The sequence below is a fragment of the Alexandromys fortis genome, unplaced genomic scaffold (assembly GCF_014885135.2).
Source record: "Alexandromys fortis isolate MF-2015 unplaced genomic scaffold, M_Fortis_MF-2015_v1.1 scaffold_8_1_9099942, whole genome shotgun sequence".
Taxonomy (NCBI): Eukaryota; Metazoa; Chordata; class Mammalia; order Rodentia; family Cricetidae; genus Alexandromys; species Alexandromys fortis.
Window position 1 is genome coordinate 3975555 of NW_026067898.1, and position 123761 is coordinate 4099315.

At 40.6% G+C, this 123761-nt stretch overlaps 2 protein-coding genes across 3 annotated transcripts; both read right to left on the reverse strand.

Annotated features, from left to right (window-relative positions):
- Positions 1-7970: 7970 nt before the first annotated feature.
- On the reverse strand, positions 7971-98257 carry Ppp1r1c (protein phosphatase 1 regulatory inhibitor subunit 1C). Of its 2 annotated transcripts, none has more exons than XM_050120248.1 (5): positions 97747-98257; positions 95939-95999; positions 53913-53947; positions 50659-50730; positions 7971-9342 (listed from the first exon to the last, which is right to left on the reverse strand). In XM_050120248.1, the coding sequence occupies exons 1-5, from the start codon at positions 97825-97827 to the stop codon at positions 9328-9330; spliced, it is 264 nt and encodes an 87-aa protein (XP_049976205.1). In that variant the 5' UTR covers positions 97828-98257; the 3' UTR covers positions 7971-9327. The 2 variants fall into 2 exon arrangements, with proteins under 2 accessions (XP_049976205.1, XP_049976194.1); XM_050120237.1 differs by having other exon boundaries at positions 7978-9342; positions 50670-50730; positions 97747-98247.
- A 1290-nt stretch (positions 98258-99547) lies between these two features.
- On the reverse strand, positions 99548-100288 carry LOC126487248 (60S ribosomal protein L37-like). The gene is made up of 2 exons (XM_050119967.1): positions 100190-100288; positions 99548-99916 (listed from the first exon to the last, which is right to left on the reverse strand). Exons 1-2 carry the CDS (start codon positions 100286-100288, stop codon positions 99548-99550), a joined length of 468 nt encoding a protein of 155 aa, XP_049975924.1.
- Between the last annotated feature and the right edge of the window lie 23473 nt (positions 100289-123761).

A 123761-nucleotide genomic window follows, 5' to 3' on the forward strand; every position in this document is an offset into this window, starting at 1 on the left:
GGGGGGATGCCCATGGACACACGTGCAGAAGCCAGAAGATCATCTCAGGTTTTTTCCTCTGTGGCATCAATTTTACTGCTTTGAGACTGGGATTTTCACTGAACTAGAAGCCCACCACTTACTCTAGGTTAGATGGCCATCAACTTTTGAGACTCCACTTGTCTCTGTTCCCCAATGCTGAAATTTCAGATATATACAGCCATGGTTGACTTTTATCTTGCAGGGTGGGGCTTGAACTCAGGTGCCCATCATTGCAGAGCAAGGACTATTGCCCACTGACCCATCTTTCCAGCCTTCTGAAAATAGAAAATATTTAAAAAATGAAACGCTAAGCAAAACATGGTGTGGTACCCACGTTTAATATCAGCACTACACTGAGGCAGGACCATCTCAATGAATTTGATGCGAGCTTGGTCTATTCAATGAGTTCCAGGCCAACTGAGGCTATATAGTGAGACCCTGTGTCAAAAGCAAAAAGGAGATGAAGAAAAAAAAAAGAGGAGGAAGAAGAACAGGAGGAAAAAAAGAGAGTTAAAGGAGAAAGGGGAAGAGGAGAACAAGGAGGAGGCAGGAAGAAGGAACCGCCCAGCTAATTGAAGGGTTGCTTTACAGGTTTGGTTTTGCACAGATCACCTTAGTTTAAGTCAATGCTGAAGAAGTCAAGAACTAAGAATCTTTTCCCCACCCTAGCCACATGAGGAAAATCATCTTGTGTTTTATCCGTAGGACGTGAGAGCTTTAGTTATGAGTCAGTGTAGAGGCCCCGTTGCAGGGAACAAGGGGGCCTGTGGGTTCTAAGGAAGCATGCTTTTCTGTTCTTACAACCCTGACAGTCTCACACATGGATCATAGCTTATGGAAAGACTTGTGGAGTTATGAGTTCACGTGAGGTCACTCCTTATCTCTGGAGTTGAGTCTGTATCTACAAAGCGAATCTTACCTTTTATACACATGTAATGGGCTTACTAACTGAGAAACGTTAAGTGAAGCTGCCTTACTCATTGTAAAGAAGGGAACCAATATTAACCAGCATAGTTCACCGGCTATATTTACAATAAAGGCAATCGTATCCCTTTCCACTGTTACAGCCCCACGCCTTAATCATAAACTTCCAAGAGATCTGTGGAACTGAACTGAATCGAGACCAGTGGAATTTGAAAAAGCAACAAGGGGATAAATAAACACAGAGTAATTTGAAACAGAAACAAAGGGATTGTGTTTGAAAGCCTTCCCCGTTATGAGAAGTCTCAGTTTTCACAAGTAGAATTAAAATAATTCAGTTAAAAAGTATCCAAATTCTCCCTTCTAGTTTTTGAGGGAAGTCAGAGAGAAGAGCTGGACAAATAATTCAGCACAAATAATAATAAACTATTTCTAAAAAACATGTCCACACTATGCATAAAATATCAAAAGCACTCCAGAAGGCCATCCCGTTTGCTGTTGATGTGGGGAGGGGCTGGGGTGTTGGCCCTGTGGTTTTGTGTTGTACTTTTCCAAGCTCAGGCAGGAGCAGAGCTTTGACAAGCTTCTGGTTGTTATCAACTTGCTTTTTGCACCTGGAGGAGAAAAAGAAAATACCCCAGAACACAGTGGAAGCATTCCAGAGAACTTAATACCACACTGCATAAATCTTTGTAAAAGAAAAAACCTGGTACGTGACCCTTTACAGCAACAGTTCACACGCTAGGCAGAGTAAATTGTCCAGTCCGGGTTTGCAGCTGAGTCGTTTTCCTGGAGAAAGTTCCGGATGAGAAAACAGAAACAAACAAAAGCAAGCAAACAAACAAAAAACAGAAACAGATTGCAGTCCTGTAGGTCTTTTCCTAGGACAAATTTTCAAAGACAGAATACAAGGTTACAGCGTTTATGTCCTTACAGAGTCTATGAGCTCCTATGTCTCCGACTCATAACTTAGTTTTAGTCTGTTGACTGTAGTGCAGCCACAGGAGGGTGTCCCTTTTCTGATTCCATCTTCCCCTAATGCAGGCGCCTCTTAGCTATTCCCATCTCCTCTTTTCTCCTTGGTTGCTTGTTCCTGTAAAAGAATTAGAAGTGAGAAATGTCTAACTCAGAGTCAGAAGGAACTGCACATGGTCATTTATCTCCCAGGTGTACAGCGTTCCACAGTGGGTAAGGGCCGCACCTGATTCTGCTCTATACAGTGAAGACATCACCTGCTTTTTCTGCAACTTGGCATTACCTGAAATGATGTCATTTATTATATATTAATTGGTATATATATATTGATTTATCCCAACCACTTAAATATATACCAACATATTAAAAAAACTAGGCAATATTATTAGTACCTATATCCTTAACATAATAAATATGGAGAATGTCAGAAACATTTATATATATTTATTGAAAAATGAACTAGAATTTTGGTCACTTGTTCACTAAATATGCTTTTAAAAATTATACCAAACAATCTTGCGTGAACAGTATGGGATGATTAAGGTTATCTAAACAGTTTTATCCAGCTATTGATCTAGATTAAGCATTACCTCACTTATACATATCTAATTAATGCAAAGTTCTGTTGATTAGTAATGTCTTCCACTCCCTGTCACTCACATGCTTGTGAGTTTTCCAAGCCCCGGGAATGAGGTAAGTCCCAAAGTTCTGTTCTTTGGGAACCAGATACAGCTGGCGTTTTACCAATACCAACAAACCACCTATACTACGAGAACCCAAATTTAGTTGGGATGAGACAAGAAGTCCAATAAAGTGGGGGAGTGGGAGCATACAATTATTAAAAGATTGACCCAGCACTAGAGAGGCAGAGGCAAGTGGATCTCTGTGAGTTCGAGGCCAGCCTGATCTACAGATCTAGTTCCAGGACAGGCAGAGCTATTACACAGAGAAACCCTGTCTCAAAATACCAAAATAAAAAATGAACAAATAAATTTTAAAAATGGAAAAGAAAAACAAGAAGAAATCCAATTAAAAGCAATTCCTTCCTGAAACAGCTTCCTACCAAGGTCTGTTTCGTGTTGACACTGTTCTGGCAAGCAGCCAGTAGTTGAGGTTTCCCCCTCTTCGTGGTCCCACTGAACTCTCTACTTGAACATGATGCTAAGGAAGCCCCCCATGCTACCGTCTCCATTCTGGGCAGTCCACTTCTTCGCAGAAACCAGCCTGGGTACCCTCTGTGCTGATTTGCCCCCAAGTGCTTTCTTTTCTGACGAGAGAGAGAGAGAGGAGCAGTAATATGAGCAAAGGGGTCAAGACCATGATAGTGATACCCACAGAAACAGCTGACCTGAGCTAGTGATTGCTCACTGACTGTAGACTGATAGCAGGGGAACCTGCATAGGCCCAAACTAGGCTCTCTGAATGTGGGTGCCAGTTGTGAGACTCAGACAGTCTGTGGGGTCACTGGCAGTAGGACCAGGATTTATCCCTAGTGTTTGAACTGGCATCTAAGGGCATGTTCTTTTTGGAGGGATACCTTGCTCAGCCTAGGTGTGGGGGCTGGAGCAGGAAGGGCCTTGGTCTTGCCTAGAAGTGAAGAGTCAGACTTTGTTGATTCTCCATGGGAAGCCTTACTGTTTCTGAGGAGTGGATGGGAGAAGAAAAGGGAGTGGGAATGGGGATAGCTATAAAAATGAGAAAAGATTGTATTTAAAAAGTTCTCAATAAAAAGGAAAAATAATTAAATATTAAAATTAATAAGAAAGAAAAAAAACATCCCAGTGGTGTTACCTCTGGAATACAAAGGCAAATTCATGTGTCCAAGCATTCTGAAGTTTCTTTCTTTCTCCCCTCCCTCCCTCCCTCCCTCCCTCCCTCCCTCCCTCCCTCCCACCTTCCATCCTTCCTTCTTCTGATCTTTCTGTCTTTGTAAGTTAATACCTGTTCCAAAAAGCCATGTGCTGAATGCCCTTACTGTTCTGATATTTGTGAGGATTCTGATATCACAATAATATCACTGTAGAACTCACCATGCTCATCCCTCAGATTAGTTATCAGTATTATATACATCAGAGAAAGGAAAAAAATGTGGTCTTATTTGAAGAGTAAGACTTAAAGATAAAGATGAATCCAATGTCATTTAAATTATCTTACGATTTGTTCTTCAGGCTTCAAGAATCTGCCTTCCTACACTTTTCTTTCTGTAATGTACTTGTGCTATATCTAGACCGAATCTCTGTTGTCCATGTAAAACCAGACAGCTAAATGCAGCAGGGAAGTGGCTAAGTCCACGTTTGCGCGACAAAGCAAATGTCAGAAGGAAGATACGGGGCAAATGGCAGCCTCTTTCTGAGTGTGTTTATGCACTGATGTAGATTATTTCACTGCGGCCGCTTCCTGATAGAGCTCCAGTTATGGGGACATTTGCAGAACTCAGCCCCTTCATTATTTATGATGACATTTCCATCTAAGCAGAAGAGGGAGTGGGGAAATTGTAAGAGCCAGAGGGAGGGCGGGGAGCAAAGAAGCCTCATGAAATAAAAGGAGGGGAGGGAGTGGACCTGGAGGAAACAGAGAAGGAGTGGACGAGCATAATCAAGAAGTGTCGTTTGAAATTCCCCGAGTTAATAAAAATAAAGTAAAGGAAATTTTCCCTCAGTCTTTTTTTTCCTTTTTCCTTTTATTGAAAATAGACTCTTTTCTCGTACAATACATCCTGATTAGGCCTTCCCCTTCCTTCTCTCCTCCCAGTTCTTCCCCTCCCTTCCTCCCCACTCGCTCCTCTCCCCTCTGACCCACTCCCTTTCTTTTTCTCATTAGAATAGAACACGCCTCTAAGAGATGACAACCAAACATGACAACATAAAATATAGTAAGATCAAGCAAAAATGATCATATCAAAGTTGGACAAGGCAACCCAACAGGAGGAAAAGAGTCTAGAGAGCAGACACAAGAATCAGAGACCTACCCTTTCTCACACACCAAGCAAAAGGCTCTCACAGATACAAAGAGAACCTGATGCAGAATCATGTAGGCACTCTGCTTGCTGCCCCAGCTTCTGAGTTCATAAGAGGCTCCCTTAGCTGATGCAGAGGGCCCTGTTCTCCTGGGGTCCTCCATCCCCTCTGGCTCTTACGGGATTTTTGCCTCCTCTTCCTTGGAGCTCCCTGAGTTCTGAGGGAAAAGATTTACTAGAGACATCCCATCTGAACTCTCTTTTGTTTATATTTAGTTATTCAAGCTGCATACCATTCTGAAACATAATCATATAATTTCTTTAAGATATTTTCCATTTCAGCAAAATATTTATTAATGAATAAACATGATGACTCTGAGGAATTTTTCTTTTGGGATCGGTGACTTATAAAAATGAAAAAGACAATTTCTTCTTGTATCCACTTTACTCCACATTGTATAATGGCATAAACACCTTCATAGAAGCAGACCTGCCTTTCCTAGTATTCATTTCACACTTCAACTTTGCTTTTAGATGCAGACGAGAAGTGCATAAGGTATGTGGCTTTTTTTATGATTTAATAAATCTATACTGCAATTCGATAGACTCTGAGATGCTTACACTTAAGTTGCTTTTACGACAATATCCAAAGCAAATGCTTATTAAAGTTACTCAGTTGTATGCTATGTCTTATGTTTGTGATTTGTAGTCATACTACAGACATTGAATGTATTTTTAAGTGGACTTGAAATATATATTTCACTTTAAGTTTCTCCATCCCAAACAATATCCACTTAAAAATAATAGATGTGAATATTTTCTACATATTTTGATCCTATGCATAAAACAGACATAATCTGATCATAGCTAGCCTAAAACCATTTACTCCATAATGTAGAAAACATGGGAAATTCAAAGTGAAATTATGAAAATTTGTTTAGGAATACAAATTAGTTTAGAATTCTGTTTTGGAGTACAATTCCTTAACTCAAACCACAAATTTATGATCCAGTACTGAGGTCTCTGACTTAGATGTTTGAAATATGACATTCTTTGCCCATTTTACTTTTCTCTTTGAGATAGAAAATATCATCTTTAACCTTTAACCTTTCTTACATCCAGCACAAACAACCAAGCATCCCCAAATGAGTGACAAGGATGCTGCAGACAGTTTGGGAGGAAGTGATGATGTTTTAATTAATATCTGAATGGTTGACAAGGGAAAGAAGAGAGAAAATGCTGAGTCTTCAGTGGTGACAAAGGGGGAACTGCAGGGGTGCAGAGAATGGGGACCTGCAGGGGTGCAGAGAATGGGGGACTGTGCAGGGGTGCAGAGAATGGGGGACTGTGCAGGGGTGCAGAGAATGGGGGTCTATGCAGGGGTGCAGAGAATGCTCAGTCTACACAGAGGAGCAACTACAGTTCTTTGGTCAGTTGGGACATGGTCAGAGTTGGTGGAGAGTAAGTGAGAGCTGATCACTTTACCCTTTCATTTTAAAAAAGGCCACACACTAGGAGAGGTTTAGACACTTTCTGAATCCTTTGTAACTGGTAACAGCGCCCACTTGGCTAATCTAGGCATTCCATAGATCATCTATTACTCAAGTCTGATGAACAGTGTACGTTCAAAATGATTGTACTTATTTTGCAAATGGAGATTCAATCAGAATCTAAGTCAGCATGACTCAGAACCTATCTACTAACCATAGCATCATCTTATGAATGAGGTTGGGCATAAGGGAGTACGAGGCAGAAACTTTCTTTGCCTATTCAACCAAACTAAAGCCACACTATCTCCTTGAGGATACCAAAAACAACAAGGAAAAAAAAAGCTTTCATTGTAGACTATAATTGTTTGAAAAGCAAATAGAAAACCCATTATCTTGGCCCTGGTTTCCTTCAATTCTCTGAAAATGCCACTTGTTTCCCAAGGAAAACTTAAGTTTAAGCTGCTATTGAGTTGTTTTAAAGTGGACAGAAAAACAGGAGACAGCATTCCCAAGGAGAACTGCCTTACCTGCTCTAAGAAGGGAGAGTGAGAGGAAGTCATTCAGACCTCATGCTGCTTGGCTCCAAAGCTGAGGATGCAGAATCAGCTGGAGCTTTGGATCCTGCTTGTGTGTGTGTGTGTGTGTGTGTGTGTGTGTGTGTGTGTGTGTGGTGCTTTTATAAAAGTCTCTAGTCAACTAAAAGGAAAGGGTGGTTTCTGTTAGTACAGCAAGGAGACTCAAACCCTCTCAACGGGTGTCACTGATGTTTTGAAACATAAATAGCTCAAAAGCATTTACAAGAAATATGAACCTTAATGATGTTTTCAGTAGAGAGAAACTTAGGAAGACAAATAGTCGTGGAAGGTGGTTAAAAAAAAACAACTCTAAAGGGCTGGAAAAAATAGATTTAGTGACAATAGAGAGAAGAGAAGGAGGAGGCAGAAAGGAAAGAAGGGGGAAGGGAAGGGGAGGGGAGGGAAGAAAAGAGGAGGAAAGGAGAGGGAAGGGGTAAGTAGGGAAAAGGAGAGGAGGGAAGGGAAGGGAAACAGGACAGAGGACAGGATGGAAAGAGAATAGAACTCACAGTCTTGGGCTGCCTCTCACTGAGTGAGACTGTTATTTTCACTGCATTTATTAATACTTTCACATAGCTCTCTTAATTGCTAGATTATAAAATTTATATTCAAACTAAAATCATTTTATCCCTTTGGATTTGCATTTAAGATTTTTAGTAAATTGTGCATTTTAATTTTCTCTTTTTCTTAATTTTCCCTTAGTAATGTTTTATGGTTATTTGGGGTGCATGTGTGTGTGTGTCCCCATCCATCCTACACACCAAGTTGTGTGTATTTGTGAAAGGACAATAACGTCTCACAAAGTGAGAGACAGTTGGTTCTCTCCTCCTGCCACGTAGATTTCAGGGCTCTACCACCAAGGCTGGCAGCTGGCAGCAGGGGATCGTACCCCCTGCCCTAGGCCACCAGTGCTCCTTTCAAATCGTCTTTACAGTCATGAAACGTTTGAACCTCATTAAAACCAACAGTGTAGAAACAAAACTATCTACCCTCACTAAACTGTGTGTTCATATATCATAAATAATTAAAATTGGACGAAGGCCAAAACTCTGAGTGAAAGCCACGCTTACAAATGCCCACGGTCTTCCAAAAGCCCGCAGTATTCCAGCTCCAGAGAAGAAATGAGTTTTCCTCTACCTTCATAACTTCCAAAAGAGTAATACCCTAGGAAAGAATCCAGTTTAAAATGGCTGCTGGTAATCATGTGACAACAACTAAGGAAAAGGGGACCAGGAATTTGAAAGGGAGGGCGGGCTGGTGCCTGGGAGGGCTTAGAGAGAGGGGGGGGGCGGAGATGGTGTAACAATAATGCAGAAAGTAACAGAAAAAAGTTAAAACTCCACAAAAAGCAGTTGTCAAATTAATGGGCGAGTCTACGGCTGAATTGATGAGACTTTCTTTTTATTCTGTCACAGAGGGGAATAATAAAACACTGAGGATTTATTAAAATGCAATGTGACTGAGGGCATAGCCTAGTGGGTGAATATTTGCATATACAAAGCCCTGGCTTCATTCTCAGCACCAAGGAAAGTAAAAGAGACAACCAAACCCCCCAGACAAACAAAACCCAATCACAACAGATGGCTTAACTTCACATTGTTAAAAAGGAGAGCACAGAAGAGATCGGCCATGTTTTATTAGAAATTTAGCATTTCCTTCTCGATGATTAGATGATGCAGAGAAGCCAACATTGCACAGCTTAGAGAATGAAGAGACATTCGTTTCTTTATGTAACCATTAACGCACTGCGGGAGGAGGAACCTTTCATATCTGGTGTGCTGTTCTGAATCAAGATAACTGACATCTACCTATCTTTGCCTTTTGAAGTAAACTCGGGTCTGATCTATACACAGAAGCGTGCCAAAGGCAGGTATTAACTCAGCAGCTTCCACAGACATTCCTCTTCCATTAAGCCCACTCACATTCATTCCAAGTGCATTTGATATTTATTCTGTACTCTTTGAGTGAAACTCTCTACTTTGACTTTGGAAAGTAAATCATATTAGCAGGCCAGTAGGAATTCAAAGTGAGAACACACACACGGTAGCAGATTCCCAGGTATTGCTAGTTTAAAAGAAAAGTTGTTATACAATAAGTGCCTGTTCTTTGCTGTGAGCGGTACACAACAATCCGCACTAGGCTTCCCAGTTCAGTCAAGGAGTCTTCTGGGGGATCGTAACTGCTGTGGGTGTGGAGCCGAGGCAGAAGAGCCTGGGGGAGGCGGGGCTTGGGAGTACCATAGGCTATTCAGAAGAGCGTTCAGTCCAGCTAACCCCAAGGAGTCCTCTTGCTTCCGGGGGTGTGTGGGGGGGTAATTAGTGCTCCCACTTATCTTCTCTTTCGCTTGCACTTTCTTCTTCTTCAGGGAATGCTGATCCATTCTGGCCTTTCAGATGCTTAACCCCTGAAATTATAGAAATTGTGCAAAATTCAAGTGAATTTTATTTCTGGTAGATCCACTGCTGAAAGAGTTAATGAAAATGTGCAATGGAAATCTTTTCATTGTGTGTGTTTTTCTCCGAGAATCTCAACCACGTGGCCTATATAAATCTTTTCATTCACTGAGCAGTAAACATACACCCAGACGAATTTCCATTAGAGACAGGGTATCTTTTCTAATTACATCTTCTCCATTAAGGATTGCATCACGGTCTATTAAAACCCTGTTGACCAAGATCTGCTCAGAGGCCCTTATTAGAATTCTGATGTATCATTTAGTGAAAATATTGCTTTTGGCATCACCGAACTCAATTACAAGGAAGGCCTTTCAAAGTCATAATACCAAAAGGGATGTGCGCCATTTCTGTAACATATAAACAGACAAGTAACAGTCACGACATTGTTACCCATATGCTTGGGCCCACAATGTACCCACTGGCTTGTGGAATTCTCTTATTCAAAATTCTTCAACGAGAATGCCTTCCGGGCAGAGGAACGTATAGGTATACCTTTGCCTATAGCTGCCACTCAGATGGCCTGGCTTTCCTTTGCCTGCTGGGCTTCATTTTTCACAGGGTTTTATTTCCATTTTCCACAGTAATTCTGCTCTAAGTGTGCTCTACCCCCCCAGGTTCACTTAAGCCTCTAAGCTTTTCTTGTTCTGTAGCCAACGCCAACAATCTGATCATCTTCCTCTCACCCTTCAGGTATCAGCTTGTCTCTCCTGAAGGAGAGCACAACCCCATGTGGAGTTAGAAAGTGGCTTCTCATATCCACCTGCTGCTCTTGATCCCTTCTGTGTCTGTTCCTTATAGAGCTTTGCCTCACCGTTCTCAATAGACAGAACTTGCTGATGTCAGAGAATGTCATTTCATTTTGGAGTCTCAGTTAGAATGTCTACCCAGTAGTAAGTGTTCATTGATAAATAGTCTAATCCAATTGATTGAACCAATGCAGAAACAGTTTAGGATGTATCCTGCCAATTTCACAATAATGTAACTTCATATTTCTTCTGTTATTCCAAATCTTAAGTACAATATTAAAAGATCACCACTACATCCACATTTAGCCTGCAGGCTTATCTTCAAGATAACTCGCATGCATTTTTATATTTTTAGAAAACTGTTTTATGAGATTTTCCTAAGAATTATGAAAAGCGTTCAAGTTAGAATTGAAAAATAAAAGTAAGGCTTGGCTCATGTTTCAGTAAAACCAAGACTCAAGAAATAAGTGAGTTTGTATGCCTTGCTACCCCCCCCAGGCTTAGTGTACAATTTATCGAGAAATGAAATCTGGACTTGGTGCATTGTCTTGCAACAATATTTGAGCAGGTGTACTAAAATTTAAATATTGCAATATGCCTATGCAGATCACTCACAACTTCGGTTGACACAAGTCTGCAGGGAGAAACTTATTATTAGAAACTGAAAATCACTTCATGTTGCAATAAGCTCCTTAGAAAGGAGGGCTAGTTGCTGAGGGGAAGAAAGGGAGCGCACTGAATCCAAGCAGACTTTCTGCAGGAGTTTTCCACACAGAGCTCACAAAGTCTCAGAAGTACGGGATGTAAACACCTGGATGGGGGGTGTTGAGATTCTGAGAACACAAGTGTTTGGCTGTCCACTTTAAGGGTGCTAAGGTGACTTCTAGCACATCCTAGTGTGTGCATTGGGTATGTAAAGGCAGGGTGCCACTGTCAAGGCATCTCAGCTGAATTTCAACATTAACTTTTAGGACGCCAGTCCATACTCTCTGGCCATTCTCTAAGACAGGTCTTAGGTTTAAAGTACCCATACTGCCCTGGTGCAGAAGGCTCTCAGCGTCCTTTTGACATTGTTGGGTTCATGCTGCCGCCCAGTACTCATTTTCCTGAGCAGAGGTTGACGGTCCCTCCCCAAGTGTGCTGAAGCCCCAGTGACTCCAGCATGCTTTCCATTCAACTACAAGGTAATGAAATCATGTTTGAGAATTTAAATGAGGAATGTCAATGCTAATTTGGGTAAATGTAGGAACAACAGAAAGAAAAATGCCAACATACTTATACATTAGCCAATCTATCCCCGCATTTGAGTACATACCTGTTTCTTTTCCTGATTTCAATTCTGTTTCTTTTTATAACAGACACCATAAATTTATATGAAACACACATTTTTTAAAAAAAAATAAAACCACTCTGAAATGAAATATTTTCAAGGGAAAAGCTTTGATGAGGCAGAGCTGGTAACATATTACCACAGGTTTGTCCTGTAGAACACTTACCACAAATTCTCTAGTCTCTAAAGCAGTTTGCCCTAAAGCCTTCTTTCAGTTGAAGAATGTATAGTTGATTAATTTCTGTCATGAAACCCTTTTGAGCTACTCTTTTCCCTTTTCCCATCAGCAATATTTATTTGGTTATAGGTCCAATGATATTGAAATACAGTCTATTGATATATTTTATGTCTTTCTCTACACAGTTTTAATTCATGCTTCATATCACAATTTTCTTTAAATACGTATTCAATACTTGAGCAACCCCATAGATAGAGAAGAAGCTATTCTGGAGGTGTTGATGCAATTCTAAGACTCCATCCTGACAGATGAATGACGAAAGCACGTCCCTGTACACAGTCTACCATGACTCACATCTCCGTCAGAATCCAGTACAAATGTGGACTCGGCCATTACTGCACACTGGCAGGAGACAAAGAAACCCCAGAAAACACAATGGAGAAGCCTTTTCCACAATAACGTGAACACACAGAAAAGGGTTCATACAGAAGGCCAGGCTGTATAGCGTGCATCTGGAAAATTATGAAGAAAATGGAGGTGAACGTAGACAAAGTCAACTGAGTCAAAGAAGAAAACAGAAGGAAAGAAAGGAAGAGAGGGAAGGAGAGGGAGAGGGAGAGGGAGAGAGAGAGAGAGAGAGAGAGAGAGAGAGAGAGAGAGAGAGAAACAACACCCACAGGCAGAGCACTGTGTGTGTGCTCCCTCTTTACTCTGTAAAGCAGGTGGTTTGGCAGGCAGAGACAGGAACTGCCGGTTTATCCTCAGAATGGTCTACATAATGAGTTCCAGGCTAGCTAAGGACACATAGCAAGATGACTTCTCTCTCTCTCTCTCTCTCTCTCTCTCTCTCTCTCTCTCACACACACACACACACACACACACACACACACACAAGTATGAAGCCACTTTGGTTGTTTGTAACTAAGTGACAAGTTTCCACGTGACACTATGGGAGCTTCTGTGGCCAGGGGCTGAGCATGTGGTTTTATGTGTCATGGCTCCAATGAGAGTCAGTAGCAGCTTAGGAAAGAGACTTTGCCTCTCACTTGAAGGCTGGGCTATATGCATCAGAAGAAATATTCTATAGGAACTGTACATGAAAACAGAAAGTTTGGGAAATAGAAAATTGAGAAAAGATGACGGAAACTCCGACTTCATGAAAATGTGGAGGAAAGATGAAAGTGGATCTGTATGGCTCCTACGAGCATAAATAGGGTCTGGGACCGACAATGAGGTAAGGAAGGAGTGGGTTGTGTTTGATACCAGAAAGGTAGTTCCCAAATCTCCTGCTTCTGCAGCAAGAAATATGCGTGATTTTTGTCTATTTGCTTGTTTTGTTTTTTGAGCCAGAGCATCACATTATGTGTAGTCCAAGCTGGTCTGGAACTCATTGTGTAGCCCAAGATGACTTTGAGCTCATGGAATTTTTCTACCTTGACCTCCTGAAGAATGCTGAGCTTGCAGACTTGAGCTACCATGCTTGGCTCAAATGCATGTTTTTAAAACAAAGTCACAAATTCACTGGGCAAATGTAAAATTAGATTCTCTCTCTCTCTCTCTCTCTCTTTTTTTTTTTTTTGGTAAAAGCACATTCTTTAGTTCTTAGCAATCACTCTAAAGTCCTAAGGGAATCTGTGGGTGTATTGTGGAACACCCATCGCCCCCGGAGAAGTCTATTTTTTTAAAAATGGTATTTGTGCCTTTTGTTTTTTGAGCCCCCACAATATATATTCAGCAGATCTTGGCCAGGTCTCTTATCTCTAAATAATTATAAATACGAATATTAACCAATAAAATTCCTCCAGCTTAAATAAGAAAGTAAAGTTTCCTTTTGTGTTCACTGAGACACTGTTGAATGACCATGGCACAAACTTTAGGCTTTTGCTCTTGCTGGGAGCTCTTTGCCTGGGTAACTAGACTGTCATCCTCCACTACCAATGATTTTTACAAAGTGAGAACCATAAAGAACATACGGTGACTCAACATCATGGGTTCCTTTTCCCCATCAAACTGGATTTGAATGTAACCTATCCCATTCTGTTGGTTTTAGTGGAATCAAGAAGATGTTGAGTTTACTCTAACATGTAGACACTCTTTAAACATAACCCTAGGTCACAAATAGTGATGAAGTAAAAGGAAATAGGAAACTTTCTGTCTGTTGTATACAAAACTTTGGACTGGACTCTAGACATGAAAAATGTGGTCATTTAATCTTCATAGACAGAACCAAGCGGTTTGATTTAAATATAATAAGCCTCATCTGGGAAAGAGACAAAACTAGAGATCAGACAGGAAGGGGGATTAGAAGTGATGATGTGCACATGATTTAATTTAGTGGAAAAGTATTACAGATGAGTATAACAACACATGCTGATGAGTGTAACAGTGCTCCAACGTGAGGAATAGCAATTTAGAGGGCCATTTATAGAGCAATAAGCTTGATGTCGGTGCAAACACTACTTGCAAAATATGTTGAACAATCTTTAGTTTTCTGAAAGCCTGCTGTGTACAAATGAATGATTTCTGTGGTCTTAGCAAGACCACCTACTAATGGTTCATCTTATTTAAAATGTATTGTTAGATAAAGTCCATTTAATCTCTAATGTGGCACTCAGAATGGCCTCTCAATAAAAACCATTTTTTAGATTAGAAATGTGTTTTGCATTTTCTAATATGCTTTCATATATTGAATATTGTGTAATACTTTACCATTCACTTACAATAGGCATATATTAATATACTAAATCACAGAGATCAAGCGATATATCGATACTATTCCCCCGAAAGGAATATGCATCATGCCTTAGACAAACCACAAGTCTGTACCCTCCTACTTTATTTGAAGTAAACTTGGTGTAGGTGACACAGTCCACCACTGCGTTAGTACAGTGAAAGTGACATAGTCAACCTCTGCTCTAATGCAATGAGCACTCCACAGCGTGAACTCCTGGTCAGTGCATGGCCATGTTACTTAACTCTCCATCACTTACCAACACACTTCTCTGCATAGTAAATGTGGAAAATGGTTCTCCATGCCACATGGGGGCAGGGACACAGTTATATATCTATATACTTTTATCTACACACACACACACACACACACACACACACATATATATATATATATATATATACTTTTATGGCCCTCTTAGAATAATATATATATATTGTGTGAGGATTCTGCTATCCAATCTAGAGAGAAAACCACTTGATAGGCCATAGTTTAATTCTCATCTGATACCCTTTTTCCTCTGAAGCTAATGGATTACCCCATGAATTTTAAAGTAGACATAATTTTTAAGCTTACATATAATGGTGCTGAAAAGTATTAGGCAATTTTAGTTGAGAAAGAGACAAAATAGCTCCCTTTTCTGTAAGTCTTGCTTGCAATTGGTTGACTGCAATAAGATGCCTACAATTAAAAAAAGAATGAATCATCGGTGAGCAGCGGCAGTTAGCCTCCAAAGCCTTATAAAGAAAACAGAAAAACAACTTCATTTAGAGCCACAAATGCCATGGCGTTCAGGAGAGGACTTCTAGTGCTGGCAGTGTAGAGGTTTTAGCTTCCAGGCAAGGCACTTTCTACTGCGGCCATGTTTACCACAGCTTCCTATCAATGGGTCCGCCAGCTGAGTCAGATCTCCAATCTCTGAATGAAGCTTGCTCAGAGAGGCCTTTGGTAACCTCAGCTCAAGGAGGGAAGGCACTGAGTAGTGTAGGTGTATTCATTTGATTTCATTCATTTTCTAATTTTGAATTAATAATTTTTCATTCTGGTGTTAAAAACCAGTCATTGGTGTACTTTTTATTGAATATTAATATTCCAAGTTCAGCTGACTCAGACACCATGGAGAAGGAACATTTTGAGAACCTGTCTATCTGAGAGGATTTTCGTTTTTAAATCTGGAATTTGTCAATATGGTGAGATCTCTGGAATGAGAAAGTAAATATGATCTGACTCAAAGCTTTCTGTAAATCTATAGCAACCAAGATTGTATGACATTGTTGAAAACTAGCCCATCCAATGTGGAACAGAAAAGTCTGTGTAAGTAGAATCAACTACCTTTGACAAAGGGAGAAAAGGCAGTAAATGCAGCAAAGATAGTTTCTCCAACAGATCACCCAGAAAAACTCAACATTCATATGCAAAGTATCCCAAACTTAATATGAAATGCAATTTTTAAAAGTTCTAGAAAATCACACAGGAACAAATCTTCAGTCTGGCAATGACTTTAGACACAACAGCAGAGGAAATGACTGGACAATCTGGTCTTTTTTACAATTAGGAAATTCTGCTTTGTAGATCCAAAGTCCAGGAAAAAGAGACGAGCTACAGACTGTGTAAATAGGAACTCTGAAGATGACACACGCCCAAGGCGTCCTCGCTGATGGAATGAGTAGCTTTCGTTTTACTTTCATTGAAACCCTTTCCTATTTGGGGTATGGTCAGATTTAAATGAAGTTTTTTTTTTTTTTTTCGAATGAGTAAGCTTGTTTCCAATTAATTTAATTTTGCTCAACTAATTATCTACATATAGAACACGATAAATTATCTGGTCTATATTTAGTTTATTCATCTTGGGCTACCACCTAATCTCAGTTCACCAATCCAGACCTTCTCCACACTTCTATTTGGTGGCAAGGAACCTTCAAAATGCAAGAAAAAGAAGGAAAGAAAGTGAGAGAGAGAGACAGAGAGAGAGAGAGAAACTCATAAAGCTGTAAACAAGAAATAATACATTCTCTGTTTTTATTATTGTCTTGATCAGTAAGCACAATTAATCTCATTGTATATATGGCTTTTTCCAGAGAAGCGATGTAAATGAATCTAAGCATTTTGGTCACCTCCACAATTCTTCCATTACTTAAAACTCTTTCATTAGAAAGCTAATGCTGACTCAGTGACTTCCCAGTTCTCTCCATATCCCGAGGCTGTTTTCCTCCTCTCTCTGTGGCTGCTTCAGCTCAACTGATCTCTCATTCCCCAGCCTGCTGACCCCCAGTAAACTTCTGAATGAGCAGATTGTTGTGTTTTTTTGTCTTCTGTTTGACCGATAGATCCACAGGTCAGGCAGCTGCTTGGCTGACCTGTCTCTCCTGCCAGATTTACAGCTGTTCCCAGGCAGGCTTGCTCTCTGACTGCCCTCTCAATAACAGGAATTCACTGTTCTTGCCACAGGGCTCCCTGACCCACTGGCCCCTCTGGTTTGCCGCCCTTCTTTGGCCTGGTTCCTCATTGACCTCCATCCAGGAAAGCACAGCCCTCCTTCCTTTCAGAAAGATCTTAAACTAGCTCCCACAAGCTAGTGCCTTTATTTTATTTTTTGTAATATTTAAGCATATTTGATACAGAGGAACATTCATTACTCAAGTTTTCTGAAGAATAGTAGGTTTACACTGACTATACGAAGACAAAAATTAACACAGTTTTTGCTTAAAAGATAGTTTCCCATTTTTCAATGGTAGTAACTAGAAAAGACAGTGTTCACTCAACTCATTTACTTGTACTTCCAAAACTATTATCTTTTATTTGGGATTGATTTTTCAATCATTTATTCATCCATTTAGATCTTTTGACAGTCTTATATAGTCTGGCCTCCAACTTACTATCTAGGTAAGGATGACCGTGGCCTCTTGACCCTTACTCTACCTCTTAAGTGCTGGGATGATAGGTATGGACCAATATACCCAGCAGTTTTTTTTTTCTAATAGCAAAACTGGAGCCATTACCCACCTTACAAGCATTATCCTAATAAATTTGTAGTTTTAAAATAAATATCTTTGAATTCCAAACTTCTTATGGAAAAGAAGACTGTGTTACTTTCAGTATAGATGTGCTGCACTGTTGGGAAAAGTTTATCATCATCCATAGGTGGTTTGGAAAATCTCAGATGATATCAAGAATACTGGTGTCTTTTCAAAGCCCAGGCAGCATTTCACTCAAACTCCAGCTGGAAGAAGAGGTCTCCTCTAGCAAGTTTGTCAGTTGTTACTCCCTAGGTGATCCAGGTCATTACAATTCACTCCTCACACTTACTGTGTACCTGATCTATTTGCCTCAGTTTGGAAAGTTATTCTTAGTTTGCTAAGTGTGGAGGATGACCTTGAACTCTGTTCTTCCTCCTCCTGAGCCTACCTGCCAAGGCCTGCGGTGAAAGGCTGTCACTGCCATGCAGAGCTGTGAGATACTGGGGATGCATCCAAGCCGGTAGAGCGCTTGCTGAACATACACAAAGTCAAAGCCCATGACTCACCAACATCCACTGCCTGGCTCTTCTGCTGTCTTGCTCTTGTACATGTCTTTGTCTTTTCCAGTGACCTTGCTGAAGCACTTCACCATGAGAGAATACTGAATTATAGGGGTAAGATGTCACTTGTTTTTGATTTAAGGAGAGAGCCAAGGACTAGTGACAAGGTTAAATTGGCAAAGATGAGAGAGAGAGAGAGAGAGAGAGAGAGAGAGAGAGAGAGAGAGAGGCAGGCTTTGAGACTTTCTCCTGAGGCTCAGCTTTTTTCTCTAGCAGTTTTATTTCCTTTAATAATATGAAAAAGTGTAATTTTTAATACATTTCACTTTGGCCTAAGCTAATTTTGTTAGGTTGTTGACATGTGAAACCCAAAGCATCTAATACTTTCCCATTATTTCTATATTCATTGGAGTCTCCTTTTGAGATGGAAAGGGAAAAGGAAAGGCAAAGTTTTGTGTGTGTGTGTGTGTGTGTGTGTGTGTACAAAGATAGAGGCCACAGGACAACTTCTACTCAATAAGGCATCGACCTTGATTTTGAGACAAGGTCTCTTGCTTGGCCTGGAAATCCTCTATTTGATTTCGCTGTCTTGCCTCACCAAGCCCCAGAGAGTCACCCATCTGCACCTCTCCAGCGCTGGCATATGACTGCGTGACATCATACCAAACTTTTTGCATAAGTTCGGGTCCTCATTCTTATGTAGCAAACTTTTACCAACTAAGAGGTCTCTCCAGCCCATGAAATATTTTATGTTTTTTCTTTATATCCAGCTTTGAATAAAACTTTATTTTGAGATAGAAAGCAAAGATATAAATGGCTGTATAATAAATCAAACTATCTGCCAACTCACATTGAAACTTTTAACTTGTGACCAAAAGTAAAGTATCAGCTTGGTGTAAAAGGAATCATGTGTTTGGCATTGTTGAAATTTGCTTGATAGCAGAAGGAATTCTTAATAAATGAGTATGTTATGCATCATTTATTGTGGATTTCTCACTTTATTTCTTGCTAATGATTTGTTGGGGTTTATTTTCTACTATGGAAATTGTGTTAAACAAGAAGCAAATTTGAGCAAATTTATTATTTGAGTATATAACGGGTCATAAAGCAGTAGAGATAGCTCCCTTAGTTGATAACTCATTTGGCCCCAAAACTGATGAACAGCATACAGTGTGGTCCTAGTTCAGTAGGTATTGCCAAGGGGATGAGAGCTTTGAGAATGAGGATTGTGATGGCTAGCCATTGGAAGTTGACAATGACCAGCTGAGAGCAATTGTCAAAGCTGATCCTCTTACAGCTGGGAAGTTTGCAAAGGATGCACTCCAGAACTTTAAATGGTCAGAGGACGTTTGAAGCAACCTGAAAAGGTGGAAAAGCTCAAAAAATGAGCATCCATTCACAGGTTGACTAATTTTTTTTAAAGTACTGTTTTGGATTGTTATCCTCTCTCAGTCAATGGAACAAACCATCATTTCCTGATAAGACTGTGCCATGACTGTATATGACAACCAGCGAGGACCCACTCAGTGGCTGAATGAAGAAGTTACACAGCCACACCTACACCAGTGTGTTTGTGTACGGGGGGAGTCTAGGGGGTTGTGAGTCATTTTTGTGGTTGCTGGGTATTGGACTCAGGCCCTCTGGAAGAGCAGTCAGTGCTCTTAACTGCTGACCCACCTCTCCAGCCTCTCCAAATGTCATTGGCTACAGAAATGGAGCTCCCACCACAGGTAAGTGATTGTTCTTACAGAAAATGCCCGTGGCAGATCACAGACATCTGTGACTTCAGTTTTAGGGGATCTGACACTGTCATCTGCCCTCCATGGGCACTGCACACGCACGGAAGAACACGCTTACATGAACACAAAACCCTCATACGCATAAAAGTAAACAAATATTTACAAAACAAACCACAACCAACTTGATGTAAAAGCGAGGCTTAGCCTTGAGCCAGGCTTCCCTTGGTCTGCCCCCGGGTAGCCAATTTTCAGGAAGAATGAGGGCTGATTTGGAAATTTCATTGTTTTCCCTTTTTCATTTTATTTTTATTTTGTTTATTTTTCGAGACAGCATCTCACGTGTCCCAGGCTAGCATCAAATTTGGTATATAGCTGAGGATGATCTTGAACTCCTGATCCTCTTGCCTCTCCTTCTAGTATTGATATTATAGGCATATGCCACCATGCCTGGTCTATGCCATCTTGAGACTGAACCCTGAATGCATACGTGCTTGGCAGGCGTTCCACCAGTTAACTGAGATTTTACATTGTCATTTATGGTTAGCATCATCCAATTTAAATCAGGTTTCCTTCTTTCTTTTATCTAATTATAGAAAATTTTAAAGTTTGTCAAAGCAAAAATATATTATCAATTCATGTATAGTATAACCCTGTAAACTCTGAGGGCTATGGCTACTCAGTCCATTTCACAGCTGGAGACATGGTGGCTGCAGAAGAATAAATGAATTAATTGCTCAAGGCTCATCGGCAAGTGAACATTATCATAAGTACTAGAACCCACAGTTCCTGAATCCTGATTCGTTTTCTCAGTCATGACAGCATCCATGCCCTTAGGGCCAGAATCCCATTCTAGTCACGAGTTACTTCTAGGTGATCGTACCTATCCTTTCTGGTCTATATCATGATTAATAAACCTTTCGGTAACTTTTTTTTTTTCTGAAGAGTACGAATTCCTTTCTGAGACCCCAGAAGAACGGGTCAGATAACAACAGTGTTAGACTAGATATCCAAAAGGTCCTTGAAAGCCCCAGGATCTTAACACTTCACACTGCCTTCCATCATAGCTGATGGCCTCACGTTCTCTGACTTTGTGTGGATCACTTGTAACTTAGGGGAAAAAAAACCCAGGCATTTCTAGGATAGTACTAATTTAAAATACTAAGAAATATTTTCCCATAAGTAGGGAAATGTCTCAGGAATTCCAACATCTCTTGAACTATTTCTTCTCCAAGATTGTTACAAAATTGCAAATGTTCCTAATCCTTATTTTTTTTCTCCTAGAAAACATGGTCACTGATGGATCATGGGGAGACAGAGTACATATGTTTATAAACTGATTACTGGAATCATTCTTTTCCCCCACAAAGTTATTTTTGGGAGATTATTGTGCTCTCTGTTATTTTTAGGTCTCTATTTTTAAGTCAATACTTTCTATGTAAATGGCAGTGTCCCAACGGTGTGTGCTGGGACAAAACAGCTTGTACCTTTTTGTTACATACCACATGCTGTAAAAAGCTACATCCATCATATCTGAAAAAAACTCCAAAGGTTTCCTCAAATGAGAATGAGAGGATCTGCTTTCTGCTTCCATTCCTCGATAAAACTCTAAGAGGCAGGCGAATCTCTGTGAGTTCGAGGCCAGTCTGGTCTACAAGAGCTAGTTCCAGGACAGGCTCCAAAACCACAAAGAAACCCTGTCTCGAAAAAACAAAAAACAAAAAACAAAAAAACCCTCTAAGAAGTAGTTATGTCCCCACTGGATGCACGGCGTTTGAAAATCAATTTGCATTTCCATGTGTAGAGATTCTACAATGGAGGGGATTGTGTTCGTGTTATCTGATACAATGCAAAGCTTTCAAAAGCAAAGACCCACATTTGCTATTATATTGTTTTCAGGGGAGTCAGTCTTTTTAATCCCCTGAATGCTGGAGCTCTGGGGACCCTGCTATCAACTAGTATCTGGTATTCAAAAAAAGTGTTAAAATACCGTGTATTGTAATCCAATATTAAGCAATATTATGGATGTCAAGAAAAAGCATGCTTTTCCTGAGAGGAGAGAAGGGGGGAACAAGCAGAAATAGAGCTGTGTCTGAGAGGAGAAAAGATGAAGGAAGCTCTGGTTTGATGATGTGGGAGGTAGAAGTGGCCTTGAAATGGAAGACGGCTCAAGGGCTTTATGAATTTGCTTAGGGGCACGTGATACCAAACCCCAGTCTGAGCTATGATTTTGTCAGTAATGTCTGCACTGCTCCCTCACATTAGTGCACAGTGATTGGTCACAGAACACAAAGAGGAAAAAGGAGGCAGGAACATAAGCTGGGTTTGTGATGGCTATTTTGGAGAACACTACAGTGCCCAGTGCCTCTCAACGCATTGTGATCCAGGAACGCAGCCCAAGCCCCAGCAAGGCTGTGCTTGTTTCTGTGACCAAACACATTTCTAGTGGGAGGCACACAAACAGTAACAATCTCATCAGGCCTCCCTGTTTCCAAGGAAAAGAGTAAAGCCTGTCCTTCAAAGTCCTAGTAACAGAGCAACGTTTTATTCCCACGTCAACACACTACAAACCAATACATGTTGTAGGGCAGATTCTTTCTCTCTCTCTCTCTCTCTCTCTCTCTCTCTCTCTCTCTCTCTTTCTTTCTTTCAGATTTCTGTCCCTTCCTCTCCCCCAATCAAGTCCCCCTCCCTCATCAGCCCAAAGAGCACTCAGGGTTCCCTGCCCTGTGGGAAGTCCAAGGACCACCCACCTCCATCCAGGTCTTGTAAGGTGAGCATCTAAACTGCCTAGGCTCCCACAAATCCAATACATGCAGTAGGATCAAAGAACCCATTGCCATTGTTCTTGAGTTCTCAGTAGTCCTCATTGTCCGCTATGTTCAGCGAGTCCGGTTTTATCCCAGGCTTTTTCCAATCCAGGCCAGCTGGCCTTGGTGAGTTCCCGATAGAACATCCCCATTGTCTCAGTGTGTGGGTGCACCCTGTAGGGCAGATTCTTAAGTCACTTGTTCTATGTCTGAGGGATTCATACCATTATGTTTCTATGCGTGACGTCTGAGCACGGAATGTTACATAGTGAAGGAACCTTTTCAGAAATGAGGCATCCTGAGGGGGCCTGCCTAACTGCACTCCAAGAATAGTTAGTGTTTGAATGATCCTAGTATAAAGCCTCTTTCAGGAAACCACTCTTTCTGTCTCCAGTCAATACCAGAAGCTCACTAGTTAAAATACCGTGCACTAAAATACACTAACAGTATTTCCTTCTGAGAAATGAGAGGTGTTTAAGAAATGTCTGTTTGTTGAATGTACTGAATTGGCATCTTTGCTTTTGCACAGATAGTGCTCAAAAATCTAGCAATATCTTGTCTTCCTCAGAGTAGAGTTCAGTCTCACTTGTGTAAGCATTCATGGGCTTTGCTTGTTTGAGAACCTGAAAGACAGACGGTTGAGACACTGAAATTACAGAATAACCTGCGTGTGTACGATTCTGTGGGAGGGAACTGTGTGTTAAGAAATGTTCACATATGTGGAAAACCCAGGCCAGGCTTAAAGGGAGGAGGCCTACAGCATCCACTCTGTAGGGAGATGACAAAGGAATGGACCTTGTTTTCATCTAGAGACAGGGGAGCCAGGGAGAAAAAACTGCAATAGAATCCTGGATGTCCCTTAACCTATTCATCAAAAACAGAAAAATAATTTGTGTAAAGTCACATACTTATTACAAAGACAAGTCAGTTTACCCAGAAGTTGTCGTAAGATTCTCATCCCCAGAGGTTCCTGCCCTGGACCCGGAGAGCAAATGGAGTCTGAGCAAATATGGACTGGCGAGTTCCTGTCAGTTCATTACAATATGTCACACATACAAAATTGTCTTATTTTTTTTGTCCCCACAGACTTCACATAAAGTCACCTTTCCCCAGGCCTATGGTTCCTCTATCCTTAAGCCTGCTTGCTCACAGGGTGCTTTCGTTGAACGAGTTTATTCTGAATTCCTCTTGTTGCCCCATCCTTTGTTACAGGAGCGCCAGCTGTGAACCTTGGGATGAGTGAGGGGAAGGTGCTACTTATTCTCTGTGCCTGCACAGAGACACAACTGACTTATAAGTTGATACCATCAGCATTATGACTCCTGCGCACTACCAGCTAACATGGCCAAGCCAGATCCTAAGTGGGCGAAGTAGCTACAGTATAGACTATGGAAGCTCGAACACAAAAAGCAGGTGTCCACTCAGACCTGAGGATACAACAGCAAGTGGTGAGAACATTGCAATGACAATCCTCTGCTTTCTCTTAGTGAAATTGTGCCTGGAGGTGCTGGGGATGGCCTCAACTCAAATACAGGGATACTTTGCGAGTCAAGTATTTCACAAGAAAACCCATCATGCTTTCCAAGTTGAACCTATCATTTTGTGTTAAATCTAATGATCAATAATGGCAGCTACTTAAATATAAAATACTACATACTGTAAAGAAATCAAGGCATTCTTTAAGTGAAGCTGTGACTTCCCACAAACGTCCATTGATCTAGGTCGTGAATACGGAACTTTCAGTATATTTAGAGTCTCTCTTTGCTCACTTTTCTTTGCAGTTCAACTATTTCTATTTTGTGTAAAAATTAAGACATTTGGTAGGCTAGGAACAGAGTCTGGTGGTACAGTGCTTGTCTAGAAGGTGTGAGGCCATGCATGAAGTAAGCCAAGAGTAAGTTAAATATTTCATTTCAATTTAACAAGTATTTGTTGAATGGCACTATGGATGCTAGGAGCTTGAAATTTAAGAATGAACAAAGATGAAAATCTCTTCCTTCTGAAATTCCCAAAGCCTTGGTGAGCACTTGTATCTAGACGGTGAGCAGCAGTTCTGGAAAATGAAAGGATGCCGAGGATGAGAGTGGAAAAGTGGAGGAAAGAAAGAAACCACGTAGCTCACGCGGGGGCCACACAACCCTTTCACCCGTGCTATTAAGTCAGGAGGAAGTGGAGTAGAGTATGGGCAACTAGACTGTGACAGTGGCCGGGAGGGTGTCCACACATCTCCAACTTTTGTCATCTCTTCTGTCTAGAACTAAACTCTCTATTCTATTCTATTTTTCCTCTGTTTATGAAATATACTCAAGTATCTTCTAGCCTAAAGACAGGAAGGCAAACAAAAACTCAGAAAGTTTCCTTTAAGGCTACATATTTTAAGTTTGATTTTTTTTTTAAAAAAAGTTGCCACCACTACCTCCACCCTCTTATCTCTTCTAATAATTCATATATTTCAGCGTGGCTCCACCCCTTGCCAAGCCCCACCCACACCCTAACGCCTATGCCTACTGTCACCAAAGCCCTGGGTTTTCTTTGGTCGCACCTTGTGATCATTTAACACTCTTTCCTGATGGTACAACTGCTCTTGTCTTCTGAGATATACTTATCCAGGCGGGTTTCCCTACAGCATTGAATGAGTTAGGATATCCATACATGCTTTCCCTGAGTTCCCTATGCAGCTGTTGAATGGAAGAATTCTCCCAAGTGCAAATCATCACTTCTTTTGGGTTGGAGAAGTGCCCTTGACCAGTACAGAAACTATAAACTCAACATGTCAGAAACTATACACTCCTTCGCTCTCTTTTAATCCTGGTAGCGGCTTTCAGCATTTCTGGGAAAAGAAGATAGAACTTTGGAGAACTTCCCCTGCCCTCGGAAGCAGGATGTCTATTTTTAGTTGGAAATCCAAAAGGTTTTATATTTTAAATAATGCTTCATCTCATCATCCTATACTGTCCACGTATGGACAGAGACTTTTTATTTTAATATTTTAGATGGACGTATCAGATGTTTGGGAAAACTTATAAACTTATTAGCTATCCTCTGAAAATACTTGACTTTAAACTGGCATGGTATTTAAATTTATTCTTAAGGAAATTAAGATTACAGTGTCATTGATGGAAGATTGTATCTGGAATGCTTTATTTAGACGTCCTGACTAACTTTTCAAATAAGAGTCAGCACAAATATTAAGCTCAGTATTTAAGGAGACTGCGCTTATCAGTTCATCAGAGGCTTCAAACGCTCGACTCAGAAAGTTTCAACGGAAAGAAAATCTCATCTGGTCTCCATCTGCTATAAATAGAAAATGTCATCCAATTCACTACTTGTTTAAGGCTGGGAAAACATTCCTTACCAATTAACTTCTCAAAGCCTTGTTTTAAAAGAGAATATTGAACTACATAAGTCTAGTTTTCTCTTTCAAAATTTATAGCTTGAGAGAATTGTTTAACAGGAATTTGACATAATATTAGGTGGCAAAATGAATTTGGGCTCCAAACTTCTACCCAATCATAAACAGCATCCATTTTCATAACAAGTCATTTTTATTAGATAGATTTGTTAAGTCTACATGGATAAGAATGTCCTAATCAAATGTATGGCACGTATACTTAGGGAAATTAATCCATATCTTCTTAAGAGACTATTTATATTTGAAATGAGTTGCCTTTGGCTAGGCTTTCAAATAAAAACTAGGTTCAAATATATAATTTATGAATATGTGAATATGAAAAGAGAATACATTAAAACCCTGTAAAACTGTAATATATTTAAATGAATGAAAATTACTGTGTTGGGAGATAATGCTAGAGCAGAATTAAAACATAGAAGACTTTGGACCCAGAGAACAAAATCATTAAATCTAATTTTCAGAAATTGACCTGCACTGTTATTCATCGTATTAATAAAGAAGTGGGTGACTAAGACAGAATACAACAGGTTAATTAACAAGGTGGAGAAGATTATCAACAGTAAAGGAAGATACTGTGTGTATCTACCATTTCTTCTCTGCATATTTATAAGTTCACAGAGCTTGCTTTGCGCAGTGTAATGCAATCTAGCTACCAAATTCAAATGTGGAAAATCTAAATAGGAGGGAAAATGCTCCTTGGGGTAGTTAATCTTGATTGTCAGTTTCAAGGGAGTTGGGCACATTAGGAGGTAAACCTCCAGGGTACGCCTGTCCTGTCGGAGTGTTTCCATAGAGTTGGAAACACCCTGAATCCTGAACTAGGGAGCACATGTGAATGGGCTTAAGTCTCTGGCAGAATAAAAAGAAAGGAAGGGAGAAATCAAGATTCCAACTGATCCCCAGCCTTTTCTCTTAGCGTGCTGGTTACAGAAACAACGTGATGAGCCCTGTGGCTCCTGCCTCCTACCTTCCCCTAATGAGACTTTCTCCTGTAGGACTGTGAGTCAAAGCAATCCATCCTTCCTTCCTTCCTTCCTTCCTTCCTTCCTTCCTTCCTTCCTTCCTTCCTTCCTTCCTTCCTTCCTTCCTTCCTTCCTAAGCTGCTTTTGTCAGGTATTCATCATCCCAGTGAGTAAAGTAACAAGTGTCTTCAAGGGCAACTCGGATGCTAACGAAATACACAAGGCATTTTTCTTTAAAGGTGGAAAATGTAAGGATTTCCCACAAAGTCGCTGGCTTCTGCTTACTTGGAAATGCGAACATCTGGCAAAGTGTGCCTAGACTTAAATTGGTTTGAAATTCCAAGTGGTAGATGTGGGGACAGCTGAAACCACAAGTAACAGTTAATCCGCTCCTCTGACCAGGCTCTCCGAGCTCCTGCTTCATGGGGTGGTCTGTAGGGATTCTACTCGCTAGCTACCTACAACTTCAAACTGGAATTTACTAGCAATAGCGCTTTCTGGAGCAGTCTTGTAGTTGTTCTTGGGTTGAGACAATCCAAACAGCTGGGATCTATTTCGGTCCTTTCTGGCTCCAGCTGGACTTGCCTTTGAAAGATTCGTCTTCAGAGTAGGGTTCTGAGTGTGATCGCAGAATTCAGTTTACAAAACCAAGACAGAAATGGCGGTCTGAGTCTGACCCGATTGTCTAAATAGAAAGAAATCCAGCTGTTTCTGCGTTCTTCTCCTCCAGCATCCGAGACCGTTCGAGTCTCCTGAAAGGATCCAGGGGTCTAGTTCCTTTGGAGTGTTATTAAGACAGTATAAATGGATTTGGACAAGGCATGTTTTGTCTACTAAGAGAAAAGTAATGTGATTCAGCCAGGCCAGGCATGTTTACAGCAGGCTTTCTGCATATAACCCTATTAGCAAATTTGTTTATCTTGGTCCTGATTACATTAAACCAAACACAGGTCTGAAGCAAGAATGCCTTCCTAGGTAGTAGAGAAAAAAACGCCCAGCGCCACTGGGATACTCATGCCGCTTCCCAGGGCCAAGGACATCAGGAGATAAAAAAGCTGTGCCAAGTTGTCATGACGTACTTCCCGTGGTTAGCTCCCAGTCTCTCTTTTCATTACTTTGACTGCTGTCTGCGAACTCTGATGTACAAGTTGACAAACTCCAAACTCCATGGGCCTGCTGGGGATGAACACCAACAGCCTTGAAATTGACGCAAGAGTTGCCCGTATGGTAATTATTTTATCTTTGGAAATTTAAATGAAGACTGGTGAACTATGGTAGGTTTCCTGAGCACATTTTCTAAGTGTCTGCTTTTAATGCTCAAGGCACCAGGGTAGAAATTTACTGTCAGGAAAGTCTCTGAGCAGGAAACGGTAAGATGCATGCCCTTTCTAGTTGCTCTCCTGGCGAACTCTGAGGAGGAAGGCGGCAAGCAATTGCCTACAAGACCACTTACAACATTTAAAATTGATCGCAGGATGCCTGTCTGCAGTTAGTGAATATATACCTAGGCTTTTAATTTTTCAAAACAAAAAGCTTTTAAAAATCCCACGAAAGTTAAAATAGAAAACTACTGCAAACTACAACATAACCCTTATTTTAAACAGGCCATCTCATGGGAGATGGATGACTGCGCACCTTAGGGACGGTGCCACGTTTGGACCAGGCCGTTTTCATAGCATCATTTGCTACACCAGATGACAAACATCTTTTAGTCTATGGTTGCCCTCCACAAGAGCTCACTAACAATTATTACCTTTGTGTGACTTATAAAGTCTTTAAAGGCTATATACAAAGTAGCCTAAAAAGCTACACGGTCATCAAAATTAAACCTGTAAAATTCTGACCAACGAAGAAAAACATATAGTACTGTAAACTACAGATGTGTGTTCAGAGGTATACACGTCACAATGGATAAACCCACATTTAACCTTACCTTTCCTTTAGTACCTACTGAGTGTTAGTCAGATATGCTTACTATTTCGTAGAGCTTACAGATACTCAGAATCCATTCACTGCTTTAACAGATATTTTATTGTACGTATGCATATGTGGAGGTATTCATGTGTGTGTATGCATGTTCATATGTGTGTAGGCATGTGTGAGTTTGCCAATCAAAGATGAGAAGGACATCAAGTATCTTCCTCCAAGCTCTCCAGGTTATTTACTGAGCCAGGGTGTCTCATGCAACCTGCACCTTGCTGGTTGGGCTACTCTGGATAACCAATTTTCTCTGGGCATGCCCTGCCTCTCTATACCAGGTTTACACACAAGTGGCCACAGCCTAGCATTTACATGGGTGTTGGGGATCAGAACTCTGGTCCAAATGCTTGCACAACACTCATTTTTCCCTCTGAGCCATCTCCTCGGCTCATCTCAGCTGCTATTTTGGAGGACATACTCTGTGCAGGGAATTTGTCTAGGACATACAAACAAACAAACAAAAAACCCCGAGCTTATGAAATTTATTCCAACAGGGAGTCTAGATAATAAAAATCTAGCATGAGCTATCACTCAAGAAAAAAATACACTACAGACATGAAAGTATTTGGGGGGAAATGTGAAGCAGGGGACACGTCTCAAGAGTTTACTCTGAATTAGGATGGGCTTGAAATCTTCATCACAGAGGTGATGACGCCGAGCTGGTTTATATCTCAGTTGGTAGAGTGCATGACTTATCTGCATGAGGCCCTGAGTTTTTACCATGTCATAAAGCTAAGCTTCGTGGTACATGCCAGTAATCTCAGAAGTTGGAGGTATAGGCAGGATCAGACATTTCGATCATCTGCAGCTTTGTGGCAAGTTCAAGGATATCCTGGACCACATGGGATATTGTCCTCCCAAAACAGGGGTTGCATCTGAGAAAAGCATTAAAAGAACTGGAGGTTGGGGCTGTCATGTGGATATTGAGGAAAGAAAGATAAAGGTAGGACAGATAGTACAGCAGCCCCAAGGAGAGGGGTGAGTGGCATTTTTTTAAGAAACAGCAAGGAAGCCACTATGCTTCAGAGTGAGCTAATGCGAGAAGATGGGAGAGGGAATCATACCCAGGTCCTGGGTTTTACAGGCTTTCAAAGGAGCACATGGTGACTCAGTTGGTGATTCCAGTGAAAATATCAACAGCTCAAACACCAGTGGTAACTGTAGGGGCTGGGAGAAGTGGTTGAGGAGAGGGACAATGGGACACCTTAGTAGACAGACAAAGTGACAGTGAACTCAGAAAGACCACTGCTTTCTGCTGGCAGGATGGGCCTGACATTAGCTGAGGGAAAGAAAACTTCCCTCAGGTGTGGTTTGTGGGATTTGTTTGTCTTTTATAACAATAGGTTTGATAGAGAACAGAGGATGGTGTCTGTTAGAGGCCCGTTCAGTTTAAGATGCCTGTGAAATACACAAGTGACTCTCTTGAAATCCCTTGGAAATCTGATATGAGTATATGGAATTTCAGTGAGAGAGATTTGGCTTCATGTGTGAACCATGATATTTGAAATCTCTGGATTAAAGGCTCCTGGCAAAGGCAGCAGTGTAGACTGAGGATTCAGGCTAATCCAAGGATCAAACCAACATCTGGAGGTCTGAACAGCAAGGAGATGGGAGGGAAAACTCACTAAGAGTTGTGCCAAGAGGGAGCCAAGGAAAGAAAGGTTCTCATGAAAGAGGAAGAAATAAATCATGTCAATACCAACTGAATAAGAACAAGACTGATAATCCCCACAAAATTTAGTTAAGTATGGAAACAATCAGAAAAAAGTATTAATAGTATGATTAAAGAAAAAAAAAAAGACCCTTCTCAATAAGCTACCTCAGTTAGTAAAGCATTACTGTGGGATAATGGTCTTGTACCCCATAAAGATTTGTCACTTGTATTAGTTTTAATAAAACACTGATTGGCCAGTAGCCAGGCAGGAAGTATAGGCAAGGTGGCCAGAATGGGAGAATTTAGGAATGAGGAAAGGCTCAGTCTGGAATTGTCACCCAGATGCAGAGGAAGCAAAATGAGACTGCTCCACTTATAAAAGGTACCAAGCTATGTGGCTAACACAGTTAAGAATTATGGGTTAATTTAAAATGTAAGAGAAAGTTAAGAAGCCTGAGCTAATAGGCCAACCAGTTTATAATTAATGTGTCGGCCTTTGAGTGTTTCTTTGGAACTGAACAGAGCTGCAGGACTGGGTGCCACAGAAACCTCTGTCAACAAACTGCCAGCCTAGCATGAGAGTCTTAATCTCTGTGTGGGTCATGGATTTGAGCCTCACATTTGGTGCTAAAATGTACCAGGCTTTCTTCTTTTGGGCCATCAACCACTTCCCAAATCATGACACCGAGACTTATTTATTCGTTTTGAATGCTTATGCTAGCTTAGGCATGTTTCTAAGTAGAACTTTTAACTTAAATTATCCAGTTTCTTTTTATCTACCTTTTGCCTCGGGGCTTATTACCTTTCTTACTGCTTTATATCTTACTTTCACTGTTTTTTTTCTACATTTACTGGCTTAGTGCTGACTCTTTTTTACCTGAATAGTAAAAGGAAGACATTCTTTATATAATTTTAATACCATAAATTTCCAGTATTATTGAAGAACATTATCATTCCTTTTATAGCCAGAAAAATGTAGAAAAACTTACTCCTTAAAGAAATTCCATCCCTCACAGACTGTTTCAGTCACAGAAGGGACCTTACAGGGAAATACTGTATTGATTATTGAATTTGAGTTTGTCTGACCTCGTGGGCACATGTTGCATGTGATTTTTGGTATAGTGTATACATAAAGACTTGCCATTCTGATCCTTTAGTTTCTATCTTATTGAAAACAGTGTCTCACACCAGTAACTATTATGAACATTTTTACTCTATTTCCTTCACAAAACTAATTTCACATAGCAGAGAAGAATAGTGATAAATTTATATTGTTCCCTAATATTTTATGGTACTCAATGAATATCTCATTCTATGTTTATGACAGATTAAAAATGAAATCTAGGAGCAAGAGATAACACATGTTTTACCTTCTCAAGAAAGCTGCAGCAAGTCACATTTCAATGACAGGGTCTCTTTTCCCCACAAACTCATAAAGAAAAGGAAAAGGAAAATCTTAGGGGCAAAGATCCCCAGACAAAAGCTTGCTGACAAGCCTGACATCCTGAGATCAACGCCCACAGCCTGAGTTGGAAGGAGAAACTGACTCCCCAAAGTTGTTTCTGACCTCCACACTGATGCCACTGTATGTGTACTTACATGTGTGCTCTATGTACACACACACACACACACATACACACACACCACTAAAACATAAAATGTTTAAACATATACATTCAAAGACTGCTTGATTTTTATTTCTCAGTTATGAATGAGACTTAGTTTTATTGTGTGTTGAAAACCACTAATATGAATTTTTAGAAATATCAGCTTCTATTTGCCTGTATTTAAAAGTATCAACAGTTTTCTTGACTGCGATAGCTCTCTCTGTACAGATTTTACAAGTTGTTTGCTTGCTTTCCACAATGCCACTTACGTTTGGATTTCAGGATTATTTTATTCCACTGTTTCCTGTGGCACCTTTCCCATTTTTCCCTTTATAAAATCTTACCTAGCTTTTCAGTTATATTTTAAATATATTTCATAAATATAGGTATACTCCCAAATCCAACTGTATGCACATTACTTTTTAGATTGATATAATTTGAATATTTTCAGTCCACAATTTGTCTGAACTTATAGGGTCTTGTTGTTGTTGTTTGCTTATCTTTGTGTGTGCTATGTATGTATGTATGTATGTATGTGCATGTGTACTTATCAATAAACTTTCATTTCACTAGAACCCTAAAATATCCTGGAAGGTAAAGAAGAACAAACACACCTGCCGTGTGACCAGCTTTCTTCTCTGTCCTTTGCCTGCATTAAACACTCCCCTCCCTTGAGGCATGTTGTGGAGTCATGTACTCACTGGAAATAAATGACAAACATCTCAACTTCCACAACATAGTGGGGGTTGTCATACAGTCAGAGCAGACAGTAGCCGCAGGCAGAAGGAACATACACAGCAAATTCTTAAGGGATTGTTCAGTGTGAGAAGCCAGAGGCAATGGAAGACAAGGCATTGCCCACTTTGTCTAGGGTGAATTACACCAGAATTTAATTATCTCCTAGAAGAAAGCATTGTTGGCACCCAGATGCATTCTTTTTTATAAACTTCAGGACGTGGCTGAAGAGTAAAGTTTCATAAAACACTGACAAATGTTTCAGGAGAAGAATCACAGCTACTGTGTCCCTACTGCTCCAGGGCTTATCCTCACACCCGGCTGCTCTCCTGGAAAGCAGTGTGCATTTCCGTGTGTGGGGACAGGTGTACCTTACAGAAATCTTGCAAAAACACACATGTGTGGAAATGTCAACTTCCTTTTAATCGCTTGTTTCCTCTGTGCCTCACACCAAGACCCTATTAATGTTTGAAAAGTATGAACATCACTGTTTTTCTTCACAATTTTGTTTTTTCTGTACTTTCATAACATGACAAAAATTCCAGAGATTCTTAGTATTACAAATGCTTGGATCTCTGTTCTAGATTCTTAGTCCCAAATCAGGTCCCCTTGAAACCAGCCATTCTCTGGCCTTCTCCCAAGGCATCCATGGATTCTCAAGGTACGTTAGGAGCTGGTGGTCACAGAGAAGTCGATTCAGTCTTCATGTGTTAACTTTGTCCAACCAGGCATGGTGCTCCTCCATGGGGGCTACCAGACCTGATGGAGTGCTCACCACAGCAACTGCATCCTTGCTCTGTAAGACATCAACTGTGGGCCTTCTGTCCCCGAGGGAGAGGGGGTCTGGGACTACCCAGAAAGGATGCTACAGTTGATTAGAGAAGTTCTCTGCTAATACTGCTGAGACCTCCAATACTTGACAGTGCCTTTTGCTATGTGGACACTAGAGGGTGCTACAACCAGAAAGGACGCATTCCTTCCATTTTCAAATTCTGTACTCAGATGGTCACAGTCTTGCTAAAAATCCAACAGGATCTATAAATATACTTATAATGAAATGAACCATCAAAAATCATAAGCCAAATAGATTTTCAGAGTATTTTTGCCAATATGATCCTTGAATTCTGTAATAACTAACAGCAGTATTTTAAGGATGCAGTACAGTGCAGAAGCGGCCTCCGCATCGCTCCTCACTTCTCTTTGTGAGAACCCTATGGACAGAGACAACTCCAATTTACAGACGAAAGAAATCAACTTCCCCAATCTCTCTTCTACAATAGAGGCAGTCTATGTGCAAACTCAGTAAGTAGTTAGCTTGTTATATATTCATAGCAGATGTTCATCCATAATACACTCATGCTACCTCCACTCACCCTTGGGAAGACTTTCCTTTCCTCTTCCGTCTTCCAGTAGAATACAGTCAACATTTTCATCAAATCATGAGAATTATATCAAATCATCTGAATTAAAAGAAACATATTTTCCCCATATTTCTGCTATAACTCATGGTGTGTGTGTGTGTGTGTTTTATAGGTCAGCTGGGTGAATGTTGAGAGAGGCCTAAGCTGAGACAATATAAAGGATATAACAGGAAGGTACACTCAGGGTACCCTCTAGAGGTCAGTTGGATGTGACAGATGGATGCTGTCAAGCAGAATCACTCAAGTCTTGCTTGGGTTGAACAACAAACAGTGCAGTTAAAATGATGCTGAGGGTTTGGATCTGAGCAAAGAGAGAACAGTGGTAGCATTCAAAAAAACCAGCCATTTGTTTACGGGAATGAAAATGAAATTTTTTTTAGATGGCCTGAGTTTGAGGCCCAGCCAGCCCCTGAGATGTTCTATTGAGCCAACATGTCTGCACACACCGAGGGTGAACATGGGGCTCCTATCCCTAACAATTAGGACTTAATATGTGGATATAGGAAATTAGTCATAAACAGAATAAGAAAATCTGCGATGGGGCTGGAGAAGTGCCTCAGGGGTAAAGAGTGTATATTTCTCTTCCAGAGGATTAAGTTCAGTTCCTAGCATCCATGTCATGGGGCTCACAATCACCTGTAACTCCAGCTCCAGGGCTCACTTGCAGATGCCACACCTATGTGCCATACACACATATACACATGCAATTAAGAACAGAGTAAATCTTGGGAAAAATGACCCCAAATTATAGCATTTTTAAGATGAAGATGCGTCAGAGAGACGGGAAAGAGAATGTTTCAGGTGAATTACCTGTTTCTCAGGCCAGTCTTGAATTCATAAATAGAAGAGATCCCCCTCAGCTTCCCACATAGTTGGGGCTATCGGTATGCAATCCCAGCATCCCACTGTACATGCAATTACCACGGAATTCTGTTAAATGAGTTATCCAGTGTCCTAGATCCAACAACTGGCATCTCATAGAAGGGGAACTCCCTCAGAGACTCAGAAGTGTCCACAGGCATGCGAATAAAGATGCAGGGACTAGGTTAAAGCTCAAAGAGCAGATGGAGTCACGTCAGAAAATACTGTTGGCCACGGAAGCTGGAAGCTGGAAGAGGCAGGGAAGAATTTCCCATGGGCTGGTGGGGGGTAGCATGACCACAACCCCTTGATTTCAGATTTCAAACCTCTCAAGGTCTAAGAGAATAAAATTGTCTTTTAAGTCATGAATGTTTGACAATTCTTAATGCAGTCCAAGGAAGCTCATAGAAAGTGTTGTTTTTTGTTGATGTATCTTACAGACCAAGACAGTAAAACTAGACAGGGCAACAACCGCCTGCGTTCTCCAGGTCAGAGAGATAAATGAGGCTAGAACTCAGACACCAATTTTCCAGCTTCAGGGATCAGGTTTACCTACCCTCCACCGACACTGTCTCTATGACATCTTTTTTATTACCTGATAACAAAAAGTGACTTAACCTGTGTATGGGGAACTCACAAGCACAGTGTCACCCGGAGGCAAATTGTCCCTCTAAACATATGCAACATCAGGGTCAAACCACTTCCCTAGCTAGCCATTTGATGATAAAACTACTGTGTACTATCTTGAAAAAAACCTAATATGATAAAATCAACATTTGCTATCTAAGTAGTAACAGAAAACTAACAGAGACCTGGGTTTATTTGTAATAATTTATAATGTCTACCCATATTATCTTAATCCTGCTCCTCAGAATAAATCATTTGACTATCTTCTTTTATGGCCACATGTAATGATCTAAGACTTCACCATTCTTTAAGAGGGGTTTACTATATTTTGGATCATTTAAACATTTTTGAGATTTATTTATTTGTATTTTATGTGTATGGGTTTTTTTTTATCTGCATGTATGTGTGTGCCCAGAGAAGCCAGAAGAAAGTGTTGGGACCCTTGGAACTGGAGTTAGAGAAGGATTGAAGATGTCACAGGCATTCTAGCAATCAAACCCAGGAACTCTGTAAGAGCAGTCGGTGCTCTTAACCACTGAGCCATCTTTCTAGCCCCCTACACCTCAGATATTTCCTTTGCATCAAAAATAGTTTTTTGATTGTATAACTATGGTAGTCTATTATGGAATATTACTTTAATTATATGAAGATGTGTTACGTTTGTTTATGCTGCATTTGTTTAATAATGTAAAGATGTGTTGCTTTGCCTGCCTAGGGAAACTGATTGGTCCAATTAAAAAACTGAATAGCCAATAGCTAAGTAATAAAGGAATAGGAGGAGCTGGCAGGCAGAGAGAATAGGTGGGAGGAGGACTCTAGTCTTGAAAGAGAACAAGAAGAGACGATAAGGGAGAAATGGAGAGAGATGCGCAGGACCAGCCAGACAGACAGACATCAGCCAGACAGAAATGTAACAGGACATACAGAATGAAGGAAAGGTGGAAAACCCCAGGGAAGAATGTAGATGAAGAGAAACAGACTGAATTAAGTTATAAGAGCTAGTAGGACAAGTATAAGATAAGGTGAGCATTCATAACTAATAATAAGTCTCTGTGTCATAATTTGGGAGATGGTTGGTGACCTACAAGAAAGCCTGCTACAGTAGCCATATACTCACTTTTTAAAAGTATGAGTGACCACATTGCATGGCCATGCAGAATGTTTAGTGGGGAAATTAGTTCTTGGTCTGAATCTTTGGTAATCTCTACCCTTCTTAGGAATGGCATTAAGTCAAGTTCATGGGCACTATTTTGTTTAACATGTTATTTTATTTAAACTTCATAAAGTTCCCTTAAGCTATAATCTCCTAGTTATAGAAATGAATGAGAAACTGGGGAAACAGGTAGCTTGGTGATTACACAGAATGGAACCATCAAGGCTCCAGTTTCTTCTACTCTAGGCCTCTTTTGTGCCCTCCCCAAATGAAGGCTGCCATCAGCATCTTAGAGAAGAGATGGGAGGGTTTAGTTAGTTTGAAAGAGACAGTCCTAGGCTTACATATTTTGGGTGCCACCTCTTGGTAGTGTACTACCTCCTGAGAACAATGTCATGGCATGTGACGGTTCAGAGTTTCTCAGGGGTGGAAATCTAATGGAGAAGTTCCCTTTGGTTAGGGTTATCCAGAAAAAAATACCTGCCTACCATTTGTAAAACCGGTTGTGTTTTGTTTTACTATACAAAACAAGATTCAGTTGGCATACATATGTGCTAAACGGTTAGAGACACAGAAATTGTGTGTTTCTCAATTTAGGAACAATAAAAATAGGAACTCCTTATGTTGGCTATTCATTAGTAGATGCCTGTTTTGTATTGAAAAGGATACATTTTTCTCTGAATCACAAGCACTGCTTTCTGCATGAATTTCTGAAATTTTGTGAACCAGCAGAGGGCGCTCCTCTCACAAGTTGCTCATTCTCTTTCACATGCTGTTACCAGAACTGTGCAAAACCCTTCAGGTCTCCTTGCCAGTGGAGAAAACACCAAGTCAAGGCTCCTTGCTCATGGAGTGTTTGTATAAAGGATCAAAACATTCCTGGGCGATCTGTTGGCAAATTCCCAGAGGTGGAGAGGAACAGTATTTATCCAACACATGCTGGAATAGCTCCAAGGGATCTGTTTGAGTCTACTGAGTAATCACACAATTATGTGAAAAAATATATATGTTTATCTCAGAGATCAGAAGGGATTAAAAATGCCTGTCTAGAAAACTAAGGATGCTGATATGAAAAGCAAAGAAGATTTTTAGTCTGGCCTTATAAGTAAAACTTCAGACCTTCGGACATTAGACAATTACTCCATATTAACTAAATAAAAGCAAAGCTTTTGGAGTTGACAGTGAAGCTCTGTTTTTTAAAATATTGAATATGTAGAATAAGTATATTTATTTAAATATGGAAATAGAATATATTTATTAATTAATATGTGTAATTCAATATATTGATAACTAAAAGTAATGCTTGTTAAAATCGAAACCTTCCGAGCTTTCTCCTTGACGTCATTAAGCTGAGAACATGTCTCCTTAATTTTTAAAAGTCGGTTAGGTACCTGAAATCTTATGATACTAAAAAACATATGGCTTGGGGCTGTGAAGATGAAACAGCTGATAGAATGATTGTCACACAAGTGTAATAATCTGAGCTTGATCCCAAAACACACATAAAAATGCCAGGAGTGGTGGAACACAGGTGTAACTCCAGTTTGAAGGGGGGGTCTGGATTCCTTGGCCAGCCAGTCTAGTTTAGTAAATGAGCCCCAGGCCAATGAAAGATTCTGTCTTCAAAAGCAAGGCACACACAGACCTGCAGGAACACATACTTAGGTAAGCAGACACACACACACACACACACACACACACACACACGCACTCACACGCACGCACGCACGCAAACGCTCGCAATGTAGCATAATGTCTAAACTACCTAAAACTTGAAGAAACATTCCCGGATTTTGGAATTCTTTGCTGTCAGCAGTCATGAAGGAGAATCTCAGTTCTTACACTGAGGGTTTGGACTTCTTCCAGTTTGACTTCAAATTAGATTTTCTTCAGTTTGCATTACGTCTAAGACACAAAGCTCATGTGTCATCATGGACAGAAACGCTCCAGCTGCCGGGTCTTCCTGGTTGAGGTGCCTGGTACCCTCCAACCTGGGGAACACTAAGTTGCTTTTGCCAGGCATTTGGTCATGGCGACGAGAAAAATAACTAATACCAAGTAATTATAGAAGAGTAATTAATTCATAACTACATGGCCCACTATCTTCCATCTTTTAAGAAAACCTAAAAGAAAATATTTATTGTTTTCACAATTTTTAGAATGAATAGCATTGGTAAAATATATATTTTTAGATAAATATATTTATATATTGTAGGCTAAGAATCTTTGCAAATGAGTCTTTCGCCCCCAGTTCCCCATGCTGGTATTTACAGGTGTGTTATTTAAAACCCAACAGAGTTGCCTAATAACAGGGGGGAATGGAATGTGAAGAAAATATCATAAGCGAGATGCTACAGGCATACATAATTGTGAAGGATCAATAGAGAAGTATTTTGAAAGAAATGATCTCACAGGTGCTAATTAATTTATTGTGTAGAGGGGCAATTACCTCAGGGAATAATGGCAGGATTAGAAGATGTGAGTTGACCTCATTAAACATCAGGACCCAAAGCAAGAAAGAGAATCTTTGTTGGAAATTGCAGACCCAAGCTTTCTCCCTCCCAATCCCTTGTCGTGATTTCTATATATTGTGTCTTCAATAGCATCAAAGGCTTTGATCGGCACTATTGTGATTTTGAGGAGGAGAGCAAGTTGAGCCTTGCTCCAGAGTTAATCTTGGGAGGTGTAAATAGGCAAGCAGAAAGGAAGGAACAGAGGAAGAGGGGAGGGAGGAAGGCACTAAGGAGAGAGGAAGCAGGCAGAAGGGGAAGATATTTGCTATCTCATTTTTTTCCTAGATCAAAATCTATCATTTATAGAAAAATTTAGAGATATTGGGAACTTTCTCGAAAGATTCATACCAGTTCCTACAATGGTAGGATAAATCTGTGCAAGTCAAATATCAATAAAATAAACAATATAAATGTAAAACTTAAACTAATCTAAAAATAAAGTATATTTTAAACTAAGTTACAAATTGTTGTGACTGGCTTTATCTATTCAAAAACCCATTTTAAGGCCTATTTTAATAAAATGTAAGTAGTCACTATCATCCTGTAGTAGTCCTCAATTCATGAAATATACTTACTTTTCTAAGACTAGAAACTGAAGCAGAACTCAGCGTTAATTTGTCACTGAATGAGCCTACAGAGGGAAACCTCTTGACTATCTGGAGCCGAGCGCTCAGAATGCGGTGTTTCTCAGGCCTAATAGATAACAGCAATTTAAAAGTAGGTGACATGCTATTCCAAACATCATATGGGGAGTAATTATCGCTGTGCTCACTGTGTTCTAGGATAGCCATAAGAAAACAGCAAAGTGGCTGTGTGTGGAAATAAACACCTACGGTGTTGTAATTTGGCGGAGATCTCACCACTCAAAGGAAAAGGCATCAAATGCCTAAGGCTAATTCTTCAGGTTTTTAAACACGCTGAACTTCTTCCTAAGGATTCGAAGTACCCATTCTTTACATTTCAAAGCGTTTAAGGGAAACTTCTATATATAAGGAGTAAAGAAAAAATAAGGAAAAATTGGCATGGAGGGCCAGTGAGTTTTTACCACGCCCATATTGTCTCTAGCCGGTGTATGAACAGAACTGTGACTGCTATTTCTTGCCATTTCTCATCTTCACCCAGTGTCTGCTGTAAAAGATCAAGAGAAGGCCGTAAACCTTCAGAAATACAGAAAGAACTGAAGGAAGAGATGGAGAGATGACTCAGAAGTTAAGAGTGCTTCTTGCTTTCTTAGGGAACCAAAGTTTAATCCCAGCATCCATGTGGGGAAACTAATACACACAGACACACACACTCACACACACACAAACACACACACAGATATACACACATACACACATATACACACACACAAATAAAATAAAATCCTTTTTAATAAAAGGATTGCAGGGACAAGAGAGCTATCTTTTTAGTAGGATGTTGGACCACATATTGAGTTTAAAAGTTTGCAAAGAAACAAAAGGTGACTCTTTAACGCTCTCAGTATTTAATTTATTACTTTTGACAAACATAGTGAATATAATATAGTGGATGCTTTCAGTAAGTCTGGGCCAGAGTTTGGATCACAGCTGTTCTCCTCAATGACATCATGCTTCTGAGTGTTCCCTCATGGCACCAGCTCTTAGAGCTGGCCCGTTCACTTCCTGGTTCTTTGCCCCCCACACTACCAGAACCAGGATAACCAATAATCTGCCAAAATGAATATGAAGACTGAGAAACAGCTTCACATCCAGAAAGAAAAAGACAACAACTCTCTGACACTTTCAAAGGCCTCTGAATATTCTAGTTCCTGCTGAATTTAAAGATGAACAGTCTTTGGGGTGTTACCTTGAAAGCCAATGAAAACATTTAAGCTTGAATTTTTTCATAAGGTAGAACAGTGACACTCCAAAGAGGTGTGTGTCACATGATCCAGTGCAAAAGAGGATTGGCATATTTACCAAGGGCACAAAAGTGCAGTGCAGCCCTAACTGGTAGTCAGAGCAGCAAGAACTCAACGTAGAATATGAATTAATGTAAACTCTGATGCTTATTGTCTGTGCTTGTGCTGCGAGCCTATTTCCCTGAGACCGTGGCCTTGAACAACTCACTTCTACTTGGCATTTTACCTCTTAGTGAAGGAATCACAACTGGAAACTTACTCAAAACTTGACGGATAGTGTTTACCACTGGTCATTCACCCAGTCCAGAACTCTGCAGAGTTCCAGTGTAAGAAATACCATCCGATCATCAGTGACACTGATGTCCATATCGCCATTCCACGGTCCCTTCAGAACAAATGGCCCACTCAGTGTGGCCATGCCTGGAATGTAGGTTTGGCCAAGAGGATCCGCTGATAGAGGAATTAATGAAACTGCTCATAAAATTATCTTCTAGATCAGCCTGGGTTTTGAAGTTCAGACAAGAATGTTACGGTTTTAAGAGGGAACATGTTTAGACAAGTTTTACAGAGCAGCACATGTTTGCAAAAAATGTAATCCTATCCTAAATTCACGCCACTAAGAACCAATCCCTCTCAATTTATTATGATGCTTTCTATCATAACACACTTTGACTTGGATTTCCATGAATTTATTTGGAAGATAACGTTATGAGTAGTTCAACTCCTCAAAGTCACAGCTATTATTTAGAAAACAAATAGGTCTGCCTGTCAATCATCCTTCCACAGGCAACAGTGCTGGAGACAAGGAGATAAACGGAGGCAATTATCATAATCAGAGGTAGTCTGATGGAAAGAACAATTATGTTTTGTGTATCAATTCCTATGTCCCTCTCCTCCACCCCCATATTTTCAGTCACTGGGAGACTAGGTAACATAAGAATCTTAAAAGTAAATCTGAGAGCTGGGGAGATGGCTCAGCCTATCGAGCCATGCAAACAGGAGATCCTAAATTCAATGCACAGGTAAAATGCCGCCAGGACAGCCCTGTGCTCCTGTCATCCCAGCACTGGGGAAGGAAAGATGGATTCCTGAAGCTCATTAGCATGCCAGCTAGCCGACTCGATGAACTTCAGTTTCCGTGAGAGACCCTGTCTCAAAAAAAGGAGGTGGAGAGGGAACAAGGAAAAATATTCGATAATGAAAACACACACATTCACGCATACATAAACACACAAACACACACACACGCACTCACACATACATATATGTTATCTGAAAGTGTATTAATGTGAAATCTACATAGGGTGTGTGTGTGTGTATGACAGAGAGCGAAAGAAAGGAATTAAATGGATGCAGGATGGAGGCCAAGGTCTAAAAGAAGGTGGGGGTGGGAGGAAGAACAAGATAAGGAAATGGAGGAAAGTGTGGCAAATGTTGCATGATGTTATATGTTTCTCTAACATGTAGAATCTGTCCTTTGACTGCTGTCTGTTGGCATGAGAGCAGAAGGGGATGGACTTGGGGAGGAGCAGGCACAAAGGACTGTAAGGTGGCGGGGGGGAGGGGGGAGGCATGCACAAAGTACAACCATATCCATGTCTACAATGCTACAGTGAAACCCATTATTTTCTGTTCTCAGAAAACAATTTTGAATAGAACATGCCATTGTCTCAGAATACAGCCCTTGGAAGACCCTCGGCAGCTCACAGAGTTTGGAAAAGATTCTTTCACATTCTGTCTGTCCAGTTCTGTCAAATCATCTGCCTGGAATCTCGCCTCCACTCCTCTCTTCTGAGAGCTTTCTCTTCCCACCTCTGAAAACAGAAGTCTGTGTCTCCTGTGAAGCCTCCCTTGGATGTTCAGGCAGAGCTAGAGACTTCCTCCTCCACCTTCTACTGCTGCTATCCAAATCCATCCCGTAATTATAATTAGCTTCCATCCATACAGCTCATAGTTTCATCTGACTTTTTTTTTTTTTTTACTCTAGGCAGAGATGACGTTTAGCTCATGCCAACTCCAGAGCTTAATCTGTGACCTGGCAGACAGAAGGCATTTTATAAATGTTGGCAGCATGAGAGAGTAATTGAGTCAATGAATAAAACACACAAGAAATTGATAGTTGTTTTCTTCAATATGGACAAAATTAAGCCGTTATTATAATTTCTAAATCAGAAAGATTACTTACCCACAGATCCAGCATTTCTTATGGGCTCTTGCTATACAAAGGGAAAATGAAACAGAATACACCTGCCCTGGTTCCTGTCCTGGAGGGGTCAGTTTAGCTCATGGGGAATCACAGGTTACCACAGGGAGGCATGTGCAGAATTCACCACCAATCTCAAAGGATTTGGAATGGGATCGAGGAGCAACTCTCTACAGAAGTGAGGCTGGGCTACAAAGCACAAAGAACAACAGCCTCGTATATTTTCACAGGACTAAGTGTAGCTCAACATAGCTGTAGTGGGAATGAGAGGGTGAACAGGAAAATAAAAGAGAGGGGTGAGATTGGTCTGTGATTCTTTCTTTGTAATGTCTTTATATGATTTGTGTTTCAGGGTAATTGTAGCCATATAAAAAGAGTTTGGCAATGTTCCTTCTGTTCCTATTGTGTGGAACAATGTGAGAAGTATTGTATGTAGAGCTCAATAAATGATTATGCATGAAAAAAAGAAAAGAAAAGAGAGGAGGTAGGCTGTGGCTAGTCAGGTAAGAAGCACAAGATTTACTTAAGGTCCTTACTCAGAAATATCTAGAGGAATGAGAAGCAAGACTAGGATTTGTGTGGCCAGCCGTCTAGGGGGAATTGTGCCGTGGAGAGAGGTTAGCGACAAGCTTAGTTCGAGGACAGCGTTGTTACTGTAGGAGGAGCTACAGCATGTTTGCATTTTAGAACTAAATTTGTGTTTTAAACTAATCACAGAGATTATTTTTTTTAAGAAAACCTGAATAATTTGTAGCAACCAGAATGAAAAGACCATATAAGAAGATTCCCAATAAGAAAGCTTGGAGGACCAATGTTTGAGTTCTAGAACCCACTTGGCAGCGCACTAACACCTGTGACTCCCAGTCCAGCGGATACAGTGCCCTCTTTTGGCCTCTGTAGGCACTGCATGCTTGTGATGCAGACATTCTGGTGAGCAAAACACCCACACGCATACATTGTAAGTAAAGAATTTTAAAATCCCCTGAAGTTACAAGGTTGCAGGATCTTTGGCTATTCATTGGAGTAATCAGAATAAATCTAAAAATTGGAGAAAAAAAAAACCTAAGAAGCCCAAACCCGGACAGGGGATGAGCTATGCTAATAGTCCACATCCTTGACATCATGGGGACAATGTCTCTTTATCTTCTGAGCTTTCTTCCGAAAATCCATTACCCAAGTCTCATCATGAAAAAATCAGCATAAAAACCCAAAATGTTTGTCCTAGAAAAAGAGCCAACCAATGTTTTCAAAAGTTTCAAGGCTATCACACCAAGAAAAGTCTGAGAAACTGTGAGGTCACAGACGAGAAAAACACAGGGAGATAATAACTGCACACAGTGTGGTCTGCATGCGTCCTCACCCCTGAATGGCTTGCAGGAAGAGAACGAAAATGTTGAACAACACAGTGCAAGTACAAAGACAGCATCTGTATTGGTTTATGGTGTGTAATAAATGTTATACGTAAGACTTAGCAGAGATGACAGGTGTACAGTCTATGGAAACAGATGTGCTAACTGCCCAGTATTTCTGTGATTCTACTTCAAAATATATAATTCATGTTTTTAGTGTGTGACTCTCTGGCTGAAAAGTAGTGTTAATAAGAAAGGCAGATAGGAACCAGAACTTTTCAAAGGGATCCAAAGCATGGCGATTTCCCCACTGGCTAAAAGGCGACTGTCTATTTAAACCTATTAGAGGCAGCCGCTTGGATGGTAACAAAAGCAGCTGGGATGGTCACAAAGATGGATACCAGATGGCTCAATTGACTTCATTTAGTCCCCCCTCTGGCTTTGTTTCATCTCTTTAACTTTTTGTTCTCTAGAGTCACCCTCTTCTGAAGTTTCTTGGATTTTAGGCATGGCAGGATCGACAGATGTCTTCACAGCAAAGGATCATAACTACTCCTAATAACAGTGAGCCTTGCTGGACAGACACACCATGGTGAGCTCACAGGGCACAGGAGTATACCTCCTGGAATCCCTGCCAGTGAAGGGGTGGTAGCTGAAAGTGCTTTCCCAGAGCCATCTTCACAGCTGGAAGCGGGCTAACAATCAGTCAGCCTCTGAGCTGCTGGGGTCAGCTTCGCAAACTCCACCATCTCCCTTTACCGTCCTTTCTGTGAAATCTCAATGCTCCTTCTAATCCCCCAGAGTCTGGCTCAGGCTCCCTGACCTATTTTCCCTCTTCTTCAGGATATGCTACACCCATTAAATGGTGTCCTCACTTTCAAGTGCTTTAAGCAGCATCATGAAGTTGACTAAAGTACTTATCCCAATTTTCAATTTTGAGGTTTACTTCATCTCCCGATTCCTTAATCCTCTTAAGTTAGTAGTCTTTGTTGATACTGTATGACAAGAAGTCCATGTCTGTTCCCTTATTTTGCTCCACTCTCTCTCAATGTTGTCCTTAGAAAGAAAGAAAGGCATCTACTTGACGTCTGAGCAGGGAGCATTCTTAGTTCCCCAACCTGCGTTTTCAGATATGAAGGAAGATAAACTTAAAACTCGAGGGAGTAATTAGAGAGTGGTAGAGGAAGTGGGTGTGGAAAGAGAGCGTACTCTTTAAGGAGCAAGATTTGTGTATATTTAGAATGTGCCTTGTTACCTAGAAACCGTGCATTGAACAAGTGAACCCTACCCTGCATAGTAAATAAACTAAACTGGTGCACACACACACACACACATATACACACACATACATACACACACACACATACACACACACACATCCCTCGAAAACAGAACAAACAAAAATCTTGCAACAAAACAAAACAACAGTGAAAATAAAAACCCTCCAAGATTTAGAACAACAGATATAATGAGTACCTGCAAAGGAGCTGCAGAAAGCCAGAAAGGCTCTAAAGCAGTAGTTTTCACCCAGAGGGTCACAATACCCCGGGGTCACATGTCAGACATTTACACTACAATTCATAACAGTAGCAAAGTTATGAAGTAGCAATGAAAATGTTGTGGTTGGGGGGTCACCACAACACAAGGAGCTGTATTAAAGGGATTGTGACATTAGGAAAGTTGAGAACCAGTGTTCTCAGGAGACAGACGGGGTGGAAACGCCCTAGTAAGCAGCTCCAATACCCCGTCCCTCTGTTTTTGCCTCCATTTCTGAACAGTACTTAGTAACGGCAGCAGAGTGTGGAGCTGACTGATTCCTTCCGGGAACTTCCCGAGACACAGTCACAGTACAATCCCTGTTAATCTACTTGCACTGTCTTTGAGCTGTGTGTCCATAGTGCACTCAGCCCCGTCACAAGACACATTTACTGTACTCTTTGTGTCTGCATCCAAATTCACCATAGCCAAAACCTCGCTCTTCTACTTTCTGGAAACTATGTCTGATTGCACTGTTAGTTCGCTTGGGAAAGCGGGACATGGCATCTGTGAGGAGCCGCTGGGTGAAATGAAGCCGCGACCATACTGTGTTGAAGGGGAACCAGAATGACAAAGAATACTGTCTAAGTTTGCCTGTAGCTCAGCTGAATAAAATCATAGTCTCGCTTGCAAGATGCCGTGAAGGGTAGGATCAGGAACCCTTAAAGCTGACTGCATTCCCCTTGGGTAAGGGCAGACCTGCAGCAGGTTTCATCCTTTTCCCAGCCGTGGCTCTGTTTTCCCCATTTTCTCTTTGCTCAACTCCTAAGGCCTTGATTGAGATGGCGTGGCTGCACCTCATTCTCCATCGAGGGTCCAAATAACTACTTAAAATGGACCCAGTTCCGTTAGGCCTATTTTAAGCATTTTCTGCTCACGTTCTGCTTGCTTCCCGATGATCTCCATGGCGCCAACGATAGAAGACTCAAAGATTGACCCTGAGTTTCTGAAGGTGGCTCAGCTCACAAACAGAGATGTCAAGCTAGAGACCCTGATGAGCTGTCACTCAAAATCCATGTTCTGTCGTGTTGGTTCCCCTGAAATCAGTGTGACAAGCAACTTCCCCTGCAGATTAGATGGATCATCTTTCAGTAATATCCCACCCCCATTGCCCCAGTCTGAGGCCCCTCCTTAGGACTCTTTTAGCCTTTCTATTAGGCCATTCGGTTTCTACACTGGGTTGTTCCATATTTTCATTTGTTGCTCTATTTATGAGAGGAGGCTAAATTAAGATTAAAAATTTATGAACGCAGCAGTCTTTGGAACAATTAAAAATATGAGGTTGGAGTGAAAACGCCTTCTACATCTGAAGATCGACCTGACCCTTTAGCTCAGAAGAGCACTCACAGGGCACTGAAGCAACTAAAATTTTCCTTTACAAGAAATCTGAGAGAAGATGTTTGTGAAGTAAAGGAAGCATACGGCTTGCTGTACATTAAGAATAGAAATATAATACTAATGGGCTCTGCACACTAAGTGGGTTTCCTATCTGCTCCTTTGTTTAATGTTCAGGTTCCACTGAAATCAATAGCACTTACTTTGCAGTAAATCACATTTGAATTCCAGTAGAACACACACACACACACACACACACACACACACACACACAAACACATACACACACACAGCAGGGAAATGAGTCAGCCAGTTTTGGTGCCAGGATTCAAATTCACTTTGCTTTCCTGAAAACAAGACCCAAGCAATCCAACAATAATTTAATCGACTGTTCTGTAAACTGCAGGCTGACAACCACACAAATCAACCCCAGGAGAGTTCACAGGGACCTCCAGCCATCCGCTGTCATTTTTATGATAATCTTTAGAACTTTCTACTTATCTGAATTATCCAGATTATAGTGCAAGGGAAAAGTCAGGGTTTTTGATGAAAATGTCAATGTCTGTCATTTTGAAGTACAATATGTATCTTAAATTTATGGTTGATCTGTATATTATAAAAAGTGTGGTGAGCACAGGACATCTGAAGCGCCTCAACCTGTCAAAGATGAAAGCCTCCGAGGATCTCGGATGCCAAGGGAGAGCCTTCTGTTCTGTCTGGTGGATAATTGCTAAATCATGGCAGCCAAAGCAAGCGTGAACCTGAGGGAGACCCAAGTGCTTCGGGGCACTCTCTTTTTTTCTGTCTGCGTTTTGTTCCGTTTGGCAGAATTGTAATGGATTTGTATTAAGAATATGAAAGAGAAAATTATTTTCTCTGTAGATGGCACACCATTGAGATCACTGAAATCATAACGGACGGTAGAATCAGAAGACAAACTATGATCCGTCAATTCCACAGCCCAGCTCTAGACATAGAAAATCCTATTGAGATGACAATGTTGAAGCAAAAAAAGGCTTATAGTTTGACAGCAAGAAATGATTGGAGAATATGAAAATCAGTAGGAATGGAGGTGAAGAAACCTTAGATTCATCGTCAGTTTGCCATCTGTCAACAATGCATATGGTGCCAGCAAAAGCTAATTCGGTGTTGCTTGCACGAAGAAGAATTAAGTTTTGAGGGAGAAAGAATATTTCAGGCACAAGTGCCTCCTAGTTTTTGTTGTTGTTTTGTTTGCTCGTTTCACAACTGTTAATTGCCTCTGTGGGTGCCGTACACCCCCAGCAAGTCCTTTTGCTCTCACTTTCCGCACTGTGCACTGTTCCCCTGCAATCCGAAGAACTTCCCATTTGGGACAACGACATGAATGTCTTTCCCATCTCAACAACACTCCCTTTGTTCAGCCATCCGTCTTATGATTAAAGCTACTCTCTTTACTCAAAATAGACCATATGTTACCATTGGTTCAATTGGTCTTCAGACACCCATTTCCAGCTCTTAGGAACAGATAGATGGAGGGAATCATTTAGAATCGCCCTCCTCTTCTGCCATAAGCTGAAAACTAACAGAGATATTCACGAAGTGACTTGTATCAACCCCCGGATCCCTTCACGAAAGCATGGCTGTGCTCCTCCAGGCTTTACCTCATTCTTGTAGATGGTGGTTGTTGAAGAACAGTCTCTGGGTCCACAGGGTAAAGTTATATTTAAAATACTTTGGTTGAACTAGCTTCCTTAACGCTAGAATCCCACATTCTTAAAATATTTGGGAGCTAAAAATAATGAGCACCACGGCCCCTCAGGCCTCGGAGTTTAAGATTTTCCTTTCAAAATAATATAGTTATTCTCTGAGGACTTGAGGACTACTTTATTTAGCTTAAGCTATCCCAAAATAAAACAGAGGAAAGAATTGGGCAATTACACATTTATCTTTCATTGTTGCCCATTCATGCCAAAACTGAAATGTCTTGAAGAATACAAATCACTTACAATGAAGAAATATCTTTAAAATGCCACACTAATCTTTAGACAAGGATGCCTAGGAATTTCAGCAATTGCTTTGGGATAAACTCCAATGCAGACAATGCATCCTGTACTCATCCCTGTACAAACAGACTCACCCTTTTATAATTGCATAAGGCTGAGATTTGCTGAGAGTAGCTATGGATCCATTTCTATCCCCCTCCCCCAAAAGAGGAGAAAAAGTGGGAACTCTCACTCCTGGTTTTGACTGCTAAGCTTCCCCGCTGGCTTCTGGGGCACTGAGTCAGAGCTGGAGGGCTCTGGGTGATGAACCCAGAGCCAACAGCCAGGGAGCCAAGCTGGGAGGCAAGATACTGGCCTGGACAGACGCTGCTTGTGTCAGGAACATTTGTGTGTGAAAAAGAAAAGAAGCCTTTCTTGGAACTAGTATTAGTCAAAATACTGATACACTTAGATGTTACTTGGCAGTTCCACGCTGAAGAGAAAGTCTGGGGAAACGCCAACATCTGAGCTAGCATTCTCTGCTGTGATTGGGCAGCTGGCAAGAGCTCCACAAATTGGTGCTAGGTGGGGTTCAGCAGAGTGGCTCCTGACAGGAGGCAGCGAGGCAACCCTTGGCATTCCATTTCCACCTAGCTCAAACTCCTCTGCTTTCCTTGAATTAAGGGGGGGGGACAACAACAAAATAAAAAAGAAACCAACAAAACCCCAAACTCCTGATAGTCATGCGCCAATCAGCAAGTATAACTAGAGACTGTGGAAAAATTCACAGAAACGGTGCAAAGAAAGGTGAAAGAAAAAAATCTTTGTCATTATTTTGAAAATTTGTTTCCTCGCTGTCATCAGATCCTCAACTGCCTGCCTCACCCATAAGGGAACAATGCTTCTGAGATGTAAACGCCTTCCCCATCACAGCCTTGAGACGAGCTCGCAATCTACAGAACAGTCTACGCGACAAACAGCTTGTCCTAACAACCACCGTTCACGACACCCCAAAACGGTACCTGAACAGTACCTTTCATGGCAGGCGGTGTGTACACACTCTGCTTCCTTTGCTTAGGGGATGCATTCTGCGACTGTGGACAAAGAAAAAGAAAGCTTTAGGCATTCGTCAAAAATACATTGCTGTCGACGTGTGAGGAGGATAACGAGCAATGTATCTCAAAGGGCTTTCTGCTGTTTCCCTGGCAGGAAGTAGAGCTGTAATCAGCTATAGACACGCTCAGGGTACCACAGACCTCCAGGACCCAAAGCTCTGTTTTACCTTAAAATTCTCACGCTTTTATATCTTCATTGTTAACATTAATTTAACAGTACTGTATGTAATTTTATTGTACTTATCATTTTTCATTTGTTGGATTGTTAGTCCACTGTGTGTGGATATGTCTGGATGTGCACATGCCATGATGCATGTGCTGAGGTCAGAGGACAGTTTGTAGAATTGCTTCTCTCCTTTCACGGCTGCATACGGGAGATCAAACTTGGGGTGTCAGACTCGATGGTCAGTGCCACAGCCTTCACCTATTAGGCCATCTTGCCTGTCCTCAGATTAGTTTATTTTAAGGAAATAAAAGAGTATTAATTCAATTGCAGGAAAAACATAGTATACAAAGTATACTTCAAAAAGTATGCCAGTGGTATGTATAGACATAGACATACACAGTGTGTGTGTGTGTGTGTTCTGCCTCTGTAATTAATGAGAGTTCCAAATGGAAAATTTGAGTTCTTTATTCATAAAAGAAATTCCAAACCTTCTTAAATTTCCACTTTCAGTCTAAGCCTTGCTTTCACTCAGAATGAAAATGTCAAGGCGATACCTTCTGTTTGTCCAAGAGGTAAGTCCTTTCTTACCAAAACCGCTACATTGAACTGTTACCTAAATACCCCAGATCAGGATAAGGTTACTAAGAGGTTTTACATTTTAAAAATGATAGAAACATGAATATGCCTCATGGTCAAAACCAGCATCCTTTAATCACAAGGAATCATCTATATTAAAGATATTATTTATTATTATTATTTATATAGTTCATTCACCAATCAGATTGTGTCCTAATAGCTTTTTAAAATATGTATATTTATTGATACACTATAATAATGCAATGTAGTATTTATTTATATTTTTACAATGATATTTATTGAAAGGATAGAATTGTAGTATGACTTAGCTAATCACGTCACAAAACATAGCTGTGTATGTTGGTAATTCTAGTCCCAGCGAGGAGGGATAAGGAGCATCAGAAGGTCAAGGCCAGGCACTACCATCCAGTGACACTGAAGGGACATGAGACTTGAAAATATTTTTAAACATGATATTAACTTATATTTTAATGGGATGAAGGAAAGGTTTCTAATTAATGATTTCTAGTGTCTGCAGTGATCTTTGTTGGGAAAACCATAAATATAAACAGTTATAAGATATATTTGAGGTCTGGTTTTATGGTTTCCATGTATATAAGAAAAATGCAAGGTGTAGAGTTTGAAAGAAAGCAGAAATGATTTTGTAAAGTTTTAACTTGAATTGAGGCACATTTATGCAAATTAAATTGTCCTCAAAATCTCATCCTGGTGTTACTGGTCACTGATTCAAAATACATCTATCAAAAAGTGAAGGTAAGGAAACTGAAACAAACACTGGCCAAATCCTTAGCAAATGAACAAGCTGCCCAAGAGGTTGCTTTTCTCCTTATACTGAGGATCAAACCCTGGGTCTTACATGGGCACACTCTCCACCAAGTCATGTCCCAGCCCAGCATATTCTGTAAGAGGGTTCTCTGGTACCAGTCTGCATGAGTGTTGACTGGATGGGCGATTGATGATTCTGGGGGACCGTTCTTGCTTCCGTCATATCAGACTGATCTTGATGAGCAGCTACAACCACTGGGATTCCTTGTATCTTTTTCCATATACACATTCTAAGATGCATAGAAAGTTAATTCTATGGAGGTGTTGTGGTCTTTCAGTAAGGTAACGACAAAGCACAGTGATGCCTACTTTACATAAGTGCTCAGTTTTCAAAGTATTTTTGCCTTTACTGTCTCAGCAAATTATTCAATTTGGCACTCTAACATGTGTTAGTTAAATCCACATAAAACCTGAGAGGGCTTGGAAAGAAATTCTAGACACTAAAATACAAAGTTTAACCACATTTTTTTTCCGGATGGGTTCTGCTTGCTGGGGACATGCTGTAACTACTTTAATGGAGGTTTTCCTAATTCAGTGGCAACAAAACAAACAAGCAAACAAACAAACAAACAAACAAAAAGCAGTGGCTTCCTGGTTCACCAGCACAAATGGCTCTAACTCTGCCGGGAGGTCCAATGCAGAGCATTTAAATGGGGTTTGGCAGAGTGCTACAAATTGCTTAATGGCAACATAGACCCACTATGTGCCTAAAAATGGGACAATATACATGACTCTCAGGCGCAGCGAACATATCTCCACCATTTGGACCCGGCGGAGCAAGTAGGCAGGGTGTGTTGGCCCTAGCCACACCGGCTTAGCATTTTAAGAAGCAGTCCTGGTCAGAAAAGAATTACAGATACACAATAAAAACAGATTCAAATGAAAAAGACCTTTAAGTGGGTCACAGTGTTGGATAAATATATGTAGGCTATGGAGAGAGAAGAAAAAAAGAATATAGAGAGTTATAAAAAGAACTAAATCGTTTTTAAAAAAATAAAACAAAGTCTTTAAAGAGAGAGTGTACAACAGTAATAGATTAAAGAAAAAAAGGAAAACAAGCAACGTAAAGATGTAAAATACAAAGAGAGTCTGTATTATGTATATTATTGTGTTTTCTTTGAATTTCTTGACTGTGAAGGAACTAACTACAGAGAGACATTTCATTGTACAGACTGCTAAACTAAACCAACATATATACACTAAAGGTATCTTGATTTCAGAATCTGGGTCTAAGGATATGTTGTTTTGGAAAAGAGGTTCTTCCTGTGTTTCCACAGAGGATGGAAACCTGTTCTTTCAGAAAAGCAACCTGAATATTTTCTGTATCTTTATGTCAACTGCTTATGTTATTGGTGTATTATCAACCACACAGTTAACATTAATGTGGATTGGCACCCACAAACTCTGTTCCAAATAATATCCTGGGCTGGGCATGTAGCTCTGTGGAGAATATGCCTGTGTGTGAGAGCCTACTTCTGATTCTCAGAATAAGGAGAAAAGAAAAATAAAACAAAAGCACAGTGATATCACAGTTATGTTTTAACACATTGATACAAAATATAGGAAAACTTACTTCTTGAGTGTTGGTCACCCTCTTCTCATCGATTTCTGAAAGAGAAGTTGATATAACTCAGAAATCTAGTGATCCTCCTTATAATGCTAACAATTTTAAAGGCATAAATAGAAAAATTTTAAACAGTTGGCATATGCTTTATAACAGCTATGAGATAGAGTTGAGAAGGACAGGGAGGACAACTGGGCTGTTTCCTTCTGAAAGGAATGAAAAGCTTAAGGAAACACATGGGAAGGCCCTGTACTTGACAACCAGGATTGCCTGCCTTCAGCATCCTGAAAGGAACACCAGGAAAACAGCTCAGCCATGAGTGATGTCATCGGTCCCCCAGTGTCAAGGCATAAGCATCCTTCTGTATTAATTACATTTCCTGCCTTTGCCAATAACTTTTGTTATCGCTGCTCAAGGGTTTTAGAGTTTGTCACTGGCAAGCCCTGCTTCACTGTTAGGGTAATTTTTGTGACTCCTAAGAGGGTAGCAGCCTCCCTTCCATGAACCTATGTACAGAGCCAGTGGCTGCCAAATCTTTCTTATGATGGTGCTCAGTGCCATCATAAGTTTGGAAGGTATGAGGTATGAGGTTTGAAGAAGAGGTCTCATGTCTACCACTTTGTTAGAGCCCGTGGGGATATGGGCCTACACCACTTCACAAAAGCCCTTTGGGGGCTGAGAATTTTTCTTTTCTCCTCATTTTGTTTGGTTTCTGTCTCTTGGCTTTTTGATCTGATGAGCCTTTCCTATTTCTTAAGTTAGTCCCCAAATCAAAAGACTAATTCAATGGTCCAAAACTTAATGATGAATTTATTTCTGAATATTAGTAACTTAAGTAGCTGAATACAAAATCAACTCACAGAAATCAGTAGCCTTCCTGTATACAAATGACAAATGGGCTGAGGAAGAAATCAGGAAACAACACCTTTTACAATGACTTTAAATATGTAAAATATCTTGGGGTAACTCTAAGGAAGCAAGTGAAAGACTTGCATGATTAAAAATTTTAAAATATTGAAGAAAAACTGAATAAAATATCAGAAGATGGAAAAATATCCCATGTTCATGAATTGGTAGGATTTATATAGTAAAAATGGCCATCCTACCAAAAAGCACCCTACATATTCAATATAGGCACAGATATAGCAGAATGTACCATGCAGTTACTCAGAGCTAATCATTGGTAGCAAACAGGTTTCTTCCTAGGCATGAGTATCTATTTTCTATGCACATTTACAGAATCTTTGTAAAATAAAATACTAGAAATCCTGGGGGTATCAGTGTGCAAATTTTTGCTATCACATTTTCACTAAATACCACAAGTAGCAAAGCCAGCACAGTGATCAGTTATAATGCTAAATCACCACACCAACCAACAGTGGGTTTATTCACTAGAGCCCTTTAATATTTAAGCTAGTTTCTAACCTAATATTTTAAGATCTGAATGAACTCTAATCATTCACTTTGTACAGTTTTACTCTCTCACAAGATATACTAAAAGAGTGTCTTTCCAATAAGAACTATATTCATTGTATAATTAGTTGAAGAAAAATCATTATTGCTTTCATTGTGTTATATTGACAAAAATTCATTTTGTTACAGAAGCAAAGATGGAGAAAACTCAGTCCTTTATCCCCATCCCAAAAATAAAGAATGAAATTTAAGTAAGCTTCAAATAAAAGTGACTCAGACAGAGGCAGATATGTCCAAAAACATGTCACAGTTTCCTGAAATCCACTGATAATTTGTTTTCCTTACTGGGTTGTTATTGGTTTGGGAACAATAATCTTTTCTGCCTCCTAACACCCTATATAAACCCACAGTGCATGCTCATAAGGCACATTTACAAGGAGAACAAATGTAAACACAATGTTCTTAATAATTTGTACCATAGAAGTTGTCACCAGTGAGGGATGCCCATAAAAGCACATTCAAGCCTCACCAGCTCTCGACAGCATCAAAATGTCATTTATAGTGACCACATGTTCTCTCCCAGGCTACAAACTGTAATCCCCATGGCCAACTTCAGCAGTCAGTTTTCAGGAATGCTGGAGCCCCAATAAAATATGAGATGAGATCCTTGTATTCAAATACTATCGAACTTTTTCAGTAACCAGAAAAATAAAGCCACTTTTGGGTACAACTGAAAAAAAAATCAATTTGTTAATTGACGAGGAGTTTTCTGGCTGAGTATTCATAATTAACAACTACAATGTTTGAGAACGAGGGCTTCTCAGAGCACATGATGCTCTGTTATGAGAATGGGAGCCCATATCCTAGCACTCACGTCAGGTCTCATAAATTCCTGTAAACAGAGACTGCGTGGTCATTTCCCAGCTGCCCAGATCTGAACAATCACACAGAAACTATAGTAATTACAACACTGTTTGACCAAAGACTTGGGTATATTTCTAGCTAACTCTTATATCTTGAATGAACTCATTTCTATTAATCTGTGTATCACCACAAGGCTATGACCTACCAGTAAGGTTCTGGCGACTATCTCCTTCAGCAGCTACATGGCATTTTTTGACTCTACCTACTCTCTCTAGATATCTCTTCTAGCCTGGCTATATTCTGCCTTATCACAGGCCAGAGCAGCTTTATTCATTAACCAATAAGAGCAACACATACAGAAGCACATCCCACATCATCTCCTCCTTTCTGTCTACATAAAAGTGAGGTTTTTAACTTTAACATGGTAAAATTACATATACAAAACAGTTATCAAGCAAGAATTATTGTTACATTATTTAGTCCATTTACTATTTGGCAAATTAAGGAAAATACTCTATCATCCATCCTATCTTTATGAGCTCAAAGTTTTATATCTATTTTATTTCTTATCATAACTAAGGAAAAACTATAATTATAACTATCTATCCTTCAAATTCATCAGCAACTCCAGAAGGATATGATACTACCTAAGTAAACAGGAAGTGCATTGAAAGCAGCTTCCAAAACTCTAGAATTGACAGAGACATTTCATTGCCTAGAGGGACACCCAAAGTTCTGCTGTAATGTTGGGGCATCCATCTTCAGCCTATAGGCCCATAGTATCTAGCAGACTTTTCCATGAAGCAGGAAATTTGAAAGACTCTTTTGTCTATATTGGCAGTTTATCAGTCACTTTCTTCTGCTCTGTGAGTTTCTGCAGATTGGGAAGAAATCAACATCAAAGTGTATGTGGGGTATGTGTGTGTGTACATGTATGTATATAAATGCAGTATGTGGGGAATGTGTGTGTACATGTATGTATATAAATGCATATGAAAAACTCATATGAATTCTCATATATATGAAAATTTTAAGATAGTAAATATGGAATACTAGTTTAAGATGTGTTACATTTCCTTATGTTGTAGAATATTTATTTGATGATTTAAAGATACATTGCATTCTTTCATGTTCCATTTCTTTAACTCTGAAAAACTGTGTTACTTTGCCTGTCTATAATACCTGATTGGTCTAATAAAGAGATGAATGACCAATAGCTAGGCAGGAGAGAGAAATAGGCAGGACTGGCAGGCAGAGAGAATAAATAGGGGGAGAAATTTAGTTAAGAGAGTGAGGAGCAAGAAAAGGAGAAGAAGACTCTAGGGGCCAGCCACCCAGCCACAGCCAGTTATTGAGTAAGAAGGAAAGAAAGATATATACAATAAAGGTAAAAAGCCCAGAGGCAAAATGTAGTTAAAGATAAATGAGATAATTTAAATTAGAAAAGCTGGCTAGAAACAAGCCAAGCTAATGCTGGACATTCATAAATAAGAATAGGTCTCCGTGTATTTATTCAGGAGCTGGGTGGCAGGCCTCCAAAGTGTTAAAAAAAAAAAGCTACAAGTAAAGTCATATTTGATATACTCTTTCATAGAATTAGCTTCATGAACCAACTAAAGCCGAAGAAACGAATGATTTATTCAGGGCATCGCTTGCAGAACAGCAATAGCTTATAAATAGAAGGCTCTGATGGAGATTCAGTTTCTCAGCTGAAACTCAAAAGATGCAGACATCTGATGCATTTAGATAAACAGGGTCACGTGAGCATTTTGGAACTGCAACGGGAAAAGTCAGTTCCGACAAAATTGGAGAACTTCAAGTAAAAACACTTATCTTTTTGATCTTTGCCAGCATGATCAAAAATTATTTTCATTTTATACAAGAGTAGCAGTTCAGAAAAGTAATTCGGGGTCTTTTATTTTCTTTTGGTGCCCTGAAGGAGACCGGTGCTATGTTTGGCCGTCTCTAAAGGAATTTACCATCGGGTCGCTAAAAGCAATCGTGGAATCCAAATTGTTGCCTTTTACACGATTCTATATTTCCTTTCTTATATTTGAAGGTGAGACGTCCTTCTAAAGGATCTTAGGGATACGTCTAGCGCTTAGGCGAACAATTGACCTGTACAACTAAACAATACACACAGGATCCCACGAAAGGCAGGAACCCCACAGACCTACATGTCCAACACCATGAGCCTCCTGCACTCATTAGGAGTTAACCACGTGCAAAGGAGGGGCAGGCAGTGCTGCATTGCTGAGCACACCTGACACCTTGAGATTCATCATCTCCTTGTGGCCTTGGTGTCCTGGTTTAGCATACGTGTGCTTATCACGCTGGGAAAATCTGCCCTGTATTTCTTCTTACTTGTGGTAAAGGACTAAACTGAGTGCTGCACACTTCACAGCAGGGCTGGGCGGAGTGGGGCTACGCTTTAAGGTGAAGGCTCTCGTGCTGGCCTCCCCAGTTCTCCCACTTCCCTACTCCAGCCTTGGTTATTAGCCCTTTGACCGGAAGCCGGCCACATTGTGCTGGAGGCCTGTGATTTGGGACATCAAATTGAGCCACTAGGAAGTGGCCTCTTCTGTGTTCTTCTCTATGCGGTCAGATTTTTTTTCTTTTTTGTCACAACTACGTCCAAATTGAAACCACCAGAGCAATGAGTTTATGTTCACTGGGAAGGGAGATGTGGAGAAATGAACTCAGGCCTACTTGACCAAGAGTCACAGAACTGTATTTTCTTTTCAGCATCTTTTCCAGCTTTCCAATTTCTTAATTGAAAATAATCTCATCACCAAATTGATTTTTCTCCGGGGCCCTCTGTAAAATATCTCATTTTAGGGGCTATCCAATAAGACCTGGGTACATTGCACAGATTGTCTCTGCCAACAGAGAAGAAAACGGCAAAGAAACCCCAAGATGGATGATGTAGCACGCTCAACCACTTCTGTCCTACGACTGCACATTTATTACTGCTCACAGTTCCCAGTTTCTGTGGCTGCTTTCCAAAGCAAGGAAAGGTGCAGAAGAGGCAGAAGAGGCAGAGCCCCTGAAGCCCCCAGAGCATGTCTTTCATGAGTCTTCCTGACTTTCAGGAGTTTCGCTTCTCTCGCTAGGTATTAGCTGTCCTTGCACACACTCTTGTTACTTAAGGACCTCAAAGCTGCTGTATCCTCCATCGCAACAGGCTTCATTTCCAATTGCTGACAATGTGGGGTTTGGTTGGTTTGTTTCTTTCTTTGTTTTGTTTTGTGATTGTTGCTGTTTTTGGCAAGTTTGAGTTTCTTACATTTCTTCAAGGAAAGTAATTTCATTTGAATAGTTTAAGCAGCAACAAGATATGGTTCTATAAAGAGAGAAAAAACTATTTGGGAAAGAATCACACAGGGAATTGATGATACAATAAAGATTTGTACATTAGTTTTATAGGTCAACTTAAAGATAAATCTCTGATGTCCTAGGAAATGTAGAAAAATCAATGAGGTAGCTATTAATAAGTATTCAACATCTTCCAATAATGTGTTTTGTGCCATTTTTGCTGTGCTTTCCGCTAAATAGTTGTAATTTGAGTAACTTTGGTTTTAGACATTTTGAATCATTACCATTTTATCTGCATTTAACCTAAAATAGCAAATTATTTTTTCTTTAGTTTTTATAAATTTTTTTTAAAAAAAATACAGTCTTTTCTTATTTCACATACCAATCCCAGTTCCCAACCTTCTATACTCTCCACCTCCCCCCCCCACCCCATCCACTCCTCAGAGCTGGTAAGGTTTCCAAATGGGGTCAACCAACTCTAGCACATCACTTTGACACAGGACCAAGGTCCTCCCCCCTATATCTAGGCTGAGTAAAGTATCTATGCAAAGACAATGGACTGCCAAAAGGCCAAGAAGTAAAAATAAATCCTGGTCCCACTGTCAGTGGCCCCACAGACTGTCTGAGTCTCACAACTGGCACCCACACTCAGAGGGCCTAGTTTGTTCCTATGCAGGTTCCCCGCTGTCAGTCCAGAGTCAGTGAGCTCCCATTAGCTCAGGTCAGCTGTTTCAGTGGGTGTCCCCATCATGGTCTTGACTCTTTTGCCCATATTATCTCTCCTCCCTCTCTTCGATGGAACTTTGTGGGCTCAGCCCAGTGCTTAGCTGTGGATCTCTATGTTTGCTTCTATCAGTTTCTGGATGAAGGTTCTATGATGACAATTAAGGTAGTCACCAATCTGATTACAGGGGAAGGCTAGTTCAAGCACCCTCTCCACTACTGCTTAGGGTCTTAACTGGGGTCATGCCGTAGATTCCTGGGAATTTCTCTAGTGTCAGGTTTCTTGCTAGCCCCATAATGACTCCCTCAATCAAAATCTCTTTCCTTGCTATCCCTCTCTGACCATCCCCCAACTCGACTATCCCATTCCCTCAAGTTCTCCTCCACACTTTCCCCTCTCCCCTCCTCTTCCCCTTCTGTCCTCCCTTCTCCGCCCACCCCCATGCTCCCAATTTTGTCAGGAGATCTTTTCTATTTTGACTTTCCATGGGGATCTATATATGTTTTTGTGTGTGTGTGTGTTCACAGTTAGTATCCACTTATGAGTGAGTATATGCCATGTTCATCTTTCTGGATCTGGGTTACCTCACTCAGGCTGTTTTTTTTTAATAGTTCTATCCATTTGTATGCAAATTTCAAGATGTCATTTTTTTTTACTACTGAGTAGTACTCCATTGTGTAAATGTATCACATTTTTTAATCCATTTTTTTAGTTGAGTGGCATCTAGGATATTCTTTGGGGTTCTGCTGGTGTGAGGCTGTTGCCTGTCTTTTGGGTGCAGTTAGCTTCCTTGGGTTGGAGTTTCCCTTCTAGTACTTTCTGTAGGGCTGGATTTGTGGATGGGTTTAAATCTGTCGTTTAAATCTGGTTTTGTCATGGAATATATTGTTTTCTCCATGAATGTTGATTGAAAGCTTTGCTGGGTATAGTAGTCTAGGCTTGCATCCATGGTCTCTTAGTAACTGCAGCATATCTGTCCAGAACCTTCTGGATTTCATGGTTTCGATTGAGAAGTCAGGTGTAATTCTGATAGGTCTGCCTTTATATGTCACTTGACCGTTTCCTTTGCAGCTCTTAATAGTCTTTTTTTATTTTGTATGTTTTGCATTCTAATTATATGGCGAGGGGACTTTTTTTTTTTTTTTGGTCAAGTCTATTTGATGTTCTGTAAATTTCTTGTACCTTCATAGGAATATCCTTCTTTAGGTTGAAAAAGTTTTCGTCTATGTTTTTGTAGAGTATATTTTCTGTGCCTTTGAGTTGGAGTTCTCCTTCTTCTATCCCTGTTATTCTTAGGTTTGGTCTTTTCATGGTGTCAGTGATTTCCTGGATGCTTTGTGTTAAGAATTTGTTGAACTCAATGTTTTCTTTGACCGATGAATCTATTTTCTCTACAGTATCTTCAACACCTGATATTCTAGCTTTATGGGGAAGATGCAGGGCAGAGTGTTCAAAGTCTCAGCTGTTTAGGATGAGAGATTTTAAAGAACTAATGTATAAGCAGAGAAGTGGTAGCCCACACCTCTAATTCCAGCTCTCTGGAGGCAGAAGCAGGTGGATCTCTGAGTTCAAGGCCAGCCTGTCCTACAGAGTGAGTTCCAGGACAGCCAGGGTTACATGGAGAAACCCTGCCTAGAAAAAAAAATAAACACGCACACACAAACAAATAAAAAACTAAAGTATGACACAGGACCATGGTTAATATTATTATACTAGTAATCTGAGAAAAAAGAGTAGTTTTTTTTTTCAGTGTTCTTTCAAATAGAGAAACAGAGACAGAGACAGAGAGAGGAAGTAGGAAGGGATGAAGGAGGGAAGGAAAGAAGGATGCAAGAGAAAACCATCATCAGATTTCTCCTGAGTGGACACTGAGCTGGAGAAGTCATCCAGTTGGGATGGGAAGGCAGCGTTCAGGCCATGGATGATGATCACTGAATCAGGCTGGAGAAGCATTTAGGAGAAAGAGCGGCTAAGCTTTGCACACTGAGTGGATGGTGGGGCTGTAGGGACCAGCAAAAAAAAAAGACAAGGGCTTAAAGATCATACTTAAAAGATCAAAACTAGCGGCTGGCTCAGATTTTGAGTGTTCATGAAATTGTTGGTTTTGAGGTGACTGCTGATTATATAAAAGTGGAGGAAAGCTAGAAATAGCTGTGCTTAGTAGTGAAAGCCCAGTTGAAGACACAGATCTGGGAGTAGCCAGGTCAATGAGGCTATAAAAAGATTTCTATCTTTCTAGACAGAAAAACAGGGTTTGATGGAAATCCTGCCTGGTAACCACACAATACAGGAAGAAACTGCAAAAGATTGGTCCATAAAGGGACAACAGAGTAGCCACGAGGAATACTGGAAACTTCACTGATGACCTAGCATTTCCCAGAGTACCCCTGAAGTTGTCTTGGGTCAGCCACTCTCTTTTTGACTATGTGGTGCATGCACAAAGCATTTATGTGGCATCTGCAGTCTACACAGACCATTTATATTGGCCCTATCGAGACATTTGCTCTTAACATTTTCCCTCTTTTTGTGCTTAATGGTCACAGGAATGATACTGTAGCATATTAATCAACATTTTAGCTTATTTTCCTGTTTACTTCGTGGTTCAGCATATACTAGCCCTGCTTCAGATCTTTGAAGCGAGTTTGGCGGAAGGTCAAGGGTGTCATGAGACTCCTTGGAAGTCAGTTCCTACTAAGTACAGTGCTAGTGGTTTGAGAAAATAATTTAAGAACAGATGGACCGAATTTACTTCCACACACATGAATCCGAGCACAAAGTGGTTGACCAAACACACTTCGCATTCCTCCAAATATAACTCTATGAATACTCAATTGAAAGCAAAATGCTGAGTGCTGTGTTCTGCTTTTCCAGCCCTTGGCCACTATCCCTAAACCTTTTTTTCCCCTAGTTTTTCTATTCATTGTTTAGAATTTCCTAAATACTTTTGAGGTCAAAAACGATGAATGTTTTAATATCAATATTTTTATTTTCATTTCTTAAAGATTATTTATTGTAGCTCACATTTTTCATTCCTCCCCAAATTGTTATCGTGGCTAAAATAAATAGTTCCAAAAAAAGCCCAAAAGCCTCTGATTTACCTCCAGTTAGAGGGATGTGTCTCCCCCTTTTTTCTTTACCTAACACATTCAGTGTCCTCAGTGTTGTTGAGGTAGCTTGTCACTCCGCTTGTTTGATGCCCTATCTTTAAAGCTCGTTTGAACAGAAAGTTCTCAGAAGAAAAAAAAAAGCCACACCCATTTTAAAGATTCTGCAAAGTTGATTGGCTGAGCAGAACTCCGGATTGTAGAGTCAGGATGTTGCAGATCCAGAATAAAAAAATATAGACATTTCTTTGATCCTATTACTAGCTATTCTCTGTGCAGATGCGCTGTTCTCTGCCTGCTCTAACACCCCGCACTACCCTGTGAAACCTGATCTTACAGATCTAGTTTCCACCAATGAAAAGGCTCCGAGCACCACCCAACAGCACTGAAACCTAGAGCAGAGATTTCCTACTGTGCTGCACTCCATTAAAAATGCCTTTATTTGTGGCTCCCTCCCTCTGTGTAACTACAGAAGCTTTGTGAAACTGTTTCCAAAATAAAATGTGGCATTTGGGGCAATCTGAATAAACCATGTTTCTGAGAAGCAATCACTCATATTTGACTCAAGAATGAAGTATCTTTTTTCCTTCTTTCTTCCTTTTCTTTTGTCCTCTTGAGGTGAGAGCTGTTCCGCACTGATACTGTTAAGAACTGAGTACATTCCAGACCAAGGCACAGGCACTATAATTCTGTTATTGAAGCAAGATAATCCATGCACTTATTCATGGCAACCCCTCAAATCTTTCCTTGCCTTAAAAACAAAATGCAGGTGGGGCAGACGCTCCTAAAGCAGCTTGCAGCCAGCAGAAGATGGGCGCCAACAGACCCAACAGACAAGAACTTCAAGCAGATGCCAGTGGAGTGCTGCTCACGCTCTGTTTCCCCGGCTGGACAGCTCTGGGAAGACATCCTGTACTTTCTTGTTGTATCTTCATGCAATAAGGCCTTCTCATTTCAGCCTTGCTCTCTCCTGTTTTCCAGAATTATATCCCAAATAAATCACTTTCATACAAGTCCTTTTCTCCAACACACCAGTCCAGAGGATTCAAAGCTAAGAGTTGATACTAAAGATTTGATCTGTAACCTAGAATAGCGTATGTTTCAATTTCATGAAACTAATATCAAAAACTACTCAATTCTATCTTTCATTGATATTCCACAAAATTGTTGATAATTAATATTTTTAATCTAGTTCTACAAATCCTTTTCAGTGGCTATGACTAGTTTGTCCAAATATCACAGGTGAACGTGAGCATAGCTGCTGAGTGCTAGGTGCTCATAGGTGCTGAGTACTAGGTGCTGAGTGCTAGGTGCTCATAGGTGCTGAGTACTAGGTGCTGAGTACTAGGCACATCCTGTGCTGCTGCTGGGTAGAAGACAAGGATTCACATGCCTAGTAGAGGAAAGGGCAGCCGTGACTCAGACTATCAGAAGTTCATAACTGGAAACTATGGACTGGAAACACATTAAAAACCACACATCCTATCAAAAGGGCACAGGTGAGTACCCTGCCAACTAAATCCTAAGTACCATGAAACTGCCAAATACAGAATAACCTTAATCAGATATTCTCGGGAAATAGGGTCAAATGTGGAGATATCCAGATCCTGGGAGGCTGGCCGGTTAGTATTAACACCTGGGAAAACATGTCTGGTCAGCTCACAGTACTCTGCCACCCAGGTGAGGTATATGGCTCTGTTGCCACCCAGGAAGGGTGAGTCAGAAGCCACTTCACATTCAGCTAGAGCAACCAGCTCTGCCTTTAAGTCCCTGGGATTAACTCTTACCTGCATGCATTCATCCTTAGGCAGTTAAACACATGACTTTATCTTCTTCCCTTACACAGTTATTGTCTAGGCTTTCAGCCTATGTCAATGGGTGCCGAGTTTTCGCTTTGCTTCTGAGTTGGTCTAAATAGCCTTCCACCTACAATTTGTCCTGTGTCCAAGATGTGCTGGGGTAAAGCTGGCACAGAATTCTGGGAGTGACCAATCAATGACTGGTCCAACTTGAGATCCACACCGCAGACAGTCCCATGCCTGACACTACCTGAGTGGCCAGGAAGCAGAGACTAGATAGCTCAGAGACCTAGGACAGAACCAAACACTGCTGGCCAAAAGAAGAAAAAAAAACTTTAAAAAAGTCAATGAAATGATTTCTAGTGTTATTCTGCTACACCGCAGACCAGGGCCCAGCATAATCGTCATCAAAGAGGCTTCATCCAGCAACTGACAGGAGCAGATACAAAGACCCCCAATCAAACACTAGGCACAACTAGAGAAACCTGTGGAAGAAGGGGAGGGAGAATCTAGGAGTCAGAGGGTCAAGAACACCCAGAGAACACAGTCCACAGACTCAACTCACCAGGCCTCTTAGGGACTCACGAGACTGAAGCATCAATCAGGGAGCCTGTACAGGTCTAACCTAGGTCCTCTGCATTATGTTATGGTTGTGTAGCTTGGTGTTCATTTGGGACTCCTAAAAGTGGGAGATGGAGGAGGCCACTTCTGACTCTTTTGCCTCTTTTAGGACCTTTCTCTGACTACTGGGTTGACTTGTCTGGTTGTGATATGAGGTTTGAGCCTAGTCTTCTTGTAACTTGTCAAGCTACGTTTGGGTGACCTGCTGTTTTTTTTTTTTTCTTTTTTAGGAAAGCAAAGACGTGGATCTGAGGGAAAGAAAAAGTGGGGGTGGGGGAAGGAGGTGGAGAAGAAAGGGCAGGGAAACAGTGGTTGGGATGAAATATATGAGAGAAGAAAAAATAAACTTTTAAAAGTACCTAAAAAAATCTAGAGAAGAAAATATTGAGAAAAGGACAGACTAGTAAGGTGATTACCATGGACTCCTACTGATCCTCTGGTTTGGTTAGGAACTTCTGAACTGCATAAGAGAGGGTTGGTTACTCTGTGTAGCTTTGGTGCCTGTCCTGGAACTCACTCTGTAGAACACGCTGGCCTCCAACTCACAGAGATCTACCTGCTTCCTGAGTGCTGGGATTAAACAAAGGTGTGCACCACCACTGCCCAGCAAGATTGCTTTCTGTTTTAATGTTACAGTCCTTGTATGTGGTTGCCTCTCTCATCCCTAAATGGGAAAATAGATCAAAGGCATAATAAAATGAGTGAGTATATTATAGATTCCTACAGTGGAACCATTCTGTACTTGGAAACAAACTAAACTCTCTTCCCCCTAGGGGATTTAGAATTGGCAGTAAGAATGCCAGGAAGTAGTTTTTGCAGAAAAAAATTACATAATTCCTTACAGCATTTTTTTAATACTGAGGTACTTACATGAACTAACTAGAAGATTATTCTTTGAAAAATAAAAAGGTTACTAACGTTACCAAGGGTTGCTGAAATGAAAAAGAATTTTTACCTTAGCACTTAAATATAAAATCTAGCCTTGTAAAGTAATAACCATTTTATAATTCAAGCATTATACAATTTATTGTATAAATTCAAAGCATTTATACAATAAACTTTACAGGCTTAGTGGGAAGAAAAGAGGTGGTGCAATTCCAGAGTCACAGCAGACAGATGTGGACACGGGCATACAGCCTCTCTCTATCCCTTTGCATAGAAACAAGACTGGATGCCAAACTCTGTGCTTGGTAATAGGAATGTAAGGCCAAATCAAGCATAGTCTGTTTCTTCAGACAATCACAATGCAGTGTGAGGAACAGTCTAACCAGTGAGCTTGCATTCCAGTCCTCACATGTGCAAGCAACTACAGTAAGTGCATGAATGCTTCTAATTTTGTTGACCTAAAAATTCTCATTTTCTTTAGTAATAAAGCTAACAAGTTCAAAGAATTATAACTTTTCCTGTTTTGAAAAGATGGCGCACACTACGCTCTGCCTCTGGGCATCTACATATACTTGAATCCTACACATTTGTTGCCATCATTGGAGAATGTGTGCCTTTCTTAAATTCCCCACTTGAAGACTCTCCTTAATGTCCATCAGAATTAGCTTATATTGCCCAGAATTCAAGTATGAATGGTCAACCAGACCTACATTGTCCTCAAAAGGGCATCTGTATGTGATGTCAACTCAAAGTACTCAACACTTTGTCTCATCCACTTCTGCTTTTCAGTCTCAATGACCATTTCAGTTGCTCAAAAGCAGCATCCTGCTTCCTACTCAAGGCTCATCTCTGCATAAATCTCCCCCCTTGCTGCCTTGGAGCTTTACATATTAACTGCATTAAAGCCCCCCTTTGACCTTCAGACTAGGTTACATCTGTCTTGTGATATAGCCTATCGGCAACTGTGAACCCATTGTGGAATCTATTGTGATTACAGAAAACTAATCATTTTATTTATCATCTACATCTTAGGTTCTTTTTTTATTGCTGTGACAAAAACACTACGAACAAGGCAGCTTCTGAAATAAAACATTTAACTGGGGCTCATGGTTCCCGGGGGTAGAGTCCATGATCATGACGGCAGAAAGCATGGCACTGGAGCAGTAGCTGAGAGCCTACATGTTGATACAGCAATGAGGCAGAGAAAGACTAACTGGGGATGGCTGGACTTCTTAAACCTCAAGCGGGACCCTAGTGACACACCTCCTCTGACAAGGCCACACCTCCTCCTAATCCTTCTCAAATAGTTCCACCAACTGTGGAACAGGCAACTGAATTCTGAAGAAGGTTGTTTCTGAAGAGCAGAAGATTATATGATGCCTAGAGTGCTCAAGAGAAGTTTTGATTTTAAAATAAAAGGCCTACAAAACATGGCTAGCAAGGATAGAACTTTAGTGTTATTGGACACTTTATTCAACCCTCCATACAACGCTATCCCTTGTAACAGGAACTGCTTTATCAACACTTTTGTAGAGACCACTGCTTTGTGCAACTGTTAATGCTCAACTGAGTTGGTAAGGATGCTCTTGAGTCAGAATACATAGCTATCCAGCCAACTTCTGAACCAACCAAGTATACATATTAACTATATACTGTCCTGCGCAACGTAGAGACACTGAATATAGTGGTAATCAACTTACTTAAGAAGGAATTTTGGTAGAGCCCTTCTGTGTACCACAAACTGTTGTAGATCACTGAATGAGACCGTCAAAAATATGTCTACTCACAGGTTTTTAAATTTTTCTGTATCAATGGAAACATAAATTAACAGGCAACAAAACTTAACTATAAGCTATACTCTGCAATAACAGACCACACTGGTGAAAGGAACCAGCCCAGTGAGTAAGCTTATAAATTTATATAGTGTGATCACAGTGGAACCCTGGGAGATTGACATTTGACCAGCAGCTTGAAAGAGCTTAAGAGATGATCATGATAGCATCCTGGAAAAAAAATGTCAGTTGATGTTCAGCAGCAGTTAAACCAGTATGTTATTGTCTCTTGACATAAGAGTTGTTCAGATGAATGAGACATCTTCCTGCATTTTGAGCTGAACTATGAAGATTTTAGGACAGTTTTCATACAAATCTCCAATGACAGATCAGGGATACATTACTGACCCCAAAGATTTGAGTGCACACCAATAATGTGCGTTCAGTCAATGGGGAAAAAGAACTCTCAAATTTTAAACTGACAGCCAAAGAGGCTCCTCAGGTAAGGAAAGAAAAACTGTCTACGGTTACCTCCAGTCCCTCAGTCTGAGATACATCACGGTATGCAGTTTGGACAAAATAAGATATGACAGGATTCTTACTGTATAGCCTTCCTAATTCAATAATCTTTTAAGCTAAAAGACTGGTATATTTAGCTAAATGGTGAAGTTATTCATGGTGGCCCATAAAAGCATGTTACTAGATCTTCATTGTAGGAGGACAATGTGTCTTGCCAAAGAACCAGTTTCATGTTGCAGGAAGCCTAAAGTATGATTATTTTACAATAAAAGGAGAGATCTTGCTGTAACATGAATTATTTCTAAGCAAGTATGGCTAATGTTTGTATTTCTGCACTAATGTTTTGATGAATTCTTTAAAATTATATTTGAAACTGTGTTCCTTTCTTATGCTGTATGAATCCTTCTGAGTATAACTAAAGCTGTGTAAATATTTTCTGATTTTAAAATTTATTTTTTCTCCTTAATGTTTCTGGTCTGATTATAAAGCAACTTAAAGACTTTCTTCCACAGAAACATAATCTACGCTTGCTAAAAATCAACATACCCCAACTACAATGAAGAAAGGGTGTGGATGTACTCTAGGGCATGTTACCCCGAGTGTTATTCTTTGCAGAAATGCATATGGGAGAAAAGAGGAATGTACTCCTGTTAAAGGGAGTTCTGGGTATTGAAGCCAGGACCCACACAGGAAGTGTTTCACCACCTCATATACCACGGGTCCAGCCCTGGTTGTCTTCCACAGAATAGATATTTATAATACTTAAAAGATTTTCAATATTAAAATATACTCAGTTTCCTTCATTTAGTGGAAGAAAGATAATGAGAAAAATTTTAGGAGTTGGTAAAGTTCAAATTTTTCTTCACCAGAAGTCACAGCATTTTAAGGATTAACACTTTTCCTCCAAGGTGTCTACTGACTTTTTCTTAATAGAATTCTCTCCACAGTGGCTGTTTTAAATAAAAGTTTACAGGATTGTGCTGTATTACTTAGAAGTACAGATATGGAGTTGGAATGAGTAACTGATTTGGGGGTGAATCACCTATTTCCGGCGTGTGACTTTTCAAAGTTTCTGAAGTGTTTCCTTGAGTCGTGTTTGTGCTGCTGCCTTTACAGTGTTCTTGATTTCCTCACTGGCTTTAAAGTGATGGCAACAACTGAGCAAGGAGGATTTCCTACAGCAGACTCAGGAGCTCTGTCTGTGCCTCTGACGCTCCCCGCCTCCGCCAGCCCCGCGCAGTGGTTAGCCTGTGCTCTATGATTACCTTCTGAGTTTAATTGAATGTAAATTGGCTTAAGTGTGAAGACAGCCTTAACTTAAATATGTTCCCCAGTTTGTCTTCTGCAGCCCGTGGAGAAGAGTTCTTTAATTAAATTATTTGTTTAATATAAATAATAGCACCAATTAGCTAAATAGTTATGTTCAACACCACTTAAGAAAACAGTTTCAAACAAGAGTGCAAGAAGCACCCACCTGTAAGTTCTTCATGAACAGGCCCTGTTAGGGTGTGTCTGGCTGTCTAATTCTTTGTTAACTTAAGGATTTTAACTGTGATTTCTGTTCTGCTTGCTGTTTCTTACTAAGAGCATTTGCAATATAATGGTAGTAGCTCTCTTGTCTGCGGTGACTGTCCTTTGTTTATAACAGACACTGTTTTGGCTGGGAGAGGGTAAGTGGCCCCTTGATAGTTTTGAGAACTTACCGACTGCCTCTTTACCTGACTTCCTTCGCCTGATTAGATCCCTTTTCTCTGGCATTTCCTACTTTGAAGAGTAGTTTTTAAGGGGCAGATAAGCAAACTTACCCTCGAAATCTACTTGATACATTACAGCGGTGGTTCTCAAGTTTCCCAATGCTGCGGTGCTTTAATACAGTTTCTCATGTTGTGGCAATCCCCAACCATAAAATTATCTCATTGCTACTTCATAACTGTAATGCTGCTATGGTTACAAATTGTAATGTAAATATCTGATATTCAGGGTATCTGATAGGTGACGACCCACAGGTTGAGAACCACTGGGCGATGGCAAACTTATTTTCACGAGCAGTTGTGAAGTAGCCGATCTACGTTCCAGAATGGTAAATAGCAGGAGGGTGGCAGATGGCACCGATACCATATCAGTCTGGTGCTGCTAGCAAGGAAATTCAACTAGATCTCTACAAATAAATTTTTCTTTAAGATAAAAATTAAAGTCACTTATGTTCTGTGTACTTCACAGCACCGTGGAAAAACATAAATGTGATAATGTATTTCAAAGCTTGAATTCAGTTCGCAAACTTGACACATTATAAACTTCAGTAATAGACTTTGCAAAACAGATATATAAGTAACCAAAGTAATTGCAATAAGTTGAATACACAAAAACATATCGATGTGTATATTACAATATGAGATAATCTTTTGAATTTGTAGAGATGTAGAAAACAAAGGGTCAACTCTAAAGAGGTAGCTAATATGATTTATCGTACTAATCTGGCAGTGTTGGGAATAAATGAAATCTGTTACCCAAGAAAGATCACTTGGGAAGGGTTGAAGTACAGAGGCCTAAGCTCACAATTCTGAGGGAGAAAAGTCACACAACCTGTGAGAAAAAAGAAGGCAGGGAATCACAAAAGCCAGAGATGGCAAGAATTCCTAGGAAGGAATTCCCAACATTTCCAACAGAAGCTAAGGGAACAAGACAGAGGAGCATAGACAAGGGCAAATGCAGCTGGATAAGGTGACCACAGAGATTAGTAAGAACCAAACTGACGTGGCTGCAGTGACTCTAAAGCAAGGCCAGACCAACCTTTGTGAAACCTAGTCGTAAACAGCCGAGATGAAAACAGTAGCATATGGTAGTGGGTGGTGAAGGTCGGGACACCAGGTCTGTCATCAGAAGATGTGAAAAGGCAGAAGGCAGAGAGGAGAAGGGGAAGTATCAGAGTGGGTACAGAGATGGTGCTGTTAATGGAAAGAGAAAAAGTGAATTGAAGACCAAGGGAGGAGGAGCTCTATGTGCATCAGGAGCACAGCACGAGGATTCAGAGAAAGCATCCCTACGGGACAACATTTTCTTCATTTGGTTGTTATTTTTTCATCATTCGTTATTGCTTTTAGGTCCATGATGGTCAAGAACAATCCTCATGTGGTCATCACAGAAAGGAAGAGGTACTAAGTGCATGGGTTGTCCAGTGGTCCTCAGCTTTTATCCCCCTCCCTATGACTTCCCAATGCAGAAATTATAAACATACCCAGCAATTCCCTCCTATTTAAGAGTCTTCTCCCTTCTGATTCTATGCAATGATATTATGGAAATGAAAATGTGTTCTCTGTTTACCTCCCTACCAAGAGTCATACTGTAAATATTTATGACTGTTTTAGATAATTTTCCAAATCAAACATTGAAATAATGTATCTTAAATATGCCTCTATCGAGGTGGGCATGCAAATTTGTCCTTACATTGCCTATGATCTCATGTTTTTATTTGAAAAATACTGTGTTTCTAATGAGGCTCCAGTATTAGTTATCAGATAGCTGCCTTGTTTAAGCTAGCTGCCGATGCTTATGTTTTCAAGGACACGAGTCTTCAGTGTGTCACTTCTTTAGAACTGATGTACTCCAACTGATGTCACAGAGATGGATTTAGAAGTCACTATTTTATTGAGGATCACCAAATTAGCCAGTAAATCTGAGTAAAGTTCCACTGTTCCCATTTATCTTGTTTTTCTGAAATTATAAAACCGTAAGAGTTTATTTCAAAAGTGTCTTAATGAAAACCTGGAAACAACCTAAATTCCCCTTGACTGAATAATGTACAAAGAAAATGTGATACATTTACACAATGGAGTATTACGCAGAAAAAAAATGGTATCTTGAAATTTGAAGGGAAATTGATGGATCTAGAAAACATCATATTGAGTGAAGTAACTCAGACCCAGAAAGACAAATATCATATGTACTCACACATAAGTGACTTTTAGACATAAAGCAAAGAAAAACCAGCCTATAATTCACAGTCCCAGAGAACCTAAAGAACAGAGAGGCTTCTAAGAGAGACATACATGGATCTAATCTACATAAAAAGTCGAAAAAAACAAGATCTCCTGAGTAAATTGGGAGCATGGAAGAGGGCAGAAGGGGAAGGAGGTGGATGGGAGGGGAACAGAGAAAAATATATAGCTCAATAAAAGCAATAAAGAATTACAAAAAAAAGAAAACTGAGTGTCACTTATAAAAATTCTAGCTGAAGAACACGGGACTTATAAGTGGGTGGATCCAAGTTCATTCCCAGGGCTACCTGTTGTATGCTCTGCCACTGGGTACTAAATGTCAATGAGGATCGCTGCTTACAGTCCCTGAATCCATTTTCCCAGGGGAAATCAGATGAAAGCTCTCCAAGGAAAAACTTAGGTGTTTTGCCACACGGCCAATAAGTTTGCCAGTATTTTGAGGCCCATCTAAAGCATTAAAACCAAAAAGAGTCAGTTTTGCCTAAATTGCATGGTACCTGTGGGCCATCTGGAGACTCGGGTCCTGAAACACATAATAGTTAAGATAATCTTTAATTCTATGCAATGGTAATATGGAAATCAAAATGTGTACTCTGATACCTGATGTGGGAGTGTCATATATCAATCTGTTGATTTCATTGGTTAAGTAATAAACACACTGCTTGGCCTCATAGGTTAAAGCATTGGTGGGAGGAGTAAACAGAATAGAATTCTGGGCGGAAGAGGAAGTGAGGTCAGACTCTGCTCTGCTCCCGGAGAGACCCAACAGCTCTGCTCTCTGGAGCAGAGACACCAGGATGGACAGAGGCTAGAATCTTCCCGGTAAGTGCACCTTGGGGTGCTTACACGCATCATTAGAAATGGGCTAGTTCAGGTGCGAGAGTTAGCCTAGAAGAGGCTAGAGTTCATGGGCTAAGCAGTTCTTAAATGAATATAGTTTGTGTGTTGTTATTTCGGGCATGAGCTAGCCAAGCGGCTGGGGTGTTGGGGACGCAGCCCCGCCGCCCTTATTTCAACAGATGGCTGCCCAACATGAGGATAACTGAATCCACAAAAAACCTGAGAAAGCTTGGGAAAGAATGGAGTGAAGCATGTTTTCTTGGTAGCAGAAATTTCTTGGGTCTGCTCTACTTGCTAGAGGCAAGCAAGCGCTCTCATCTAAGAGAGGCTTCCTGAATCAGCTTCAGCTGCAAAACCCTGCAGCTCATTAAGAGGTCCTGCCACGAAACACTTAAACGTTGTTGATGAAAAGCTGAACGCATGCTTTTCAGCCGTAGCAGGAAAGAAGCTGCACCTTTTAAAAATGCTAGCTTTCTGGGCCGTCCTGCCAGGACAAACTCTGACTGTTTGAGGCAGGAGAGCTGGCTACAGAGAGAGGACTTGAGTGTTGTCTGTTGTAGCTTGCTGGCTGGCAGGGACCTTGAAACACCATAGAGTTGTGGCAGTAAACATGGCTACAACCGGTACTTCAGCCATAAGGCTGGAAAGCTAAGGAATGGACTGGATCTACCTGGCAAAGCCACGGCTTTAATCCTACTCATATTGCTCAGTAATTTAAAGACTCATGTGGTCAGAAAAAGAGAGATATACAGTAAAGAGAGATTCAAAGACAAAGAAAATTTCTAAATGGTTTACAGTGTGTTAAAAATATATGCAAGCTAAAAGTTAAAAGTTCTTAAAAAAAAAAGTAAGAAAAAGAGAAGTTGTGTGTGGTAGTACACGCCTTTAATCCCTACACTTGGGAGGCAGATGAAGATTGACCTCTGTGACTTCAAGGTGTGGTAGCACAGGCCTTTAATCCCAGTGCCTAGAAGGCAGAGACAAACGGATCTCTGAGAGTTCAAGGAGAGCCTGGTCTACAGAGTTATTCCAGGTCAAAGAGATACAGAGAATATAAAATAAAAGTAAAAATAAACGAAATAGGGGTTAAAATAAAGCGTACAAAGATGGAAAATACACAATCTTGATACTGTATACTATTATGCTCTCTTTGAATTGTTTGAATGCTGAGGAAGGAGCAACAGATGCTAAAAGATATTTGTTTATAAATGCTGCTGAACTAATCCAACGTAGAGATTTTGATGCCTTGACTTTGAAATTTGGATCTAAGGACATGATGCTTTTGAAAGGAGTTTCCTATTTTGTTTTCACAGAGGATGAGATCCTGTTCATTTCTTCTATTCTGATATGGTATGATGGACCACGCCCTCCTGAACGGTTGCTGTGAACTCCTTCAGAAAATTGCTTCGCTCAACTGCCAACTGAGATGAAACTAGCACACAGGTTATACCATGGAAGACCTAATTAACGATGCCCCCATTCAGCAGGAAGCAGTTTGGAGAGAAAAAACTGCGCCCATGTTCCCAAATATTGCTTATAAATATTCTTTTACATTTAAAGGGGGATATGATAAAGATATGAATAATTTGCATTAGTATAGATTTTGCTTTATTGATAGAGATTTAAGGTCAGTTTTGTTATATGTATATGTATTTCTGATCTTTATTAAGGTATTGTGATTGTGTAGTTCATTTAAAAATGTAATGTATATAGGTTGTTAATGGATAATCATTAATAATAGTCAAGTTTGTAGTCATGTTAGGTAGATTTTCTAGATATATAGATATATATTTCAGTTAGATCGGCATTCTTCATATCTTTCAAAGATTACAGAATAGGACATTTAATGTTTTAATAACTTAGGACTTTTCATGACAATGAGACACTCTGCTCCTGGCAGCACCAATCTACTTCAAGAGGAAGATGGGCATCGAAGAGGATCCTTATGGAGTTTGATAGCCATTTGGGCAAGAAACTGCTATTGCCTGGACTATTGCATAAACTGGACTCAGAGAACCCGCAGAGAGAGGACTGCTGAACTTGCCTAAAGGTGAGATGACCTTTTGGGGTTCCTGATTCATGAAAGAGTCTGCAAGACATTCTTCAGGACAAGCAGATAGTGACTGCCTTTGAAATTTCCTGCTTTGTGGAAATGTCTGCTGGAAACTATGGGCCTGTAGGCCAAAGATGGATGCCCCAACGGTACAGAGGAACTTTGGGTGACTGTCCAGGCAGCGAGATGTCTCTGTCATTTCTAGAGTTTGAGTTTCCTTATTTCTTATTTGCTTAGGTAATATTGTATCTTTCTGGACTGTTTGATGGAGTTAAGAATAGTTAGCTATAGTTATAGTTTTCCTTAGTTATGATATAGATTATTGTACTTTTTACTTGATAACTGTTTTGTTATATGTAATTTTGCTATGTTAAAGTTAAAGCCTTCCATTTTTTTTAAACAGAAAAAAGGGAAGTGATGTGGGAGTGTCATATATCAATCTGTTGATTTCATTGGTTAAGTAATAAACACACTGCTTGCCTCATAGGTTAAAGTATTGGTGGGAGGAGTAAACAGAATAGAATTCTGGGCGGAAGAGGAAGTGAGGTCAGACTCTGTTCTGCTCCCGGAGAGACCCAACAGCTCTGCTCTCTGGAGCAGAGACACCATGGACGGAGGCTAGAATCTTCCCGGTAAGCGCACCTTGGGGTGCTTACACGCATCATTAGAAATGGGCTAGTCCAGGTGCGAGAATTAGCCTGTAAGGGCTAGAGTTCATGGGCCAAGAAGTTCTTAAATGAATATAGTTTGTGTGTTGTTATTTCGGGCATGAGCTAGCCAAGCGGCCGGGGTGTTGGGGACGCAGCCCTGCCGCCCTTATTTCAACAGATACCCACATGGATTGGTGGCCTGCATGGACTGGTAAGGCTGTGCCCAGTGGAGCAGTAAGAACAGCAGAAAGTGGGTCCATGTGTGATACAGTGTTCAATGTGTCCTATAAACACTTCATGAGAGACAACTGATCACACCGTATAGAGGGTTGATCCTACCAAGGAATGGCTAGCACACAGAGGGATGAGACACAGATGTGCTTACATTTAAAAAGTAAAAAAGACTTATTTTCACTGTGTGTGTGCAGGTGTGTATGTGCCCATGTGTGTGCATGTGTGTATGTGTGTGTGTGTGTGTGTGTGTGTGTGTGTGTGTGTGTGTGCAATGTGAGTATAGAGCCCGGGGAAGCCAGGAGAGGTCATCCGATGTCCTGGACTAGAACTACCTGACCAGGGTGTGCTGGGAACCAAACCTGTATCCTCTCCAAGAGCAGTAGCAAGTGCTCTACCCACTGAGAACATCTCCCTAGCCCCACAAACCCAAAAGTCTACCTTCATGTTTAACTCACCAACACCCATTCTGGAATTGTGTGGTTGGGAAAATGTTTACTTTACCTTGTTACTATTTTTATTGTGTGTGGTTTATTTTATTCAGCACTGATGATCCAACCCAGAGCCTTGGACATATTAGGCAAACCTCCTTGCACGGAGCTCTGACCTCTAAGTTTTCTGGTTTACCATATGAGACAAAAGCAGGTAGAAATTAATATACAATTCAAGTATATTTTTAATTTGATAACATTATTCATTTATTTGTGAGCATTCATGTGTGTGTGTGGGTGGGTGGGTGTGAGTGTGTGTGTACAATAGCATGCCAAAGAACAAATGTAGTTAGATGTCAACTTGCAGGAATTAGGTCTTCTCCTTCTCCCACATGAGTCTCTGGGATTGAACTCGGTTTGTTGGGCCTGTTAGCAAATTTATTTACCCACTGAGCCATCTTTCAGGCACATTCAGTATAGATTTTTTTTATTAGACTATATGAAATTCACAGTGAATTGGGGGGAAAAGTTCCTCCGACGAAGAGATCCAATAATATGGAAAAAGTGGTTTAAACAATGGTTAGATGGTTAATAGACTTCCAAATACAAGTATCAGCTTCAACACATACGTATATATTCATATACAGTGATTACATAAATTATATTCATGTATCTGTTCCTAATGAGACTGTCTTATTCAGTTTGTTGATTTGTGGTTAAACTGACACTCAGTAAGTATACAAATTACTTGCTGCTGGAGATGCTGTTGACCCAAATGGAATGCCTGCCTTTAGTGGAAGTTATAAAACCTGTTGACGTCTCAGGAACTTGGCAAAGACTTCAAGGATGGCTCACATGCCTCAGGGATGGGTAAACTATTTGCTATCAGGTATTTGTGATGACGAAGAATTATTCCCCTTGGATCCTGGATGAAAGCAACATTAAAACATTAGCTCTGTAGCTGGGAACTAGGCTATGAATCATACAGACTTCATATTTTAGTGCCTCACTTATAAAGGCAACATGGAACTTGTCTAGCAGATATCTTGCCGCTGGTAGCTCGTTACTGGTGGATGAGGACAGATGACCCTGTAACTGGGAACACTGTCAGAAACAAGGACAAAGGAGGTGCATTGTGTGACTAAATGATACCTGTGGCTTACAACTGTGAGAGACAACCAAACAGTCCCCCTTTCAAACTTATATATAATTGTCTCAATAAGAATTCCAGCTCAAATGGCTTTTATATATATAAGATGAAGAGGAAAAACAAACTATTTTGCTAGATAATTATGATATATTCATGCTCACATCATTATTTATCACAAACTTATTTTAATGATCACATAAAAATGTATCTATACTGGTTTCAGAAAGAAAAACTATATTTCAAAGAAATTGTACCCATCAAAGGTGAGAAGATGTTTTGTATAGCTAGATAATAGCAGGCTTCAAATTAAATTCCAAATTTCCTGACTTTCTGTAGGCTGCTTATTGTTGTTTTAATGATACCCATGGATCCAAGGGGCTTATCCTGGCTCCTTCTGGTTTGGTAACAGCTTTCAGTGCCACACTGAGTTGGTCTTCAAAATGAGTATTTGATTAAGCTATTACATATTTTCTCATGTTTCAGTTATAATAACTCTTTACCTTTGTTACTCATTTGTGAAGTGGCATTAAGGGTATCCCATGCTTTCCTCTTTGGACATAGCTAAGAGACTAAGCTTCTTGGTCTGTGGAGTATGTCGAATGTTTCTACAATGATGTATGTGTAGGGTGGGGTTTCAACTTCTTTATATTTCAGTTGTGATGGCACAGGACTTCACACAGGTCTCAACACATCTGCCTTTTGAGAGGAAGTAGCTGCAAACCCAAGGCCATTGTTAATCAAAGAACAGCTCAACCAGAAATGATATCTGAACACTGTAAATAGAAGTTTCCAGTGGGTGGCTGTGACCTTGCTCCTCACTGTAATCACATTCAAAAATAACACTTACTTGTCAGCTCTGAGAAACCATGCCACCCCGTGTCATTATGTATTGACTAGTTACAGGTCTAGTTTGACTTTTTTTAATTTTAAAATAGCATGCTTTAAGTAGCCCTTGCTAGTCATAAACTTAACTATTCTCTGGCCTCAGACTCCTGCGTTCTGAGATTTCAGAGGGGTGCTGTCATGCCAGGTATCTTTTTTGGTTCTGTGTTTTTAAAGAAATCCATTCCCCTGACACTCCACATTGCTTACAATGACCTGATCAACTGTAAATGTACTTTGTGTATCTTTCATTGAATCATTTTGACCTAAGAAATTAAATACAACATTTTAAAGAGGTTTTAAAAGTTATAATGAAGATCAAAGTATACACCTATGATCTCTTACTATAAAAGCTAGATTTAAGATATCATAAAGATTTAGCTTAGTAAAATCATAAGCAGTAACATGTGTTAATCCAAACTCCCTTTGAGGATACTTCATCCCTCAAGCCATAAAATTCCCATTAAACAAACCAACAAGTTCAATAATTAGTCTGTCAGATTTTCATGATTGGGGGGTGGAGGAAAGAACATTTTCTTAATTCAAAATTGTCTAAAATTTCAGTCTTGTATTTATTACCAATATTCTTGGCTCTACTACTGTAAGGTCATATTGTTAGACAGTTCATCCATCTCTTTCCTCTTCAAATCTACCCTGTGAAGTAGATATCCTCAACTTTACTTTCTTTGGGAAACAACTGAGACTCAAGAGAGCTATAGTGACCTGCCCAATGTGACAGAGCTGGTCAGTGGCCATCGACCTTCGTTATCGTGGCCCTATAAGTTACATTTTGTGAGTGGGCCACATGCTATTACTAGGTACATAATTTCTCTAAGATTAAGGTAGGAGAGGCCAAGAACAAGAGAATGACAAAATAAATAGTATAAGATGAATACGCTAGAAAAAATAAAAATGGTGATATGGCTAACATACATGTTATGAAAAGTATATGTCTGTGGTGTGAAGGTTGATATTGACTGCAAACTTGGATGAGATACAGCAACTAGGAAGCAGGCTCCCGGGGAATACCTGTGAATGATTGTGAATGTTAACTGACGTGGGAAGACCCAGCATTCCTTGGGCTGGGGTCCCAGCAGCATAAAAAGTAGAAAGCTGGCTAAGAACCAGCAATCGCTGCTCTCAGCTGCCTGACTGAAGAGAGGGTGGGACCAGCTGTTCACACTCCTCTTAAATGCTTTCCCAGCCTGTACTCCCAAAACAGGAGCCAAAATCCACCCTCTCTCAAGCAGGTTTTGTTGGGTATTTTGTTGAAGTAGTGAGACAAATCGCTACTGCTAATGCATGAGTACAGTAAAGTCTCTATTATAAAACGCAACAGCATCCTTCTTCTGACTTAGAAATCTCCAAAACTACCAGAGCTCACACTTAAATACTTCGTATAAGCACAGGCAATTTAAGCTCACTTTGCTATGAGAGGCAGTGAGCTATCTGGCAATAAAGACACTTATTACATAAGGCTGGTACCCAAGTTCAGTCTTCAGAAGCCATGTAAAATGGATGCAGAGAACTGACTCCACAAGCTTGTCATGTGACCTTCATATGTGTGCTGAGGCATGCTCATCCCCACACAAATATCATAAACAAACACACACTAATAATAAACAAACAAATAAGTAATGAAGACACTCTAAAACTCATCAGAAAAAGGACTAAAAATAATTGCTTCCATTGGGGTTTGCAAATGATCAGCTGTATTGAACTGAGGTCGTGCAATTAGGTCTAACCATCCCCAGAGCTTTCATCAATACATCAGCTGTGCAAGACAGAATAACACCCCAAACCCCAGAAAGTCAGCAGCCCGTCAGTGACTCAGACATGAGCAGACAGGAGTAGCTAATCTTACTTGCTTGGCTAGTGATATATTCCTGATTACAGTTCTCTTAATGATTAAGAGGTCTAATTGTTTCAGGTAATTATATTGAGCCTCTAATAGATACATTGCCAACATTATCTATTTCATAATTACTAAGCAAACATCCCTTTTAAAAATAAGTATGTTGAGCTTACTCTTAAAAGGATCTAGTAAATTGGGTTTTAATGCCTTTAATACCTGTGACTCTATTATTGAGGCATTACTGCTAGGAATGTTATTACTATTTTACAGGAAATTAAAGTAAGAACTATCTTATCCTCAACGGCTAGAGTATTGTGTTGTTTCTGACTCTACCATCCCACCCATTCCTCCCCAGACACTCAAGGTCTACAACATTAACTCAATCTTATTGTCACTCCCCTCTTTCCATCCAATAAATAATCAATTAGACCAATGTTCCAACTATGCAGACTTTCTCATTTCTATCTAGTGTGTGTGTGTGTGTGTGTGTGTGTGAGAGAGAGAGAGAGAGAGAGAGAGAGAGAGAGAGAGAGAGAGAGAAACAGAGACAGAGAAACAGAGACAGAGAAATGGGGGGGGAGGTGGGGTAACCGCGTTCATATGTAGGTACATCCAGCCAATGGAGCCCAAATGTCTATGCCAGAAATGTCTAGGCCAGATGTCTTCCTCATTCACCCTTCATTTTAACTTTTGAGACAGATTCTCTCATCAAACCTGGAGCTCATTGACTCAACAAGGTTGGCTGTCCAATGAACTACAAGGACCTTCATGTTTCTGCCTCCTGCCACTGCACCCCTAGCCTAGCCAGTTGGGATAACAGATGCATGCCCCTCGACCTGGCATTTGCATGGAGGAGATTTAAACTTAGGTAATCATGCTTGCATAATAAGCATGTTGTCAGTTGAACTATCTTTTAAATTCTTTATCTACATCTACAGAAATATTTTTAGAATAAAGTTTCATCATTTTGTTTTCCTTCATCAAATATTCACCAAACTCATTAATAAATCAAAGCCAGTGCCTACCTCAAACATGGGGAATGTTGTTCATTATTACATAGTAATTATTGTCGATAGAACAGATGTTTAGTACTGTCTGTAGAATTTAGGTTTAGAAAATCGCTTGTATTATGTTTTGTTTTATTGTCAGCTTCTTAGAGAAACGATTTGGAGTAGGCAACCATACTGTATTTTTTTCCAGATTACTGCATGTCACGGTCTGAATTAATTTGTCTAAGGAAGTAGTTTTCTTATAAAGAATTCAACTACTGTTTTTCAGCTTTCTCATGATGCAAAAATACTGAGCTATAGTTCTAAGGACAACGAAGAAATTTCAGACTCTTGCTGCCATGCAGAAAACGATTCAAATTAAATCTGAAACAATTTTCTTGATAGAAAGCAGGTTGTACTATGTATGGGAAAAGAATTACAGGAAGAATGTCAAACTAATTTAGGATCAAGAAAACGGAACAGATGCCCACAATGAAGTCATTACCATGCCCTATAACAGCAGTATGCCTGCATTGATAGGCATGAGAATAATTGCACAGCTATCAGGAATATGTGGGGCATAATCTTATCAGACTCATTCAAAGAGTTACACAACAGCTGGAATTCTATTAAAGGAAGCTATGTATTTGTGTGTTTGCCAACAATTCATGAATCCAGAATTAGTTCCTTCTGCAGTTTTTGTGCACTAAAGGGTGAACCAAAAAGACTCATTGTGAGATCCACTCTAAAATAATTTCTCACACAACCATTAAGATATATTTCCATAAGAATCTTACCGAAAGCCAATCAAACGGACTACTTGGCAAACCTGTGGAATTGTAAACGCTTTTGGTTTGAAACAGATGTGTTGGGTTTTCAGTATTAACTTCCAAGTTGTTACCAATGTTCTGATAAGTTATGGGGATGGGCTGGAATAGTTCAGAAGAATTACTGGATTAAATGTTTATTTTATAATTCAAGTTTCATGAATAGTTCCTGTGTGCCTCATCATAACTAATTAAAAGCTGGAATGGGTAACTGATGGGACATAAAATAGAGCTGTGGCAGCTGAATTATGAAAGTAGTCACCACAGTCAATCAGCGATTATGGAGTTATGTCTTCCAGAGCTTCACAAAACCGTAGCAGAGAAGGAAGAACCAGCCTGGGATCTGCAGGTGTCAAACTTTCTAGCCGCTGTGGTCCACACAGCTTTCTAGAGAAAGGGGGTTTGCTCGGAGTCTTAAGGCAAGCACAATAGAGTGGGAAAAGAAGGTGACTTTAATATAAGCACAGTTACTACTATTCCGCCTACACAAAATCCAAAGGAAAAATCATTGCCTTCCTGTTTATAATGTTTAAGCCAATACAATGATTTTCTTAAATGTCTTTAGATATGTAGGTTCCAAACAGATGAGTAACTATCAAGATTCCACTATAAGAAGGGACAATGAACACAATTTAATTTTTTGTTTATCTGACTGTGGGGGGTTTATCATATAGTGAAATTTCCACTGTTAATAATCTTTAAGACCTTATTTTATTAATAGTCACAAAGAAAAGGTATAAAAATCCTGCTTCAAAATAAATTCCCATTGAAATAAGTAAGTAGAGTCTTGAAACACAATATGAATGAATTTCCTGCAGCCAAGATACAATGGGGAATTTACTACTAGTGATTGCAGGAGGATAACAAAGTAACAAGAGTCTTTGGCTGCTGCATATTTATGTAAGGGAAAATGCTGTGGTAGGAGCTATGACCTTGACAGGAGGTCTCTGTTTACTCTTCAGATGTGCTAACTTTCCAGCTCTCCAGCCTTCAATAGCTCACCCTGGCACTGTCGTCTCTTCAGTGGAGCCAGGGCCCTTAGAGCTGTTGAGGGGAAGGATTACAAGACAAGAAGCTTTGCAAGCCCTAAAACCGACAGCAAGAGACATCCCTAGGAGACCTTTTAAATCCACCTTTGAACGTAGGCATTTTTCTTTGTAAACTATCTTGCTTGTATCTTGTCCTTTATGTCCTAAATGTACTTCAAACTATAGTCTTCATGCGCTCCTTATTCCTCAGCTGTCTCTATATAGAGTGCAGCTGGCATTCACTTTGAATCAATGGCTTCGACTGTGGACCCAGACTGAAAGTATTTCTAGCCAGCTCTAGGCTCCAGGGCCTTTTCTGGGCTGAGTGAAACAGGAACTCGGGGATCGTTACCAAGTGAAATTACCTGTGGTAGAGTCTGAGATGAGCCACTTTAGCCCCGCCATTTGTGCGGTTCTCCTTCACTGAAATGTGATGGTCAAAGGGTCGCTGGCGTTATTTCTTGAAAACCCTTAATCACCAAGGGCAAGTGGGTAATGGTTAGAGTCGATAATGGAGAAAGAACAGATCGTCTCAGTGTGCATTAGGAAGCACAGCCAGCCCCAGCCTGTCCCTCCCGGACCTGACGTCGGTGTGCATACTGAAATTTATTTTCAGTAGCAATTGCTATGTGGAAAATGATCAGACTTCTTATATTCTTCCAATACCCAAAATGGAAAAGAAAATAAAGTAGAATATTAAGCATAATTTAACATATTTATTTTTTCCTCTTTTTTGTTTTTTTTTTCTTTAAAATGTCTCAGCTTTAACATAATTGTCAACAATTTATGTAACAAAGATTCTATAGACTAGGGAAGAAATGACTGACTCATTTAATAGTCAAAATTAGGACGACGTGCAGGTGCTGATGGAATGCATCAGCTTCTCATGAGCAGTTCCTGTGTGCCTTATCATAGCTAATTAAAAGTCAGGACGGTAATTGATGGGACATAAATTAGAGCTTGTGGCAGCTGAATTATGAATGTAGTCGCCACAGTCAATCACCGATTATGTAATTATGTCTTCCAGAGCCCCACGGAGCAGAAGGAAGGAGCCGAGGAACCGTAGAGTTACTTTGAAGCTTCTCATTGATTCCAGCTTTGAAGCCAGAGTCATGACTACCGTTGTGTGTGCGTCAAGGAAGTGAAAGACTGAGGATCACTTTTAGAAGGCCTGAACTTTCTATATATTGTTGTAATTATGTTCACCAATCAAGAAAATGGAAATGTGAGAAGCACAAAAATGAGATACCTAATTCTAAAATAGTACTGATACACAAAGAACACGACTTATTTTTAAATTCTCTCTTTACATTTTTCCGTCACTGTGTATGTGTTAAATGTGGGGTTTTGGAGTATGCATGTGTGGTGCATGTTTATGCTGGCACAGTAGCCTCGGCATGATGTGCACAGGCCAAAAGATGTCAGATGTCCTACCTGCCATGCATACTCTGATTTGTTCCCTTGGTTTGGGGACACAGTCCTGAAATCTCAGCACTTGTGACCTGACCCTGGAGTTAGGCTAGCAACCAGCAAGCCCCAAGGATCCTTCTATCCCCAGCTCTCACAGTGCTGGGGTTGTAGAAGCATGCAAACCTACACCTGGTTTTGCATGGGGATGCTGAGGATTCATTGAGTAAATAGTTGGTAGCATGAGTAACTGAGTTTGGATCCCCAGAACCCCACATAAAACCATGATTCTTGGAGGGTAGGAGGTAGAGACAGGAACCTCCCTTGGGCTCAGTGGCCCATCTAATAAATGAGTGAACTTCAACTCTTGAGACCCTGACTCAAACAATATGGTGGAAAATGAATGACAAAAACACCTATATTACTGAGGGTAATTATTTTAAAACTGGGTTTCATTTTAACTGTCTGAATTCTTCTCTTTTGTATAGTCAATACATACATACATACACACACACATATGTATACAGAGATATAGTCTTCTCGTTTATTTTTGAGACTTTATTTTAATTACAGCATTTCTCTCTTCTCTTTCCTTTCTCCAAGCCCTCATATATGCAAGCAAGGCAATACACATTCATATGTGGAGAATAAGATTCTGAAAACTACTTCCCATAGTGATAAGAAATTGCTATCAGAGAATAAAGAAAATAGAAATTGCTAATTTCCTGTTTTATCTCCAACTGTAATTTCTTTTAGTATTATTCCTAAGTCTATTGTAATCATATTAAATCATATTTTCAATACATTGCCCTTGGAGGATTTGGACAATTTCATTTCAAGATAGCATTGTTCATCCCTCATTGTTCCTGATTCAACTTATTGTGAATAATATAAAGTCTCATACAGCTATGTAAATGATATGGAGAAAGCTTTCAGATATAGATATAGCATTCTAGAGTATGCTAGATCCCCTGAATGTTAGGGAAGATCTGGAGGGACAATGGCATAGATGGGAGGAATCGGTGAAGTCATCACACTTTGGACACAAGCTTTGGGACTGGCTTTCACTGGTCACTTCCTGAGCCCTTGCAGAATTCTTCTCCAAGATCTCAAAAGAACGTGTGTTGCTAGACTATTTGTGTCCCAGGAGCTATAGCAGCAACTTTAGTACGAGATTGACTATAAAGGAAGGCAACTTCTAGTGACTCTAACATTTGTTTTTGTTTCAGTTCCCTTGTAGGTTGGTCTAATTTAAAAGACTTGAAAGGATCTTACATTCTTGAGGTAAACTACAGTTCTAATCTCAACCTAAAATAAAGTAAAAAATAAAATTCTTCAGTTTTAGCTCCTGGTATTTTCTGCTGCTAAACTGTGGCTGGAGTTTCTTCATTCGCCTATCTAAAATTCCTATGTAGAAACAGATGAAAAGTTAGAAAAATCTCAAGCCTTGAGGCTTGTTTCTGAGCAATCTCCTCACAAAGATGTTGAAAGTCATACTTTTCAATAAACTTCCCAGCTTGGCTAGATGCCAACCTCATGTCAACCCCCCAGACCCTGTCACCATCATAGGTCCACTGGTTCTATAATTTGGTGAACGTGACCATCAACTCGAAGCAATTTAAATGATCTGTTAGCAATTTACATCTTAAGTCTTCCAACCAAAAAAAGCCCAGGACCAGGTTTCAGCTCAGAATTGTATAAGATTTTCAAAGAAGAACTAATACCAATACTCCTCGAAATTGTTCCACAAGATTGAAACAGAAGGAACTCTTTTTATGAGGCTACAATTACCCTAATACCCAAACCACATAAAGACATTACTAAGAAAGAGAATTACAGACCAATCTCATTCATGAACATTGATGCAAAAATACTAAAGAAAGGACGTCAGGGCAGCGTGCCGAGCGCCGCGTGGGAACCTGGCGAAGACGGCATTGGGCGCCGTGGTTCAGGGACCTTTACTTTGAAACTCAGAGGTTCCCTTCTAGCCCAGATGACTTTTTACGAATGCCTGTTAATAAAAATCAGGTGGAGTGAAAAAAAAAACTAAATAAAATACTGGCAAATTGAATCCAAGAACACATCAGAACCATCATCCACCATGATCAAGTCGGTTTCATTCCAGAGAGTCAGGGATAGTTCAACATACAAAAATCTGTCAACATAAACTTGAACCTGAATGTGAACTTTTAAGTATACTGGAACCTGACAATGGTGTCATTCATGCATATAACTAGACAAACACAAAAATGGCTGTCTATTTATTTAATTGACTCACGCCAGCATTTCTTTAAATGACCATCTGCAATACTTAGTGAAGTACAATGGTATTGAAGGAAGTTAATGGTATTGAAGCTTCCTTCTCAGAAAGATGAGTAGGTTCCTTGTAGTAGCCCAGCAAGCTAGCTTCCATCGGAGATTCATACTCTGTTTCAGCCTTTGCTCATTTGCATCATCAAAGTAATGGTTACTATGAGTTGAGCGCCTCTTCTGAGAACCATAGACTATCTGCAACTTAAAAACCCAGTCCTAAGAAGTTCCGCTGGTAGACATTCCTGTACCAAGGTGAAATATATTGCAGTTTTTGCATGCATGCATTCTTTGGCCCTGTACTGCCTCCTTCACTATCAAAATGCGTAATGTCAAATTGTGATAACGTCTCATGCAAGTTTCCCCATGAGCATACGATGGGGGACATGTCTATTTTTCCACCTAGAGAGTAATGTGTTCTCTAAAATGTGGAAATGGTTTGTAACAAATTTGAGGATTTTCAGAGGGCGTGCAAATTTACTAGCTTATCAGCATTTAACATCTACTCTATAAGTGATTTAGAATGAACAATAAGGTTTAGTTTCAGCCTCATCTTTAAACATTTAAAATAAGAAGACTAAATGAAATCAAACATATGCTTACCAGAAAAATGGATATAACATATAAATGCTTCTATTCCATAGCCAGAATTTATTTTATCACAGTTTCAGCAATTTTGACTTTTATTCTTGTAACGATTTTTTCCACCCAAACACACTTGCCTCTGTTATCTAGACTACATGTCCTTGGAGGATTTGGGACCAGAGACTGACTGATGAATATTTACTGAATTCAGTATATAGTATAAGTCCATAAAAGCTTCCATAGTGGGTGGTAGGAAGGTGTTAAAATAATATGACAAATAATAGACCCAATTGGACGGGTGAACTTTTGAAATGTAAGTGAGTCTTTTCCTGCAGTTTAAATAAAAGAAACTGGTGGAAATGATGGAGAATTATTTATACAATTGAGTCAGTCAGGCTGGAGAAATGGATCAGGGGTTAAGAGCACTGAGCGCTTTTCTAGAGGATCTGGGTTCAGTTCTGAACATCCACATGACAGCTCACAACAGTCTGCAATTCCAAGATCTGACATCATCACACAGACATACATGCAAGGAAAACACCCATCATATAAAATAAAAATAGAGTAATAAAAAGAATATATTAAAGAAGATGGAGTTTGGTATACTCTTTGGCTACATCATGAGTTTGAGGACAGCCTGGGCTATTTGTGATCCAGTCTCAAAAGGAAAGGAATGAGTCGGTCTAGACTAATTCTTTAAAAGTTGGCTTAGAGGAATCACTTTAAGGAATCAAAGAAAAAATGCTGCCACACTATAGGCAGTGGATGATATGTGAAAGGAAGTCGGAACAAATGGAATTGAATTACAACAAGCCAGCAGGGGATTTCTGAGATGTCTCTAAAGAGCTTTTTATAATTAACACTTGATTCCCTTTCTTCGTTCTATTAAAGTACATAGTTCGTTTAGGGTCAAACAAAAATTTGCTAGAAATATGATTATTGCTTCTAACCATTTTGATATTGTTATAGACAACAGTAGACAGCTTGTTTAAAAAACAGTTCTTAAGAACTCAAATTCTATTCTGTGAGACTTGTATTTGCCAACAAAGACACAAAGGCAGTACTGCAACATGGCGTATCTAACACTTCTACAGCTGTGTACATGTCTGGTAGAATTTGAGGCACTGGACTTTTCTCCCACAGGAGACACTATGGCTGCCTAAAAGAACTCACAAGAGCAGTTATTCTTTACTAACGACCACGAAAACTCAAGCTTCCTCAGCAGTGACCGGTGAAGGGGCACTGGAAATCTGGCAAAGCTGAAACCCAAGCCAGGTCTACTCCAAGGTCAGGCATCTCTGTGACATGTAGTCTCTTTTACAGGTGTTTTCATCTGCTTCAAGCCGCAAGCAGAAAAACAGACACCAGAACAGAGATATCAATCCAGCCAATAGTCATCCTATCATATTTCACTAATTATATTTTAAACTCCCTGTAAAAGACAAATGTGTGTGCTATTCAAAATCAGTGAAAACCAGCATTCTGTCAAAATAAAGTTGAAATATTTCTTTTTATTACGTATAACTTCATTTTATTTTTGTTTGAGTATTATATTCATCTGAACACTTACACTGTAATACACCCTGGCATTACTAGGAGTCAGAATTTGCTTTGACTCAGCCTTTCCATTTGAGTGCACAATTTGGCTCTGCAGGCTGAATAGTGACGAAAATGGAAGTCAATCAACTGCATGCTGGATGATCCTTAAATCAACTTACATCATTTGTCTTTAAATCTTTCCACATGGTGTGACACCCAGTAGTGCATAAAAATAAATGCTGAAGAAAAAAAACACATGGACTTTTCTGACATTTCCTTAGGAATTAGCATCAGATAACTCTTGAGCGGTCTTCAAACATCAGATTTGGGCTCTTCACTGGAGTCAATAGTGATACAGCAAAGTAATTTCTGAGCAATCAGTGGAAATTGTGGATCAGGATAAAATCGCATTGCTGAAGAAGGTAAGAAAATTTAGAATGAAAGCTACCATGTATGCTTTGGAGATAACTGTGTTTGAACACAGTCGGTGTGAGGTCCTTGGAGATGAATGTCACCTCTGAATCTGGTATTAGATCTTACTCAGATAGCTAAGTTCCTAGGAAAACCCTCATTGCCTCACTGGGGCGCCCAGTCAAGGTGTTGTCTTTTGACTACACTGTCATTCATTTCAATACAACAGCAGGATTGCCATGGAAAGGTTCATTCATGTGACTCGTAATACAGAATATAACGACATACTTTCAGTTGATGCTGCGAAGCTTTCCGTTCATTCTGAACACGGAGGCTCATGACAAATCATCCCAAATTCCTAGGAGTCCTTTGTGTTTGGATGACAGCGTGTTTTCTAGCTAAGGATTTTATGTATGGAGCTTTTCAGAGTCTCATTACAGAAACAACCTAAATGCCCCTCGACTGAAGAATGGATAAGGAAAATATGGTACATTTACCCAGTGGAGTACTACACAGCAGAAAAAAATAACGACATCTTGAATTTCGCAGGCAAATGGATGGAGCTAGAAAACATCATTTTGAGTGAAGTAACCCAGACCCAGAAAGACAATTATCATATTACTCACTCATAAGTGGTTCTTAAACATAAAGCAAAGAAAAACTAGCCTACAATTCACAATCCCAGAGAACCTAGACAACAATGAGGACACAAAGAGCAACTTACATAGATCTAATCTACGTGGGAAGTAGAAAAAGACAAGATCTGAGTAAATTGGGATCATGGGGACCATGGGAGAGGGTTGAAAGGGAGGGGAGAGGCAGGGAGGGGAGCAGAGGAAAAGGTAGAGCTCAATAAAAATCAGTAATAATAATAATAAAAATCTCATTACGTAACTTAGTTTCAGAGCCATAAACCGTGTGTTCTGTTTGCAAGTCACCTTCCATGGTATAGAGAGTGCCACTGGCTTTTTCTGCAGCTTGCGGATCTCTCAACTCACCCTCAAGATTGAAAGGAGCTGACGTGATTGTGAATACGGCAGCTCAAGAGTTTCATATTAACTAATGTTTAGGACCCCAAGGCAGATGGTGATATCTTTTCATGTTAACTCCTATTTCTAAAATTACTTGGGGGGGGGGTGTGAAACAGTTAAGAGAAAGCCAACTTCCCTCAAATTTGACTTGGTAGTAAATTCAATAAATACTTTTCCAAATCATCTTACGCTGTACTTCCAGTCAGGGTTTTAGATGTAGAATAAGCTTTTGGAGTCTTGGGTCCTTAGCTAAACCTGCACTTAGCTTCAGACTGCTTACAGTTCAATCATGTTTAATAGGCCCCAGGCCCATTAAATATAATTGTAACCATCAGCCTGTGCTTAACAGTAAGTGGAAAAGAATGGATGCCACAGACCTTAATATTCACAAAGCCTGGTCTAACTGGCTTTTTACTGGAAGACCATGTCCAGCTCTGGGCTCAAAATGTGGAGATTGAGGAGAATTTGGAAAGAGTTCACTAAAGCCCTTAGTGGTTCAGGGAAATGGATTTTGGATGTAGAAAATAACAATAAGGAATAGTTTTATATATTTAAATAGGTGAAAGCAACTTGTATTGAAAAGAATAAGTGAAGATTTATTGTCAGTGAGAGAAATTACATCCAACTTTGGCATAGGAAACTATTTTTTTTTAACCTCGAAAATTATTAGGCTTGAATCTGAAATCCAGATATAATTGTGTAGTTTTCTCTGAGGTGCATAAAGTGGAGCCCGTCTCGGGGAGCTGAGATGATTTATGTCCTTCTGTAATGGGAGGTGAAGCTAGAGGCATTTTCTCGGTTTCTCTTTTCCTCACTCTCAAATTCTAATTCTGTGTATTAATCAGTTTTCTGTTGCTGTGAGGAGAGATTCATTTTCATCCAGAGCTTTAACATGATTGCCCCGCCTTCTTGTTTTGAGCCTCTGTTGCCGTAAGACATCATAGTAAGGACTTGTCATTGTCCCTTACCCTGCTTCCGTCCAGGAGACCCCACTTTCAAAATATTCCACCATATCTCAGCGGCGCCACAGGCTAATGGTCAAGATTTGAGTATGTTAGGCCATTTAGGGACATTTAACATCCAAATCATAACATTCCCATAGCCAAAAATTTACACAGTCTTATGTCTGTTTAAAGGCAAGAAATGTTCAAGAAAAATCCACATATGAGATGGAATCAACTTAAAAAAAGCCAGCTGTCAATCATTGCCGCTTTACGATGCTTTGTGTGTGGATCCAGATAAGGCTATAAGGACCGTACCAGCTGACCGCAGATTACAGAAGAGTAAATGCTAACTGCTTTTGCTGTAAGAACAGATAGTGAGACCCTAAGATACAACTTCAGAGAGTCTGCTGAGCTTGAACAGAAGAGGAACAGAAACTATAGAAAGAGAAGCACTTTTTTCCAAACGGAGTTTCTGGCCTGAGACGACAGGGAAAGGCAACATTTGTCCTTGATGATTCCCTAAGCCCAGATCTTACGCTTCTGGTATCTTGTTACTACCTCCTGACTGGTCAGATATTTCTGGAAGCAAGCACTTTGGATTTTTCCTTTTCTACAATAAAGACACATTTACTATGAGCCTGTCTTATTCCTGAGATTTTGAGTTATTTGCTGATCAATGTCAAAGGGTAATATAGCCTTAATAGCTGTGTGCCTATTTCATGGAGTTTCTACTGGGGGCAAGTCTAGCTTATTTGTTAGGGAAGAACGGAAGGTATAGTGTGCTGCCCTGGCGGTTAGAACATCACATGCAAAGCAGGGAGCAAAGGCAACAACTGGGCCGACACCCAGTTAAAATATCATACTCTCTACTCCTCCGTTCTGATGAAGGTTGGTATGAAAAACAAACATGTATGCAGAAATCTAAAATTAAGCTATTTTTTAAATACTCTTTCATAAGTTACTAATTGTGCTAATACCTAAATGGTAAATAATAATAGCAAGAGAAAACTTTGCCTTTTATTTAATCCCGGTTGCAAGTCAATAACGTCACATTGTTAAAAGTTTTGTTCTGGTCTTAAAGGCAACTTTTTCTTACTATAACCCAGGCTGGCCAGGTACACCTTACATAGCTAAAGATAGCAGTGACTTGAGGCAATCCTATCTCAGCCACTTAAGTGCTAGGATTTCCACACCCAGATAAGATAGCTATAGATAATAAAGAATTTAACTTTCTTTGCTTTATTTATTTACCATAAGGAAACCTTTTAAGAGATTTGAATCTTAAGCAGTACTAATGGTATATGATCTATGACTCTCCAAAGATTTCCTGGGCTGCTTCAGTAAATTGAGAATGGTTAAGTCCCTCCCCCGATCCCCGTATTTAAAGTTGCACCATTTCTTGTTTGCTAAAGATCACTGCGCTTGAGGGCCAGAGAAGCTGCTGCTTTGCAAAGGTAGAAGCTCTTAGGAAATGCTTTGCAAGCAGCCAGATATGTGTAACTAAGAACTGTTGCCTAAGACAGAAATTCTCAGGGAAGATGTGAGCAGTAAACTTGTGTGCTTGTTGTAATGAATCTTAAGTATGGCATACAAACTATGAGTTCTAGAATAGATCAGTTAACAGTGATCCTTAATATTTGTTTTGCAGTTTTTAATGTACATCCATGTAAAGTCATCTGGCCATTAAAAGAGCTTGTGGAGTAGAAGAAATGGGCATTATCATATCTGTCTGATACATGATAAAATAAAGCTTGGAGATGTCCTTACCCAATTTTATAAAACTAATAAAGACCAGTAGTCAAGTTTGCTTACATTTCATCATCTGTCTGGGGAATCTTACTTCAAGTTCTTTCCTCAGTACGTACAGATATTGGATTAAATCAATTCTACTAGGAAGTCTTAGATCTAAGGCTTTTGCTGCAGAATCTATCACCCACTCCAAACATGGTTCACATACACGCTGATGCCAGTACTACCCACAGCCAGGCTTTCCACAAAGAAGGATGAAGATACAGGTAGATAATGTCTCCAAGATGAGACAGCTCCGTGTTAGTATCTGCTCACAGCTAGTGTCTCTCCATTGGCACTCACAACCACAAAGAGGGCAAGGTCAACAAGGGAGATAGGGAATTGCTGGTTGGAACGTCTCCTAAGAGCAAGCTTACTGGGTCAGAACAAAGTCCTCCCCTGAGCTAACAAATACCGTTCTTCACCTGCTGAAGTAAGCACTTCAGACTAAGTCACATAAATGCTGGCCTTGCCCTCTTGTAAGAACTGAACGAAGTCTGTTCTGTGCAAGGGAAAACCAATGCTCATGGCAAATGTCAGGCTATAGGGAAACCGTGAGCACTGGGGTCAGAACTGCCTGAGTTTGTCTTTGAGGCTCGCCATTCCTAGTGGAACAATGTTACAAAAGCAACTTCACCTCTCTCACATCTCCTATTATGTAAAATGCTTCCTAGCTAGCGTTCAAGACTTATCAGTTGCTGTGCGGGGTTTTAAATGAGAGCTACAAAGGCCAGTAGCATGACCTTACTATGTATAGATGGTAAGAACAGCTAAAGAACTCCGATAGCTAATCTCTAGTGGTTCGAAGGATACCTACAAGCCAAGCTGGACATTATTCTATTAGGAGGCAAATCCCGGGGTATTATGGAAATGTTCTCTATTATGAATAAGGTATGGATTAAAAATTGCTGTAATATCACTTAAACATTGAAAAGATTTAGTCATCGAATTTACATGTAAATTTGTAAGCTATAAACATGCCCATACACATCATTTGAACCTCTTATCCACTTACATGTAAGTTACCACTCACTAACTGAGGTGATTTTAAGATGCCATGCATTCGGTGGCTAAGGACCAAACTAATAACGCTTTGTTCTCAGCGGAAACAACTTACTTGTTTCCATTGATCTGCTAATTTCCCTGTATGTAGGCATAATAATAAATATTCTAGGAGAATTTTTCTTTGCTTTTGTGTGTTTCTCTAATTAGGAAGATTCCAGAAAAGTCAAGGACTATTTTATTGTGCCATTCCTAGAGCAAATCATTCAGGATTTATGAACAGACATACTTTCCAATATTCAAACTTACTTAGGCCTCCCTTGTTTATAGCAACAATCAAACAAACGAACAAGCGAACAACCGCAACAACAACAACAAAAACCAATGTGATCTGCTGGGTTACAAATTAATGACCTTTCCCGGTCTGATTATATTTCCAGGGGCTGCCAATAAATATAAGAGGAAAGTCACTCCGCACAGTAAGTGAACTTTCTGTTTGTGTATCGCAGATCATAGCCCTTTATCAAAACTAATAATGCAGTTTTACTTTTTACAGGAAATGGAAACTAAAACCTCTACAAATGGATGCAAGCATCCAGAATGGCTCTCAAATGGGCAGTGCTGAAACCTGATCCGGCTGCTTGTCAATTGCATCATTCAGAGATGACATCAGCAGCAAGGCTGCAGCCAATGCTGGCACGTCACCCTTCCCGTACCACAAATAAAATCACACTCTGCAAAAATATAATCACCTCCAAGGCTGCAACTTGAACCTTGAAACCTAATTAAGCAACTTTTTATCAGCTCTATTGATAAGACCTGGATCAGGTTCCATATAAACTCGCAGCGACCAATGCTGATAAAACATGTTGTTACCAGTGTATCATTCTAGAAGAAAGGTAGGCTGATGATGGAGACAGTACTTACATTATTTATTTCTGATTTTGTTTATGATCCCTTTTATCTAACTGCAACCCTAAGCTGGAACTTATCACCAGGGCCATGCCCTTTGGTCCTCCTTAGACCGTCCTGTTCCATCTCATCAATAGTAAAGATATGGCGCCTCTTTACCTGGGGGATTATGTTCATTGAGTATCACAAGGGATGCTGGTGTGGGTCTTCTTTTCCTGATCTGTGGACAACAAAGGCACAGCTGATATCAATGTGAGAATCAGACCCTCCTCTTCATTGACTCTACAGCATGCAAGCCTACCTGCCCTCCTCTTTTCCCAGCACACGTGAAGGAACTTCTAGAAAGAACACAGCATACACTCACTATATATTTTAGAGCATAGTAAGCAAGCTAGAACTGCCAGATATTACTAACACCTTTTTTGACCAAGAAGTTACATTTTCAAAGGAAAAAATAATAATAATAGTTGTATATCATAAAACTATGCAACTGAGGTTAATATATTGTAAAGTACAGAGGTGACTTACTATTTAAGTGACTGGTAAAGCTCCATGACAAGGGCAATGACATCATGATCCCTTGCTCTTATCTAAATGAGGCAAAAGAAACTCAGAAGCCTCAAATTTCTCTTACGTGCTATAATTAAATTGACAATGTAAGTTTTAGATTTCAATTTGTCTGATTAACTTTCTACTTTCTAACTTAATATCTAGATCAAGTTGGCAGGTCAACCAAAAATAAGAATCTCATAAGAATGTGTGTTTAAATTCCTTTAGGCAGTGCTAATTGGAATCAGTGGGTTAGAAAGAATAAAAGGGAGAGAATACGAAAGCGAGAGGGCGTGTGAGTGGGTGTTAAAGAAACGGGAGGGGAGAGCTGAGGTAGATATGGCTAAGATATACCATATATTGTGAGATATTGTAGATAAATAAGTAAAAGTTACTAAAAAAGTAACTCAATTGAAACTAAGAGCAGGCGGATTTACCAGCTTGTCATAGGAATCACAGGAACAGAGTCTGACCCTCTTGCTTCAGGTTGTCTTTATCCATGCAGTGTGAGCCCATGGCTAAATTCCCAGAATACTTGTCAGTAGGATAAAAGAGAAAGGATACAAATGGTGCTGTTCAAGATGGAAGCCATGTTCAGTTCAGTAAACAGATCTGGCCCAGGTTATGTGTATCTGGTCTAAATCTGGGTGGGTCTATTGTGGAGGCATCTTATAAAGTCAGACTCCCAGTACATAGTGTAAGACTTTGTACCAACTATTTGGGAGAGGATTCAGGGGTCCTCTGGGTCCTAAGTGACTAATGAATTAGATTGGCGTCCCCATTATTTCTTTGCTCTCCCCGCCAGTCTCCACACTTTGTTTCTTGGCCACTGAATATCTTTTAAGTGGGTCCATTGCACCCAGTGTCTAAGTAAACATGAACATGATACAGCTAGAAACCAATGTCAGACATAAAAAAAGGAACCTAGGAAAAAGTAATAGAGCATTTTTCATACCCATGGCTCATATAGAACGCACAACTATGGCTAGGGATACACAATAAAAACTCATAAAAATGCAGCCTGCAATATTAAACTAATCTAGGATTTACTACTTTAATTTCTACATTACTTCTTATTTTCTAAGTAACAAAATAAAAGAGTGCTAATTTTTGGCAATGTTTTCAAAGTTTCTCTAAATGTTGAAACTGTTACTTTAAGAAGAAAAGCCCAGGACATTGCTTCAGACCAGAATGTCTAACAAATGGATGTTTATTTTATATAGAATGAAGTGATGCTAAAATCTTAGCCAGTCATTCCCCCAGCACAACCCAAACACAAGTACAAAAGCAGACCCACTTCCTCTCTCTGAAAGTCACAAAATCAGCAAATGCAAAAAGCAGAGACCCTTTCACCTAGTAAGAACGCATGCCCTTCCTGCCCATCATCCTGGAACCGCTCCGGGTCCACTCCCCCTTACCTGTTCGGCTGCCTCTGGAGCGATCTGACTCTGGAATAAAGGCACAGCAAATTGTATCTTTTTGGGGCTGTTGGGCTCCATGTTAGCGATGAGAATAAGACAGAGCGGTGAAGCACTCACAAAGACAAACCCAAGTGGTGTCTGGAGTGTTCCTGAGGCACGCCGCTTCACCTAGCCCCACACACGGTGCTTTGTAACAAATCTCTGTAATTCCAGCCTGCGCAAGTGAAGATGCCGAGGTTTGAGCAACTCCCTTCTTCAGTATCCAGTGATGCCTGCCTTGCCTGATCCCCCACCAATCTTCTGAATCCTCTCAACACAATTGGGAAAGGAAGAATAAGCTAATTGTGTCCCTGCTCACTAATACACATGCCAAGCTTTCACTCAGCGGCTAATTGAAATTGCAGTGCTAGCCTTGAAGGCCCCGCTGCCCTGGGATTTAAAAGAGAGGCTCTATCCACTGTACATTACTCACCGGCCGCTCAAAAGTGCAGCCTAAGCTCCCTGGAGCATTGCAGGGATGGGTCATCCATTATTGATTAACATAAAGCAGGAAGTTTTTAGAGCTGGGGGCAGGGCCTGGCTCTAGAATCATGTCATTTCTTTGTAGCAACTTACGAGTCAGACACCTTTGCTACTTCACACTCGACCACCACATCGATGAATGGCTATCAACAATAAACCACAGCCAATAAAATCAGCTATATTTGCACTTCAAGATCTGGTTAGGCTAGCCCTGCCCCAGGGCTGAGCAGATCTTAGTTCAAGTTCCACTGTTAATCAGCACTGTGGCCTGGAGGAAATCCCAGCATATGTCTGGGCCCCCACACTTTCAGTGGGAAAATGGGCGGGAGGGAGTTAGATTAGATGACCTTTATGGTCCCATCCTGTTCTAACATACCGTAATTAGAGTTCATGGTTTAAATTTGAGTAGAAAGCATTGGGCAGCTAAATTTAGCAAACAGCTTGAAAGTCACTGCTATTTCAGTGGCCTTTATTTTGTTTCTGAAGGAGCCAGTTACATCCTCTTTCTTGGAAGAATCCAGAAATGAGTGGAAAACATTAGTGAAAAGCCAGTCGTGTCTGACACCATGGCTTGTTGTCAATTATGGGGCTGTATGCAAAGATGAAAATTTGAGGAACAGTCTAAAAAGGATCACTTTCAGAAAGATGATGTGTCAAGTGACTATGGTCACAGAAGACACTGACTTGGTCATCTCGGAAATTCAGTAATATCAAACAGTAGGCAGCCATATCACCAGAACCAGTTTGGCTTCACAGAATTCACTCTTTTCTGTTTGTTTTATTTTTTTCCCTCTGTTTTGCTTTTGTTGTTGTTGTTTGTTTTTCGAGACAGGGTTTTTTCTGTGAAAACAGTCCTGGTTGACTTGGAACTCACTATGTAGACCACACTGACCTCGACCTCACAGAGATCCATTTGCCTCTGCCTCCCGAGTGCTGGGATTAAAGGTGTGTGCCACCACTGCCGGGCAATCCACTGCTTACTGAAGAAAGCCTGGAAATGAGCTGGCCTCAATGGAAAGAGGAACTTCAGTTCTTTACTTCTCTGTTTGGAAGGTGTGATTTGGTGACTACTACCTTTAAGAATGTAGCTTTTAGATCCATCAAATGCATTTTGATACTGTATAAAAGTGTAGGTATTTATAAGTGAAGTTTCCTTTATTTTGAAGGTCTGCTTTCTTTCTTTCTTTCTTTCTTTCTTTCTTTCTTTCTTTCTTTCTTTTCTTTTCTTTCTTTCTTCCAGAAACCAAAACATTTATTTTATGACAGATTGAAATCCTCAAGATGAACTGGATGCTGCAACAGCTGCCCTCTTGGGTTTAGGGGTTGTCCCTTCACGGAATCCATGTCTGAATATTCGGTAGGCAATTTTTAGGTACCTCATCTGCCCAGTCCCGGTAGTGTTTCGTCTCTTAGCCTTGGCACTCCAGTTATACTTTCTCTTGCGCTTGGCGGGGTAGCCGCATTTGCCACAGGTAGACTTCTGAAGGTGGTAGGCCTTAGAGCCACAGCGGCGGCACAACGTGTGTGCCTTGTTGCTACGCTTCCCGAAGCCGCCGCCGCCGAGGCCAAAGAGACCGGAAGAGAAAGCACTTCCGCTACCTCCTGTGGATAAGCTTCCGCCCGGCAAACTCTGAAGGTCTATTTTCTAAAACAGAAACACATATCAATGATTTAATCATACAGCTGTTCTGTAAAGTGTATAAGAAGTAGTGTGCATTATTCAAGTCGCTTCCTATATGCGCTAGAGGAAAAGCAAATGGAAATACCGATGGGAAAGTAATTTTAAAGGGGAAAATGCTGACAGCAAGAAATCTTGTAAAGGATTCATCTCCCGGAGGAGAAAGGAAACTCACCATTCAAAAGAGCCTATGGCAGAAGTTACAGAAGACCGTACAAGGAAACCTTTGTAGATCAATACCATTACTGAAGTCACCTCTCTGAGTATCACTTTAGAGCCTGTGGAAAAGCAGACAGCCTTTTTAGTGAGGAATGAGTCCAGAACTTGCTTGGCAATCATCGAGAACTTGTACTTGGCAGCCCAAAACCCGCAGCCTTACTGCCACTTACCAAGATGAACAACGCAGCCCTTGAGAGAACTTTTTTTCTGTGAAGTTCAGATGAGCACAGTCCTAAGAGGAGATGTTCATAACATCAGGCTCTCGCCACTCTGTAGCAGATAGCAATTATCTGCTTACTAGATTGTTCAAAGTGCTCAATGATACATGTTTTTAGCATGACGTATTAAGAATCTCTTCCTACTGGAAAATTTAATGCCAATAAGAGGAACAGATGATTAAGTGAAATTCTATGTGTGTATTATAGGATGAAGACCAGAAAGTGTGCATGCATGCTCATATGTATTTGAGCACTGTGTGTGTGTGTGTGTGTGTGTGTGTGTGTACAAATGTGTGCACAATATGGGACGCAAGATGGCACTGGGTGTCTGCCTTAACCACAATTCACTTTATACATTGAGGCAGTCTCCCATGTGAGCCTGGACCGGTATGCTCCAGCTAGTCTAACTAGCCAGCCTATTCCAAGGATTCCTGTCTTTGCACCCCACAGTCTGAGAACACAGGTCCGCACCGCGCCCACAAAGACACATGGGAGATAGAGATCTGAACTCTTGTCCTCGGGATTGCTCAGCAAGTGCTTTACCTTGAAGAGCCATCTGCTCAGGTTTAATGCCCCTTTTAATTAATAGTTTGACCAGAGATAGTACCTACAGAAACTTCCTGAACCTTTCATGATTTTTCTTCTTCATCAGTGTGACCAGCTTCTGGGTGCTTGTCGGGATTCAGTAGTGTGGCCTTGCTTTTAGGAAAATGATATAGATTTGTCTCCACCCAAACGGGCTGTTGGGGCACAGGAAAAGGAGTCCAACAATCTCTGCTGCCAACAGAGAGCACAGTGTACCTCCACTTAGCACAATAGCTACCTGTCTCTCTCTTAATTATTTAACATCTTAAAAACCTCTTCACACAGCAATTCAACACACGTACGGTCAGGCTTTATGCTATGGCCTTAGAGGAGACACTGTGCTAAAAGTCTCATCTGAAATTCTTTTAAAGCTAAATTGTTAGTCCTGGAGACATGCCTAAGCAGGTATAAGATATTAGAATTGGGTTCTAGTACCAATATGGGGACTTCTAATAACCTGTAACTCCAGTTCCTGAGGGCCCCATGCCCTCTTCAAGCCTCTGAGAGTACTGCAGGTTTGTGGTGCACAGATCCACATGTAGGCAAAACACCCATACATATAAAATAAAAATAAATAAATGTTTAAAGCTAAATTGTTAACCTAAGAATCATATGATCTTACTAAATCTAAAGCAATTGAAAAAAATAAACACTATGACATTTACCCTCACAAACCAGAGTCTCTGATGATATGAAATGGTTAGGTATACATTCATTTGTTGAGATAATAATGATGATGATAATGACAATAGCAATGGCTACCCTTGTGTGGCTGGTTCTTTATCCATGTAGCATTCTACGTGCTATTCCTGTATTAACACTGGCAATGCCCACTTACAGTTTGCCCTGTTGCCATCTTGGCCTCTCACTTCGAATGAGAACATTGGGAAGCAAAGCGTGTAGGTGATCTGCTTAAATTCTCCCAGTTAACGAGTGGCAGACCCGTTTCCAACCCAGGCACTGGCTTTTTATCACAAAGCTGCAGCTATTCTAATGCACAGGCCTTTGAAACAGTTGTTGGAAACCCCCAGAATCTCCACAGCCAGCTTGCATTCTAATTCATAAACTCCATGGCGTGTGAGCTAAGAAAAGAAAGCGGCATGATTGCAGGATATTGATCGTCATGACAATCATCTAGAGAGTTGGGCACTGAGCTCCAAGCTGGCTTGGAGGTAAATTTTATTCTTTCTCTTTTAAAATAGAGACAGATTCTATGAATAGATTTATAAAAAATGTCTAATATAATAAAAAAACCTATATTGTCTTTTCCAAGTAACAATTACTGTGCACACAAACAGAAAATGAAACACGGGTCTTACTCGCTTTACTTCGTGTTATCGTATCCTGTTTTCTCTGGTTCTTTAAGATCTTCATACTAGCTATATCACTGGTCCTTACATGCCCTCCCCTCTTGCTGGAAGGTGTCCTACCCTGCCAGCTTTATTTGTATCAAATTAGATTTATCCTCTAATTCTACCTATTTAGAAAGGGCTCTTCAGAATCACAAAATGAAAGGAACCCCTCAGTTTACTTTCTCTCCTAGTATCTAATTGTGTCCATTTTATGACCAGTTTATGTTACTGTACGCTTTTCCCCCTCATATTATAAATACTATGCTTATATATAAACACAATCAAGATGTCGTTTCCTCATTACATAAGATCAGTTAGACTCCATCTTTATTGTAACGTAGGTAAATATAAAAGACTTCAATAAAATAAATTTTCCCAAAGACTTCAGTCCTTATTTTAAGTACTGGGTTACCTCGCTCAAAATGATTTTTTCTAGATCCACCCATTTGCCTGCAAATTTCAAGATGTCATTATTTTTTTTTGTTGTGTAGTACTCCATTGTGTAAATGTACCACATTTTCCTTATTCATGAAGGGTATTTGGGTTGTTTCCAGGTTCTGCTATGACAAACAGTGCTGCTGTGAACATAGCCGAGCACACATTCTTGAGGTATAATGAACATCCTTTGGGTATATACCCAAAAGTGGTATTGCTGGGTCTTGAGATAGGTTGTTTCCTAATTCTTCTACTCAGAAGATATTCTGAAAATATCACCATACGTCAGCTAGTGACTTTGACAAGCTGAGCCATACGATAGTAACCCCAATAAAGAAAGACTTCAAAGACCACGCCTTGTTAAGTTGTTCTCTGTCTCAGATATATTTCAAAAAATCTAAAGTAGACAAAACATCATAGGAAAAATGAAAAGGACAGTAATTAATGTCCCAGCTAATATACTATCTCCAGATCAGTTTCTCAAAGAATTCCCTCAAATCCCTGTACCTCCTTTATTCCAGGTAAGACTTCTGACTCATTGTTTGTGGACACAGTTTTGTAATCCATTTAAAGTCAGGTACCGCTTATGCCGTATGACAGATGCCTGGCACAATATGACAGCCATCAAACTTTTGAGAGGCTTTTAAGCCATTTCATTAATTTTTGCAGGTATCGGTAAAAGCATTTCTGGATCCATCTTCAGACAAGAATGTTTTAAATGATTTAAGAAGACAGAAAAGCACTGCACTCCTAATAAGGTGAAGAATGTTTTTAAAAATATATTTCACATTTTAGTGTGTGTGTGTGCAAATTTGTTTGTATTTTTATACTTTATAATTTTTGAAATTATAATTACATCACTTTCTCCCTTAAGTTTCATCGCTCAAAACCCAATGACGCACATCCTCTTGCTCTCTCTCAAATTTGTGGCTTTTCTTCAATTGCTGACATTATGCATGTATGTGTGTATATATGTATGTGTATAATATATATGTATATATATATTGAGAAAATTATGAATTTACAAATAAATTATTTGTATATTCTTAAATACAACTCACTTGATTTATAGGTTACCTGTATGTCTTTTTAAATTATCATTATTAAGCATTCTTCTATGTGGCTCAGTTCATTTACTTCCACATCTGCTTTGTGCAGGATAGATCCTCCCTCTTGTAACTGTATTTAAACCAATGAGTCCTTTTATGGTGACAAGACCAAACCAAAAGTCAGGACTCTGGAAAAGCCACAAGTTCGGTGCTGAGAGGGAGATAATAAAGGGAGGAAACAGATTACTGTCTAGAATGCATGGTATTCTTGCATGGGATGGTTAAAGAACTAACTTCATTAACAAATAGGAACATTGCCAGTAATGAATACATATCATTTTGTTCCATAAAATAATTTTTCAAGTATATTTCAAAACTTTGTTTTTGTTATAAAATGTTGAATGGTTAAAACATGGCTGCAACTTTTGGCTTCATGTTGCCATTCAGCAGTTTCTATAAATGGCTATGTGTCTGTGTTTCCATAGGCCAGGCAGGTTTGTTCACATCTACAAGTGAGCTTAAGTAACGGAATGCTAACAAGTAGAATAATTTACTGATTAGGATGACTCATCAGCAAATGTCTTCCTGGGTAAAGACATGAAACCAGTATTGGATATCTGAGAACGTTTGCCTGTTTCTAGTCCAGTTGGCTTATCATGACTCTGGTCTGGCCGATAAGCCAAGATCACACTTACTTCCCAGCAACCTGCTATCAGGATCCCTAGTGGCATCCCATAATGTCTGCCATGATATTTTAAAATATTCATTCCTTTATGATTTTTTCCATCCACCTAATTTTAAGATGTCCAAATTAACATGTGACTCATTGTACCCTTATATAATATATGCATGAAGCTCTTGGAAGCAAAGACAACTTCTCAATGTAGAAACAGTAGGAAACTTCTAACAGGTCAGAATATGCTGAGCCTTCATTTCCAGGAGTGAGTCACGAGGCGAAAGAGCTGGGAGGTGCAGGTACCTAAGAAAACACAATTAGGAAATCAGCAGACATTCTCCCCTGACGCTTTGGAGAAAATGAAGATAAAATTTTGTTTTGTAGGTGCATCTCAGATCATGCACCCCTCATCCATTACTGAACTCGGTTTTGAGTAACTCAAGGTATTTCACAATTCTGTAACACTGAGACATTTGTTTGGAGAATCCTGTATCGCTCCTCTCAGCAATCCACCACGCGCCTCTCCTTTTAGGCCTGGGTTCAGGTGTTCCTTCTTCTATACTGCAGTCTCAGAATTCCCCAACTGGTTTGTCTGGTTGTCTTCTAAGCATTCCCCACACTTTGCCCATAAATGTTTCTGTTTGTTTTGTTTTGCTTTTCCCAGTTGAAAAGTAATTTGGGGGCAGGAGCTATAACTTAGTCAATAAAACTCTTGGCTTGTGAGTGTAAGGACCTGAGTCTGCATGCTCAGGCCCTGAAGAAAAACGTGGACCCAGCTCTGCACACTAGTGACCCCAGTGTTGGTGAGATGGGAGGCAGAGGAAGGTGGACCCCTGGAATTCAAGGGCTGAGCCAGTCTAGAAGATCCAGTGACGTTAAAGGCCAGAGAGAGACCAAATCTCAGACCAAAGAAAGAACAAGGCCCACGGTCTTCTCACTTCTTCATTCATATGCATACATGTGCACACGTGTACCTACATACATATGTGCACCCCACACATGGACATACGCACATTAAAGTAATTATAATGCGTAATGTAGCTGATGGATACGCTTTGATGTCTACATCTACCCTCAAGCACACAAGACGCATAGCGTGTCCTTGTCTTGATACTACTCAGTCATCCGTCACAGCAAAGCCACCCCTTGCTGTGTACATACCATTGTTTCAATAGGAAACCTATTTGTCTTGGATTTATCCTGTCAACCAAAATTCAGCCTGGATTTATTCTGTCAACCAAAATTCAGCCTTTAGCAAGTTTTTCTTAGAAATGACTCATAGCTATTAAACTTTCTAAGACGCTGTGGATCTGAAATGTCTTTTCACCCTTCTACATGAGCTAACCCAATTGACTAAAATACCATAAATTCCAGACTTTTCTTTCAAAACTTTGATAATTCTCTACTGTTAGAGAACATCCAAGGCTACTGATTTTATGTCAGTGGAAGCCGTCATGAAAGCTCTGATCTTTCTTCTTGAGTAACGAACAGTATATTTTCCCTTAACGTTCTCAAGTTACATTAGGGTGTGTATAGATGTGGGTGGAAGTTTTCTATTTCTGCCTCTCAAAGACTTTGGGTTTCCCCAATATTTTAGATGACTCATTTTATCCTGAATGTTTTTCAGTAACTTTGTGGTTTGAGATTGTTATTTATATTTATAACTGGTATCCTCATCAAGAGATATCATTAGAATAGATCTCATCAGATCAAATGAAGCCCTCCTTTAGCCAGTGAATATAAACTGTGAAGATAGAGGCTGTCCTTGGGTATTTGAGGAAAGGATCAGTTCGAAGAGACTTTCCATAAAAATAATTTTGTTGAGGGGCTGGATCCCAGACCTGTTAGCTATTGTACGTTGCATGTTAAACCAACCCATTTCAAAGCTGTCCAAGCTTGTCCTGAAGATATGGGGACCAGTGATTCCCCTTTATTTCTTTTTTTGCTGTTCCATGACAGCTCAGGCTCTGTATCCTGTTTCTCCAGACCCTACCCACACAAGGGACTCTCCATGGGAAAGGAAACACCCCTTGTATATTAAACAATCCTAGGCAGACCCTGCTGCTGCCGACTGTGACCGAAATGGGTCTCAAATAAAGGTCCAGAGAGTCACCCAGCAGCCCTCTACTCTGTGCTTTGATCATTCTGATTCTGCTGGTTTCCACAGCTTCCTTGGGAAACGCTCGTTTGACACTGTACCACCTTCTACAAGTCTCTCTTTTCTGACTTCTCCAAAAAGATGGTTCTATCTTCTAATTACCTTCAATTAATTCATCAAAGATTATAATCTGCTGAGTTCTTTGTTATCACATATAATTTAGATACATATGGTGAATATGTATTTAGCATATATATATTACATGGCATATATATCAAGTACTAAAATATTTTTATCATCTCAACAATAGGACAAACAGAAGCCTAGCATTATCTTGTTCTTAATTTTCATGATTTATATCAGTGTACATTAAAAGGATTATTCTATGAGTGTCCCCCAAGAGAACACAATGGTTCTATAAGTCCCTACTGTCTGACTTAGATAATGGAGAGAACGGAAAAATAAACACAAAAATAAAAACAATAAAAAAAGAAGGGCTCATAGAAAAGAGTTTGAGTTTTATATTAGGGGAAAACATCTATGGAAACACTGGAGGAGAGAGACAGGGATTCTGAACTTTGGAGCAAAGGATGGATATGAAAGTGGAAGATCTTGCTGGATGGCACCAAGGTTCATCCTGATGCCTTGCTGAGCTCCGGTTCTCCTACTTATGGGAGAGGAAGTGTTCCACAAGATTGCCAGGTTGTTTTTCATTTTAATTACTGTGATTCTAAATTAGAAAATGGAAATTGATAGACCTCCAGGTAGACCATGAGTGGTTTGTGCGTGTCCTAAAATGAGTGAGGCTAGGGCTTGGTAAATTTTAAAACATGGTTGTTCTTTATATTCTTTTCTGTAATTTCTGAGTAGCTCTGTTTCTACATTCTTTTCTCCTATAATCCCTAGTTTTTTCTTTCGATCAGCATTCCCCCAATGACTTACCTTATTGCTGTCTCTGTAAATCTCTGGTAAAATATTAACTGATAAGAAGGAGACAGTAGATAAAAACCCTGGGCAAACGCTTTCCTTTAATTATGTACAGCTTTGGGGGACGATGCTCATCTTTTATTTTTCAAGAGTCTTTTTTCTTTATTAGGAGAAAAGTTAAGCAAAAAAAAATCATGCAGTTGAACAAATCTACAATCAAAAACCTAAACCTTTTGGATTTTTGAAACCTCAAATGATGGCTTCTAATTTTAGAACATGACCACCTAAATTAAAAACATAATAAACTGGCTACCATGGGACCAAAAACGCTTTAAAAAGATAAAAGTCATACTAGTTAAATAATATTTGACATAATAAAATTAGTTTGAAAGGACAAACATACTGCTCAACTCCTTAAATTACAGTTCATTGAATAACAGTCTGTTCTTCCCTGTCTGTTATTAGGGCTATAGAAAATTATATCTATTTTTGAAATTCTATATTTAACCTAAAACGTGGTATCTACCCCTCCCAGTTGACACAAAATGATTCATTCTTATTACTTATATTCATATGAATTAAAATATTTCCGCATACTTTTTTCAGGGTTTCCCCAGTCTTAAATTGGGACTAGAAAGTGCTGTAGTAAGATTATCATGATCTGGTTGTAATATTTGTGACCACACTGAGGGTCAGGATGGATAGCTGCTCTTGCTCACCCAGTGTGTTTGTATCCTTCTCAAGGCTCCGTGTTCAGTAGATGAGATTGTGTTTCCACAATAAAATATTCTTTGCCCAATGGCATATGAATAGCTGTACCTGACTCCCATCCCATGCAAAAGCAACAACAACAATAAAAAAAAAAAAGCAGGCACAGAGAGAGACTGGGCCTGATATGGGCTTTCGAAACCTCAAAGCTCATACCCAGTGACACACCTCCTCCAACAAGGTCTTACCCACTCCGGCTAGGCCACACCTCCTCCAACAAGGTCCAACCCACTCCTCCAAGGTCACACCTCTTCTAACCCCACCCACTCCTACAAGGTCACACCTTCTAGTTCTTCTCCGACTGGTGACTAAGCATTCAAATATAGGAGTCACCACTGTGGCATATGCAGGCAGTGCTCTATCCATATACGCCCTGTGTCCACCCCGTCCAGTTCACACCTGTCGTCTTTAAGAATTGTGCTTAGCTTATTGCATCTGTTTAGCCATGTGTGTACACAGCTGGCTGTGAAAGGAACGTGTGCCCTTCACACCGCAAGATTCAGGCAGCAGCACCTGACTGGCTTGGAGAGCTATTGGCCTAATGCTTTCCCTCAGGATATATAAATGCAAATGCGTTGGCCTCTCTGTGCTGCTCCCCATAAGTTCTGGCTGAGGCTGGGACTTGACCTCTAATGTGTCCTCTGCTTAGCTTTTTTTCCTCTCTTGCCCAGTTCAGCTCACTCTCATTATGGCTGGCTATCTTGTAGTTTCTATTGCTTATAAAGGAAAGACCTCAACTGGGGCAGGCTTACAGTTCGGAGCTTTAGTCCACTGTCCTCATGGTGGGAAGCATGACAGCGTGCAGGCAGATGTGGTGCTGAGAAGGTAGCTGAGACTTCTGCATTTGGATCCCTATAGAACAGGAAGAGGGTGCCACACTGAGCCTGGCTTGAGCATCTGAGACCACCACCAGTGACACACTCCCTCCAACAACAACACCCCTACTCCAACAAGGCCACACCTCCCAATACTGCTGCTCCCTATAAGCCTATGGAGGCCCATTTTCTTTCAAACCGCCACACTGGCTATTCCTAAAAATACTTCCTTAGGAAATCTCTTGTTCAGGGGTTCTCCAAGTTGTCCTCTCTGAGAATCAGAGCCAAGGAGGCAATTATAAAACGAGTCTTCTCCCTTTCCCTTTCAAAGTTCTTCACTGACTCTATCTCCTCGTCTCTCTTCCTAGGCTTGGGCCTTCAAAGGCTTTGCACTAATTGGATGCATTGTCCAGGAGGCCTAACTCAGGAACCACTTAAGAGTTCTTTGTACTCCAGTCGATGCGCTGGATAGATGGGAACAATCACCCCTGGAGACCTACAGCCACCAGGAAGGAGAATACTGGCTGGAGAGAGTCGGGGAGAAGGTGGTGTTCAGAACACAAAGCTTTGGCTGGAAAAGGGGAGATGAGTTGGGCATGAGAGACAGAAGTATAAGGGCAGTTTTCCAGATGGGCAGAAGAGTTTAAAAAAAGGCTCAGAATGAGAAGTATTGTGCCCAAAATACAATTCGACTTGATGAATTCCATTTAGAACTAACACTGAAGTGATTAATATTCATCAATTCTCTGTATGGACAGTGAAGCGAATATGTTATGATTTAATATATCAAAGGGACTGGCAATCATGCTTAAGTGGTTGAGAACAGGGCCATTTCTACATCTTCTTGATGAGGCCCAGATGGTGTCATGCACTGAGCGCTTGCTTGATGAGTGTTTTAGCCAGCTGAAAAGCGTGTTAATGCTACTTATCCCAATTCAGAGAGCTGATAGGTTTTCCTTTCTCTCCTTTGCTTCCCTCAACATCTATTTTAAGGTTTAACAATATGAACAGCTGGTATCATGGGTTTTAGAAATAATTATAGAGTATGTGAATAAACATAAAATTATGAAATATTTCACATGGAAATTTCAAAAATAATATATACTTCAGCTCTATACCTCACAATTTCAATTTACTTGTGGTGTCTAACATATTCTTAAATTGACATTTTACATGATAAATATTATATGATTCATTTAATTCAAGTGACTGGTAACCAAAATTAGCCAAAGAAACTGTAATGCAAAGAAAGATGAAGAAACCCAGAAAAATGCATAAACACAAAAGCATGCACGAACTGGATGAGACAGAAACACTACAACATATCAGGAATGCTAATCTGAGCATGATACAACTAGAAATCATTTTCTTCTCTCTCTCTCTCTCTCTCTCTCTCTCTCTCTCTCTCTCTCTCTCTGTGAATATGTGAGCCTGTGTGTATATATGTGCCTGTGTGTCACACATATGTGTGAGTTTAGAATATGTATGTGTGGTATATATGAACATATGTGTAAGTGCATCATGTATCTGTGTGCCCACTTGCTCATGGATGCCAGAGGGAATTGGGTTTTCTGCTCTATCACTCAGAATCTGATACTGAACTGGAGCTAGGCTGATGTCCAGCAAGCCACAGAATCTTCTTGTCTCTGGTTCACACAGTGCTGGGGTTACAGACGCATGCCCAGCTGCACCTGACTTTTATGCAGGTGCTGTGATCAGAATCGAGGTCTGTTGTTGGCGTCTGACCTCCCAAGACATCTCTCCAAGCCCATCATGTTCTTAGTACCCAGAAACTGTGTTATTTATGAACAGCTTGTGTATAAGATCATCCTTCTCACTCAATTTTCTATTAACTGATGGCCTCAAGAGTAAATGTCATATGAGCTGGACTCAGAAAGATCACAACATCTTGAAGGATTTAGGTGGAATGATGTATTTTGGGCCTTTCAATTTATTATACAATGCCTAGAAAACACTGTAATTGGGAGCCTTGCAGATGTAAACAGAACTTCTTTTGTTGAGTTGTGAGGTTAGACAGTCACTTTTCTGACATCTTAGATTGACAAATGTAGGTAGAGAAGGGATAAGCACATTTAAACACACATGTGACATTTATGTGACAGAAAGGAAATCATATTTGTGAAGGACACCTTTAGGTAATTTCTCTGGGACCCTCAATCCCTGGCTATAAATGTCAATCGATTCGAAGGTATGCTATATGGAAAAGAAATATGGAGGACATTTCAGAGAAAGGCATAGCTGTAGAAACAGGGATCTTGTTAAGGGAGTTTTCGGATATCAGGTTCCCATCACAGTGAAAGGTACCAGCTGCCACTGCGGGGGACAGTTTGTCTCACTGTCGGCATTTCCTGTGAGTCACACTTTATACTTTCTCATCGATGAGTGTTTTGTAAACACAAAGCCTCAATAACATCTGCATTATTTTTATGCTGTTGTATAAATGGACTAATAAGCCAGCAAAGGGCTCAGGAAGTTGACAGTCACCTAGGCCGAGGTTGACTTCCTATCGACACCCCTGCCCAAGGTCCAAGCCTGGACTCAGATTTGAGAAGTGCCCAGCACCTGCCCTTGCACGTTAGACTCATGCCTCTAACTCTTTGAGAATGGTTCCAGAGGCACAGCCCTAGGGTAGAAGTCATATGTAGGTGTACAGATGAATCTGTAGACAGAGATAAAAAGATCCCATAGAAGGGGTCTACAAACAGGCGGGCTACAGTGAATCGGTGAAGAGCAGAGAAGCCAGGACCTCGCCCCCCATCTTGGAGCTATGACTTTGTTTACATGTCTCAGAATATAACATCATAGGGAATCCTCCTGGCATTTAAAAAATGGGGAATGTTTGGACTTTTAAAAAAAAAAAGATCATATCAGCTGTGACATTGCTTAACTCTTGATTAGATGACAGTTGTTCCCTACCCCTCTTAGTTTCTCCTTAAGGTTTAAATATATTTTTCCATGTCCAGAGACCAAATGAGCTGCCTAGCCTATTTGTAGTCATGTCCCAGCACCACGGTGTTCGGCATGCTACCTCATATGTCGCACTTTCCCAGGAAAGCTGAACCCACAGTGCGTCTGGGCCGTCAGGCTGGGTGGAGGGTCCCTCTGAACACTAGGCACAGTGTAGGAATTTTAGCTAGATGGAGTGACCTTAGGTGGTGACGTTTGAAGAAACATGAAAGGACTTCCTTAAAGAAGTCACTCCCCCCTTATAGAGACCAGCTCCCATAAGAATGGCTATTGCGCTCCTTAAGTGCAGTTACTACTGTGTTCTTACCATGGTAGAAGAACAGGTATTGTCCCCACTGAGGCCCACAGGGAAACGTTCGAGGACCAGCTCCAGATTTACAGATCCTCTAAAGTTCGCTTCTTCTCTGTCACTCTTCCTCACTCACTGCCTAGGGATTATTCTCCAAACCGCACAACATTAAAGATAGCAATATGAACATTGTTGTAGACATTCGGTCGGCAGTGGTTGCCTAGCGTGCATTAAGCACCCTGTTCCATCTCTAGCTCCGGATAAAAACAGGCACGGAAGCAGTGTTACATACTGAGCTGGAGGCCAGTCTGGGCAGCATGAGACACCCATTGCAAAACAAACAAACAAACACCAAAAAAAAAAAAAAATCAAACAACACAAGAAAACAGACTTCTGTTTCATCCAAATCACACCAAAAATAGAGTTTATACATCCGGCAACTGGATGTGAGACAGCCAGACTTATAAGGAGAAACAAAGATGCCAGGTAGAGGAGATAACGGTTTAAATGAGTCTGCAAAAAGTTACATGAGTACAGAGCATTGCCACGCGGGCGCTGATTTCCCGTGGACCTCGTCCTCACACATTAGCTCTGAGCAGGATGCATTTACAAGAGCAGAAGGGTTTTGTTTATGTCATTTATGATCAGTGATTGGTTAGTCCTCTGGGCCTTCCCGAGGTTTCTAACCAAGCTTCCGTGATGCGTCAATGTACAGCTTCAGACGGTTTGCTGCAGAGCGAAGAACTTTGACGGAAAACAAAGGAGGCCGTGTTTACTGAGAGGCTGGTTTCTGGAGGACGCGGAGACAACTGGGCGTCTCCTACAGGTGGGGGCTGGGGCCAAATGTCGTCAGATCGCCATCGCTGAGTCAGGAGATGGCGGCAAGGGCTGCCCAGCTCAAAGCGAGGATCATGATGTCCTCACGTTATTCTTGTCGCTGATTCACCAGGATGGTCTCTGACCTTTTCCACAGTGACTTCACGGGGCCTCCCAAGGCCCTCTTGCTGATCTCCAAACTTGGAGAAGTGGAAGCTTCAGACCTTCCTAACTATGCCAGGAGGCAACGCTGGGAGGAGATTAACCAAGGCGGCCAGCATCAGAGCAGGAGTTCGGGTTCAGCCACAGTGATGTCTGACACTCTGGAGTGACACAAAACCTCTTTTCTAAAGAGCTATTATTTTTAGTGAGTACTGAATGCCAGGCCTGCCCCAGGCTTAGGGCATGGGGAAGGGCTCTGTGGAAGAGGAGTCAAGAAGAGGTGACTCACTCCCCACCCCCACTCCCATCCCCACCCCCATCATGACACACCGAGGTGGGTGGGTTTGGTTGCTAAGAACAACGGGAGACTTTGGGGGACTTTAGAATCAGAAATGTGGAAACAATTCACTTTCTTTGCTGCCCTCAATTTGGTCTTTTTAAAACGCAGGTTGGAATGCTTGCTCTCTGAGCCCTAATGTTCTGATTTCAACACCACCGTGTGAAGTTCACTTCAAAGTCAGCTGAAGCTGCAGCAACAGAAATAGACCTAGGAGTATAAACACTACGTTATCCAGCAAAAAAACAAAGATGACAGACTACATGCTTTAAAATAAGCTCACTCCCTGTGGTTTTTAATTCTCAATTATAACCTTGAACTTTATGAGTATTGATTTCCTAGGATAAGAAAACCTATAAGTGCTTTCCTAACTATCTTTCTATTCATTTTAAATAAGGTCATTAAAGCCTCTCTCCTTCTCCTTATCCCTCATCTCCCTCTATTTATATCCTTCACCCTTCCCATATCTCTCTGTCTCTCTTCATATAGAGATAGAGATAGATAGATATAGATGATGATAGATAGATAGATAGATAGATAGATAGATAGATAGATAGAGATATCCCAGTTTAAATATCCCTTTGCCCTCATCAAAGGAACTTTTCTTTGTCCAACTGAATTTTGGATACACAAAAAATCAAGCACAATGTGTTCTGAGTATTTAAAAAAAAAAGTTAGCTTGCTTTCCCTAAAGTGCACAAAAGGTTTGTGAAGTACTTCAAACACTGAAGCTGAGTTTTCCTGACATCATAAGACAGGGACATGGACAGAAACACAGTGTTTCTTATTTGCTTAAGGTCATAGTGTAACTGAGTCCAAGGCTAGAGATTCAACTCAGGGTGATTTTGAGCAATGGATTAGATCAGGCCACCCAACTCAGGACTCAACAGAGGTAAAAGGAAGGAAAGGAATTTAACCAACAGGTAAACGCTGGGAAGAGAGACAAGATCAAACATCTGAGCAGGTCTTCAGGACCCTGCCCTGAGCCTTGGCTTTCACCAGGGGAAGAAGTAGGCAGGGCATCCTGAGTGTGCAGAAGCACAAAGCAGCTTCAGACTCTGGCCAGGCTGCTGCTCATCACTCAGTCCACATCTAAGGTGACCCTGGAGAAACCCCTATGGCCTGAAGGGATGGTGGGATTCCCATGAGCTGACTGTTTATGCCTTAGTATCAGTCTCTATTTCTGTGCTGGGGTAATCACTTCCATGTAGTGGGTCCATCTCTACCCTGAAGTGATCTGCTGGGGCAAAGTGCTTGGAATCTAAGGTGACTGCAGTTTTATCCAACGGGAGACTTTCAGAAGATCTGGAACACATGGTAAAAGCTGTCAGTAAATTACTCCCCTGACTTTACCTCTGTGCTGTCTGCTGTAGAGGGAGATGAGATAAATTAGGCCTGCCTTGAACGATAAGCATGCCTACATACAGAGTTCAGCAGGAATCTCAGCCATATTAGGACAAAGTGGCCAGGCTAGATGAGGGGAGAAATGACAACCATAGGCATTTTGGGCTCAGGATTTTTGTTGTCGGTTTGGTTAATTTGGTTCATCTTTTGTTTTAATAATATAATGTAAACTTTGGTAATTTTATAAATGTATGTAATGTATTCTGATTGCTCTCACTGCTGCCCTATCTTAATCCCCCTTCCACATGTTTGTTTTTGGAGACAAACTTTCACTGGGCCCAGGCTGGTGTTGACTCCTAGTGTCCATCTTTGCTTCAGTCTCCCAGGTGCCGGGATTACTGGTGGACACCACCATGACCAACAGCTCTAGTGCTTTCAAGCAAAGGAAATTCCTAAACTGAAGTCACATATTTATAAATTGTCTTCATCTATCCTTTCCTGCAGGGCTGTAATCCCCTGCTCTGCAGATAAGGAAACTGAAAAGTGGAATCCTGTGCTCCTACAACAGCAGTGGATTTGAAACTAGATCTAACTAGTTTCTCCAAAGCTCTTCCAAGTTTCCCCTTACGTGGGTGGGATTCGAGCAGATACTCGTGACTTTTCACAATGCATGGAGAGGATCTCACCATCTTTCCTCAGAGAGCAGGCAGTCAGCGTAAAGAAGGACAAAGAAAAGAACAACGCTAAATCTATGGTTCTTCTGCCCTTGTGTTTCCCGTGGACCGCATTCCATCCCTTCCCAGCCTTCACTTTACAGATAAATTAGACTACCACAATTCCTGCAATGGACACGCTGTTGAGACCAGGCTGTGCCTGCTTAGAGTCACTTCGCACCATTTAAAACAGCGGGTCTCTGGGTTGTGCCTTTCCCTGAGGGACTCCATTTTATAAGCAACATTTGAACCATTGTAAATACAGAGACAGGATGATTCCGTGTCTTTTTGTGGATATAAACATTACCACTTGTTCAGCGTGATGCATTAGGCACAGACCAATAAATAAATTATTCCTAAAACTGCAAAACTATACCACCCTATCAACTTGCTGTGATTGGGACCGTATAAACCCATGAGCACATTAAAATCCTATCAGGACAAGCAGGCCCAAGAGCTTGTCAGCTAACAAGACCAAGGGAAATGTGAAACCCACCTCACTTGGAACCCGTCAGGAAGAGGACACCTAACAAACACGGTGATGGAGAGAGACTGAAGAAGATCTGTTGCCTGACCATCTGGTGTGGTGCGTGTCAAGGGACTCATTGGCAGAAAATTTAGGACTGTCTCAGCCCGACTCAAGCTTGCTTCAGCTCTGCCCCATCTGCACTGCTGATGCTGGCTACTCAGATTACTGTGAGCAACCCATTTGTCTGTCTGGACCTGGTCCTGCCCTTCAACTTTATGACCTCCACAGTCTCCTGCCTGGTTTTTGTTTCTGCAGCTCAGCCCGGGGATGCTGAAGCTCAAGCCTGTGACCCTTGGCATCTCCAGTGACTCTCCAGTAGGGTTTGTTATCTAACCCCAGCTGAGACTTTTGGCATTTCTATCAGCCCTTCTGTCTCTGCCCTCAGTAAGGCCCTTTGTACCCCTTGAACGCCATAGATATGTCTGTCCGCATGTCTGGCATAGTGAGCTCATACAGCCTCTCAGCCCCAGGTTCCTGGTTCAGTCACTTCTCTCTTGATATTTCCTTTCTCTCTTCTCTGGTTAGCGAGCACCTACACATCCTAAAAGTCCATTTCTTATGCTACCTCCATTTCATGAAAACTATCTGTATACCTACATCTGGTAAAAGTTTTCCTACTTCAAATTCTCATGTTCTTTGTAGGCTGCCAGGGTAGAGAGCAGGGTGCTGAGCAGGCGTGTTCCAGACATGTCTCCTGTCCTTGTTCTTCTGATGTTTGCTAATGAGAGCCTGGAAAATACCCTCTATGAGGCTCAGGGTCTTCAATTACAGGGTAGGGAACAGCGCTTCTGCTAATACCTACCTTGCGGTGCTGTTAAAAAGGACTGCATAATTCCTTGGCCATTGGCGACATATAAACAATGATGTATTATTTCTAACTCTTAAAACGCTTAACTCTTTTATGGACCCATGACCTTTTTAGAATTTGGTAATGTTCTGGCATGAGCCTCCTGGTCTATTTTGATAGCTATAAAGCTAGAGTCTAGTTCTATAAAGAAAACAGCATCCAGTCTCACAGGTAATGTCAAGGTTTTCTTGCTCTCCATATGGAGGAGCAGAACAGAGGGAAGAAAAGCCATGGCTGGTTAGTTCAACAGCCTCTACCTCTGCCTCCGTCTGCACTGCAGAGACCACGGCCCAGGCCTCTGCAGTGGGCTACATCACCAGCAATGGTGCCTCACTTCTCCAGAGCTGCAGACAGACACATTTCGGACTCTGTTGACTTTTGTTGGAATTGAGTCTTGTGGCGTTCAGAGAGCAGAACAACAATCATCGTTCCCTAGATTGCTCCAACCATCAGCCCAACAACATAAGTCTGAGCTAAAGAAATGTCAGCAGGGATCTTGTCTTCCTACTGGAGTGAAGAAATGATAAGGAATTAAACATAAAATAATATAAAAACATTATCTTCCATGGGCCTTTAGGACTAAATGTCTGACTGACATTCTCTTGGTTTCACCAAAGAGAATTCCTTCCCTAGCGCAGGGTAACCTAAAACAAGAACAAGTGAAATAACAGGAAGATTCCACCCCAACTCAACGCGGGGTCTTGGGAGAACTACGAGGGTAAATATAGTATGCTTCTTAGGAAGAAAATCCTTTCAGACCCAGAAGAAATGACTGGTTATCAAAGCCGTGGGGAGCCACCTGCACAGAACTTGCACCGAGAGGCCAACCCACAGCCACGATCCCCATACATGTCCTTCTGAGGCTCGGGGAACACAAACAAGGACGGCTCGTCCGTTTATAGGTTTACATAAACAAGGCTGACAGAGAAAAAGATGAGCCGCTAATATTTTTCCACTTCGTCTTGTGAACACGTCACTCTGGAAATTATCACCCGGGCTCAGGTCTTGGGGATTGCCATAACAAGATTGTTTTACAAGGAATGCAGCTCAGCTGGTACAGGGTGAGGTAGTTTAGCCACCACAAAGGCACCCTGCGCTGGGGAAGGAATTCTTTACCGAGAGCCTGACACACTCCCAAATATGTAGCGGCAGCAGCAACCCCCACCCCCACCGGCCAACCTATAGGGAGGGAGTGTAGAGCTGGTTAGACTACAACACAGCCTTCTCACGGTGAACCTCAGTACAATGACTACCGGAAGTCACACTAGATGATATCGATCATCATGCAGATATGGTGGTTCTGCCAAAACTTATTTCGGCTTAGCCACATTTGATACAATATTCACTTCCTATGTTATTCTCCACCATCCATGAACTGTTTAAATTGAGACACAACACTACCATTTCCCTGCTCTGAGACTTATGGCTGAAGGCGCAGTGTTTCAAGAATTCCATGTTTTGTAAGACAATCTGGTCACCATGTTCTCTGGAGAGTGTGGGGAAGAGTCAGTCATAAGTGCCCGGCTTAATTCTACAACCTCAGCCATCCAGTGGCTTGTCCTTTCTTTGTTTGATATCACTTCGCTTGTCTTTTCACTCGAGGACAGAAATTCTTTAAAAAGTTTTTTGATTTCTCCTGTATCATTTGATTATCAACACCATTAGACAAAAGTTGAATCCCCCCAAAGCAGCCCTTCTCTCTGATTTTTCCCCATCCCTATGTGGGTCTTGGAGAATTTCACAGAAACAGCTGTGGGTGGGTGGGGCTTTAAATGTCCTTACAGAGACCTGGCTGTTTGCAATGGCTTATGAAACACTCTTTTGAACTCTTCTGAGATATCAACAAAAGATCCCAAGGAGTCAACCTGGGTTTTATCTTTTCAGAGCTCCTTATTTCTTTCAGTAACTTTAATGAGGATCTGGTATATATGACTCAGTTTCATTTTAAAGCAGGCACCTTCTAGTCTTATTTAAAGGGTCTTTTCAGTTTGTTTCTTGCTTTTTAAATTTCACTGAGAAAACAAAAAGGAAAAATGGTCCATTTCTCCTCTCTAAAAAATTACTTCGAGATTATAATTACACTGTTTTCCTCTCTGCTTTCTTCCCTCCAGACCTGGCCGTATAGCACTCCACGCTCTCTTTCAAATCGATGACCTCACTTTCATTAAACGATGTTACATGCATATATATGCACATGTATCTAAATACAACTCCTCTGGTCTGTATAATGTTACTTGCGTGTTTTTGAAGAACTGGCAGTTTGGTGCTGGCTAACCAATTGATGTACTCCTCCCTGGGAGATTCTATTTCTCCCAGTCTCAGATTTTCTTAGTTGCCTGTATTTCTTTGTGCAGGCTTGAGGTCTTGTGTTCTTTCCCTGTCCACTTTGGCATGCCTACTGTTGTCGTACATATTCAGGGCTGTCATGTGGTAAGACTTCATTGGTGTAGCTTCTGACATTATTAGGAGCCAGTCTCATGGCAAACTCCCTAAGCCTCTGGCCCTTACCAACTTTCTGCCTCTTTGAAGATGTCCCCTAAACATTCAGATGCTGGATACTTACCAACTTTCTGCCTCTTTGGAGATGTCCCCTAACATTTAGATGCGGGATACTTGTAGATGTATCCACTGGCATTGAGCTCCACAACTCTGTATTTTGATTGGTGTGGTATTCTCTAGCGGCCTCCATTGGCTTCAAAGAGAAGTTTCTGTGGTGAGGGGTGAGAACTATGTTTATGCTTAAGATATGGAGCTAGTCGTCTCTGATGAGAGAGACACCGGATGTCTGTCTTTCTGGATCTAGCTTGCCCCACGTCCTATCTTTTCTAGATCTCATGTTTTGTACTTCACCTGGAAATCTTAACCAGATTGCTGACTTTAACAGGCAGATTTCCTTTTCGCTGTCTCCAGCACCTGTGAGGGCAGACTCCATGCTGTTACCAAGTGGGCCATTCCTTTCATCTGATTTACAGTAATGTCTTCTTCCCTTTCCTCTGAGCCTTTATCGCGGCCCCCTTGAAGCCGTTTAGATTTCCACTAACTCTACCTGAGAACTTTTCGGCTTCCAGTAACGTCATCCAAAAGCCAATGCCAGTGGTTTTGGTTGTGGCAGCATCTCATTGCTGGTTACAAAATTGTAACTGGTATCAACAGACACATAAACTATCTCCAAAGTTAGTGACCGAAACAACAGTCATTCATACACCTACATTTTGGCAAGGGTTAGCAGTAACTGGCCTCATGGCCATGTGGGCCACCTTCAGATGGGACTCCACTGGAAGCTGGAGAGCATACTCAGGATAACAGACTCCCGGGATTAGCCATTTGGTACTGTCTATTACACGGGAGTTCATTTAGAGCCAGAAGCCAGGGGCTTCTGTTCTCCATGGCTCATTTTTCCTAGGTTTGTCTTCCTTCCAGGACAGTAGGTGAGATGCAGGCCAAGCATCTAATGAGAATGCCATGCAGTGCATGGCATTAACCTGCCTTAGTCTAGACAGTACCGTGCTCTCGTGTGCACTCTCTCCTGTTGTAGATACACAAACAGTCACAGGTGAAAGTGATAGAAACTCCAACCCCATTAAAAACAAATTATTTGTGTGGGTGCCAACAAATGCAGAAGAGGGCACTCATCACCTGGACCTGGAGGTGCAAGTGGGTTGTGAGCCCTCTAGTGTGGGCGCTGGAAACTGAAGCTGGTCTCCTGGAGATGGAGCAAGTGCTCTCAAGCACTGAGCAATCTCTCTAGCCCTAAACTCCAGCTCTTAATGAAAGACTAGCTAAGATTCAGAAGAGTAATCGGGGCAGGGGTTACTGTTGGTCTTATCTTCAGAAGATCATCTGCTATAGAAAGGGGAAAAAGACTATATAAGGACATTGATTATATATATATATATATATGTATATGTATATATACACACACACACTCAAATAACATATATATATATATATATCTCCTACCATTTGCTTATGTTAAAATATTTAAAATTAAATTTTTTGCTTATTTTTTAATATATAGTGCATCACTCTAGCCCCGTGGTTCTCAGCCTTCCTAATGCTTGTGACCCTTTAGTGCAGCTCCGCATGTCATGGTGACCCCAATCATAAAGTTATTTTTGCTGCCATGTTTTAACTGTAATGTTGGCACTGTTCAGTGTTTCCTGATGGTCTTTTGTGATCACAACCCACAGGTTGAGAGCCATTGCTCTAGTGTGTCTTAGCTTTCTCACGCTAGTGTGATTGTAACTTAGGGTTCATGTATGGCTGCTCCTTATCCCTGCCTCTTGCCCATCTTTTCTTCAGTACTGGGGATGCAGAGCCTTGTGTATGCCAGGTAAGTGCTCAGGCATTCCACCCACTTCTGCCTCTCTCCTTTCCCGGTCTCTAGTAGGCACCAGTCTCAATTCTATGAGATCAACGTATTTTCTTTGTAGATTTCAAATGAGTGAGATCAAGACATATTTATATAAAAGCTTCTGATAGTCAGAACCTAAGATAGTTTAACAACCTAAGAAAATCAACCAGAAACCACTTAACTTTCGCAGCAATAAATATATAATCACAGATAAACAATGGATGAGCTATGAGGAAGCACTTACTGTGTGGGAAGGGAGGGGTTACCTAGCATTGTATCAGAATGTTTTGGAGATGCTTACATGATGCTGAAATAAGAAATCAAGAAGTTGGCAGTGGCTCCTGCCACTGAAATGTGCCTCCTCTTTCCATGGTCTGTAAGAGATTTCAAGGTCATGAAATATGGCTGTCCACACTTCCTGATTCTGTCTCTTAGGTAGACAAGCTACGGTTAAAAGTCACTCTGTTAGCAACATTCTGGCTGGAACTCTACATTTCCTCCTTCCAGAGATACTGCCTAGTTTAAAGGAGCGTTTTCATAAACTGTGGTCTGAATTGTTTACAATATCTAGCAGGAGAATATTCATTCCATTAGGGCTTGATGTTTTTCAGAACTATATCAAGTTGAAAATCAGTTGGCTACCAAACACCAACTAGAATCTAATGTTCTGAACCTCTCACACAGCAATTATAATGTACTCTGAATTGGAGATCTTTTGCTTGCATTATTTGTGTTGACAGTAAATCAGCTCATTTAATTTGGAGTTCACGGTAATAGTAAAGAATAAACTGGGGGTGGAAAGATGACTCAGTTGGTAAAGCATTTGTTACCCAAGTATGGAGACCTAAGTTTGATTCCTCACATCCATGTAGAAGCCAGGTGAACTGCCCTGTGTCTGTAATCTCAGAACTCGGGAAGACTGGTGGATCCCTGGTCTTCACTATTCAGCCAGGTTAGCTGAGACTGCAAGCTCCAGGTTCAGTGAGAGACACTATCTCAAAAACCAGGGTGGACAGTGACTGAAGACACTCAGTGTTGACTGCTGACCTCCAATGCGCATTGCATATGTACATAACCACCACATAATACGTACATACACACAGACATACACACACACTGTCTTAATTTATTTCATTTTTTTCAAGTTTTTAAAAACACATATTCCACCACTTCAATTGTTGCAAGAATTTTATTTATTTAGACACCAAGTCTTGTGTGTTGTAGGCCTGGGCCTGGGCCTCATGTCACAGGTTCACCTTGATCTTTTGACACACCTCCTGCTTTAGCTTCTCTTTCTTTCTTTTCTTTCTTTCTTTCTTTCTTTCTTTCTTTCTTTCTTTCTTTCTTTCCTCCCTTCCCCTTCCTTCCTTCCTTCCTTCCTTCCTTCCTTCCTTCCTTCCTTCCTTCCTTTTTTTTGTTGTTGTTTTTCGAGACAGGGTTTCTCTGTGGCTTTGGAATCTGTCCTGGAACTAGCTCTGTAGACCAGGCTGGTCTCGAACTCACAGAGATCCGCCTGCCTCTGCCTCCCGAGTGCTGTGATTAAAGGCGTGTGCCACCATCGCCCGGCATGCCTTAGCTTTCAAGTGATGAAATTACCGGCACGAGCCACCTCACTCAATCAAGACTTTGAAAGCTGTTTTCTATAGTTTATATTTCCTAAAAGTATTCTTCTATTATAAAATTATGAGATAAGTACCAGTGATGCCCATGTATGCCGTCTTCCAGCCTCCATGGGCACCTACCGTATGGGCTGCATACCGTACATGTACACGCTCACACACAGAGACAATAAAAAGAGTTAAAGAAAATTTTACTAGTAGGTCTTTTTATTCATTTTTTTTTACTGGCTGTGGAAGAATGGTTGAATAACTCTAATAAAAGATGAGATTTTAGAATAGAAAACAATAAAAAAATAAATACATTGAATGTTCATCATTTACATAATTTTATGATCTTGAAAAATAGGAAGCCAGAGCTAGGTGGTGGTGGCTCATGTCTTAAATCCCAGCACTCAGGAGGCCGAAGCAGGGGATCTCTGTGAGCTCAAAGCCAGCTTGGTCTACAAAAGAACCGCCAAAGCTGTCGCACAGAGAAGAAGACATCAATTTGTACCTAACATTGCATCCATTCTGAGATTCAGCCAAGCAGGATTTGATTAGTTGATGAGAATGAGGACATGTGGCAGAGAACAAAAGCGACACCTGCATTGCTGCTTTACCCCCACTGCTAACCACACCCAGGGAGACGGCACTTACCAGGGACTCGGGAGAGAAAGCTGAGCTCTGAGCAAT

What these genes read in the sequence shown, in the direction of transcription:
- LOC126487248 (XM_050119967.1), bottom strand. Translation starts at nt 100,288, where the DNA reads ATGATTGCCAAGCAAGTTCTGGACTCATTCCTCACTAAAAAGGCTGTC. An exon ending in GAGAGGTGACTTCAGTAATG is followed by an intron (nt 99,917 to 100,189) that starts GTATTGATCTAC and finishes TTTCTGTTTTAG; the next exon opens with AAAATAGACCTTCAGAGTTT.
- Ppp1r1c (XM_050120237.1), bottom strand. Translation starts at nt 97,827, where the DNA reads ATGGAGCCCAACAGCCCCAAAAAGATACAATTTGCTGTGCCTTTATTC. An exon ending in CTCCAGAGGCAGCCGAACAG is followed by an intron (nt 96,000 to 97,746) that starts GTAAGGGGGAGT and finishes TGTTGTCCACAG; the next exon opens with ATCAGGAAAAGAAGACCCAC. An exon ending in CACACCGCCTGCCATGAAAG is followed by an intron (nt 9,343 to 50,669) that starts GTACTGTTCAGG and finishes CTATAATTTCAG; the next exon opens with GGGTTAAGCATCTGAAAGGC.